This window comes from Nyctibius grandis, chromosome 23, assembly GCF_013368605.1.
Source record: "Nyctibius grandis isolate bNycGra1 chromosome 23, bNycGra1.pri, whole genome shotgun sequence".
Classification (NCBI taxonomy): domain Eukaryota; kingdom Metazoa; phylum Chordata; class Aves; order Nyctibiiformes; family Nyctibiidae; genus Nyctibius; species Nyctibius grandis.
In genome coordinates, this window is record NC_090680.1 from 2,032,306 (window position 1) to 2,175,041 (window position 142,736).

Consider the following 142,736-nt stretch of genomic DNA (forward strand, 5'->3'; position numbering starts at 1 on the left):
GGTTTTGGTTAAAGACAATCTTCCAGATGAGAGAAATGAGTCCAACACTCTCCACAACTCTATGCCACAGACGATCTTGTGCTTGTGTTTTGCTGATTTTTAGGGATTGTTACCCAAACCTCTAAAGGCAACAAAAAGGAAGACAGATGAAGGAGCAGCACAGTGTTAGTTGTGATTCTCCAAGCTCCCCATCTGCTTCCACAGCGGACAGTCCGAGGGGAATAACACGTTTGCAGTCGGCAGGAACAGACCCTCTCTTTATTTCTTGGAGATCAGATTTTTACAGCATGGCTCATTTGACCAAGTGAATGCAAATGCAGTTCCTGGGTCTGCTGAGTTTCAGGCTAAAAGGAATCACAGTTTGATCAGGCAGTCTGACCTTTTGTGCACCGCGGGTCTTTTGCATTCTTACTCCGTTGCCACTGTAATGACAGGAAGAACTTGTGTTTGATGAAAACATCTTTTTTTCAGATGAGTATTTAGTCTTGATTTAAGGACAGCAAGGGATGGGACGTCCGTATCTTATGCCAGTGGCTGTTTTCTGGTTAACCACTCTCCCTGTTGATATTTATGCTTTGTCTCCAGCACAAATTTGTCCAGCTTCAGCTTCTGGTCAGTGACCCCTACTCTTTTTTTTTTCTGCTGTATTAGAGACCCCTTTAGTAGCTGGCATTTTCTCCCCATGAAGATACCTGTATGCTGTAATCAAGTCAGTTCTCAGTCTTCTTTTTGATAAGCTAAACAAACTAAACACTGAGATTCCTGTTGTAAGGCACTTCCTCCAGCCCTCTAAACATTTTAGTGGCTATTTTCTTTTCTCTTTGATTTTTTCAGCATCCTTTAAGGGATGGACACCAGAGATGAACATATTATTCTAGACTTAGTCTCACTAATACTGTTATACAAACATAGAATAATCTCTGTACACCAGAGAAGTAAAAACCATTTTTTTCTTCTGCATTTAAGGCTCTTATTAGGCCCCTTTGTCACACGATGGTACAAGATGATCATTGCTTGTCTGGCATAGCCACTACATCCTATTCAGGGTCAATGTGTACTGTATCCATTTATGCTGTGCTTTATGGATGTTGTAAAATCATTGCAGGTCTATTTTTTAAGCAGAATATCATGTGCTACTAAGTAAACAGAAATCTGCGTGGTTATCTTCACCAGCTAAACTTGCGAATCCAAGAAAATCACAACAGGTTTGACATGTTCCCTTGCAGTAAGAACATGTTGATCGGCATTAATTATATTTCTGCTCATTACTTTGTCAGCAGCTGAAGTCTGGTTATCTGACCTACCATTAATTCGAACAAGCTGCTTGCATCTTTTGCTACATTAACACAGCATTAACGTTCTCCCAGTCTTCTGACATTTTCCCTCCATGCCAAGATTTGTTTACTGTAGATTACTGTCTCTAATCAATAGGTAACACAGCAAACTCTTCAGGACTCTTGGGAACAAGTAATTCAGATCTGGAAACATTAAAATATCTAACCTTAGCAGGTGATGTTTAATATCTTCAGACAGTAATGGACTGGACAATAATTCTTCATCATCTTAAGATGTTTGTTTTTTTTAAATACGGATCAGAAGTACTTAAGTCAGTCTCCCTTTTCCCAATATATAATAAAATATTATCTTCATTAGTCAGGGACCCATGCAACTGATAGACTTTATTTAGTTCCTAACACACTTAAACTTCTCCTTTTGTTCTTAGCTCTACCAGTCACTTGTTTTCAACTTGTCTTTAGTTTCCTTTATCAGTTTTCTAAATTCATGACTTCTAATTTATATTGACTGCCATCTATTTCTTGATACAGTATAACCCATTTATCATACATGTCGTTCCAGTTTCTGATTGCTGCTTTGACTTTGAAGCTGAATAAGGATGATGAGCTCTCAACCAAAGCATGCCTTTTGTTGATTGCAAAGCCATACTTTTTTCTAAGTCTTCTGTAAGACCTGCTAATTTTCATTCATCTTTCATGCCTAATTTTTCCCCCACCAATTTCACTTGTATTTTTCTTCTGCTGTTGAGAAATTACCTCTCTGCAACTGCCCTCTGTTTGCCCACTTTTAATGTAATCATCTCACAGTCGTTATCATCTGTAATTTTAGAAACCTTTAAACCCTATCAGCTCCAGCATATAACCTTACAATCAAAGCTCCTCAAAAACAGTACTTTCATTTTTTCCTTATGCAGTAGGTATGAGGAAGACACAGGTGCTTAAAGAATAACTCACCTTATTTTCTGATTTGATTTAGCAGTCTGGAACATCCCTGTACCAGCATGCCTCCCGGGTTTTACTAGGTAACACATTAATCTGTATGCATTCAACATCCTTTGGTTCTGGATTATCAATAACTCTAAATCAAGTAATGATGTCTTTAATGCAGACTGCCACCTCCACTTCTTTTATCTACTCACTTATTCCTAAACTGATTAAACCCATGGATTTTAACATTCTAGTCATGTGAGTTGTCCCACCAGGTTTCAGCAACGGCCTTTATATCAATGAGAATTTCTAATTTCTTTTGCTTGTTACAGAGCCTCTTTTCACTGCGACATGAGCAGCTGAAACATTTCTTCCCATATATGCTGCTGCATCAATGCAGTTTATCTGTGATGAGCTGAGTTCAACGACAGTTTTTTACTCCTGCGCACTGTGGCTCGGCTCTCAGGGTGTGGGGTATGTGATCTGGTATCAGGATTGTATCAGCATCCTTGTTTTATAACAGTGCTAGAGGCTAGCTGTGGAGATGGCTTGCTCTTTTGCCTATAGGAACCATAAAAACTTCTGCATTGGAACTTGGCACCTGTCAAGTCTGTCTGTCTTCAGTAAGCTCACGATATGATATTTAATGCCAAGACATACTAAATAAAGGAAGGCAAAAATGTTTTTGCTTCTCATATTTACAGCTGCAGGGAGTTTTGTGGGGAGTTAGTGGAAAAGGTACCTCTTGTACGTTGGTCCAAAGATGATGCGATAAAGGGTCCAGGATGCAGCTGAACCTGTGCAACTGCTCTGGAGGGCAGGGAGCCCCTTATCTAGTAGCCATAAGGCAAGTCAGATTATTTCCTTCTATGCTCCAGCTAAATGTCTTTCTTGCCTGAGTTGCTCTCCCTCTAGTTAAATATCGCAGGGTTCACTGAAATTGGGCCAGTGGTGCTGGCCACGTCACATGCATAGTTGTTTAGCAATAGACTGGGAATCAATGACATCTCTTCATCTTCCCAAGGGTTTTCAGAGTGTATTAAGTTGTGCAGGCAGGAGCTTCCGAGGCAGATGAGCAACTGTCCATCATAACAGGATGACTCCACTGTAGCCTCCCTGGGGCCTGGGCTACAAGGACTTTTTGCTGAGCAGGGGACAGTCAGTTAGAGAGGAGAAAAATCTTTGCAGCAGAGGACATCAGATACCAAATAATAAATTTGAGACAGGAGATCTTGCAATGCTGATAGTCATACACAGAGAGTGATAATATAGATGAAAATTTCAGTATAATCTCTTGAAAATTTTTTTGTTTTTATAAAGACCCAATCCCACAGATGCTGAAGTCTCACTCATCAGTTTCAAATCTTTCCCAACCTATAGCAGGCTTGTTGGGTTCTCCTGGAGCAGGCTGCAGGGAGAGAGCCAACGTTGGTTCTTCCTGGAGCAAAACAGGCACCTACCCAGCCAGTGTCCTCACCTCCTCTGTAAGGGAAAGACTCATTGGTTACGCTCCAGTGGTGGCTAACAGAGAACAAACAAAAGCAAGAAAACCCAAATCTCCCTAGCACAACACATCCCTTTATCAGAAACTTGCTCTTGATCTATCCTTATCATTAGTTTAGAATCTCAGGCACAAGTCTCTCACACTTTCATCACTAAGTGTGACACCAGAGTTCTTATTTACTCATATTCCTCAGCTTGCTCTTGTACAGCAAAAACCAACAAAGAGCAAACACCCAAGAGGGCAATGAGCAGTTTATCTGGGAAATGCAGTGTGTAAAATGGCAATTAGTCTAAAATCTGATGCAAGTGTATGTTCACCACACAGTCTCTATGCAAAAACATGTGGGATGTTGTTGTCCAGCTTGCTGCAAGCCAGTTTCCATTGCCATTGAGCATGGGTCAGGGTAAGTACCTTATGTCTTTACCCTGAATTGCAGCCACTTTCTCTGCCTGCCTATGTTTCATCTCCTCCTCTGTCGCGTTCAACGGATTGTGAGCATCGAGTCACCAAGTACCAGCACTTATGTCACTCTGGGCTGAGGAAAAGCTCAGGTGCCTGCTCCAATGCAAATCATTCAGGAGATGCTTGGTCACCTCTCAGCTGAGTCAAGCATTTAAAAGAGAATACATCAGAGGAAGGGGCACATCAGCTGTTTCCTCAGCCTTTCATACTGCTGCCTGCATGATAAAATGGAAGAGGAGCTCAGCTCCATCTGAACAGTATTAATCATGGCTGGATTGTCAGCAGTGCTACAGGCAAAAAGGTTTAACAGTAGCGTGGCTGAAGAGAAAGGTGTTTGTCACAAAAGCCTAGGGCTTCCCCATGGTGGCAGGGGGTTCTGGAGTGAAACCCTGGGCTGAAGAGCATATGGTGTCAGGTGGCTGTTATCTTTGCTGGCCCTCAGAGCTGTGGGGTCCTGATGTCCCAGTGAAGACTACAGACAAAAAAAAATATGGCATTGCTTTGCAACATGCCTTGGTGGTGCTTAAAGAGCGCTTTTGCAGGGAGCCACTTCAGGACATGGGCACCGTAGTTCATACTGTCTGAGCTCTGAGCAAAGCATGATTTACACCCCAGCCCTCCCTGTACAAATGTGATCCATGCCTTCAGGACTGAAGTGTCAGGATTTATTCTACCAGACTCTGAGCTAATACGAAATTTGTGTTTTCAACTAGGTCTCACAAATTCCACCACTTCCCTCAGCATGTAACTGTACTTTGCTCCATCACTAGTGGCTCTATTTCAGCAGGACAGCTGAGGGAATAAGATATTACCCATTGTGAATAAAAGAAATAGCAGATAACACTTAAGGAAACTAAAATGACTAAACTATCCTATGGGTCAGATGTCCAGCCTGCAGCAGGGAGAATCTGGAGCATTACCAGAAGTTTACCTTGCGATGGAGCAAAATGCTGCAGGCTTTCATATTGCATACACTTTACTAATAAGACAGCTGGAAAATTCTGCAGCTAGATGTGCAATTATTTAGGAACGTATGAATGCAAGAGTTCTCCAAGGCGACTTAATCTAGTTCCTGCTAACAAAAGCATCTGTACTACAATGCTTCTTATAAACTGATCAAGTCCCAAGCAGCTACGTGGCTTGACCCCCCTCTCCCTTGGACCCCACATAATATAAGACCAAAGACTATGAAAAACTTCGAAGCATCTAAACAAAGGGAGGCAAAACCTGCCACACTGGCAGAGAAAGTTCAGCTGCTGAACACTGATGCATTCAAATGAATCATCTCACTGAGCCCTAAACATTAAGGACCTAAATTAGCTGTCCCTAACAATCAGGTCATTGAAAGTCTGTGCTTCATTGCAGTGTTAGTTGAAAACAGAGGAAGGAAGAAGGGTACAGCACTTCTATACGTGTTGGTAGAAATATTATTGAAACTTATGTTTGTGATTGCAGAATTTTCATTCTGTGGTTGTTTGTGCTGCCTGGGAGTGGTTACAACTGACCTGCAGGATGGCGAGTCTGAATGCTGCGTGGGTGCTTCTTGTCTTTAAGTTTGCCTATAAAGCACACAGTTTTAAATGATAGTTGTTACAATAATATATAACAAACCACTTGCAAAAATGATCCAGCCTGGGAATTTTCACAATATTTGTCTTAATGGAAAGAGTCCCAAGAAATGCTAACTCTACTTTTCCTGTTCCATTTGCTATTTTATATTCCCCTAACCTAACTGTTCTTATTTGTCTCTTCTTTAAACTAAAGGATTGAACCCTTCTCAATCTTTCTTTAACAGCAGCCTCCCAAGCAGATAATCATTCATGTCACCAGTTTCTGAACTTCTTCCATTTCTACTGCAACTGCTTGATGGCTGGTGACTAGGACTGAACACAGTATTCCAAATGAAAGCACACTATTGATTTATTGAATGGCTTTATATTTTCAGTAATCTCTTTCACACACACTTTCTTGCTACTGATGCTAGAAGAGTAAATGGATAAAATATGTCTCTCAAATGCACTAAAATGGAAAATCTCAACTACAATCTTTTCCTTCCCTCTGGAAAAGCAACATATCTGACACCCTCTGTGCTGCAGAAAGTGCACATCCATCTTGGCTTTTCAGAGAGGTGAACTTTTGACTTTCAGTGTGACTTTCAAGAAAGTTGGCATTTATTGTGTTACTGCACATTTTCAAAGTACCTGTCTCTTATTTATAGAGGTGGGATTCAGTTAGCTGAAAATGTGAATATCTTTCATTGGGCTGATAGATGTTAAAGAAGGGGATGCTAAAGGACTTTTCTTTGTCAGTAACCATTTATGTAAGTGGATTTTAGCATTAGGCATTTGTAACTGTTTTAACAAACGATTCTTTTTTCATATAAAATATATGGGTCATCCGTAACGTAATGTCTTATGAATATGATGGCATAAGAATACATACCACAACTGAATTCCTGAAATCAGGCCCAGAATATGCACAGAGGCACTCAGATTAGGTATTAGAAGCCTCTTTTTCTTTAGGGCCTTTGTTTTGAAATTTCTGTCTGTGTAAGAATCACCCCTGTGAATATACCAGCCCTTGGAGTGAAACACATTAGCAGACTAAAAGTTTGTTATGCCCTAAAAAAAAACATTTTACGGGAGGGAGAACTTCTTGCTCCCCTGTATCCTGTGGAAAATAAAAAAAAAAAAGAACTTTTTATGAAGTCAAGAGTCAGATTCCTTCTGGCCACCTCTTGGTGTGCTCTTCTCCGCCATCTCCTGGATCCCTAAAAGGTGCAGTTGGACTTTAAGAGCAGGGGGAGCAGGCTCCTTGTGACCCTGAAGGAGCAGTGCAGACGCCCTCACAGGCAGCTTTGGACTGAGTGCTGGCAACCTTCCTGCTGACTCTGAGATTTTTTCTGCTCCTGTAAGGACTTAAGGATGAAGCTTCTAGACATACAGGCACTTAGACTCTATCTATCTTGGCATATGCCAGTGTAGATAAAAGAGTATATGGCTATGTGCTGAATCTGTCTGCTAGAGCCAATTGACAAGAAATAAATGAAAAATGTAACTGTTGTCATTATCACCGAGTGTCTTCTAGTCGACAAGGATCACCCTCACCAACCAGGAGCCCAGTCTCACCGAGTGCATCATGAAACAGGCAGTAAGATGACTTTGCATCCACCTTTCCATCCGTTGTCCTCTCCAATGTCCAATACTACAGCTTCTCAGCATACAGCCATACTGAATGGTCCGCTAATTGATTCAGGAGTTAGTCCTAATAAAAATAGGCAGCTGTGTGAATAATGACACACCTAATTTTCTTTTTTTTGGCTATTGAAAGCCCCCTGAAGTTATCTGTATTGGTGGAGAGCTAATCCAGTCCTGGAAAGTAACCCCAGCCTCCATTATAGCCGTGACTACAGAAATGAACATTAGGAATCTGCAGAACTTTACCATTCACTTGTGATACCACATGTGTTAGACAGGTCTCCTATACACAAAGATCTTCCCCAGGTGCTTATAACAAGCATTGAGCTGTTATAATGGACTTGCACGTATGAAATATGAACCTTTAACATTGTGTGTATCTTTGGGATTAAGAACAGTTGTGCCTCTGAATTTTACACAGCACATATTTGATGCCAGCTTACCTATCAGCAAGCAGCACAGGTGATTAACAGACATGGATCTAAAAAAGTACTGGCTAAGGAGGTTAGGAGTCCATGCAAATACCTGTGGACTAAACAGCATCTTAGAGAGTTTGCTAGACATGATGCATTTCAAAGTGACATGGAGAGCTGCTCAGTCTGTTGTTTGATCTTCCTCATGCTTATCACCAAAGAATCTGAATATTTAACAGTGAATGCATGCAAATCCTGCAGTGAGACAGCAGGGAAGTGGTGGTCAGTCAGCAGGGTATTTATCTGCTAGAGGCAGTTCCTCACTGAACAGCTCTTTTAACATCACATTCTCCTGTTATGATGAGATATATTGCTGTGGTGGGAAGATTAATAGAGGAACAGATGCATAAAATGGATGATATGGTACAGGATTATATGATTCAGGTCATTAACCATTAGTTTGATGGGTTAAGTGCAGTCTTCATCCTTGGATGTTTTCAAGATCAGACTGGACAAAGCCCTGGGCAACTTGATCTGATGTCATAGTTGACCCTGCTTTGCGCAGGGGATTGGACCAGATGACCTCCTGAGGTCCCTTTCAACCTGAATTAAATTACCCTATAATCCTTTTTTTTTGTCTTTTTTTTGTAACAAGAGTAATCTATATTATCTAAGAGCCTACAACTCAGTAAGAGCTATCTGACAGATCCTGTTGCCAGGGTCCCAAATCAGTGCTCTGATGCCAGAACACCTTCACAGTCTGGAATGCTTTCTTAGCTGACTGCAATCTTGCTATTAGTTTCACTCCTTGCAATGTACACTTTGAAAGCACTCTGCATTCAATGAAGCCAAAGGTCTAGAAAAAGAGTATCAACAGGGAGTCTGTGGCTGTGAAATGCACAGCCAGAGGTTAGACTAATATTGATGAACAGTAACTATAAACTCCCATCAATTTACCCAAACACATTTACCTTTCATTAGGACTAGCAAAATATGATGTCCTCCCCTCCAAATATACAGCTTTCATTTTTTTCCCAAAGTTTCCCCCACCCCCAACTTTGTTTCCTTTAGGAATGAACATTAAATCATAATTTCTCTTTCATTTCATGCAGACCATCTTCCTTCAGTCATATTAAGCAATTTCATCCTATTTCAGATCTAATAGAAAAATGTTTGTTTGTTTGTTGAAATACCCCTTCCTCAGCCTAAACAAACAAAAAATGGAGAAGAATAAAGTGCTTTTTTTATTCTGAAGAATTAAAATCTCTAAGGGAACAAACATTTCTCATGAGCATCCGTTCCTTTGAAAACTCAGGTTTTGTCCAGAAAAAAAAAGGAAATGCAAGCCTTTGATGAGCATATTAGCAGCTCACTCTAACCACAATAATAAATGAAACCCTCTGGAATGAAAAAGAGCCAAATAGCCTCTTAAAACAGATAGCTGCCTGTGATGGCTTTTTATGGACTGAGGAAAACTCCTACACTGCTTCTGCAAGGCACTCTCCCACCTCCAGCTTAGGGCTGCTGTGCAATAGAAACCCCCACACCATGTCAGGAACCTCTCTGTGAATGGCTGCAAGGCATATAGGGGCTATATGTAGTCTGAAATCAGGTTAATTGTCTATAATAGTGCCCTTCACTCTCTTTGTTGAGTTTATTGTTACTGAAAGGTGTCAGCCTGACAACTGCTGAGACTGAAATCTTCCACAGGAGAGATGACTACAAATGTAGGACAGGCTTCAGCAGCTTTTCATCCCTTCTGATGAGACTGGGTATAAGGAGGACAAGTGTGGTGACAGTTTTGTGACTGGAACAGTTCCTCAAGAGCAGCAGGACAAGATCATCCACAAGAGAGAGCCATTATGAGATGGTAGCCACTTACGGTTACTTTTGAGAGGAAGAGATTTGAGATAGTCATATCGTTTTGAAGTCAGAGGCTTCACACATTTTTGTATATATGCAGGTTTCTGTATCCTTTCAGCTCTGTGAACTCCTGATGCAACACTGAGAGTAAACGACAACCCCTTGGAGTATGCTGTTCATGGCATAAAGCAACCAGGATGATAGTATAAGGTAGGACAAGAGATCAGACAAGGGTGATCACAGCACAGGTGGTACCCCCACCGACCGGGCACCGTCCCACATCACCAGGCAGGGTGCTGAAAGAGACAGGGTTCACTGACAGTGCCAGGCAAGGCAAGGTGAAGAGTCAAGTCCATGGTCCCTCTAGGGAACAAGAGAAGGCTTTCTACGAGGTGGATCCAGCATCTCTCTGGAAAAACAATTAATTAAGCCAGGACAGAGCTGAGCACAGGTACATGGGCAACATAGCCCAGGAGCTTTATTTAAGCTCAGGTCTGGGCTAATGGGCAGAAGGTGCATGGATGGAGGGCCTCGATAAGCCAGCCAGGGCAGTTAAGGTCTGTTAGTGCCTTCAAGGCATGGCAGATAGAAGGTTATAAATAAAGGGAAGCACTATTAAACAGAGAATGTGAACACAGATCACAGGTAGCTCGCTCATAGCATCTTGTGAACAATTGCGTTAGGAGTGAATTGATTATTCCAAGTTTTGTGTGTGTTTGTTTTGGTTTTTTTTAATAAAGGGCAGAAAGCATTTTCTTTTTGGGTTGGGCTACAGGCAGTAATACACGGGCACAAAGGATACACATCACTCAGCAGAACAGCTGTGGATTCCACACAGAACAGCAAGGTGTATTAGGGAGAAATCAAGGGCAGAGGGAGAGGAAGAGGTGTGAAAGAGCAGAATTCGCAGGGCTACCCAGCAGGTGAAAATAGCCATGGCTGCCAATTGTCATGTGTCAAAGTCTAAGTGGATCACCACCAGGAAGGCATTTCTTTCCAAAGTATACATGAAAACATGAGATGTGTCATCAGCTATTTTACTACATCGTAGAACACATCTGTCTGGTCATTCTTCAGGAGAGGATACTATGATAGACGATGAGCAGAGCTGCTCTAGCAGCAAAACTTCTGCTATTCTTCTGGCTCCTTTGGATCTGCCAAGCTGCATGCCCCAGGGAGATGGGGCTGGTGGACCCCTATCCCAACAGAATGCTTTTCCTAAAACATAAAGTGTGAAGATGAGGCAGCAACGGGGATTATAATAATCAGAAGGATCTTTATTTCTGTCTGGAAACATTATTAGGACTTCTTAACTTCTGTGTGCCAGCCCTTAGAAAAATGTGGCATACCACCATCTCCTAGCACTCCCTGCACACACTTCATGTGTTATTTGCACATGAGAAGGAGACTTAGACAGCAGATGCTGCAAAAAAGGGAATCAGTGAGCATTTATTCAGATTCTGCACAGCTGCTCATCTCCACTCCTCCCCCACTCTCTTTTGTTTCTTATTCATGAGGACTGGTGTGAATGAGGTTCTGCCTGGCATGTAGTGTTTGGGACACAGCTGTGGCAGGGGTATTTTCTGCATGAGGAAGGAGAAATCTTCTAATCAAAAGTATTCTGACATGCAGTTCAAGAGCAGTAAAGCACAGCACATCAGCGAGGGAGCCACTTATGCGGCCTAACAGGAGAGGGGAACAAGCTGCAGACACCTCCCACAGACTGAAGTTTATTTGTGTGAACCATTCATGAAATAATTACCAAGAGCAACAAAAAGCAAAGTCTGTTTGCTAATGATTCATGAGCTGGATAAAAGGTTGAATTAGTTGGATAATTTACTTGTAAAAATAATCTAGCCAGCTGTAATTAGAAGGCTGGATAGAGTGATGTAGGAAGAGAAGGGAAACATTCCCGACAGCACATGACCTTCCAGAGGGTATTGTTGTTTTTGAGCAGAAGCATTCCCAAGAGCCTGTGAATTTGCCTGGGTGTGGGGTGGATCTGGTGGAGGCCTAGAACCAGGATGCTTTTTTTTTTTTTAGTGTAGGGATCCTTTCCTTTCTTGGCTTTGGCCTGTTTGAGCAGTTGGTGCTATTCCCGGTGGCTTTTGGGTGCAGATCAAAGCGTTGCTGAAATCACTTTCAAGTCAAGCAGAGAGCATTTGGAATTAGATCAGCAACTAGCTTCATTTTAAAAAGTTAGAGGCTTTTCTGTTGAGAAAAAAAGGGTTTTTTTGAAACATAGTAGGGCACTAACTTTCCTGGAAGTCTCTCCATACAGTTCAGGTCTTCTCCCCAACTCCAGCTCTTTAACTACAGAGGCTGAGACAGGGATGCCCCTCCTGTGAAGCACCATCCTCTGGGAACAGTGCATCTAGCCCATGATGAGAATCTACAGGCTTGTGTGTGATTGATACCAGCACCGCTCATTTAGCTTGCCAAAGAGTTGAGCTCAAATGGTTCCTTGTCTGCCAGCTGGCCTGACCCTGACACCAGCAGTGGAGGCTGACAGTTCTGCGTTGTCCTCGGCCTTGCTGCAGGGCTGTTATCTTCTCAGCCGAGCTGGGAGCATGAAGGACAAAGAACTTGGCTGTGCAACAGGAGGAGGGGAAGGGGGCCACAGGCAAGTAGGAAGCTCTTGGTGGTGTCATGGTACTGTGGAGATGAGGAGTAACCCACCTACTGCTTTGTGCAGAGCATTGTCACGTCCTCCTCACACAGACATCAAACCAGCTTTTGTTACAGACCTTCCCCTGAGTGCTCATCTCCAGCCGCATATGCACACTAGCAGCCATGAAAATGGTGGAGCAGCCCCTTTGGATGTTATCTGCCCCCTCTGGCCCACTGAGGAGTTCCTCTCTGAGCCCTATTTCCTTGTTTTAGGCTAGCAAGCGGTGTGACTGGAGGCAGGACTTTCCTCTGTCAAAGTGAAAATCCTCTGGACGGAAGACAAGCCCTGGCTGACCTCAACATCAGCAGTTGTGTCAAGCTCACCTCAGCTGGTCTGTAGTTTAATCATCCCTGCCTGTTTTTGTTGGCCTGCTCTGAAGCCCTTGGAACAACACTCAAAGGAGGCTTTCCTTGAAGCTGCAGTGAGATGTTAAAGGGACCTTTGCAGCTCTCCGTTGCACGATGAAGCAACAAGAGAAGGTAATATGCTAACTGTGCCACTGGTTTTCTAACAAAGGGCTCTCATAAGTGTTCTCTCTCAAAACTATGCTGAGTCCTCCCTTCCAGCAGGACAGGTGACAAAACTCTCTTTCATACTTATGGGATGCCGCAGCTCAAGCCAAGTCCTTTCTGACCTGCCTGTTGCTGGAAGGAGCTCTGTTCTGCTGCCAAGGAGGGCCAAGACCCAGCTGGTATCAGCCAAAACAGGGAGAAAGCTTCATATAGGGATTAAAAGGACCTCACATGGAGAAGCCTATTTTTGAACAGCTATGCAAATTGGTGTAATCATTTCAAGGATACTGGAGATTGCTCTTCTAAGGTATATCTGGGAGCCACAGCGGATTGTTCATCTCTCCCAGGGGGAAAGTCAGTAACACTCAAAGAGAAGCAAGTCCTTTAGATACTGAAAGTTGCCATCTATGCAACAGACCTGTATAGAGGGACTTGAGAAGAGGGTGGGTGTGAAGGGTTTCCAACAGATCAAAATAAGACTGTGAATCATCAATGTCACACTGTTGTGAAAATGTGTAAGACCATACTAAGAAGTATGGCTAGACTCCTGTTAAGTCTTGGGAAGTAATCCTTCAGCACTAGTATTGGTATGAACTCAGCTCCACAACTGGCATCACACTTCAAAACGTTTGTGGATCAACTGGGCAGAGCTTAGGAGGAGAGTGCCAACAAAGGTCAGTGTTCAAGAATGCAAGATCTGTGAGAAAAGACAGAAAGTATTGAGCTAGCTTAATCTAGAGAAGACGACATTGGCTGAGGAGGAGGATGTGATGTACAGTCTTCAACACATGAAAGACCACTGCAAAAGGGATGGGAATGATGCTTTTTCGTATCTGTGCTGGGGAAAGGACACATAGTGAACTGCAGCAAGAGGAATTCAAGCTGGACATTCAAGTTCTATGGGTAAGGCTAGAAACGCACTGAAGTAGATTGTCTGGGATGGGTGAGTTCCCATCAAGGTAAATTTAGATAAATATCTGCCAGGAATGGCCCAGGTATAGGTAATTCTCTTTTAGGCAGGAGATGGATAAAATGAATGTTTGAGCTCCCTTTTAACCCATATTTTTTTGTTAGTCTACAATCAATATGATAAAGCCTCACACTAGCCACAGACAGGGGATAGGATTTTGGCACTGGAATATGGAGAGAAGGAATGGACATTTGTTCCAAAGATTGCTGAGCCTTGAGAAGGGAATCAGAGAGTTTCCAAGTCAGAATATGCGATCAAAAAGGATTCATTTCATGCATTAGTATGCCAAGCAGAGTGCTGTCCACACATTAGGAGTCAAGGCCTTTAAAGTCTGCTCTACACTGGCACAGAAAACAAAAAAATTGCCTCAGTAACCTGTGCAAAAAAAAAAACCCAAATGAAAAAACGCATCTCCCTCATGCCCCGCTGCAATGTAGTGGCTACTGAACACAATTTGTTTGTCACCCTCCAGCCCGGTGCTGGTGCCTTCCAGCCGTGCTGCAAGTACAGTGGAAAGGTACGCAGATTACTTCAGGATGGCAGTTTCTCCCTACAGAGCCATATGGCCACAAGCAGATAACGCTGTGAGCAGCATTCATTAACAATTTCCAAATCTGCAGCAGCTGGAGCGTGGGATCATTTAAAACATGACTGATTTACTTCCTGCAGCCTTGAAAAGGAGGGAGCAGTTGGAACCCAAATACACAACACATTTCTTGGGACTTATCAAACGGAGCCACATGCCTCTTATTACCATCGCACACACACGCTCACAGGAGTTACCTCTTGGGGAGGGTGCTGGAGAGGCGCACAGGACAGAGGCTCGGTGGTGCATTGGCAGGAGACCAGGTATCTCAGTTGCTGGGGCAGCTCCAGAAACTGAGCAAAATGGCACGAGCAGAAAAAATACCTATAATAATCTTGATGAAAACATAGTGTCAGGCTACTAGTTTATTTTAGCCACAGCAAGAACAACAATAAAAGCTGTCAGAGGCAAGGACTGTTCTTTCAGCAAAACTGTTCTGTGAAGGCTTGTAATGAGCTGCACTCACCTAAAAATAGTGTCCAACTTAACACAGTGTACCTTAATTTGTGGGACGGTGATCCGTCTTTGCGCCCAGCAGATGTTACTGCATTAATTATTGACAACAACATGGCATTTCTATAGTACTTCATAGTGTTAAAAGAGTTTTATATATAGATATATAAAAAATTAATCAATCAATTTTGTTAGACAATTAACTAGCATCCACCGTTTTAGTCTGAGATGATGCCAAGATGATGTTGGGTTTTTTTAAAGCGTACAAGAAAGGACAGACTGAGCTTGCCAGAAAAAAAGAGAAATGCTTCCAACCTAAAAAACATGGAATAATTTCTGAATATTAAGCAATGGGGTTAAATGTTTAGAGCCTCCAACAATTTTGGGCACCAGGACGGAATTAATCTCCCTCAGCTTGATTGAATGCAGACGTTTTCAACTAGACTCGTCATCATGGACTCCCTTTCTAGTCAGCAAAAAGAGATGAACCATGCCCTTCCAGTGCCTGTTCCTTTTGGTTGATCATAAAAAGAGATATTATAGATGACAAGCTCTGACGTAGGCATTGCCCAGCTGGGGGAGAAGATTCCTCCCCTGACAGCTCCTTTGAAAATCTGTCAGGAAAAACGTTTCAAGCTCCAGCCCTGGAGCTGCTGTGGTTTAGTTCTTTAAAGGTGAGGCGAGGTGGGACATCAGGGGAAGGACCGCCGGGCACATGGCGGGCACAGGCCCTGGCCAGCACAATAACGACACTTCCTCTGCGAAGGCATCACGTAACGACAGCACCGTCAGAGGTCATGGGAAGTTCTGCTCCTCCAGTACCTCAATGTGGGGTCTGCCCGTGGGCTGCACCGCTGCAGAGAAGAAGCGTCCGAGGTCCGGGTTATGAAGGGAACTGTTGCCCAGAAACACGTGGGCTGAGGAAGTAAAAGGAAGGCAGCACAACTACAAGCTGATGGGGCATTACTGATGAATAGGAACAATATCCAGAAATGGGTTGCAAAAGCTCCTGCTCTGTTGTCCCTGCAAAAGGCATCAGAGCTGCTGATACACTGAGATACATGGCTTCTTTCAGCCACTTCTCCACAGCAAATAAACTGTTGCTTGTTTTACTGTGATTTTTAGGATGTAAGAGGTCAGCTGGAGAACAAGACTGTAGAGAGCTGATATTGTGCAGGCAATACAGCACGCCCTTAAGGCTGAGAGTCTTGCAGTGTAAAACACCAGGATGAGGATCCTCTCTCTGGACGGCAGAAGTCAGAACTCACCTGATTATTCAGGATTTCACCTTCCCAGCTGGAGAGGACTGTAGGATCTGGCTGTTAGAGGAGACATGATGGGAGGAGAAAGGGGAAGGGAGAACTTCTATAAGCAGGGATGAAAATCTTATTTCTTCTTCTTGTTTTGAAGGCCAAGACCAGGATAGTTCTTACCTTGGGGACAGCAGCATCCAGCCCCACCATTATTTTATAAATTTCACTAAAATCTTTCCTTGTCATTTTGATTTAACGCAATGTACAGTCGCAGCACAATGCAATAGGCTTTTAAGGGAACAATATTATGCAAAGCAAGGACAGCACTAGTTATCATTATCAAGATAATGCTAACAAGACAAGAACATTTTGTTGTTATATGTTGGAAGACAGAAGACATAGCCGTTACCTTGTAAAGAACTAACCTTTACAACTTTATCCTATGCAGGCTTTTTTGGGTTCATCTGAGTTGCCATTCTCCAAAATATTCAAGTGTTATTTAAAAAAATATATCAATGGAAACTTGTTAAGAGTACTCATAATGTGTTTCCATAGATTTATACACTTTCTAAATAATGCTTAAACATTTTAGAGTTCTTCTGCATTTGTGCTCCTGTGCCGTAGTCCTCAGTGGGGATTTCACTGGCTGTCCCCAGGCTTGGAGGTGGAGATGCAGCAACACAGGCTGATTGCAAAGATGGGACATGTAGGAGAAGGCTACAAGGTCTTTTATGAAGTAATGGCCATTTTTTCTGTTTTTCACCCCCACCCCCAAATGAACCCCAAATAAACAGGTTGCCCAGAGAAGCTGTGGCTGCCCCCTCCCTGGCAGTGTTCAAGGCCAGATTGGAGGGGGCTTTGAGCAACCTGGTCTAGTGGAAGGTGTCCCTGCCTGTGTCAGGGGGTTTGGAACTAGATGGTCTTTAAGGTCCCTTCCAACCCAAACCATTCTGTGATTCAGTGATTCTATGATTCTATGATCCCCATCAGCAAGAAAATGCTAGAGCTGCCAATGGCCAGGAAGCTGATTCTTTCGCCCTGGATCTCCTGTGACTGCTGGATTTTCTCCTTTTTCTGTAGTAGTGCCTTGTTTCTAGAGGCAACACTACTACGTTGTTTGTCTTGTGCCTAAAGTGTTTGTGGCACCCTCCTGGCAGATGGACAGACATAGTTTCTGCCCTGAGGAGTTCTTGACTGCAGCTAGGTAAAAAAAAAAAAAAAGAAAAAAGATACAAACCTGATGATAGAGAGAAGAGAGGGAAATGCAAGGCTTTTAGGGAATTGCTTGTGCAGATTTTCTCTGCTCCAAGCTGGGAGGGGATGCTCTGTATCTCTCTTCAGAATTAAGGGTCTCATTAGGGAAACCGTACTGACTCATTTGACTGTTTGAGGAAGCAAGCATCTGTGAAGTGTGTTAACAGGGCTATGAACAGAGTCTAAAGCCTTGACCAAGATACACTCAGACCTTGTGGATGTTTATAGTGTGTGAACGGGCCATAGGACAGAGCAAGAACAGGGTCAATAGGAGATTTCCCTTACCACAAACCAGCCTACTGACACTTCTTACTCCTTTCCACCTCTTGCACCTGGAGACTTTTGCAACCTGGAGACTTACTCGGAGGAGAAGCTCTGGTTCCTCCACCTGCCAGAGGAAACCAACCCACCCTGCATCTTCGTCTAGCCAGGCCCTTTGCCTGACCTAGTAAGCAGAGGAATACTTCCAAGATGGCAGGCCAAAAAAGAGGGCCAAAGATTTTGGCCTTTTCAGTTGAACATCCCCATATGTATCTGTTGGACATTCACTGATCTTGGGTTTGTTTCTGCCAGGGAAAGGCTGAAAAGGCAATTTTCAGGCGACCAGCTGAGCTACATCCTGGGGGGAGTCAGCACACTCCAGAGACTGAGAAATTGCTCCCCAGGGAGCAAACAACATTTTACTGCACCAGAGAGTGGACTTCAAATGTGGTTTACACTGTAGCACATAGGATTCACTGCAGAGACTGGGCACTACCCGCTGCCTTAATGCACACAGAAAATGAATTTACTTCCCAGAGAGGGAGAGGGGAATAGTCTCTCTCTACTCTGCTACATCTGGAGGACAGGATATGTGATTTCATCAGCTCTAACCCATAATTGCTATTCTGATTTAAGCATTATTTTTATCTTCTCTTTCTAAAAATAAATAGAAAGAACACAATTGCCCCAAATGCTCCAAAACTCTTAATATAATTTCTAATTAACATTCATTCTTTTTGTTTTGGCAGCTGTACATGGGGGGCCAAATTCATCCCTGGTAAATCGTTACTAATCCATGTACACAATCTTAATCTAAGTTTCCAGGCAGATATGGCACCTGCCAGACCACTATCTGTCTGCACAGGCTGATTTTGGTGGTAAGAGGCAGATGTTGCGAGTTCAGAGGATCACCCTTGCAGTCCAAGACGAGTTTCTATGAGGTAGAAATCAGCCAAACTTTTTGAGAGCGTACGATTTCCCTACGGGATTTTGAGTGTAGGTTGGGCTAAAATCATTTTTCTGAAGGGTTAATGATACTTTCCCATTCTGATTGTAGCAAATGTGGGGAAATACAAAAATGAGGAAGATTTCAATCTCTTTGTAACCCTGCAGATGTGTTAGGTTGGGCTGCAGTGCACATCACCTGAATCATTTTGCTCTTGCCTACATTTTCTTTTAATAAAGACTACTCTATCTGTGCATTCATTATTCAGTTCCTAGCAGCAAATCAACTCCACAAGACTCTCCTGGTTGCAATCATAAATGCCACTAATCAAACCTGAAGCTGAAATATCCCAAATTTCTTTAAACTCGTCTTCCAGCAGACTTCAGAATTAACTATTTGGACATCTTTTGTTGCTTTACTTGGGTTAAGACCCTCCTGCTATTGCTTCATTAACATGGTAAAAGCGTGCATAATGACTCAAGAGATCATAAGCAAAGAGATCAAAACATAAATCTTACAAGATGTTGCTTTTCTGGATGAAATATGACCTGGGCCTACCTCTTAGCTGTTTTTCTCCCTTAATCAAATGTCACTGCAGGATAAGAAGATGCATAATACCAAGGTGTGGGGCTGCACATGCAGCATACAAGTGTGTAGTTGGCTGATGGAGGGTTCCTTTCCCAGTTTGCCTGATCCGGGACTGTGACCCTTGCACTTTCTGGCGTGAGCTCTGGATTATACCACACGTTACCACTAGATGTCAAACTGTGTCCCAAGTCCCACAAATGCCTCCAGCGTCAAGTGGGGAGGCGCCTACATGCTGCTCCTGCTACAGCCATCTCAGCAACAGTGTCAGGGCAGGTTTTAATTTTTCCTCAGAGGTAAATGATTGACATGTTTAAAGGGCTTTAGCTACTGCAGACACAGGGATTTCTAAAGGGGCGCTTTGCCCAGAGAGGCAGGCTCAGGTGTTACTAACAGCTACCAACCGTGATTACGTTCAAAAATTAAATCTACCTGCTTACATCATTAATGAAAGAAGAAATTAATGCAAGTCCATAGAGAAAGAAGTCAACTTATCAGCAACAGAGGCTATATTATTTCTGTGGTCCCTCTTGGCCAGCTGGAGTTGCTTTAAAACCAAAATCAGTAAGAGAAAAAGCTGAGGAGCCTTTAGTTTAGGACTGCAGCTCTAGAGCACTCATATGCAAAGCACAAAAGCCATGATCATCATTTCGATCAAGGACCCCCCTGTGTGCAATGAAACCACAAGAGCAGCTGATTTATTCGAGTGGCTTAGTTTGGAAGGGGTAGATGTTCTCCCTTTTAGAAGAGCTGAACACTGAAGCCTCTAATGAAGGGTGTTTATTAGAAGTCCTGTGTTTCCTTCCTCGGGAAAGGTCTATGGCATTGTTACTCTGGCCAGGTTTGAACTCACTGCCTTCCATGTGTTTGATTTCTCAGATGCGTCCTTCTTTTCATCACCTTTGCAGTTACAATGACAGCTCTGTTACCACCCAGATGGGGTTGCTTCTCAGCAGGACGTGAAGAAATTCCCATCTAACTAAATGCCTCTTCTATGAAAGCTGTCACATAAAGGATGAGATCTTGCCTTTACCATGTGCAGGAAAATACATAGTTTGTTAGGTGTAGGTTTCTGAAAGGACACCGCTTGGGCTCTTTTTAGCCTCACCAGCATCCTTCCTGTTTCTACCAAAAATAAACACGCCAAGGCTTTTCTTCTCTAGCACTTTTAATCTTTCTTGGCTTTGTCACAAGTTGTGTCACAGGATGTCCCACATCACCACAATATACCGCATCACCACAGCGTGACACGGGCTGAGATCAGCTCAGCCCTCTCTTGCATGGGGAAGTGGCTGGGCCCCTCCTGCCTGCAGCTCCTCATCATCATCTCCCGGTGGATCAAGGGTGACCAGGTACACTGGATGCGGAGCCAGCACAGGCGTGTGCTCCCTCCACAACCTAATCGGGAGGATTTTGTCACCTCATTTTGTCGTCTTTGTTTAGCAATGGTGCCTTACGCCTCTGAAAGGTGTGAGGCACCCAAGCTCCCTCCCTGCATATAGCCACAGTCCTTTCCCTGTCCATCCTCCACATATGCTCAGTGTGCAAAGTTTAGTCATGGCTCATGGCCCTTATTGGTTCCTCCTCAGTTCTCTCCTCCTGTGGTCCTCTTCTGTGACCAGCAAGCTGGTCAGAGGCCCTAAGGCACAGCTCTGTAAGGACAGAGGGTCTGTCAAACGTGGCATGCTGGCAGTCTGCCTCCTGCACAGGGAATGGAGGCTCTGGCTGTAGCTGACAGCCAAAGAGCTTTGTGGGAAAGAAAGACTCTCTTGGCCTGAAGTCCTTCAGTCAAACCTGTGACCACAGCAGGTCCTCTTTGTCAGTCCTGCTTTTGTGTATGGACCAGCAGGTCGGAGAGTAGGGTCTCCTTAACAAAACAGGCTGCAGAATAAGTGCGGTTAGAAAAGCTGCTGGGTCTGGTTACTTGTCTCCAGAGCTATCTCGTCAGCCAGAAAATTTCATCTTGACACATGAGGAGGGCCTCCTCAGCAAGTGTGATGTATCAAAACCAGGGAAGAAAGGGCCTTGTGCCAACAAAACCAGGCCAAAACTATGCAACTAGACCTCCAGCATGTTTAAAAATATCTCTGGGTCCCTGTACATCCCACTTCTCCTGGCTCCCTTTCCAGCCTGCTTTTCAATGCGAGGAAGGACTCTGTAGCTAGCCGGGGTTTGGGATGTGGTTGAGACGTTTCTGTGGTAAAAGGGTGGAGTTCCCTTGTTTTCTTCTTTTTCCCCAAAGCACTCTGGCTCTCAGTCAGTGCCTGCTCAAAGAAACTGGCGCTATTCCTCTCCACTCCCTGCCTCTCCTTCCCTAACTGGAAAGGTAAATTGAGGAGGTCAGGGGTGATGGGTGCCTGCAGCAAACCTGTGCTTTCCACCAACCCTCTCATTATAGCAAGGTGGGGCCAGCACACAACCCAGGAGGTCAGCCAAGACAAGTACTTCACTTCAAGGGCCCTCCTTCGTACTATACCAATGTTGGGACACTCTTCCATGGGATTTCCTTATTATGGTAACCCACACCCACACGGTGTTTAGAGGAAGGATGGTTTTGGGTTTTTTCCTGTGTGAGTACCTGCTCTGCTTGCCTTCAGAGTCGCCTCCTGCAACCAAACAATAAATTGGCAGGGCTGGGATGGGGACATGGAAAACACCAGGCTGCTCCAGGATAGCAATGAAATGAAGCGACTCTTGGCAGCTTGACAATATAATTTCTCAGTCATCATTTGTCTCTCTGAATTTTGTATCTGAGGCTATATCCTGTTCTGAATATAATGAAAAATTACTCCCCTTTGGTGACATGCAGTCCTCTATTTAAATGATTCTCCCTTCAGCGTCCTTCTTTCAGGTTCACTTTCCTCAAGTGAAAGATACAGGTGTGAAAGTTAATAGCAACTTAAAGTAATAATGATGACCTTTTTACAGTCAAACATTGGCACGTGACTATGCTCATAATTTTTCTCAAGCCATGCAGTCTCACTCATCACAACTGGCCCATATGCCTGAAACCACAACTAGCCAAATATCTCCCTCAAAGTTCGTGGTCAATCCATGGATGTGAGGAAGAAACTGCAGAACACTTGCCAGATAACACAAGATAGTAAAGAACCTAACGAAACTGCAATCTGCTCTGTGTTACTCCACAAATGAAAAAAGAAGTGAGATTTGCTGAATAAACAGTTCATTGCAAAATTGCTCACTGAGCTCTAGGTGCCAAATAAAAGGAGAGAGAAGGATCCAGAGTATGTTATGGTAATAGAAGGTATGATGGCATTGGCACAGGAGTAATGTACTTCCTAGGAGTGATGACAAAGAGGATCTGTCGCCTTATTGGCATTTTTCAGAAGCAGAACAAGAGGTAAGACTCTAGAAGAAAAATAGAAGCAGTTTTTATACACAACTCCTAGATCCTGGGGCCCCAGAGTTGAGCTGTCACTTCTTGTTTTTATATCCTACTCCCAGTGTGTGAGTGTTTTACCAAGATGTTTTCTTTTCTCCCATTTGATATTTTCAGCAATTGCTATTGTTCTGCAGCCTACAAACGGGCTCTGGGAACCCAAGGACAGCATGAAAAGCTGAAGTACGGGAAGCATTGTACCAGGAAAGGGCAGAGCAAGAGGACTGATAGGGGTGACAGAGGCTCCAAGGTCTTCTGGAAATGCGGCGCCTGACTATCCCTGACGCAAGAGCTGTGCTCAGATGCAGTGGCACTTCAAAGCTTAGGCAGCAAGTTCAAAAAATTTTTATAACCCTCAGGTATTGAGCGACTGTTGTTTCACATGCCTGTAATAAGCAGGAGGTAGTGTTAGACTATAGTGAGCAGAAAAAGTGTTGTTTTGTTATTTTTTTATTATTTTGTTTGAAGGCTGCTAAGCACATACTAAGAGTTGGGGGTCTGCACTGCTATCCACTTCTGCTCTGGCCATAAAGAATGAGTGAAACCAGCAAACACATGAGAAACTGTGTTACTTATTACAAATGTTAACCTGAAAGGAGATGATCCAGCTCAAACTCATTTGTGGGTAACCCAGATATAGTTTAAAAAGGAGGCAACTGTGAGTTGGCACGAACTGAGGTATCTTAGAAAAGCATTTGTAAAGTTTCCACGCGACTGAGGTGTGATAATGTCTGTTCAAGATGGTGTGATTTAAAAATATCAGATAGTAAAAAAGGATGATTGGAGCAATCTATTTTAATTATGCTTCATATTTGTAGTTATTTCCAAAACCCCATAAAAATTACCAGAAAGCAAAACTAAACTAAACTAAAAAGGTTGCTTCCTGTTAGCTAGTAATTAAAGCATCCTGATTTGAAACTAAATATAGCCTTTCCACTAAATTTGGTAACTTTTTGCCAGCCTGGGCTCTCTACAGATGTAAACAGAACAATCTAATCGCTCACATTTATTCAGATTCATGATTTGCATTTAGTTATGTTAGAAAATAGTGAATGGCTTTGCTTATTTACATGATAATTATTTTTTTACTTTGATTTGTGTCAAGCTATTTTTGGTTGAGAATTGGAATTCAATTAAGATGCAAAAAAGCCAGCATTTTAATTCTGCTTTTTATTGGATAATGAAGCTACACAGTAGCTGTGCAGGATATACAGGACAAGTTGACTAAAACGGATTAAGCAAGGAAAGGACATATTATCTGTAGGTAGTGAATTGAATTGTTTCTTTTCGGTCGATATGTCTTACAAGGTTTTAGAGCTAATAGATCTCAGCCTTTCAAGCCTCATTGATACCGAGACCAAAAAAGAAAATCTAGTCTCCCTTGATTTTCCAACTTGCTATGAACTTCTTAGTGCTGATCAGAACATTAGATATTGAATCAAAAAAAATAGTAATAAAGAATAAATTTAAGAAAACCTCCTAGAACTTCCCGAAAAGGCTGCAAACTGGAGGGAAAGGAGATTTTTGACTTCAGCGAACTTCTCCTAGAGTTTTCACTGGTGACTTGCCTCATTTTGCTGGCATGAGATTAGGCCTTTAATACACTGTGTCAAAATTTAACATTCATTTTTCAAACAAACAGCTTACTTTCTAAAAAGAAATTTAAAATAATTTAAAGGCTAAAACCATAATTTTTAAAAAAAGGCAGCTATGATTCTTCCCCATCAGTCCTCCCATTGCTCCTACTCCGTTATACATCTAAACAGAAGTTTCTGCAAGAGGCTCCTCCCAGAACAGGGCCCACCACGCAACTACCGAATGCAGTTTTTTGCCGTGGATTCCTCAGAGAATTTGTACCACCTCAGCATCCATTTCCTTGCCATCCCTCAGCTTCTCGGTGTGTTGTTAATCCACCCTCTTCCCCTGATTCTCCCTGCTGGTAAGCTTTTCTGTTTCCCGTTCAGCTGGAGTTCAGGGCTTCCTCCACCTGCCCTTGCTGCCACAACAGGTCACAAAAGGAGCCTGAGAGTAAAATCCTCTTGGCTGTTCAGTCACCCAGTGGCTTTCTTACAGGTAAGGGGCTGCAGGGCTGTCTTGGGGAGAGGCAGAAGTGGGAAGCGGCTGCAAGCCAATCCCTCTTGCATCTCCTAAGCAACCACTAAAATAGATGAACAGTCTTTTCATAATGGCATCATGATAAAGTGATTTGGCAAAATAAGAATATAATTTCCTGTTGACTATGAAGGCTCCACAAATGATCTTTAGTCACTGAGCACAGTGGATCTGTGTTCTGCAATAAACAGCAAGTATGAAATAACCCCCTTTATTATTGCAACATGAACCAAGAGGATCCCAGATTTCTTGGCCGGCCTGTGTGCACCAAACCAGGAGCTGCTATAGAGACAGGCCTTTGTTTTTTAGCCTCCCATCCAAAATTTTCTGAGCTTTTAGGGTTTGCATCTTTAAAATTTCTCTATGCACTGATGAAGGCTGCAGCTTTTTTGGTACTGCTTTATACTGAATGTTGAGATTCTTACAAGAAATCCCCTGACTCCAGAGCTGGGACTTTAAGACAGTTGCTATGTAATGACAATAATATTGCAACCCAGAAAACCCAACGCATGTGAAACTGGCTTATTTCCTATGACAAGGGCCATCCCCAATTGACTCCTCCAGCTTTATTAGTGACATTTGAGGCATTCAAGTTGTCTTCTGTGTTATGTTGAAGTGCAACAGTGCAAGGTCCTGCTTTCTGTATCCTATAGACCCTGTCTGCTAAGGGTCAGTCTGAAATGCAGCCTTTCCTTGCTGCATTAATTTCTCCCTTTACCTGATTTGCCTGCTGTAATGCTTGAACTGCTCCATGTACTCTCCACTCATCTACACAATTTCTGGCTAAGACTGCTGTCCTACAATGCCTGTGAATCAGTGCTGTGTGCCCATGGTGTCGAAATATCATCTACTTATTTCTCCCCCAGCATGCATTCTCCTAAGCCGCTCTTAAAAGCTGGTTCCATTTTCAAGCTGCAAATACTTGGTATTGTTACAAAAAAGATGCTACGTAACTATAACTCAAACCATTGGATTTGTCCCAGCATCTCTTAAATTTGCCAGCGAACAGTGCGTATGTGGTGATCAGTGGAGTGAGTGTATGAGACTCTGGCACTGGGGCCACACGCGCTCCCCCTATTCCCCCCAGGAGATTTGTACCCCTCTTCTCAGGCAGAACCAGCAGATGCCTGTGTGGTTTGGGCAGATACCTTTTTAGCTGATCTTTCTCTTGCCCTAAATTTTGCTATGATTCTGGTACTCAGCACCTTTCTTCCCCTGCTGGAAATGTTGGCATATATTTTTTGGCGAGCTCTGACCTCTCTAATGCTTATGGGCCTAAAGGAAAACCCAAAACTGATCCAACTGAAGGATGTTCCTGGAATCTCCCTCAGGGATACACATGTCCTTTTCTGGCTGGAGAGGGTTTGGCTCAGGAGGCCGAAAGAAGCAACGAAGTTGGAATCTAAGGTAATGGAACAAAATCCGTTTTGGATGCAAATCTGCTGTTTCCAGGCTCTCATCATTTAAGCTGCTGTGGATCAGGCAGACCCTTCGGTCTTAAAGAAACCTCTGTTCATTCTCTCTTCTCCCTGTCTGGCTTTTTTTCCCTTCTCCTTTGTTTTTTTCTTTGGCTCCATTTGTTTAAAACAAGCAAAAGTAATCTTAACATGGTTCTTGCTCTGCTCACCAGTAGGGCTGGAGATGCTTTTTTTCTCTCCCTACAGTGCTGAGGTTGTAGAAAATGGTAGCCAAGCACCACAAGAGCACAGAAAAGAAACCCGGGGTGAGTGAGAAGCATGTCTGACCGCACCTGTAACCCTGTATGCACATGAGCAGCTTCTACTACAATCAGGGCAGATAGCAAAGGCTTTCCAGGAACAACCTGCTGCTAAAACACGCACTGGCAGGAACACAGGATTAGGGGTGAGGGAGAACAGAGAGCAGATCTTTCATTGCTCCTTGCCAGCCTGATTTGTTGCCACTTGGCCTTCCCTCCGTGTCTTCTGATGCCTCCTCAAGACAGTCCCCTCCCTCAAAGTCACACCATAGAGCTCTTAGCACGGGGAAAAAGCCCACGCTGGAGCTTGAAGCAAGAGAGACAATTGCTTCCCGTTTCCCAGTACAGTATGTTACAAAGGGCCGTTGCAAAGCTTGGCTGCCTGACAGTTTCATTTGCAAGAGCGTTGGCCCCCTTCCAAGCAATTCTTTCAGGTCTCATTGTTTGGTAGGAAACAAACAAGGGGAACAGCACTGGGTGGGCACACCAGAAGAGGGTCTAAATATAGCAGGGCAGCATTAGGGAGCCAGGCTTCTTAGACAAAGCTTACTCTAAAGATAACAAAACCCCTCTGCTAGTCTGCAGAAAAGTCACCAGTCCTGCTATAGCCACCCCAGTTACACAGGAGAGGGCTCCCCAGATGTCCCAATCATATTGGCCTGCTACAACGATGCTACGCTAGCCTTAAAAGTTGAAAGCAGCCTGTTAAGCTGTGTCAGTAATTGCAACGCACAGAGAGAAAATTATTGGTTCCAGCCTGAAGTCTTTTGAGTACTTTCTGCCATAATTCACACCCAATATAACTTCAGCATGAATCAGGAAATAATCTGAACTACAGATTTAGACAATGAGGTGTCCCAGTGAAGGCAAGTCAAGCCCTTTCGGCCTGTGATGGAAAGAAGATAACTTCATACCACCTTTGCCTGGAGGTTTTGAGGCTCAGTAGGATTCAAATTAAATAATGTTGCTGACAGCACTGCAGGGCTGGTGATATTTCCGAAAGCAGAGGAAAAGAGAAAGCAAGTGTGCCAAAGAAGTTTAAAAACATCCTTCACAACCTGGCACATCCCCACAGAAAACACCTCCTGCTAGAACAGCCAGGGCGCAGGTAAGGGAATGTTAAAGGAGAAATGAGGCTTTCCCTGAGGGAGTATATGAAGAGCTTTAATATTATACATCCCGAGAGAGGGGGCACTCAAATCTCAGGCAGAAGGAATCTCCCCACATAGCTGATTTCCCTGCTCGGTACCTTCAGCATTTGAGAGCATACTAGAAAGGCAAGTTGTTTTTCCACTTAACCTAGGGACACACCTGACTGTGAAGAAGGATGTGGTCCAAGGCAGGAAGAGAAAGCCTAGAAGGGAGAGAGGATATGGTCAGCCTTGCAGAGAAGACAATAGTAGATGATTTGTGCAGACCCACCAGTGCTTTCCCTACAGGGACTTAGCTCAGCAAGCAGAAATAAGAAACAGCAAATGTGCTGGAGGCTGCCACTTGCAAGAACATCTGGCCTTGCCTGCCACAGCTGCTAGCACTCTACCCATCACAACTGACAGCCCTCTTGCAGAGGTGTTTGCAAGGGGGACACGTGGCTTTTGCAAACTTGTATTTCCCCTCTTCCCTGTTCCTGCCACCAAACCACATTTTGCCTTGCCAGAGACAGAGAGAAGGGGTGAAATAACAGTCTGTCCTAGCTGGAGACCATCATCATAGCTGGCAATTCTTCACAGGAACTCTTCCTCGTGGTGCTAGACGTTCAGACACAATAAAAGGAGTCTTAGTTGAAAGCTCGTGCTAAACCAAGACATAACTCTCTCACAGAAAAGATGATTCTCAGAAGTGATCAAGAGAAGACCCCAGAATAAAAGTCATCAGGTTTTAACTGACTCCTAAAAATATCACATAACAGGCTAGCTTTTATCCCTACAATAGTGAGCATCCCCTGAGCTATTTGTTGGGTTTTTTTTTCAACAGATGAGATTATTACAAAGCAGCCCTTATCTTCTACAGAAAGTGATCAAAATAGATTATTGCTTGAGTGAACACCTAAACTAATTTCTTTCCTTCCTTCCAGCTTAGTCTTTGTAATAGAGATTCTTTCTCAGTCCTTAGCCTTGTGTCACCATTAAAATAATGCAAGTGCAATGAACTGCTGGTTTTATGCAGTCAGGTTAACCCGTAACTTCCTTCTCCCATGGCAACATAATTAGCAGAACTGATAATAAAAGAGGGACACCTGAAGTGGGTGTTGGTGTCAGGGTCCTCTGAGTGGTGGTGAGCTGGGCTAATCAGAAGTTATATATGTGTAGTCCTTTATAGTATACCAGCAATGTTGCTGTTTGGCAGAATTGAAAGCAGGAGAAAGTAGTTTTTTCTTTTAACATTATAGGCCTCTGGCTCAACAGATTTCTCATTTCTGCTAGAACAGTGTTTATAGGGTAAAGTGTGGGGGAAATTCCTACAAAACCAGTGGGGTGCAAATGTGGAGGAACAGATCCTGAAAGTCTTCTACTCTCCTTTAGGGTGTGGTAATATAGCTGCTGGACATAGTGTCCAAGCAATGGGTGTTTGCAGTGGTAGATAGATCTCCTCAGGATTTTCTTCCCTGATTAAGTTTTCTTAGCTTCTAGAAATCCTGGCTGTGCTCGAGATCTGTTTGTTGCATGTATTCACAGGCTGGTAAGACATGAGAAGCAATGGGCTTATGATTAAGGCATTTCCCAAGTTCATAGGTGGTGTTGATTTGGCTTTTTGCTTTGCTGTAGAGTCACAACATAGTTTTAAGCAAGTTGTTTAATTTCTGTAGGTCTCTTTGGTTACCTATCAGGAGAAAAAAGGAGGCAAAAACATTTCCTGGTTTGGTGGGAATCCTTGTTGTTGTTATTTGCAGTAAGGCAATGTATTGAGGAAATCACTTTTCTCTCTATGACATGCTATCTTGCTTGTACTCAGCACAGGGCTGCCAGCTGCCTTTTCCATGTTGTCCAAAAAGCTGCTGGCAGGATGCTCTTGAACAGGCCTGTGTGAGTTTGGAATGGCTGCATGGTGTGAGGTTTGTGGCCTTCCTGCCTCACCAAATGGGTCATGTCATTGGTAAGATGCTTGGAGAAGGTTCAGAACATGCCTCTGAGATGAAGGAAGCTTTTGCTAGCTGTGTGGCTTGTCTGGTAGGGTTTTTCTCTGATTGTTTTATAATACTATTGTATCTTATTGCACTATCAATAGAGTTTTACACTGGGAGATATAAAGCCTTTCTATAATGATCTTTATGTTGTTTAAATTAAGAACAATTGGTGTCCCCAGTCAAGAGTTAGAGTTCCTCTGTGCTAGATGCTGCACAAACACACGATTAAGCAACCATCACTGTTCAGAAAAGTTTGTGCTCTGAGTAAGGGGAGATACATTCCTCATCTGTTTTTCTGTATGCAAGACACCTGTGAAATGCCTGGTCCTTCAGCCACAGATCCTTACCCTATGGCCTAACAAGCAATCTAGGAGAAAAGTACCTTCCTGATAGAGGGAGTGATTCATTTGTTCTCTTCTGGTTGCCTTCTACGACATCACTATGATGACACCGTGTCATCGTGCAGGCTCATGACTAGAGCCTTTTGGGTGCATGTCTGTTCCTCCTGGTTGCACTGCCGTGCCATGGGTAGGCAGCCAGCGGTAAGGAGACTCAGTAGCATGCGAGTGTGAGGTGCCCTCTTCATTTGTAGTTGAAGTGCTGGGATCTGCAAAGTAGCTAACAAAAAGCTTGCATGGGGCAGACAGACACACAGAAGGTGTGTCATGATGTGGGGCGAGAGGGTCCTCTGGAAGGCAGAAAGGGAGGTGAGAGCTGGAGGAGACAGGGCTTGTGGCTGGGAATGGGGTGAAATTAGGAACTGAGAGTGGTGGGTGCCCTGTGACAAGGGAAGTTGAAGGGTAGCCCCATGGTCTGCAGTCCGATGTGTACTCAGAGAAACAAAGCCTCCACGCCAGGCTTTAGGCTTCACAATATGCTCCAGCTTTGGCCACGGAGACAGGAGTAGACAGGAAACTGGGCTGGAGAGGGGCAGGAGAGGAAAGAGAGTATGTTGAGGGGTGGGGAGGGAGGGTGAACTGGCGTGTCAGGGTCTAACAATGAACTGTCTGTGTCAGGAAAACAGTCTTACTCGGCAGGGCTATTTTTAGGGGTTCAGATCCACCCCCCCCTCTCCAAGTCTTCCACTCCCTGGCCCCCCCAGCTCTTTTGTGCTGAGTGGCGCCTGGCAGATTGGTGGAGATTTTAAAGCTACAGATAGGAAAAAGCTCAAACACAATGAAGGAAACACAGCAGGGAGGGGAGAGATGGGTGCCCAGAAATAGCCGGCGTGACGCCTCCGCCACAGCCCCTGGCTCTTAGAAGGGGAAGAAATACTTAGGCCTAATGGCCAAAGCTGTTCCCCAGGCTCTCTGACTGCTTCTGGGGTCACTGATAGCTCGTCTGTGAGAACGGAGAGAACTGTCAAGTTGTTATCCATCCTGCGTTCACTCACACACAGGCGCTGGCGTGCCGTACCTGCTCCCAAGTCGAAGAGCGAAGCATTGCAGATCAGCAGCAAAGTGGGGTGGGAAGGTGCCCCAAATTCCTGCATGAACTTGTGGCCCTCTCTGACAGGGAGGCCTTTGTGACTAACTTCATAATCCTGACCTATTTTTGCAGGTTCAAAGGGAAAGAGTTGAAGTCAGTGCCGTGGGCCATGACTTCCTGATTTGGGCTGCGGTGCCATGGGGCAGCTGGCCATTACGCTGTTTGTACGGTGGCGGGGGCTAGGAAATAATCTCTATGGAGAGATTGCTTCTGTGAGAGCTCTGGCTTGCCTTGGTGTTGCTCTTATTCTGCAGACTCACTTTTTTCTTTTTTTTTCTTTTTCTTTTTTCCAGGAGGGAGAGAAATTCCCCCTTCTTTTCCAGCTGTTTGAGCTTTGAACTCCTTTTTGCTTTTCATACTTCTGGCCCATGTTCTTTTCCTCTCTGGCTTTGCCTGTTCTCATCCGTGAAAGCTTTTCCAGGAGGGACACTGGCTTACTCCTTAGCCCTGCCACTCACCCTAACTATTGGAGAGACCTCCCCCGCCTCTTGGGCTGCACAAATCCAGACTTCTTATTTTTTCCTCTGTGGAGGAGATCATCGCCCCTTTCCTTCAGAAAAATCCCCTGTCTCAGCACTAATTTCAGGCTCCAGTATGAAGCTCTTTGTTTGTAAAGCCTCCCTTGTTTGGTTCCCACTCACCTTGCCTGACCTCCTCCTCCCAGCCCTGGGCTCCCCAGGCAATCCTGCAGTGACCTCCACTCTGTCCTCTTGCTGAACCTTGTCCTGGCATGGGGAAAGCCACCCCCGTAGCCCAGCCTGCCTGGCAAGAGCTCTCCTGGAGCTGCTTGCACCTTCCTTTGCTCGCCACGGCACACTCCTCTTTCACCCTGCCTACCATGCCATTTTCTTTCTCTGGCTCCCTCTTCCCCCCATGGGGTACCCAGCATGGAGACAGCAAACTGCAATGCCCAAGAGACCCTCTATGAATAAAGTGGGAATCCTCTGTGTTTTGTTTTTAGCTCCTCCTCCCCTGGTTTGTCCTGCAAATACTGTTTTTTCTTGGCAGGAGAATGGCAGTCTCTCCCCACCCCACCGTGGCACTCTGGTGGCAATGGATGGTGGTGGTGGCTCTGCAGCCTGGCCTTGGGCAGCCATCACCCACCCGCAGCCCAGCCGGGGTTAGTGTAGCACAGCACATCCCCCAGATAACCAAAATCAGACTGCAGTGCTTGATTTCTGCAGTGTTCATCAGGTTCATGCCAGGTTGCTCCCTGCTGTGCCTGGGGCTGTGGCGCCCTTGCTGGTGATGTGAGGAAGCCATGTGCATGCAGGGGTTGATTTTATTTGTTGATTTTTGTTTTTTTTTTTTTTAAAAAGAAGCCATCCTCTATTGAAGACATCCTGTTTGAGTAGGCAAGGGAGGAGAGGGGAAACTGTATCATCTAAGATGGGGGCATGGAGGTGAGGGCAGGAGTATGGTGCAGTGGGTCAGCAGGCAGAGGTGACAGGTGAGGGCTGTGGACACAGACCTGATGTAGGGTGATGGAGGAGACCAGCACGGGGAGTTTAAATGTTCTGTTTGGCTCATGCAGGGAGGGAGGTGTCTGCAGAGGGGAGTCCAGGACTTCGAAGAAGATGTTGTGGTTACTCACAGTGGTGAAGCGGGTCCCCCTTGCTGGTCCAGTGCTGGGGCTCAGTCATGCAGGAGAGTGCTGACGTGTGTGGGAGGACATGCCTCCTCCCCAAGGGGGCAAGGAGAGGGCTTTCTCTTCCTACAGAAGGCAGCCAGCTGCCCGGGGCAGCAGGAGGTTGGCCCTGTGAGACATCCATGTCTGAGCATCCTGTTGTCTGTCTGACCTGTTTGAAGTCTGTCCCTTGGCAGGCAGGCAGGATGCGCTGCGGCACGCAATGGCTTTGGTGGCATGCTGGTACAGGGAGGGATCCCATGTGCCAGCTTGACATCAAGGTGCTGTGAGAAGCCCAGAATAAAATCAAGGAATTTTTAAGTGTTTCATGAGCACTGAGGGTCCCTGAGAACAATCATCGGTCTGGTGGTGAGAGCTCAGTTTCCCCCCTTAGCCTTGTAGTGGGAGCAGGAGGCTGGAAACCGACAGGCCAGACATCTCTCTGGCACCCTTCTGCAAATCATTTTCCCCTCAACCCATCAGCCAGAAAGCTGTAAAATGGGGATAATGTTCATAATTATGGTAATAAACTGAACAATAGGAGTTATAATTGCTCCAGGTCCTTCACCAAGGCTCTTGCTGTTTTTTCTTGTATATGAAGTGATACACACCCCAACACTTCTGATGGAAAAATAAAGAAGTCACCATACCGACAGACAGAACCTGAAGGGCTTTTGGCAGCAGATGGATCACAGTCAGAGGCTTGATTCCTCTGAAAAACGGCTCTTTCTCAAAATAAAGGGGTGAGGTGGTGAGTTTGCAGAGCTCTGCGGGAGGAGATGGGGTTTCTCTGCTGCTTGAGGGTGCAGAGCCCAGGGCTGAGGAGGGTGGTATGTTAAGGGAGTCCTTTGCCCCATTTCCTGGCCAGTTTTCCTCCAAACAAAAACTACTCTCCCCATCTTTTGTCTGATTTTTGGTGAAAAGCTGCAATTCCCTGTTTTTCATTTGTTTGTTTGTTTTTCACCCATACCCATACAGTTATATTTGGTGTGGAGCAAGAGGGGGCAGTGAAGCCTTAGCAGAGTTAAGTTTGCCTCCCTAGGTGAAGCGTGTGGCCCACCAGCATACCCAGTCATGTAAAGAGGTTGAGTTTCTGGGATAAAAAATGTAGAGAAAGTGCAAGTGACTGCTCTGATGAGCAGTACTGAAGGTTAGAATAGAATAGAATATGCGTGTACTGAAGGTTAGAATAGAAAGGTGTTGGCAGGGGCCGGCAAGACTCAGGGTTCGAGGGCAGACTCGTCCCATTTCCCTTCTTGTCGCTACAGAGTGATTTCTGTTTCCTTGTCTTTAAACCCCTTCGTCGGTCAAGGGGAGCCTTTTTTGGGAGCTGACTCAAAAGTACATGAACTTAGATGCCTGGATGGCATCTGTTTCTGCTTGCTGGGGAGCTGGGTAGAAGGGAGCTGAAGGTTTCCCTCCTCTCCCCTCTCTTTAGTTCCCCAACTTTCTGCCCCACTTCTTGCGCTTCAGTAGCTCCAGCCTGCACCTCTGGAGAGGAAAGCAAATCCTGAAGTGACAGAGTCATGTTCGAGGGCAGGAAGGCGCCTTGCGATGAAGGACTAGATGAAGAGAGGCAGAGATTTATTGAAGCAGATCTTAGTCTCTCTCCTCCTCTCCAGCCCCTCCTTGGGCCTTTTCAGAGCTGAGCGTTGGTAGCGCAGGAAGCGCCTGACCGCGCCGCGGGCTGCGGCTCAGCTTGGCTCGCAGTGATTTCCTCTCAGGCAGTCCGTTATCTGTCGACTGTCAGGACAGGCTTTCCCTCTTCCTCCCCCTGTCCCCATCCCCGTCCCCCAACTCCTCTCCCCGCCTTCCTTCAGCCTCTCACACACACACACACATGCACTTTACTGCCAAAAACTGTCCTCCGCCCCCCTCCTCAGCTAACTTCCTTTCAGCATTTTTTTGAGCTGGATAATCCTAGGATTTGTAAAACAGGGGAAAGGAGAGAGCGAGCGAGCGGGAGTCAGAACAGGAAGCTGGTTTCTCATTCCTCTAACTGTCCGAAGGCAGGAGGAGGGGAAGGGGGGGAGCCAAAGAGGAGCCTTGTGCAGACTCTTCCCCGATCCCTTTTCATTAGTCCGTTTGAACTTCTAGTCTCCTCCGAAAGCCAAGAGAAGGAAGACCAGACTGAGACGCTTTCTGCTGGAAGTGGTGACAGCGCAGCTGACAAAACCCAGAAAGTGGCCGTGGAGGGTCCCAGGACTGTGCTGAGGGAAAGACGTCCCCCCCCACCATCGCCTGCCCCCAACTTGCCAGCTCCAATGCGGGCACCCGTCCACCACCCACTTCCCTCTGATGAGAACCCTTCCGGGCTCGGGCTATGATCGCTGCTGCTGCCGGCTGGGGAGCCTCCTCTCACCCTGACCTTCCTCTGCCACAGGAGCAGCCCAACATCTGGTGGGGATTAATGTTTACTTCTCCAGCTGGACACTGTATGGGACCCCCGATGTTACTCCCTGGGAGCAGGACACGGGTGGTGGTCTGAGAAGAGCAAGATTTTTGTCGCCCAGCGTGAGGCCGGGGGGAGGGGGGCAAGGCAGGACAGGGGGCGAACCTCTTCTGGGACTAACCTCATGAAGAACAAGGGAGCCAAGCAGAAACTCAAGAGGAAGGGAGCCGCGAGCGCGTTCGGCTGCGACCTGACGGAGTATCTGGAGAGCTCTGGGCAGGATGGTAAATGCCTCTTTATTCTCACTCTGGTAGCGGAGGAGCAGAGAGCACGTCCCCCCTTTTTTTTATCGGTAGGACTGAAAACCGGACCTTTCCCAAGGCTGAGGGCTAGACAACCTGGAGGTGATTTATCACTGGGAAGTGGAGTCACTGCCCAGTTGCTCACAATGAATGAACAGTCAGAAGATTGCTTTGGTGACGCGTCTGCATGATCCTTGCATGAGTAGTGCTGTGTGTGGGGAAAGGACTGGGCTGGGGCTCTTGGGCTGCCTATGTGTGGACAGAGGTGGCCAGCCATACCTTATGGTGCCCTCTCCCATCCGCCTGGCCGTGGAAGGGGGTAGCAGACTTTCAGGGAGCTAGGTTCGGAAATCAGAACTGCGCTTAGTGTTGTCTCCTCCCGGACTTGGAAATCCTCCCAACGTCCACGAGACAGTTGCAGGGCTGTAGGGAGGAACTGGTAAAGTCTTATCTGCCCCTCCTGGACTCCACTACAGTTCCTATGTTGTCCTTTCACTGCTGGATGGAGACAGGATAGAGACTGGGGGGTGGGGTGGAGTAGGGATGAGTGTGAGTTGTAAGGTGCAGCTGAGCTAATATTTTCACTACTCTGCCTGTTATCTTTCTCTCCTCTCCTCCTCCCCCTGACCTCCATGCCCCCAGATATCAGATGAGAACATGGTAGCTCAGACAAGAGGTAACTGCAATATGATCAGAGGGTCCTGAGCTTGAAATGATCAGTTATGGATAAGGGAAGGAGCAGAACAATTTTTCTTAAAGAGGGTTGGATGATGAGAGAAGCAGTTGAGAGTTTGGTGTACAGAAAGACCTGCAGTTTAGCAACAGGAAAAATAAATACATGCCTGTTACCACCCCTGATGTGAGCGTTAGGTTCCAGTTTTAGCATTACATTCCAGTTTGAATTAACTAACTTTTATCAATGTCAGGCTGCTCTGAGCAAAAAAAGCTTCTAGCAGCAACGTCAGCTTTGTACGGGGAGGGCTGTACAATCAGGTCTTTCATTTGCTGATGAGCATGGCTGATGAAGTACGGTGTGGAACTGCACTGGCAGAAGGATGGACTACATAACAGTAGTCCTTTCCGTTGCACGGTGAAGAGGGCAGTACACACATCACTAAGTTAAATGTTATATATGTGCATTTATTTAGGTACGGGGGAAAACCAGTCGTTCAATTTCATTGTGAGTCATCCATAACAATTACTGTATCTTTTAAATTATATAGCCCTTAATGGCAATTGAATTGAAATAGCAAAAAATAACAGACTTAACGAACTGATACCACTTTGCCAGCATGAGGTACAGATAGATAAATTCCATCCAGTGCTAACATGAGCTGCCGTGGTAGAGGAACAATTTACAGCTGTTTACAGGAACGCTGAAAAACAGCGCAGGGAAGGCAGGCACAGGCAGTATATTCAGTTGAAGCAGCAAGGGGGATTTTAAAGGGAGAAACATAGTTACTGCAGTTGAAATTAGGCCAGAACAGCAAAATTTATTACCCAAAATCCCATAGTTTTTTAAAGTAGTTTTTTGGGCACAAGAAAGAAGGACATTGTCTCAAGTCTCATTTGTGGGATGGTTCACAGTTCCAACCTACTTATCTCTCCATGCTGAGGAGCAGTGGGGGAGAATATGAAGTTCCTTTCCCTTTATGCAGTACTGCTACTTGCTGAATAGTACAACCCGTTGCCCAGTGCCGTGGGATCCAGAAATGAAAGCCTCAATTGTTATAGGTTTATTGGGAAGGGTGTAAGTTAGATTCATACAATTCAATCTGTTGGGACAGGGAGAGAAGAAGTGAGAGGATTAGAGATGCTATTTTTTTTGCTGGTAGGGCTCTCAGGATCAATAGGAAAGTGACCGAGTATGCCAAAGTGACATCTTGGGAAGAAATGAAGGTTCAGATGTCACCAGGACATCACAAACTTGCAACCTGTAATTATGAAACAAAATTAGAAGAGCATTTAGGGTATGAGAGATGGTTGATGTGGGGATAATTGAGTTGTCCTGCTAAGAATTATTTCCAGTGACAAGCCAGTCCTCCTGCAAGCAGGGGCTTTGGTAGAAACGGAAATCAATAACTTGATGCTTTAGATAGTTCTATGTGTTTAACTGGTGCGATGCAGGCTCTGGTTGTTCTCTACTTGGGAGCAATGAAGGTGTGAGACTGTTCATGGTATCTGGGAGTGATGAGGAGGGGGAGAGCACTTTGGCTGCTGTCCAGAAAACATTTTGTTGTGGACCTTTGTGAAAGTAGGTTTTAAGGTGCACCCAGAAGGGTGAAATGGAAAAGAAGAAGAGTCTGTAGGACAGGCAGGACACAAGTCAGATGATTGGTTGTGCTTTCATGCTCAGGTCTGCTTTATGCCATCCTGCAGTGCTGCATTGTGTGACTGGTCCTGCACACTCACACAGGCAAAGAGAAGCAGAGTCCTGCTTTGCTGGTGCTGGGGATGGCAAAGGGAGCACAGGGGATGGCCAAGGCTGATGTAGACAACTCAGTTTGGCTTTTTTCCTTCTGGATCAGTACACGGCCATTGCAGTTAGGTGCGGCACTACTTGTGTGGTGCTTTGTGGAGGAGATCCACAACTTGAGTCCCTACATGCTTGTGGTTGTTGAAGAGCAGCTTGTGCTTTCTGCAGGGACCTTAGTCCCTGTGTCGTTGCCAAATTCCAGTGGAGAGAATTATATTCTGCTTAAGGTATCAGCATTTCCTCTCCTGTCATTTAACTGTTTAATAACTTGCTACGGTCTGCTTCAGAGATTGCTGCGTTCCAGTGAAGGGTGAAAAGATCCTGCTGTCTCCCTTACGAGACAGATGTACCTAAGGCTCTGTTATAAAGAGTTTTACGATAATACAATAAAAGCTGTGGCAGAACTACAAAGTATTGAAGAGCAGCTTAGATGGAAAAACTTTAGCAGGTATAGCGGGGTAGCTCAGGAGACTAAAAATGTCATACAAAGCCTTTAGCCCTAAGTTGATTCTTCAGATCTGACCCAGGTCAGTGGTGATGGACAGATGTTGCTGTCTGGTGGCTGGTTTGAAGGTCAGATATATTGAATTTACTGTACTTCAAGTCAGTTCCTGTCACTACTGCATTTGACCCTACTTGGCCTTTTCCTGCTGGCAGTCTCTATGCAGAGACTGGTCATGCTGCTTATGGGGGCAGACTGCTATCAGTGCTCCAAAGCATTTAAAACCATGACTCAGGCCACAAAAATCACGAGATAAAACAAAAATCAGTGCTGGGTTCTTTTTCTGCTTTCTGTTTTCTGGATCTTCAGTGTGCATCTCAGTTAAGTTTTCAAGTCTTTCTACTGGCAAGAGGGCCAGAAACTTGGGGAAAAAATTAGCTTTTCTTCCTTCCCACTAAAATTCTCAAACAATGACTTTAATAGCAGTGAATTTGAGGAAAAGCTCACATAAGACATAAAAGAATGGTGGCTGGCAATACCAATGAGTAGAAGTAATCTGGTTTCACATAGTCCCTCTTCTGTTGCTGCCAGCACTGAATCCACATACGGAGGCAAGTGATCTTCTGGAGCGTCAGAGCTTGACTAGAAAGCAGTGTCAGGATTTGGGCGTGGATAGGCACCCATGCAGGAGGAAGTTAGCGCTAATTTCCTCTACTAAAACATTTTCCTGTGTCATACTTTAATAGAGTGTTGTACGGGTGCAATGGAGCTAACAGATATTAGCCCTGAAATATTAACATTAGAGCCATGTTTTGGCCTCTTGATAACCAGCCTGGTTTCCAGAGGAGAAAAGAATATAGTTAGCCTGGAGAAGAGGAGGCTCAGAGGTGACCTTATTGCAGTCTGCAACTACCTGAAGGGAGGTTGTAGTGGAGTGGGAGTAGGCCTCTTCTCCCGGGCAACTAGCGATAGGACAAGAGGACACAGCCTCAAGCTTCACCAGGGGAGGTTCAAGTTAGACATTAGGAAGAATTTCTTTTCAGAAAGGGTCAGTAGACATTGGAAGGGGCTGCCCAGGGAGGTGGTGGAGTCACCATCTCTGGAGGTGTTTAAGAAAAGACTGGACATGGCACTTAGTGCCATGGTCTAGTTGACATGGTGGTGTCAGGGCAATGGTTGGACTCGATGATCCCAGAGGTCTCTTCCAACCTGGTTGATTCTGTGATTCTGTGATAGTGCCTCTACTGATGTCAATAGGAGCTGCACGTCAGGCCCCCAGTTCCTGTAATCACAACAGTATAATTTTCTAGTGTCAGATGGGCCAGCAGAAAAGACAAGACTCAAGGTTGTGCACAAACCTTAGTTGGTGCAGGACAGTCTGAACTGCCTAAGAAAACAGTCACAAAGAGTAATCTTGCTTCTGGTTATATCACAAAGTGTTGTAAGAGGGGGCTGAAAAAGTCAAAGCTGTTAAAGTGAGAGGGACTAAGTCAAAATGGAGTTTAATATTCTCAGTACTTGTAACTGTGGGAGATTCAGATTGGGATTTCAGGTACACAACCAGGAACAACTTCCATTTTTAAAAACAGAAGTAAACACAGCATCTATAAAAATTTGTGCTGGTAAAAGATAATCCAGTCTTTTGCATAGGAACTGCTACTGATTCAGACTTACCTTTTCTTCATTTGCTTAGAGCCAGGTAGGACTTGGAGAAAGGCTGAATCATTTCCTTAATTTTTAATATGATGGTGTCTAGATGTTGGGATAGAAGGTGCTACCAGGACTGCAAAAAGCCAAATCTCAGATTAAACGCCTTGTTCTCAGGGTGCAGGTCAGCACTGTATGTCTGAGCTTCCCCTATTTGCTGGAGAATTAATTCTGCTGTTGCTGTACCCCTCTGTGGTTTCTTGCACATCTGTTTCCTGTCTGATGTTTTCTGATTGGGATGCAATGAGATCAGCTTTTCCCCTTAACCCCCTCCCACACTCCCCATGGCTACCTTAACACCTCTCATCCTGAGCCTGTGGCACCCAAAGCACTTTCTAGCTCTTTTGTCTAATGCTGCTTATTGGCTTTGTTTGTTATTTGCTGTAGAAATAGAGCTGCTTCATTCGAGGAGCTTTTTTAAGGCATTGGAACAGGCTGCCCAGGGAGGTGGTGGAGTCACCATCCCTGGAGGTGTTCAAAAAACATCTAGATGTGGCGCTCCTGGACATGGTTTAGCGGGCATGGTGGCATTGGGTGGATGGTTGGACTTGATGATCTTCTAGGTCTTTTCCAACCTTAAAAATTCTATGATTCTATGATTCTATGATTCTATGAACTCCCTCTTGCTCTCCGGTTGAGGCTCCTTCTTGCCATGGCATAGAGCTGGGCTGGCCAGCAGCACTCCCCGAGGCTGGGGAGGTGAAAGGGAGATGTTGTCTGCAAATATAGCACAGGGAGATGGGTAAGGAAACCCTTACAAGCCCCTGGATTGTAATATGGGGAAGGAGACAACAATATGGGTAGCCCACATGATATTGTTCTATGCTGTGTGGCTGTGCAATGACTGCTTCTGCCTTGTCACAACTGCATTCGATTGAAAGTGTAAGGAAAGTTTTCATTTAGTGTTAGTGGTCTCATAAAAACATGGGAGCTCTGGCTTGCTCTGACTCCCCAAGCAGCATCTTAACCGCTTTTGAGAGCTGCAGTAAGTCAAGACTTCACTGTAGGATAGGCAAGTATTTCTGAGGGAAAACTGTAACACTAATCCAGTGGTAATATGCTTTGTACAAAGGAAAGGTGGCCTTGGATACTCTGGCTGTTTTGGTACGCCTTAGCACGTACCTAATTTTGATGCTGTATATTTCATTGTGAAGCTGCCTCATCTGTGCTCAGGTGGATGAGGAGACCTGTAACTCAGGAAGAAAGTGGTTTGCTTCAGGAACAGGCTCCCTTCAGAGCCAATTGTTAAACGTGCTACCCAGATGTGAAGCAGCTTTTCTGGGTCATGTGGCTTTCCTTCCTCACGCTTGCATATGCAGCTGCATGTGTTTGTGGGATAAGAGCATGCAGGGATGTGCGTGAGGGTGCATGCAAGTCCACAGCACCTGTACGTGTGTACCATACAAAGATGCATTTGTGTCCACTTAGTATATTTCTTTTAAGCTGCTTTTCCCTTGCTGATGTTTTCAAGTGAATGCATGCCCACACTTTTGGGTAAGTGCTTTTGGTTAGCGATGCATGCAGGACGTCCTGGGAAAACTGCTGAAGGATCATTAATGGCAACGTGGAGGAAAAAGACAAGGCCATTTTTTTTTTTAAAGTCCCCTTCGAAAAATGCAAATGCCACACGCTCATTTAATCTGCTGCAGAAGAATGAAGAGCTGCATTCATCCTGCTCTCAAAATTAGAAACTGTGGCACTGGGCATTTCTGTCTCAAGAACTGATTGAGCTGAAAAGAAATCTTTTTCTGTCTTTGTGGCCAGGTTGCTTTCAAGCCAGATCTCTTCCCAGACCTACCTCACTCAGAGGCTATGCAAACACTTGTCTTCCTGCAAGGAAGGAAGCAGCAGTGGCTTGAAGGAGAGGGGGACAAGAACAGCCTCTTGGGCTGGCTTGAAATGCATCTTTCAATGAAAAAGTCCTCTTTTTTTATCTGATGTGCTGCTGCAGTCTGCTCTCCATTTCGCACTGCTGATATACCAAGCAGCCCCATGACCTGCGCTCTGTGGGGTGTATCTCTGGCAGTAGTCATGCAGCCTGTGTGTATACTTAAGGCTGCATCCCCTCGTCTTTGTGACGGGAGCAAGAGGGACATCTGGCCTTGGAAGTTTGGGGACAAAAGAAGGCGGACTGTATTATTGTACAATGGAGGAGAGCCGTGGCAGAGCAGCCCTGAGGGCTGAGTACATGAATTTGAGGGTGGAGGAGCCGGGCTGGGCTTGGGGGGAAACAGCTCCTTGGCATGTCAGTGTCTGCCAAGGCATTTCCAGTGGACAGGGGAGTGGGAAACTCTGCTGCCAAAATGGATAGTGTGGGGGAAATTATTAATAACATAAAAGTTGCTTTTTCTCCACCCATTCTCACAAGCAGAGCATCATGTTATGCGTCCCAGATATCAGCCTCTATGGCAACAAAGTGAGAGCAACAAGACACTGGGAACAACGAGAGCAGAAGCCATCTGTCTGCTTCTGTTACTCCACTGTTCTTCCTTGTTTTGGGTGATGTTTGTGTTACTTCCTCAATCTGTTTCTTGTTCCTAGGAGCTGGATTTTTGTGTCTCTGTGGCACAGTGTTACTGCAGTTAAACATTCATGTTTCGAGTTCAGCTGCTTGTTCTGTATTGACTTTCCATTGCTAGAGCTGTGTGATGAGCAGAGAGCTCTTCCATGCTGCCTCCTGCTTCATATTTCCCTTACCAAGCACAGCAGGAGGCACGGGTGTCGTTTGCATGCACTAAGCCCCACTTTGATCCTGCCTTCTCCCCATCCCCTGCAAACAGCATGAATCACATGTCTTGCCTGCAGATTCTAGATTAGAAAATGTATCTTGATTTAGCAAATGTTTTCTCTTTGTTGGTAGCAGCTGATTTCATCTGGACTTGGGAAACCAAGGAGAAAGGTCTTCAGTGCTTGTGGTACCACAGCTCTCAAACGTTCAAGGAAATAACTGCAGTGGATGAAATGCTGCCACTGCACAGGGTGGTTGTAAAGCATAGACTGATGTAGACATCGTGAATAAGTGGTCTGGGAGATTCCCAATTGTCTGCAGTGCTTGGATCCGAAGTTTTGGTGTAGGCCTGGTTCTAGTTTGGAGAGCTCGTGACACAAATGAAATACTAGAAAGCTTACATCTGTAACTGGGGCTTTGCATATATGACGCAGTTCTACAGCAGCAACATTTGCTGGCAGTCAGGGTTGTGCCAAACATTTATGTTCCAGAGTTTCTCCTTTAACGGCAATAGGGGAAATGAAAACAGCCTGTCACTAACGGTGCACCCAGTCCTGCTCTGAAGGGCCTGGGCTGGGGTGGCTGTCAGATTGACTGCCGACATCACTGCTTCGACTGGATCTCTGATCCGCACGCACGCAGTTTTCCTAAGTGTGAAATACAAATGAAGGGTGATTAAAGGATGGAGAGCTAGAGCATCTGCCTCCAGTCCTGAACCACCAACAGAGTGCCAGATGCACTTAGAGCTTTGACATGGAAACCCACAGATACCTTATTACAATACAAAGGTTGCTAATTGGCTCCACTGCTGGTTGTTTCAAGGGCAACTAGTGTTGCTAGTAGCCTACTAGTGTCTACTTTCCATCCATTCCCAGAGCCTCAAGCCCCAGCTGTCCTTTGTTCGTATGCCAGAGCCTTCAGCTTCTCTGCTGATAACTTCAGTGAATGTGTTTTGCATTGTCAACAACAAAAAAAATCTGCAGCTTGTTTACAATGGACACAGGCAGAGAACAGTGTAACATAAATTGAATTTAGTGTTAAATTAAATAACATGGGGCAATACTGCTGACTATTTTTAACTTTCATACTTAATTCAATAATGAAACCTGCTGTTTTCTATATTTATCTGGAACCACAAGCAGACTTTCTGGTCTTCTGCACCAGTGTGATTGGAGATATGAAAGTACTTACCATGGGCTTGAGACCTACCTTGTTGTCAAATGTCTAGGTCCTTGCATATAATGCAGTTGTAGACTCAAATACTGAACTTCACCCTCACTCAAGTGCCAATTCAATGCTATCATTGTGTGTGAGAGGGAGGAGTTTAGTCCCTAACACTACAAGTCTTTTGGCACACCCCACTTAAGCAGGTAGGGAAGTCCCAGTCGTCTTCTCTCTCACCCTCTTGCCTTGAACGTGACCCTTCAGATTCCCCCTTTTCAGCCCGGTGGAGGCACTTTTGATCTTAACAGTGCACCAAAAGGGCTAAAGCAAAACCCACGCTTTTTGCACTTGACTTCAATTCCTCTGCCTCTGTTGCTGTCCTCCCATTTGGGAGCAGCAGCCTGGCCTAGGTTCAAACCAGCCTACCTCCATCCTAGTGCCAGCAGCTGATGCTGTGTGTGACAGCCCCAGTTCCCAGCAATGCTGGGTTGACTTGATGGCCACTTGGACTTAAGTAATTTAATGTGCATATGGGAAGAGTTACCTTAACAGCAGCAGAAAATGTTACAGAATTACTGATATGAGCAGGGACCTCTTGATATTATCTAGACCAACTCCTTGCTCGAGCAAGGTCAGCTAGAGCTGGTTGCCCAGGACTGTGTCCAGATGAGTTCTGAATATCTCCTCAGATGGAGACTCCACAACCTCTCTGGGCAACCTGATTCAACCTTTGACTACTGTCACAGCAAAAAAATGTTGTGTTCAGATGGAATCTCATGGTTTTTAATTTGTGCCTCTTGTCCTGTCAATGGGCACCACTGAGAAGGTCTTGGCTCCTTTTTCTTCATTCCTTCCCATCAGATATTTGTATACATCAATAAGACCCCTTGTGATCCTTTTCTTCTCCAGAGTGAACAGTGCCAGCTCTCTCAGTCTCTTCTCATACGAGAGGTGCTCCAATCCTTTAATCAGTGGCCCTGAGCTGGGCTCGCTCCAGTAAGTCTATGTCGTTCTTGTACTGGGGAGCCCAGAGTTGGACACAGGACTCCAGGTGTGAGCTCACCAGAGCTGAGCAGAGGGGAAGGATCACATAACTCGACCTGCTGGCGACACTCTTCCTAATTTTTCTTGTGTTCCTACTAATTTATACAGTTTCTATCAGAAATTGGCCTTGTTCTCCCAGCCTAGACTGACAACTTCAGTCAATAACTAGCATGCAATCAGGAGCGTGTTAAGGATCCTTTCTGCCCTGGTTAATGCTGAAAATGAATTTTCTTTTCATAAAGGGCTGCTGTTCTTTAATGGTTTCTGCAGTCATGCTGCTGGCCAGCTCTAACAAATTAATGTATGCCTTATACAATAAGCTATATGCTGCATCTGATGAAAGCTTTGCAGAGCCTTGCCTTAATAGAAAACCTACAAATAATGCTGTGAAGCGGCACACCTTTCTCAGGTGGTGGTTGTACAGCCCCCGCAAAGGTACTGTGCACCAAACTGGGGGCTTATGGCTTGAATACTTCCTTTCACGGTGGCTGCATTACATGCCCTTCTCTACACTGGGGACCAGGCAAGGGGAGGGGAAACATGCATCCCCATGCAGGATTCTCAGCTGTGGCTGCTGCTCTCTGAAATATGCCCTGAGCAGCTGAGCTGGGTTCACAGCCATTTATCTCCAGCTCCTCTCTCTGCCCTCTTCTACACTCAAGGCTCAGCTAACTAAATGCCTTTGGAAATGCTATTATCTCCTGTGCTCTCTGGGGCCAGGAGCAGCTTGAAGATTTATCATCTGCAACAGGAGGCTCTGTTTCATTCTGTAAAGCACAAAACTGTTAAAGAAAGAACAAAAACTAAACCCCAAACGAAATGCTAAGCTCTCTTTACATCTCATGTCCTTTCTTTGCTTTCCCCCATGTGGGAACGTGTGTGCATTTGGTTTTGTAATGTGATTAAATGCTATCACATGGTGAAATGGTTATACCTGCATCTCTAAAATAGGGATTGAACATGCAAAGGGCCAGGAGACGTTCCTGATGTAACTAAGTTGTGTAACTTGTTTCCTACAGAGTGTTAGACAGGAGAACGGGTCAGATTCTCCAGTACGACCTTCATTTAAAGGATACTGCTGTGGTTTTCACCAAACACAGCAGCATTGGCAGTCTTTTTTTTCTGAAAGGTACTGACGTGGTCACAAACTTTCTCTACATGTGGGATGCAGGGCTGAGAATCCAAGCTAGATCTGAGCCTGATCTCACCGTCTATATTCACTGGCTCATCAAAAAAAAGCTGATTTAGCAAATGCAGAACACTGGGAGAAAAGGGAGGGGTTTATTTATCTGGATCTGAATGTTTCAGTTGGGTTATTTTTACACTGTAAGTATTCTGTATTTGCCATCTCTAATAGGGAGTGTGACTGTCAGTCCTGTTGCAGACAGGCAGCTTGGCAGCACAACAGGGCCAATGAGCCTGTGGAAAACCCTTTGCTCCATGGGCACCTAGTGCTTGTTTTTCTATTCATCTCCCATTATGGTGCTGCTGGTAGTGATGGCAGCCACACCTCAGGAGGTTCAGAGGTGTGACCAGGCAGGGTGAACCTCCTTCTGGATCCCTTGCGTCTGAGCTGCAATTTGTGTGAAATAAATAAGCTGTCAGTGGGACTGAATTGCTTTCTTTCCTTACACAAAATCAGAGAGGGGAACAGCTTCACCAGTTTGCTCTTTCTCTTTTTATTTTCCTAGTGTGCTCCACTTGATATTGCATTTTTCTTACCCTTGGTCTGGTCAGGTAGTTTCAGATACACAAGGGGCTAAATGAGAACAAAGTCTCTTGTGAGATTTATTGCATCTTCTGCTTCTAATCAAACCAGAAAAATAGAGCAACAGACTTCCTTCTATAATCCTGTTCTCTCCCTTCCACTCCCAGCTGGAAACCAGAAGTACAACAAGGTAGAGGAATGCAGCAAAAAAAGTTAAAACAAATGTCCTGGAACCTCTAAAAGGAGTGTGGGGTTTGGCCTGAGCCATGGCTCAGGGATACAGAGGGGGCATGGGGGATTCTCTCTTCTCTCAAGTGTTTTCAGTTCCCCTTACTTAGTTGTGTTTTTTTTTTTCCCCCCCTGCTCCATTTCAATAACTTTATTGCCAGGATGACAGTGTGCACATGTTGCCAAAGTCAATATATCAAGCGTCAGTGCCTAAGGCGGGCTTAAGAGTGGTAAATGGGAAGAGCTGGTTTTGATCTATTGAGTCCATTATTCTTCCTTCCTGGCGCGATAGCGAGCGCCAGTCACATACTGCTGCCCAAGGTTTGCTGTGTAACACCACAAATAGGGTCTGAGTCAGGAAATTCAGTTCTCAGTCCCAACAGCTTTGGTTTAGGGTCCCCCTCTAGACATCCTCCTGCAGCCTTGTCCCTAGATCAGCCAGGTGCAGGCGACCCGTCCTTGGGGTGGCAGGCAGAGCGTGGCAGTGGAGGCAGCCTCCCGGCACTGCTTGTAAACATGCTTCAGAGGTGGGGAAGGAACCAATTTAATAGATAGAAAGAAGGGCTAGGAGTCCTAATTAGTCCTCATTTCTAGCCTGCTAAAATACCCATCTGTCACTCTGCTGCAATAACGAGATTTGAGAAGATTAACTGCATACTACTTAGGCTCCTAAACATGGCAGCTCAATAAGCGTGCTGCTGTTCAGCCCTAAGCCGTGCTCGCAGCAATTACACCCTAAGCAGGCCTATGTCTGGTTAGCGCTTGCATGGGAGTTGCCTAAAAAAATCTGTGGCAGGAGTGGGATGGGTGATTCAGAAGATGGCAAGCGTAGTTCAGTCAAGTTGCTGCCTTGGCATCGTTTAGGGAAACGTTGCCATTTGGGCACAGTGTAAAACAAAGGCCCTAATCCTTTAATAAAGTTCTGGTGTATCTTTTGTTTCTAGGGGATAGGGACTTTTTTACATATCTACATGCTGTGCTGCATCTTTCCCATTCCAGAAGCAATTTCAGCTGGAGCCATGATTTGTTTACTTTTTACTGGGTGTCCTAAACTGTCACGTAGCGTTGCTCTGCCCAGCTCAACAGCTGCCACCTCCCAGCCTAGAGGTGGGTGGAGTGAGTCTTGTTTTTGCAGTTTGTGAAATATTTCAGGATGGAAGGCACTCGTTAAATTATTGACGTTAGCTCTTGGGCATTAAAGACAGACGTGAAGTGCAGCTCTGCATCCTGAGGGCTTTGGAGGCTTATCCCTGCCCTAATAATGGTTCCCTACTTGGGATTTTGCATGCATCTCTTACCACAGATTTGAACTCACTGCAGGATGGTGGAAAGACTTAACAGATGGACAAAGGGTGACGGCAAGGATTTTCTTTGCAGTATTATATACCTATGAAGCAAATTTAAGCGAGAGTTGGTAGAAAAAGGGGAAAGAGACGTGTGTTTTCTTCGGGAGAATGGGAAAAATCAGAAAAATGTGTTCCTGCCTCTTGACAGAGAATGTTTGCAGGATATGAAAAGATTTTGTACAGTTGTCGTTCAGGGGACAGTGCAGGTACTCCTGGCATTCAATTCTTGTGCTTAAGGAAAGATATTTTAGCTCGTAAAGTGCCTTATTTCTATCCCTTTCCCCACTACTGCCTCCCTGAAAAGAGGCTGTAGCGATAGTGGTACTTGCTTTACCTCAGGGCGGCACCAGTGTGGAGGCTGGGACGCTCAGCGCAGTCCCGTCTCTGCAGTGCTGTCCCCTCTTTGGTTGGGCTGTGGTGGTGAAAAGCGAGGCCTTGGCTGGTGCGGGGCCCAGCAGAGACAGCAGCAAGCGTGGCACTGTGCACCGCTGGGATCTCTGGGTGGCTTCGGGTGCTGCTTGCAGGGAGCCAACCGCAAACGAAAACCTGGGTATGGCAGGGAAATCTTCTCCTGTGTTTGATGAGGGCTCCCATATTTGGGTTTGAATGGGAAGTATTCAAGGAGCTTCTCCCTTCCCCTCCCCTTCCCCACCCATTCTCCCCTCCCTGCGTCGGGGCGATGTGGTTCCACACAAACCTCCTGTGTATTATGGGGGAGAGGAAGGGGTGAGGGCCATCTCTGACCCTCTCCTTCCCTTGGCAGTTTGCATGTTCATTAGCTTGTCCCTACGAGACAAGCCCGCAGCCCGACAGAGAGGCGATTCAGCAGCCGAACAATGTCCAATTATCCCAGCCTGGGGAGCAAGAGGCCGTTCCCCAGCACGTGGGTTCCACTTCCCTGGCCAGATGGTTCCTCCGGCTCAGTTGGCCAGGCCAGTAATGCAGCTTGGGGGATTTGACACGTGTCAGCGGTTTTGGCTGAGCGCTTTTTTGTGAGCCACCGGCGGCACAGTTGTCTGAAATATTGGGAAGAGCTCCACGTGTGCCCTGGGCATTGCTGTCCACTCCATGCCCTATGCCGAGGCACTGACCGGTGGCTAAAAGTGAGCGTGGACATTCACGTATGAAATGAGATTTTTGCACCCCCAGTTTGGCTTCTGGTTTGGTGACCTGGCGGAGATGTAAGCAGCTTAAAAGCACACTTTTTGCTTTTCTCTTTGAATTCCTCTGTTTGTACATGAATGAAGGCTGAGTTGCTCAGATTGGAGTGTGAATTGTGTAGAGCAAAGGAGGTGGTAGGAGTCATACCAGTGGCCTGCCACAAGGTATGGCAAGCTCTGCTCCTGCTGCTGCTTGACTCAGCGAGAGACATTAGGCCACTCCTTTTTCCACATCCTACTCCCCTCAGTGCTTAAATGGTGCTGGTATCATCTTTTTCTTCAGTACAAAATTCTCAGTAGTATTATTGTTTTTATTATTACTATTAAATGTGAAGGGTCTCAGCTATTTTCACCACCCAGTACTGAAAAGTGGGCTCTTGCAGCTGTGGGGAGTGCCACATTGGATGACAGGGCAGAAAAGGATGGTTCTTGCCCAGATGCCTGTCTCAGGCAGGCCCCATACCAAGAGCCTCAGAGGGAGGTGTGAGGAACACCAGAGTGGCATTAACATACCTAGGGAGGAGGGTTGCTAGCTCTTCATTCTGAGTTAGTGAGGCCTCTTCCCTGATACGTGATGTTTTAGCTTTGAAGAGAACATGTCAGCCATTTACCAACTAACCTCTGGGTCTAGGAAATGGAAAAACAATGCAGCATCTATCTGAAATAGCAGAAGAGATTACCCTAAACGGGAATTTGGCCAGGATGCTGTCTTTAGTTCTGCTAATCTTGCAAAAAAAAAAAACCAAACAAGAAAAAAAAGAAGAAAAGTGCTACAAAGACTTTCCGCAAGACTGCAGTCTTCATTTTACAGTCTCTGATTTAGAAGGAGGGAATATGCAATAACACAGCCTTCTCTTCGCACGCCGGGGACATGTTTCATTACCTGCTCTTGGAAAGGACTGCCCCTTACAAGTCACCGGCAGCAATTTCAATTGATTCTGGGTTTGGGACCTAAGGTTCAACCTTAGGTTATTGATAAAGGCTAATGATAATGTGTCCAAAGAAAAAGCTGGGAGAGAAGAAGTGTGGCAAAGAAATGAAAAAGGAGACAGGAGGGAATGGATGGGGAAAGGGAATAAGGGCACAGGTGGAGTGGAGAAAGCATGCGAGGAAATCTCATTATGCTTGAAATGGAGGAGGGAAAGGTTGGAAAAACTAGTCTGAGAGCAAAACTGACCGTATTGGAACAAATGGAGACTGCTGATGAATGGCAGGAGAGAGGAGTCTACAAATGGGAGGAAAATTCAAAATCCTGGCAGTTTTGGTAGTAGGGGTAGAGCAGAGGAAGAGATGCTTTTCTGGGTACAGACAGCCAAAGGATAGACAGGAATAGTGTTCATCAGAAACAGCAGAGAGTAAAGGAAGATGCTCAGAGTGCCAACAGCTCTTGTTATCCAAAACTCCTCTTCCAGAAACTTACCCAAAACTGACGCAGGGCGAGAGGTGAGAGAATTATTTCTGGCTCCTTTCAGCCCTTGAATAAAGCTTGGTTTTGGAAAGTGCAAGGAGATGCCATTGAGTTACTGCATTGCAAGTGATGCATTTTTTCATCAGCTAACTACATTTTTTCATTCACCCTTTGGTGCCTAACTGATGTTAAAATGAGCTTCAGTCTCTGATCAGTTCCAGAGTCTATGGGCGTGAGCAAGAGAAGCTTTGTCTCACTTGGATAAGCTTGCAATACTTAACCTTTAAATGTGCTCAGCTCCATTGCCTGCTCAGGGCATGCAGTGCCTCAGCTTCCTCTGCTTTGGAAGCCTGTGCTGTGAATGAAAACTCCTCTGATTTTACAGTCTCCAATAAGTTCCTGCTTTTAGATCATGCAGTTTGTCCCCCTTTGAGATAGACCTGTACGAGGAGATGAACTTAGCCTGGTGTTTTTTTTCCCCTGAAACCCATCAGCCATGTACTAACATCAGGATACAGGTCTTGGCCTGAAATGTGTGGCTGAGCTGTGCTGGCTGCAGAGAACTGCAAAGGCAAAGAGATGATTGACTTATACAGCAGCACTGTAGCTATCAAAATGTAAGGAAGTTTGATTAAGTATGATCTCGACGCCCTTTTCCTGCAACGCCCCTTCTTGTGTTTGCAATGTGTTTGTTAGTGTCCCAAAGCCCTTAGTACAGCAAGATCCAGGAGTCAGAAAGACAAAAGAAACACAGCCCAGAAACCCAGCTCCTTGGCATTTGCCTTGGAAGAAATGTAGTGCATAAAAGGATTTTTTTTTGTTGCTTCCTCTTTCCTTGCTTCCCCCAACCTTTGTTATTCCCAGCAATGACCGTATTTACTTATTTGCCTCTTCCCAAACCACTGGACAGGCAGGGGCTTCATCAGGGACCAGTTTAGCAGGACTGCTGGAGAGGGAAAAACAATGGGGCTTTAATCAGGGCGCCTCCAGCAGCCACTGCTGGCCAGAGGTTTCGCTGAATTCCCAACATGGAACAGTTGCCTCTTTCATGAAGTGCCTGTGGGATGAGCACAGGATTGCTACACCCAAAGCATTTTCATGCAGCAACGGCTCTCTGAAAGGAAAAGCTGCTGAGGACACCGCCTGCAACGCCCCAAGCTACTGGGGTGTCCAGTATGAGAGCCTCATTCTTCCAGGCCTGGGCTGTGTTTGCCTTCCACATGCGATCTGTGAATAGCTCAAGTCTGGAAACCGTTTAGGAAAGCGTCTAACTTTTCTGTTAAAGGAGGGGAAAAAAGGAGGGGAAAAAAAAGAAAACGTCAGGGTAATGAAATAGTTTCCAATGACTTGATGCAGTGTGCCCAAACCGTTTGTAATAATTTCCTTTAAATTCCTTTTATATAGAAAGAATTAATTATGAAATCATGAAGCAGGAAGCAGTCATCCTGCCAGCCAGTGACATGTACAGAGATCAGAGCAAAGTGAGAAAGACACAGAACAGTAGGAAACTTGCAAAACTCTTTTTTAGCTCTCTCTTTTTCTTCCTCTTTTTGTTTAGTGTACACATCCATGTAGTACTAACATTTCTTACCCTAAAAAAGCTGCGGGAATCTCCTGCTGTTCCTTGTCTCTCCAATGGCAGCCCTGAACCTTTCTGTCTTCATGTGTCTCGTCTGTTTGTGTTTCCTGATGGATTTTGCAGTCCCCAGATGTTTGGATACCTGATTCATCTCAAAGGAGACTGTGAAACATTAAGCATTTTAAAATACCCAGCTTTATAATTGCTTTGTTTAACTTTGCAACATTCTGAACTCATATAAGGCAATAATAAAAATCACTGCTATTTCTCTTCAAAGAATTTTGCTGTTGCTGCTTCTAAATTTGCGTGTGTGCAATGGCTTTTGCCTTTGCGCTAGCAAAGTTAAAACATTCCTGTTTCCCGAATTCATATTTTCCCAATTCTCTTTTTCAAACCCTCTGTGAAGATTCCTGTCAGGAGTGCCCAGGCTGTTGTGTTAAAGAGGACTGAGGTTACCCAAGCGCTACCAAATTGAAGTTAAGAAATTTCCCCAACAAAACCTGAAATCAGAAGAAAAAGTACTTGTGTCTGTGGTCTACAAAGGTCTGCAAGCCTACAAAGCTGACTTGAGTTGCATCTGGGTTTTGCATATCTCAAAACCCTGCTTGGATTACACTCTGGAGGTCTGGCACTGGCCATTGCTGTCTCCTGCCCAAAGTGGGAGACGAACATGCTTGTCTGGAGCCCAGCTCATTTTGAACTGGTTCTTCTCAGATTGCTCTGATCAGAGTTGAATCTGAAGTACAGACACCTGAGTTCAATTTCCCTGAAATCTGGGGTGTTCAGCTGCAGGGGTTTTATCTGAGTGTGTCTCTAGCTTGGCTCCAAGGAAAGGGAGAGTGAATGTTACAGGCCAGGAGCCTACAGATGCAAAAAATTATAGGCTTTAAAATGTCACTAGCTGAGCACATAATGGATATTCTTCGGATTTTATGATTAGCTGTTGTGTTTTGTTGGCCAATGCTGCCTTCCTGATGCGATTTATAAAGGAGTCTCAGGTCGCAGCTAGACAAGCCAGATTCAAAACTGGATTCCCTGGGAACACCACTATCTTTTGCAACATTTCCTTTGTTTCTTCTGAGCAGGGCAAGTTTGTTGATATACACCTGACTGTGACTCCCACCTGCTTTGCCATCTCCCCTTCCAGCCTGAGTGCAACAAGACATCATCCACCCAAACGTCTGCTTGCATACTGCAAAACCAAGGGGAGAGTTATGAACCAGGCTACACGGCTAAATCATGCCGTTACGCCCAGAATTTCAGATCGAGGGTAGTGCATTATGTGCAGGATTCATACAACTGACTCCCATCTCTACCCAGAGCCATCCTAAAACCTGGGACAGCCTGAATGCTGCATGTGTGTCTGTGCACAAAGGTGTCTGTGCTGCACATACAGTGAAATCAGGGTGTAACTCTACATGGGACTATCTGTGCCCAGGGTACCAGGGCATTGGTCTATTCTTCATGACACCTCATACATTCATACTGAGATGTTTCCCTGCAGCCCCTTTTCTGCTCTGCTCAGGTGGACCAGAGGTACAGCTGGCCTGACTATTACCTGCCCGGCTGTCCTCTGGTGTAAGAAGCTATGGAGTAGGAGAGAACGTGCAGGGCTGTGTTGTGAAGTTGGATGGTGTGGAGATGTACAAGCCAAGGGATCCATTTAGGAGCATGCTCTTTGGCTGCAGGTTGTACCACAGACCTTCCCTAGCATGTGGCTCTTGGTGCCCCATGTGTCCTTTCAAGTTCTCCAACACATGGGGTTTCTCACAGTGGGACACAAGAAGTATAAGGGATTCACATGCTGGCAGAGAAAGGGTGTCTTCATTTTGTTACTGTGGCTCTGAAATGTTTTTCCAGCACCTTCTAGCACCCTGACACCTTGCCTCCATTTCAGCATCTGCCTTATACCATTAAGCTGCTCCAGAAGCACAGGCTGTGTGTCATCGGGCCAGCTTCTGACCTCAGTGCCACTAGTATAAATCTGGGATGCTGCAGCCAACTGGTGTGGAAGTACTTCAAATCTGCATATACAGCAAGTGTTCCCTGCCATAAAGGGGCTTATGTTTTAGGTTGGTGATACAGTAGAACAAAAGCAATGTCTACCTGACTTGGGTACTTGTGAATCTCCCCTGTGACAAAGTGCTTCTGCAGCACCCACACTTTCGCTGTTACCATCAGAGTGAGACATGAATTAGCTCCAGGGAAGTCCAAGGAATGCACCAGGACACAACTGGTGTCAAGAGTGAAAAAAAGAACCAAGTTTAAGGTGAATTTGTCAACAGCACTGTTGTAATTGACTGTAGTTGGCATTGAAGATGGTGGTAGTATCAACTCTAAGAGAAGTAGATTGTGTTGGCCTCAATCTCTTGTGGGACAAACTGCTGATAAAGTATTGGTGAGGCTGGATACATATCAGAGGAGCACTAAAGTTGAAAGCTTCGATGACAGTGCCTGGATGGGAGGTTCTGGAAACCTGGACACAAGGCATTGTCTGCTTTGATGTTGCTTGACCACAGAATGACCTTCCTTAAATGAAGCCAAGATGCACACAAATATGATCTTTTTTTTTTGTGACATGCTGCAGAATTCCTCTTTGGCCAGGGCCCTTTTCTGGTCTAGTTGGAGAAAATTAATTAGTAATAAACAGTGGGGAAAAAGTATTGTGGTAGAAAAAGATTGACTGAAGCAGAGAGGTGCAGAGCAGAGAGCAGGAAGAGCCTCAGCTCATTCCTAAATATGATCACATCCTTACCGTGATGGCTACCAGGGAAGTGCAGTAGAGCAGTGCTGTTTGGGCTCTTCAGGCTGCAGCCAAGCACATTCTTTCAGAACAGCTGTGAAGCCGTGGCTGATATTGTGCAGCGTATTTGCAGGCAAAGCAGGGAGAGCAGGATGAATGTCCTGGAAGCCCTGAGGATTCCCCTTGGTACAAACACTTCAGGTGGGCAGAGGAGTGATGCTAAGGCAACCCTTACCAGCCAGTGCAAGCTAAGAGTGGTTCCTGTGATGGGGCAGAGAAACATGGCCTGTGGGTAGTAGTTGACTCATAGCCTATCTTTTTCCCCATCCCTCCAGTGAACTGCCCTGTGATGCTGTGACAGCAGGAAGACACCTTTTGTGGGTACTTCCCATGGCTCAGGTGGAGCATCCTGGTCTCTGCACAGGCTGTCCCATAACCTTGCAGGGAACAACACGGGTCAGGATGGCTGGCAGTGCTGTCTGCACCTACCCCACAGCGCAGCCAGCACTGACCAAGGAACAGGCAGTAGCCAAGGAGGTACCAGGTCATCTCAGAGCAGCGCTGGGGGCATCTGGGGAGGTGACAGGAGGTGTCTGGGGTAGGACATGCCTCTGTCCCCCCACTTGGGCTTGAGAGAACCCATTTCCACTTGGAAGACAGCAGAGGCCTAGAACAGCTGTGAGGGCTGTGAGCTCTGACAGCCCTGGAGCCTGTCAGCTCAGGAGAGAGCAGTAACACATGTATTTTGAGCCTTCCTCCAGACAAAGTGGGGAATGTCTGAAAGGGTGGATATCCATCCCAATACCCGAGGAGAGCCCTGAGTTCCCAGCGTGGTTTCCTGTCCTCCTGGCAGCATCGGCAGCTGCTGGTTTGGAACAAACAGTCTGCGTGTCCCCGTGCGAGCCAGGGCAGCTGGAGGTGGATTTGTTTTCTGTTGATTTCATGGCAGTGTTGCTGCTTCAGGCCACTGCCTTGGTGTGAGGATCAACAACGTCTTAGAGGAGACACCCAGTGAACTGCTAACTGCTCCACGGCTACTCAATCTGCATGCCCAGCGTGGGAAGCGGTCAGACCACCCTGACAGCATCAACAAAGCCATCATGTTTGCTGACATTTCAAGAGAACAGAGGAGGGAACAAACACTGGGAACAAAAGCTAGGAACAAAAGTCTTTGATCCAGTTTAGAGCTGCAGTTGGAAGACGTGGGCCTGAATTGTAAATGCCAGATCCAAGTGCCTTTTTGCTGGAGAGGGATTTTAAACCTCGGTCTAGGTCCCAAAGGTGAGTTTGGTCTCCATGGGAAGAAAATTGTGCTGAAGACTGAGAACCCTGTGAAATGAAAATGAAAGGTAAAGAAAGGAAACCTATGGATAGTTGAGGAGATGGAAGAAGTCAGAAGATAGGGAATGCAAGAAGTTAGGTACAACTAATCTGTGGACAGACAGGACATCTTTTCCAGTGAATTCAGGCCTCTCCTCCCACCCCTCACGAACCTCCCTTCCCTGAAATGACCAGAAATAATGCAGTTTCTCCCCAGATGGCCTCTGGGTAGCTTCTTGCGATTATTGTGGTATTTAGTTATGAGAGAACCATTCAAGGGGAAAAAAAAAAAGAAAATAATTAGAAGTGAGACCAAGCCACAAAGCGTGGATCCAGTTCCAAACATTTCCAGGCACAGGGGTGCTGAAGTCTGGTCTTTTGGTATAAGGCTGACTTTTAGAACAACCAAGCCGAAAGGTTGCTCCAAGAGTCTAATCAACACTCTCTGACTCAAATCTCCTTCTGAGATTTTAGTCTGTGTGTCCAGATATTGGCTAGAAGTTTGGGTAGTGAGGGTCTTTCTGATTTGGTAGATGCCTGGGAAGAACTGAGCCTTTCCCAAAAAAACAGATCTGTGCGAGATTTTCAACTCTACTTTCTGGGTCAGGGATTCTGATAAGCCAGGTGCAATCTCTGCATGCTTTACCAACTTCCGAACTTTTGAAGGTAAGTTTCTATTTACCAGGAGTTCAGATACAAGAAAACTGGCCGTGTGGTTTAGTTACAGAGCAGGAATCAAAGCCATGGGCTCTAACCTTAGCTCTTCCACTAACTCATTGCATGACCTCAAGCTGCCAACTCACTTCTGTTTCTCATTTTTTGCACCTATGGGATGAGAACGATACTTATCGTCTGTTAAACATGACTGCTTGCCAAGGGTTAGATTTTTGCTGACAGAAGCAAAGCACATTCTGTGAGACTGTGCTGGGGTTTTATCCTCACAATGGGGGACATGAGATACCAGCAAGATTCCAAATGAGGGTTTTTTTCTGCCCTGAGGGTTGAAAAGCAAACCCTAGGACACTCGCCTCCTTTTTCTCTTATTCATTGACAAGAAACACACACAATATTATGGGCTTCAGCTTGCAAGGAATGGTGCTGCTGTCCTCAGAAGTGTACAGAGAGGAGCAAACACTAGCCCGTCTCTGGTGATGTCACTTGATATCCATTAGAGCTGATTCCTGTTTCGCGCTGTGCTCCATCTTCCCCTACTGCAAGACTTCCTTTCATCCGGAATCCAAATAAAGAAGTAGAAACTTCCCCTAAATAAAAATTCTCCAAAATGTTATATTACTTTAAAAATAATGACATGGAAGTGAACATATTTCATCTTCTAGAATCAATATATTTGATTGTTTCTTTGGTTGAAAAATCAAACTGAATCCCTGTGTTCCGGTGAAACATTTTGCTTCTGTGAAATGCACACTTTCCCACTGGAAAATCATTCTGCTGGAAGATTTTCAAGTAGCCTTTCTTCCCGCATGCTTTGGTATCCAATTTAAACTCCAGCTGCTGGTTGTGGTTGTTCCTTGTTTTAGTGAGTACTGGCACTATATGCTTTCCTTTATATTTAACACAGCAAGCTCTTCCAGGGGGTCTCGCTGTGGCTTAAAAGGCATCGCCTGATAACGACATAGGAAGGCTGGCAAGATTGCTTTATCTTTGTCACAGCGGCCTGTGCAGGACCATTCCCTTCAGAGAAATCTCCTGCCTAATTTTAAACATGCGGCCAGCATGGCTCCCACCCCCTCCCTTGAGCAGGCAATTCTACAACACGATACTATGTCTCACTCTTAGGAAGTTTTTCCTACCATACAACCTAAATTTCCCCTCATAATTTCATTCAGTCACTCCTAGTTACAACCCCTTGATCATCCAGAACGAGCCCTTTCCCTCGGTGGTGTTTGCACCGGTGCAGACCGCCATTGTGCGCGTCCGTTCCTCTCCTGGTAATTCGGGCCAGCTGTGCCTATTTACCACGGCCACTTTGTTCTTCCTTGCGAGTGACTCCCTGCAGATCATTAGAGTTTCTGCTCCTTTTCTCTTCCTCCTCCCCATCTGCAGCGCGGTATCCTGTTTTCCTTGTAACTGTAGCCATGCTACAGGGCTAAAAGATTCAAGGATTTTTCCATTAATAATCCCCACGCCCTTTTCCTGGTCAGTACATTGCTTAAGAGGGATTGAGGTAATTCATTCACGAATAGCAAGCCGTGCTAAAAGAGAGGGAGAGTGCGACAGGAAAATGTGAGCATGGTGGAGCCCGTTTCTCTTCTACGCTCCTTTGTCAAAGTGTGGTTTTGCAACTTTGGAAATGGGATTCCACCCTTCAAAGCGCTCACAGGTTTTAGCTGGCACTGCCAGCTGCTGGGCACCTTCCAGAAAAGCCACTGGCACCGTGTAGGTAGGAGCTCCCTAAGAAATATGGGGAGGTCTCCTCTCCCAGTCCCCAGTCCTGCTCTTGTGTGTGAGCAGCAGCACAGCTGCAGCTGAGTTTAGCCATGAGGGGCTCATCTCCTGTGGCTGGGAATGCTTGCCTAAATGTCAGCTCTGCAAATTTCAGCAGCCCTGGACGACTTCTGCTGTGAGAATGTAGGTGGGATTTTTTCCTTTGCATCTTAGACCCACACCAGCCATCAAGATTTTGCAATTGCATTTTGAGTAAGAATTTCTTCTTGTGAGGAAAGCTAAGCCCCAGTTCACTTTCTTGCAACTCTGCTGGCTTTACCCGGCTTGGGGCCACATCTGCTGCTGGCTGCAGTTCCATAAAGCTGGAGTAATTTTGTCAGCCTCTGTGGCAATTTACACCCAGAGATTGGAAGTGTAACCCTTTGCTTAGTTCCTACAGTGACACAGAGAGCTGACCAGGCAACAGACAGAAAAGGAAGGAGAAAATCACATTGTGACAATATATTTTATTGAAATATACATGAAACTCATCCCAGAGGATCATTAGGAGCAGTAGTTGAGAATCCAAGACATAGATCCTGTTCTGGTTATTCCTAGGGACCCCTTAGTAAACCCCCTCCCCACTCCACCTTCTTGGCCATAGTTTTAGACGTGGTATAGAAAATTCTGGGGGACTCTATTTCCCCAGTCATGGGAAGCCTCTGCTTGCAGGGGAACAGGTCTTGGCACCAGCCAGTTCCTCACCCTGTGTGGGAGGCCGTGGGAGCCACGTGGCTGAAAAGCTGTGGAGGGCAGGCAATGCCACTGCCACGGCTGGCTGTGCTCCTCATGCTCTGCCCTGTTGTGTGTTCCCACCATGATGGATCCTGTAATCACACGTTCCTGGGCTGTTTCTTATATGGTGCAGCAAACTGATAATGTCCTTGTGGGAGCTGTGACAAGCCCGTCAGCTTCTCTAATGGAACAAATGCAAACCTTGAATGCCATGGACTGTGGGGAGGTCGGAAATGGTGTCTGGTTAAGTTTTCCCTTCTCTGCTGGGGCAGGGGCAGTCTGCAGAGCTGAAGTGCTTCAGCTTGGTGTAAGCCATGTTCTGCAATCGTCGTCCAGTTTCTCCACTGTTGATGAAACAGTGCTGGCAGCGGTAGATTCCTCCATTTGAAAGAATAAAAATGAAGGCAATGGTCTGGTGTAAAGGTCTTGGCGTCTCTCATAGCTTATGACAGCGCTGCTGGAGCATGGGGGCCATGGCTGTAGCTTTTCTTTTGTGAGCTTACATTCCTTAGCAGTGGGAAATCGGCAGCTGTAATTAGTCTCTGATGTTCTCTACTAATAAGTGATTTCTCTGATACTTGCAAACACCGGCATCCCTGAGAGATAGGTCTATTGTTTTGACCTCTTATCTCTTCTCTCTCCTCCTCATTGAGAGGGGCCCCAGATGTTCTTCAACACTGCTAGGAAAAAAAACCATCCACCCCGGCTCCTCCCTCTTATATCCCTGTCTCCACTACTTTTTTTTTTCCCCCGGCCGCTGTGTAGGAAAATGGCTCCTGCTAGTCCTCATGGAAAGGACACAGATGCCGGCAGGAAGCCCATTTGCTTTGGGAGGAAGAGAGGCCTGACATCAACAGGAAGCAGAGCTGCTCCTGCCTCCGAGCGAGGGGGGCCTTGGAAACAATGTCAGCTCGTGGTTTAGGCCTCGCCGGCAGGAAACGCGTGCACGGCGGTGTTTGCAGTGGGGAGGAAATGATAAGCACTACCTGGCCTGACTTGGAGCAGAGATAGCGCCGTGAAAAAAAAAATAATAAAGGGGGGGGAAAAAAAGAGGTTGTTTTTCTTCACACTGGTTTGGAACCTGTCCTTTGCCAAATGGAAAACAAAATAAAGAGTAAAATATGGAATATATCAGGAATCCGTTGGGGGGCTTGGAAACTGAGAAGTGCAATTGCGAAGTGATTAGATTTACTACTTTAGTAACAGCTGGATATTGCTTTTTTTTCCATTGTTAGCGCTGAGAATGACCCTCAGCTTGATAAGTCCTGGCATGCATATTTATTGAGAGATGAAGGGAGGGGTAGGCTTGTATCCCATGTGGAACTGGGGGGATTTTCTGTGGGGGAGAAAAGTCGTGAGGACAACTGCTCCCTCTGAGGGCAGAAGGGCCTTGGGAATACAAAGGGCCTTGGGAATACGAAGAAGAGTAGAGTATAGGTAGATATATATCCTGACTTGTCCCTGCTAGGTGAGAGGATAGAAGCCTGTTTGGGGAATAAGAAGATACCATCATGCTGTAATATTTTATTCAGCTTTGTTTCTTTTCCCTTTTATTACAGCCTCTAAAGGCCATGTTGTCCTTTTCATCACTGACCTTCTGACAGAACTAGTTTCTGTTTCTGATACCCATACCCCTCTGGCAGGCAGTTGCAGAGCTGCAGTCCCTGCAGGTCAACCTTGAAGAAACCATGCCGTACGCTCTGGGTGCATCTCGGTAGTTACGTGCCGACATCCTGGGGTGGAGGCAGACACAAAGAGCATGGCAGGAAATATTTTCTTCTAAGCAATCCCAGCCCAGCATCAGCTTCTAGAAGGCTGGGAGGCTGTGTGACACCATCTGCAAATGCTGTTCTGCCTCCTCTGCTGTCCTTGATGATTCTCACAGGCTTTGGAGGGCGGGCGAGCTGCCCTCTTGCAACATATGTGAAGTGCTGATCTGCCACAAGGCTGGCAGATGGAGCAGTGCTGTATTCCCTGCTGTTTCTGAGAAAAGCCCTGAAGGTGCAGCACCACATCCAGATGTCAGAGCCAGGCTGCTCAGCAGCTTCTTTTAGAGCTCTTTACCCTCCCTGGTGTATGGAAGGGAAAATACAATCCCTGCGATCAAGGCTGTAAGGTACACTTTATGCAGCCTCTGGAGATGAAAAGGTGTAGCCAAAACGACCCATATCCCATGGGCTACGCTTCTTAACTAAGCTACTGAGTGAAACCAATCCACTGAGACTGGTTCTGGACTTGCTGGTGTAGAAATCCATGTATGCTTGAGGAATCCACCCCCAAACCAAACAGCTTTCCTTGGCTGAGAGTAAGTACTTCACCCAGAAAGGCCTGCAGCACAGTAGCAACAAGCAGGGCAATGCACTAGTTAAATGCACTTTGCCTGGGACAGGAGAGCATGGAAAATGTCTGTGGCCATGGCTTATTCTCTGGCTGGCTGAGCAAGCTTCAACAAGCAAGAGCACCAGCATGTAGTGATGTATCCCCCAGACTCATGACATCAGCCTAGCAAGTCTTTTACAGCTTTTGATTCTGTAAATGCCACCGTTAGGTAGTAGGCTTTAACTGATATCTTATTAAAAAAAAGCTATTTCTCTGAGAAGAATTTCCTGGTAACGCACACGAAACCTCTCACACACATATATATACATACATAAATGAATAAAATGTATATGTAAAAATGCATAAATATATGTATATGTATGCACTCACATACATATGTTGATATAGACATACATTTATTTATACATAGATATACATTTATCTATGTATAAATGTATATGTGTCTGACCAGGTGCTGCTTCTGGCAGAATTTTCTCCATGCCACTTGGACACACAAACCAAGCCCACAGGCTGTGGCGATCGTATGCCCTGCGCACTACTTAGGATGGGTAGAACAGCACCTCATTTCACCGAACAAACATCAGCAATCTGAGTCACCCACAGCTTAATCCTCCTCAAATAAAGACTGACTTGTTTTCAGCCTCCTCTGAGCAGGTCTGGGAGGAGTATTTCTGGGTGACCTTCCACTGCCAGCAGCAGTCTTAATTCTCCACTCTGTGTTGAACCTCACACCATCATTTTATGCTCCTGTAAAGCTGGTGAAAATGCTTCTATCATTCCTACACCTTGCTTGCTAGTATTTGCATGCCATGGTAAGAGGTAAAAGAGAGTAGAACAGATTTTTTTTTTCCTCTAGTGGAAAATGCTGCTGAATTCAATGAGTTTTTTTGTATGAGTGCGATTCTTTGTGTCAGTCCCAGACAGCCTTGCAATGAAAATGCTCAGTCTAAATATATGCTCAGCAACTGAGCAAAGATGGGATGGATTTTGTGCTGCTTGGCTTCAAATTATAATGACTGATTATTGCTAGTGCCTTCGCGTGTTTGTTTTCAATCAGATTGACATCATAAAGCCTTATTTACTTTTTCTCAACAATCTGTTTTCATTTGCCTTTCACTTCTCATTTGCAGCCTTTACGGGTTTGTATTTAGGCTCCTCATCTGTCTGTCTGTGATACGTAATGATCCTCAGCAATTTTCCTTGCTCTTTGCCCTGAGTTGTTGACTATCCATAAAACAGCCCATTTGGAATAGCCTCTGGAAATTGCTGTATCCACTCTTCACTAGGAGAGCCCTAGAGGCAAAATCAGTGAGAGGCCTGAGCGAAAGAACATTGCTGCATAATCTAGTGTCAGTCTGCATCAGTCCATCAGTGTGACAGAAGGCAAAATAAAAAGGAGATAAAAGATATAAATAAGTGCTGTAAGATTCAGCCATGCAATTTTATATCCATATGAGAGCTTGGTCCAGGACCAACCAACTTCTCAGTTGCTTTATACCTTGCTACCAAACATTAACCTGGGCTCTCAGTTGGGTGATTGGCCCCTACTCTCCCTTTCAGACACCTGAGCTCATTGGCACTGCCATTCTGCATTACCTGGCACAGTTGGATGTGCACCTTAAAGCCTAGGAATGGCTGTCATATATGCTTGTAAATGACTTGCTGTGCAGGAAATGTGGAAGGAGACTCATGAGTGCTGACGGACCTCCAGCCTACCCTTGCACTTTCAAAGGGACAACAATAATTTCCTGGGAAAGAGGCATGGAGAGAACTGCAGAAAAGCTCATCTTGCTGCAGCACTAGAGTTCATGAGACAACCGCCCAGCTCCTCACTTCACTCTGTCTCTTCACCAGCAGGATAATAGCAGCATCATTTTTCCTGAAGCCTCCCAAGACCATCTACTTGGGAATTAGTTGCTTTGTCACCAGCATGCCATCACTGCAAAAGTGGACTAAGGATCTGTCTAACAGAGAGACAGCATGACAAAACAGCATAGAAACTACAGACAAATTCTATATCCTATAGAGATTGCTATAGATTTCAGTGTATGAGGTGGTGTTTGTGAATGGCACATCACAAAGGACTTCAAACTTATTTAACTAGTAGCTGGTATTTTTCAGATGCACTTCAAGATCTAAGCGCCCAGAATTTCTGTCTAACAACCCCAAAAAGGTTTCCTTATAAAGAGAAACCTGGAGTCCCTGTTGCCTGGCACACTGAAGTCCGAGTCGAAAAGGAATAAAGAACAAACTAACACTGACAGTCAGGTAGGGAGTATGCGCTGATCCCCTTGAATTGCCTTTCTCCAGATTCTGGGATTCTAAGAATCCTGTGTAAGAGTTCCCACATGTCAAGAGAGATGTTGGTTTCTACACTCTTTGTACAGTCAGGAAATGGGTGTAAGAGCTTACAAGTTACCTCTAGACTAATTTTGAGATTGTAAGAAACTGAGCAAATCTGCATCAGCTAGCAGGCTCAGGTAAAAGATGAAGACTGTGCACTATTTGTTTTCTAATTTGCTTCTGAAGCCCTTGTAAATGAAAACATATAGGTCAAAAGCTGTTGAGAGGAGGAAAAAAGTTATAAAGTCGGTATATTTTTGTTGCTTTGTTGCCAGCAGTTAAGTAGGTTAGCATGGCTTACATTGGTGTCCACGCTTACGAACAGAGTGGAGAAAGGAAGGAAAACATGTTACTGTGTGACACTTGCAGGCCATAAGCTTGTTTATTGATCTGGGTGAAAGACAGCGGGCACTCAAGAGACTTCAAATGGAGCCTACATCACCAGCCGTCCATCCCAGTGCTCAACACTTGTCTGCACTCTTCCCTTGCAGGCTGCTTCTCCCAGTTCCCTTGAGCTGCAGCACAGGCATTGCCCCGCTCACTCCTGCACTCCTTCAGTGCTGATGCAGCCTTTGGATTTGGTGGTGGTTTTAGTGTGTGTTGTCAGAAACGAGGTTAAAGGCAGAATTCCTGTCTCACACCCTGCTTATCCTCATAGCACCTAGGCATTTACCTAGAGGTCAATTCATATTATATGCAGCTTCAAAACTATTCTGATCTTTTCTATACTTATACCTGAGTCCCTTTTCTAAGACAGCATAAATTGTCCCATTACTCCTACCTCCAGAACCAATCACCCCAATTTCTTGCACTGTGGTGAGCAAACCGCTGTACAATATCTACCCTAATCTGCTGTGGATCAGGGTTGTTAGGATTCAAATGGCTAGCTGAGGGTGTGCACAGCTCATTGACCTGCCCCGCAGAACCCAAGCTGCTGTTTTCCGAGGTGGCTGTACCAGAGAGTCATAAAAGTTAGGAGTGGAGATATCCTGTTCGGTTATCTGGTCTTTTTTTTTTCAGGAAACTCACAGCAGGATGTTTTCCTAACAAAACTATTCTAGTATTTAGTACAACCTCTTTTCAAAAGTGCCTGCATGACAGAATTTGCCAGCTATGTCAAGGTACTAGTCACGTTTCAGGGGGGCATGGTGGCCGCCAGGGCTGGGAGTCAGCATTCATGTCTGCTTGTGCAGTGCTTTCTCTTAGGCTTTCTTTGATGTGTGTTGTTGATAAGCTGGCCAGTCTGCCGTGGCTCTTTCATTTCTGCCTGGAACATCACAGTTATCAGATCTGCTCTGGAAAATCAGGTGTTCCTAGACACCTTATTTAGATAATTAAGATGTAAGCTGGGTATAATATCAAGGGGGAAAAAAAACTTTGATAGTGGTGCCATTGACTTCATTCAAACTCACATCGGGCCTGCAGGCTGTGTTGAAATGCATTTGCTGGAAATCAGCGTACCACATCCCCAACAGCGCTCAGCGTTTCCACTTCCCACGCAGGCCACGGAGGGTGATAGCTGGCAGCATCTGACAGATCTGTTTTTCCTACGTCTTTACCCACCAGAGTCACAACTACGTTCAGGACGGTGCTTTCATTGCAGGGAACAGCGCTGTTGTGCTAACCTCCGTGACACTGCAGAGATGTTTCCCACAGAAGTAGAGGGGAAAAAAAACCCCTCTAAGTGTGTGACTTATATGGTGATTCAGTTGTGCTGTCCATGCAGACAGGATCACCTCGGCGCCAGCTATTCCTCTTTTTTTAACTGTGTTTATGGCAGCTAAGGGGTAAGAGGCGAGGAGGACTCTAACAAGGTGATGTGTTTTTTAAGCCTGTTTGGTGGTGTTTAGCTGTCTCATGCTATTCAAACACAGGTGTGTGTGTGCATGGGGGGGTTGTGGCAGCTCAGCACTCGTGGCCAAACTAAACGCTGGAATTTGATGGTGAGACAGTTCATTTTTTCTTCTGTAAAATGAATTTAGTGCTGGTGAAAAGTATGCATAGACATCCTGGAGACTGAAGCCCTCTGTTTGTCCTTGTAGCAGTTACGTCCAGGCAGGGAAAACCCTCCCCATCCCCAGCTCTGCCAACACACTTCATCTGCAAGCAAGAGAGATCCTCTGCAGCAATTTCAGATGCTGCGGTGCCTTCTATCCCTGGCCACTGCTGACAAGGAGACAGCAAATGAGATGGTACCTGGGGGCAAGGCAGGATTTGTCCTTAGCTGGCTTGTGTCGGGGCCGTGCATTGGGAGGCAAACTGGAAACGTGAGTGCCGTGCTGGACCAGGGTTTGGGCGAGCTGCAGGGAGGACAGCATAGTTTGATATCCTCTGGAATCTGTTTCTCAGCCAACCTTACGCCTAGTGAAAATCAGGCAAGATCAGCAAAAAAAAAAAAAAGAAATCTAGTGAATCAGCATTCAAGCTCGTGATTTAAAGGAGGAAGCATCAGGAAATGCAGAAAAATGTCACATCAGAGATACTGACTCTCAAGTATGTTGCCATTTATACAATGCTGTTCGTTTCCTGTGATTAGAAGGCCAAGTTAATACATTAGTATGTTCTAAAATGTGTACTGTTTTGTTTTTCTTGTTTGTACGAAACAACAGCTCTTGCTTAGTACAGAATGAAACACTTAGTTTTTAGGAGGAAATATTTCCTAATTTAGTCATTTAAATTGAAACAAGAGATTATTTTGACCTTTATTTTCATGCTATTGACATAGCATGACAGGAAGCATGCACTACTATTGAGGGCAATGGAAGACAATTTAAAAAAGTACTAATATATAACAAAACCAAAATGGTGAAATAAAAATGCCCACAACTTTTTTTATGGCATAGGATTCATTTTGGGGGAAATAAAAAACACCCCAAACTATTTCCTGCAAGTCAAACATCAAAAAGTTGATGTTTCAGGTGAAATGAAAGGTCTGCACTTCTCCTCTCATTACTTGAACTAAAATAAAAATAAAATTAGAGAGGACGTGAAACCTCCTCCATGTGGCATAAAACAACCACTAAGGAGGACCTGAGTAGCTCTGTCACTAATTTTTGTCCTTGCAAGGAGCCCTCTGAGAGAACAACAACAGAAGGATAAAGACAAAAATGAAGCCTGCTGCTATTCAGTCCAGTTTGGTACAGTGCACCCTGAATATGTGACCCAGTCTGGGTTAGCTAGCTTTAAGCATGGTCTTACTGGACAGTATTCACACTGACTGGCATGGGTAGCTGACTTAGCAACCTCTTCCCTAGGGTCCTTCTGCAGTCCATGGAGACTAAATGTTTCTTCTGGAAGGCAGCACTGAAGGCTACAGGGCATTGCTTGCATCTCCTGTTGGACCAGGGTCTTTCTTGCTCTTTGCTGGCTTTGGTAGGAGACCAGGAGGCCATCCTCCCTCCGGTCATTAGATGGAGTGACTCCCTCTCTTCCTAGTGTTCCCTCCTACTAGGGCTGCTTGGTGATTTAGTTAGGTGCATGCTTAAAGGTCTCCCTGGCTTTGACCCAAAATGCTCAGCCCTGTGCCAGATGAAGCCTTTGTCAGGCAAGCAAAGAGTGAGCACCTTGCTTGCTGGTGGGGAGGTTTGGTGGGTGGCAGCACCGTGGCTGGGAAGGGACAGGAGAAGGGAACGATGGGAGCAATGCTGGGAGGTGAAAGGCTCAGTGCACATCGCTGGCACTGGAAGCCATCGGGATTGGGAGAGGAGGGAGGCACGATACTTGACCTAGCAGGAGCTGCACACATATAAAGGAGGTGGCACGAGCTGTGGTCATGGAAAAGACCCTGGTAAAGGTGTGTGTCTGTGTATGCTGAGCTTGGTGCAGACTGATGCTGAAGAGAAGCAAGATCTGGCTGAGGCTCAGAGCATCACGTGTGACTGAACCCTTCATCTGCTCTTGACTAATTACCAACACAAGGTAGAATTTGCTACAGGCAGGGCAACTCAGATGTTGGGAGAGGGATAAGGATTCCCAGGCTGGAGATCAACCCAGGCAGCCTCACTGTTCAGATACAACTTTAAGAGGTCACATACGTGACTTTCTCCCTGAGTTGCAGAGTAGTTTGAAAGGACATGTTGGGTGGATGGTAGAGAAAGGTGAAGGTGAAAGTTAAGGAGAGGCCCAGATGGCTGGGGTTTATAAGGCTGACGTGTGAATTCAGGTGCCTGTGGCTTTCCTATAGCCCTGTCATAAAGTTCGTCCCCTTTGATAACTCAGAAACCATCAGGATCATGCAGGCTTTGATAGTTCTGTTTGAGGTTTCAGTTCTGCCCTCCACCCTCCTAATTCAGCACAAGAACCACACCTTCCGAAAAGTTTGCTCTGCAAGAAAGATGATTTTGCAGCCTCTGGTTCAGGGCAGCCAGCCTGTGTGAGCCAGGCTTGCAAGACCCTGAATGCTGGACCAAGCCCAGCCCCAGGACTGTATGTCTGTAGTCTGAGACACAGACTCTAAAGATCATTATGGTGCCCAGTGACAGGACAAGGGGCAATGGGCACAAACTGAAACATGGCAAGTTCCATCTAAATATGAGGAGGAACTTCTTTACTTTGGGGGTGACAGAGCACTGGAACAGGCTACCCAGGATGGTTGTGGAGTCTCCTTCTCTGGAGATATTAAAAACCTGCCTGAACGTGACCCTGTGCAATGTGCTCTGGGGGAAACTGCTTTGGCAGGAGGTTGGACTCAATGATCTCCAGAGGTCCCTTCCAACCCCGACCTTTCTGTGATTCTGTGATTCTGTAATTCTGTGATCCAGTGAGAGTGGAACGAGTTACTGTGACTGCCCTTCTGTTTTATTTTTGTCTAGGGGAAGAGAAGTATTGTCTTTTGTGTGCAGTATGTTTATAACTCAATTTCCCTTCTGACTGATGCGTTACTGCACACTCTCTTCTCCTCCTCCATCTGGTTTCTATTGTAGTTTTAAATGAGGACAGTTTTGCTGTCTGGCAGAACAAGCGGGGCCTGTGTGACACCAGCTGCCTCTTCCAACTTCTAAGCCTGCAGCACAGTTTTAATTACACAAGTTTCAATATTGGACACCCCCCGCACCTACCCCTTTCTGTGCCTGCACGCACATGCACAGCCCCTGCTGCAAAGCCCCATCCACGTCTGATCTTCCTTCAGGAAAAACCCAGCTCTGTGGTTTACGTGTGCCCTGTAATGCTGATAGAGTCCTGTTTTAAAGCACATGCTAGAGTCTGTACCTCCCATCATTCAGGATTGATCAGTTTTGGTTCATCAGGAGCCACATCTGAAGTAACCAAAGCACCTCAGAAATGCCTGGCAGTGGGAGGGAGTTGCTCACTGCCGTTCTAGCCTCACCGCCCCCGAGTGCCCGAAAGTCTCGGCTTTGTAGGAGATCAGAGCTGCTCAGGAATTTCAGAGCTGCAGGTTCTGCTCAAAGAAAACATTTATTGTGCTCTAGTTTCATAGAAGAGCTGCATTTAGGGGCTTGCTTTGCAGGAAGCTGATGCTGTCCCTTCAGCTCCAGGGATCTGAGGTCAAAGTCCATAATTTTTGGTTGCAAGTGGAATGTGTCCTATGCGGGGTTTTTTTTTGACATCACAAAACCACCACACATTTTGGTGTAACTGGCTGTTTTTCTTCATAAGACCAAAGACCTGATATGGCAAGAAATCATGTACATGATGATTGAAGGGCACTGGCAGAGATATGTGAGAAGCCCAGGGCTGGAAAAGCAGGGAAGACTACAGGGCTGGAGTAAAAGATACTGGCAGAGCTCGGTGCAGATATCTTGGTCTATCTGCAGTCTATAGGTTGTCTCTACTGTGAAGTCTTCACCTACTTTTAAAAATGGGTTGAATTTTCTATATTTGCTACAGATTATTCCCCTCAGGCCCCTTTTTTTTTTGCTTACCAGTCCTCAACAGATGGATCTGGCCTTCTCTGGTTTCTGTAGAAGAGGTTTGCTTACCTGCCTGAGGCCTCTTGACCTAATTTATCCCAAAGAAACTTAAAACTCAGTAAAAAACCAGTGAGATTTAATAGGTCTTACTTTCAAGAGGTCAAATTAGTCACAACAAACATCAGTATATGCATTTTTATTTGGTGTGCTTGTTCTTAACACTGAGGTTTTAAAAAGTATCTAATAAAGGGCGCTGTGGGCATGGACCTCATTTTTGTGGCAGCTCTGCACCATCATATGACGTTTGTCTATATGAATGACTTTAATTTTTAAACAAACCATGTCACGTGGCTGTCCTGATCAAACAGGCTTTCTGTTCAATTAATTCTTTTTCCAGGTAGCGTGGAGTGGGTTACCCATTCTCCCACCCAAATAGATCTGAAGTGAATATGGGTCTGCCTAGCTTTCATTTTTGCTGTTTACATTAGATTTATTCCCAGAGACCCCTACCAAGAAGGAAATCTTAATACACATACAGGCATAGCTCCTGCCATAAAGATGGTACAACCTGACCGGCCAGAAATGAAGAGGCCAGAAGTCATTTACCTTCCTCTTTTTTTTTTTTTTTTTTTTATTTCTAGCATGTTCATCACCATATGATGAGTTCCCTACTGCAGTTACAGATAATCAGGTCTTACTCAGAACTAGGAAGGTCCTCTTTCTTGATGTGTCATTGGGCTTTTCTTGGCAGGATTTTAAGGAAATGTCATAATTTTCTTTTGCTTTGTCTCCTTCCACATCATCTAGTCCTCTTAGGGAGCAGGTGCTGTAGGCACTGAAAGGAATGCTTCCCATGTTCCTTCTGGAAGGCACTGATGTGCTTTCTCCTCCAAAGTCCTTGACAAGAGAATCCCATAACTCTGTGACAGCTGTGGATGAAGCTTTGACTCCGTAGACTTCACCTGTTCTCTTGGGGATTTCATGGTTTCCCAGGAACATTGTTGTTGTAGTAGGTTAGGGCTCTTGCCAGAAGCTCCACTGTTAGTCTTAGCCCAGCCACTTGAGGGTCTTAAAAATCAGCCCAAGGGCTTTGAATGTGACACAGCAGGACTAATGTACCTGCATTATAAGTCCCTGCTCAAAACCCCATAAAGTCAAATTTTCCCTGTTGTTCTGAAGAGGCTCTTTTAACCGAGGAGAATTAGTCTGTTTGGATCAGGCTTCCAGGTAAGCACTGGCACTTTGTGTATTCCTGCATTTGGGCTGGCCAAAAAAGAAGAGAAGGGACACACAAGAAGGACCTCTTTACCTCCCTCAGTAAGAGCTGGGAGGCAGAAGGGTAGCCCTTCCCTGACTGACTGGGCTCAGTAACAGTGTGTCACTGAGGTAGGCACCAGCTTGGGAGCCCTCCTTACCGGAGCCTGTGCCCTGGGTTGCTTGGTAGGGGCAAGTCTACCCATGAGCTGGCTTTGGGCTCAGTGTCACCCATGAGAAATAATGTACAATAATGTACCAGCTGTTTTTTGTTCAGGCTGTCCTTGGAGTGCTGTCTTTGGATCCCGCCTGGTGAAGCACATGTTAATATGCCATTATGGTCCTTGAACTTGAAGCAGAAGAACTCAGGTCCAGCCAGAGGCATTATCTCTGTGGTGTTGCAAAGATGCAGTAATTGCTATGCCTGGCTTTCCAGTTCAATGTGTGGCTTGGTTTGGTTTCTCCCATACATCTTTCCAAATGCAAAGTGCAGCAGAGTCAGCATTACGGTGCAGAACTTCTTTAACTTCTGCATTTACTGACTTTTGTGCTTATGGCTGTATGAAGCGTTGCGTTAAATACACAGTAGTTTCTAGCACCTAATAAGGAAGGGCTCTCTTACTGTTATTGTTATAGCTAGGGTTGTTATAGTACTGGGGACAGGGAAGCTTGGTCTGACCAAGAGGATGAGGGTTTCCTATACCTATATAATGGGGAAAAAATAAACATACGCTTTGGGTCCAGGTCTGGATGTAAATGTTGTGCCTCGGGCTTCTCTCAGCTTTAAGGCTGGTTAAGTCCTTGGCTGGTTATGTTGATGGAGTTCTTTTGAAGCCAATGTCAGATTTTGTCAGTGTGCAGATCTAGTCAATATTTGAACTTTATACCCCCTCTGTGGGAGTTTATGAGCACTAAACTGTGGGTATGTAGGCTTATATGGAAGTGCGAATGCCTCTCTGATTTTTATCCAAGCCAATCAGACCTTTTGGCACAATTCAGCGAGGCTGGAGCTCTATCTTGGGGAGGGGGGAGGTGCCCAGGACCTCATGCTTTACCTTATGCTTTCAATTAGAATGAAATTGCTTCTTTTTTTCTCTGGAAAGGAAAGGAAAGAAAAAGGGAGGGAAAGAAACCCTACCTTTCTTCCCACAATGTTTCTGTGACTTCAGGGTCAGTCATTGTCATGTGTCAATGAGTGTGGCATGGCACAACCATAGCATATCCTCACTTTGCAAATTAGCTACAGGCACTTTGTGGGGTTTATTTTGGGTTTGCCCTGTGTTCCTCCCATTGCTGTACCCTTCCCTGCATCTGCAGAGCACCTCTGCTGTTGTTTCATGAAACTGTATCTACTATGGTGACTTGTGGAAGTTCTCAGTGTGTATTCATCGGACTTGAATTCATTCTTGCCTTGCTTTCCTCTCCAAGTCCCCTATGTGCTGAAGAGCTGTGCGGAGTTCATTGAGACTCATGGCATCGTGGATGGGATCTACCGCCTCTCAGGAGTGACATCCAACATACAAAAGCTGAGGTAAGGGTAGCTTGGCTGAGTGCCAAAGGGATTCAGTGACACTGCTCAGTACCTTTTTGCTGTTAGTCCTTCAGACATAGACTGGGGCCAACAGAGCTCTACACCGATGCAGAAGACAAACTGTCTCTGAAGCTGGTAACAGAGAAATAATATAACATTTCAGGGATTAGTCCCTGACAAAGAAAAAAAATATCTCCTTCTGCGTCTATTAATGGGAAAGGCCTGGAGGCTCTCAGCACAAATGCTGACTTGTTCTCTCTCACTTCAAGACAAAGCAATCTCTTTGTATCAGTTTGAGGTCCACCCATGGGACTCTGTTAAGGAAACCAGAGACTAGTTGAAATCTCAGGGCCTGATCCCAGGATACAATCTGGGCCAGACTGCAGAGATATCTCTGCTTTTCAGTTTGTTTTTTTCCTCTAGTTGTAAAAGAGTACTTAGGGTGGAGTATTGGGATCCTACAGCTCTTATTTGCCCACACTGTTATGTCTCCATATTGTTTCAGACAAGAGTTTGTTTCTGACCAATGCCCGGATCTGACAAGGGAAGTTTACCTCCAGGACATCCACTGCGTGGGGTCACTCTGCAAGCTGTACTTCAGGGAACTGCCCAATCCTCTCCTCACTTATGAGCTCTACAAGAAATTCACGGTGAGACCCCTTGCTGCTCTCGTTCGTCACCAGCAGTGTGGACGTGCTGTAGGTTCCCCCACGACAGCTGTTTGGGACTCACTCCAATGTCCTGTCTTCTGGTGCATGTATATGTATAAACACTTCTCAGTGCTCTTCACTTCTCATCTTGTGCTGGCTCTCTTTCCCCCATTTCATGTTTATTTCTCTCAGTTTTTCTGTCGTTTCCTTCCCTTCATCTTGCTCATTTTTGCACCGCATTGCTTCCCTGCTGTTACTCTTTCTCCCCACTGTGCACCTCTTCCCCAAATTACTAATTCTCTTTCTTTTCCTCATTACTGTCCGTCATTGAGAGTCTTCTGGGTCACCTGGGGCTTGTGATCATAATCACAAGGGTGCGGTTTCCTCCTCCCTGTCCCTCTGACAGTCCCTGACACCTGAGCAAACTGATTGCTCAGCTCATGAGTAAAGCATTAACTTTTCTGCATCTGTAGCATTTTTCACACAGTTTGTCAGAGTGCAAATGATGACATAGGTTATACCAGCTATGGCATATCAGGTCCATCATGATCATGTCATAAATGCAAATGGTGGAGGAAAGCGGCAGCTGGCCAAGCAGAAATCTCTAACCTTGTTTAAAGGGATTATAATTCAAAGAGTAGTAACTCGATTCTGCAAAACAACCGTAGATTATCCATGGATACAGCTGCAGCCTGGGAGCAGACTGCGGGGGAGCAGAAAAATAAGACCACAAAGCCTGAATATTTAAGAGGGTTGGCTAATTTTGAGGACAGATAATATTTTATTAAAAGGTAGCACAGCAAGCTATGCTTGTTGTTAAAGTTGCCTGCTTCTTACTGCTCTAAATCCATTTTCAGTTGTTTATGACACCAAGAAATTTAAATCCAGCCATTCAGGCTGAAATCTTATGTGCCAGAGGTGTGAATTTTCAGCTAAAAGCATTCACCAGCTTCTTAAAACAAGCGAGGTGGGGGGATGGGAAGGATTGTTTCCTCAGCGTTAGAAACATCCGTCCTTTGTTAAGAATTTCTGTCATCCTACTCTTTCCCATTTGCTGGGAGATGGAGGTGACAGGCATCACCAAAATGTCAGATGTTGCAGAGAAGTTGTTTTGCAAAATCACACCCAAATGAAATGGGAAGTGGCGAGCAACTTTAGCTTCAGGTGTTGCATTGCCTCTAACCTGAATCAAACACTTCCAAGGGGCACTGCTACGGCATAGGAAGCACTGAGAGAGCCCCGGAGGGTCCACACAATGAGAAGATGTTCTCCAAAGACTCCCTGTTGCCTGCTGTGGGAAGAGGCAGGCACAACTGTGCAAGGCTTGCAAAGTCAGATGGGACCAGCCAAGAAGCAACCTGCTACATGAAGTCTGGTAGTGGTTAGAGACTACAAATGACCTGGAGAACACGGGGTGGGAATTGGCTCACTGTGCTGCCTGATAGATATGCAGTAGTGTTAGGTATCTTACTGTTTCGATGCCAAATTTTAAGTAACATTGGTCTGTGTTTCAAGGTGATGTATAGTCAAAACTTCAGCCAAAATTCTGAGCAGATCTGAAAAATTGACCTATATCCTCATGATATAGGGATCCTCAGGATATAGGATAGGATCTCTAAACTAGAGACAGTCAGGATGAATAGGGTCTTGAAAATATAGGGTATTATTCAACCATTCACAGTAACTGATGAGTCTCATTCTTGTAGAAGCTGTTTGGCTGGTGTCTTTCTGGCTATCAGTACTGATTTATGAAAGAAAAATGCTCTAAAGGAAACATGAAGATTTAGATGGAAAAGTTTAGGAAAGAATGTTTGCTGAAAAGTGCAGTTTTGGGATGATGACTTGCAGATTTTCGTTAGATACATTTGGTAAATACTTTTATTCAAAAACAAAAGGGAAAACACTTCTGTAACTGTCTAAATGTTTCTTTTACAAATACTTTCTAAAGGAAATGTTTCAACATTGAATCAACACATCAAACTCCTAAATAAAACATCTTTCAGAAAAGGGTTAAACAGCTCCAAATTTAAAAGATTATTCCTTTCACTTTTGGTTGAGCGTGATGCTTTGGTCAACCTTGAACAATTGTTTTTTAAAATCTTGTGCCAGCTCCCCAAAATGTTATCACTTTGGATTGACCTAAAAGGGATTTTATTTTAATCTCTGGCTTTTTAGCTTGTCCGCTCAGCCACAAAATCCATTATTCATGTACGTGTAGTCAGTAGGGATTTATAATGGGTAACCCAGCTGACAGGAAGCACAGTCAGATACCAGGAGAAAAGAAAGAAAGAAAGACAAATTCCCCAAGGAGCAGAAAAACTGCTGGGAGGGTGTGTATGCGTGGGGTGTCTGGACAGGGAATGGTGGCAGCTGTGCCTCGGCAGAAGAGCACTGGTAGGAGTAAAGGATGCATGGTAATCGCAGTCTGACTCAGTCGGAGCTGTCTCTGAGATGGAATAGGCTCCACTTTGAGTCACCAGAGTGATTCAGACATCTGTGGCTAAGGAAAGTCAAATTCTTAATGACTAGGGAGGGGTTGGCCTTTTGGTCATTACTCTGTCAGGTTCACGGATGTAACATCCTTGTCACGACCTCACTGGCTATCAACTTTTCTAAAATGATGCTCTCCAGTTTGCCATTTCATATTCTGGTGATGGATGCTTGTTTCATGGAATAGATAACTTGAATCTGCTTTGCTTGTTCTAACCTGGGCTTAGAGGGACCGAGTAGTCCCTCAGAGCAAATTAGCTGTAGGAGGCCAAGCCTACCTTCTGTCTCAGGACTCTGTTTCACTTATTAACTAGGGCTTGTGAATGGTGCACTCCCAGAATAACCAGTGGAGTAAAAAAAATCCAAGATTTTAAATTTTGTTTTACATACCTTCTGCTATCCTCTGAGTGTTCTCTTCCCATTTGCAAGATGAAAATTTAAATGACATGAATTCGTACATTAACAGACGTGATAAATGGAGTTATTGGTTCTTCCTTGAATTCTGTATTCTGCTGCTCTAATCCTGAGTTTTGGAGAGGGCCTCAGATTTCAAAGGCACAACATGTATGGGTCAGAAATGCGGCTCGGAGGTTTGAATGGGTCATGGCCTGGTATTCACTTGCTGTCTAAGCATTAGGTCTTTGAGACCTGGAAGTTAAATACGGGAATGAAAATCAGCATGGGGTTGGGGAAATACTGTGTACAATCTAGCTGAAATATAATGTTTTAGATGCACCAGGTGAAGTTTGTATTTCTGTCCATTTCCATCTTTGGACAAGGCCATTCAACTGGAAACCTTGTATGAAGATCACAGAGTTCTTATACTTAGAATTTCTGCGCTGATGGTAATAGTTTTTGTGGGTTTTTTTGTTTTTCTTTAAAAAAAAGGAGCTGTAGTTACAGGTAAAAATGGCTAGAAGGAGTTAATCTACCTTTAATTTGGGCAAAACAAGTGTGTCTGCATTTCATGTACACCAAACTAGTGAGCTCACTTGTTTTTCTTTGCCATCACACCAGTGAGTAAGTTCAAACTAGAGGCCATAGACCTCAATTTGCAGTGTTAGGGAATTAAACATGATTCATATTCATCTCTGGCCTTGAAACTGGCAATGTTTCTTTTGCTGGTGGTTGTACATGAGAAGTGGTCTGCTGGGGAAACGACAGTGACCAGAACAGAGATGGCAACATTACCATTGTGGATGTTGTAGTGACTGCAAGGACGAGAAGATGCTTCTCTAGTTGTGGCTGGTAATTTCAGGTCCATAATGTTCAAGCGACGTGTGGTTTGGGATGGGTTATTTCCTTCCTTTCCTAGCAGTGCTGACGTCTGTCTGTAGGCAAAGCTTCTGCTGGCAGCATGGGTCCCAGCATCTTTCTTTGAACTCGCTCCAGACTCCAGTGGCAGTAGGGTAGGCAGGAGGTTCCCAGACAGTCATGTATTGTTTGAACTCGCTGGTGGTTTGTCCTCCCCCAGCACAAATATTGAAACGGAATAGCTGAACAGATGAATACCAATGCAGTAAACTCCTAGGAATGCAGACAAAAGCTTATCGTGGCTCTCAAGCTCGTGGTCCATAGAGACTTGCTCGAGACCAAGATGTATAACCTTGATTCTGTCTAACCTCGTCTAACCCTGAGTATAAGAATTTATTCATCTACCTGGACAGTGATTTTGCTAAGGCTTCTCCCATCATAAAAGATGCAAACCCACACAAACTACTCCCCATAGCTATCTTTGTATGGCAGCCAAAAATATTGCTTATTTTGATGAATATGGAACATGTATACCATAGCTGTTTTCCTAACACAGGGCTTGAAAGATCTATTTTATTTTTAACACAGTTTCTGGGGGGGATGTGTAACTATTATTTATTTTTTCATTATTTTCACTTCTCTCTTTCCCTCTCTTTCTATTCCACCCATCACTGCACAAGTTTAAAAAGAGAAAAAGAACAAACAAAGAAAAGAAACATACCTCCTAATTGAAGCTCTTAGTCCTTAAACGCCCCTCTCCCCAAAACACAGACCACCCTGTCCCAACGTGTGGGAGGGGTATACTGAGACGTGAAATAACAGCGCAGCAAATCTCTGCTGTGCTGGGGACACAAAGCAACTTCATCTACCAATAGCTCTGTAAGGTACCAAGAGAGCATTCCCTCTGAGACAGGCTGTGCCGTGTGACCCTCCTTATCCCTCTTCCTTTTCCCCTGAGTCCATTGCCAGGGTTGACTCTTTCCTTGCATCTCCGCAGGAAGCAGTATCACGCTTCCCCGAGGATGAGCAGTTGGCACGAATTCAAAATGTCATCCAGGAGCTCCCACCATCGCATTACAGGTGAGAACGTGTCCACCAAGGTGCTGAGGAACAGTGTGGTGACCCTCACCATCAGGGAATATTGCCTGAAACATCGCCAGAGTTCATTTCCAGAAATCAATCCCCAAAAGCTGACTCACCATTTCCAAATCTGACAACAGTTTTTCTGGCATTTAAATATCATTGAGCAAACTGTCGTTAGAGATTGAACAAGCTCTCCCTGCTGCAGTCTATCATCCTCCTTCTCCAAGTATGACCCCCGTGGCACCCTTGGCCAGTGTCATGGGTGTGGTGAGGAGAAGATGATCTGCTGGAGGCCCTCAGCCTTTGCAGCATCCCACTCGCTCTCCCATCTGTCTGCCGTCTTCTTCACACCCATCACGCTAAGGATTGTTAGGTTCATGTCCCATCATTGGCCACCCCAGAGCACAGTTGTTCAGCTTTTCACTGCCACCCCATGTAAATGCTGGTGTTGTAAATCTTCTGTCCTTTCGGGCGTGCTGTGCCATTGCAGACACTGCCTTCCTTGAGGAGGGGACACCTCTGAAGCCAGGGCTGGGTCTGAGCCTTGCTATCCGTCCTTGTTGCATTGGGATTTTGCTTCAGTTTGTGGCCAGCCATGGTGATCAAGGCCATTAGCAGCTAAATCCAGGGCAGCTGACCCAGGCTGACCCACAGGTGTATCCTATATCATTGACATCAAGTTCACTATAAAAGGGAGGGCTTGCTGGGGGGAGGTGGGGCTGGTTTTGCTCTCCTTTCTTTTAGCTTCCCTTTTTCTTCCTTGCCAATGATTGCTATTCCCGGAACAACCTGCTGCAATTCTGTAGCTAAGTACACTTTTGTGTGTTTTCTGTTATTTATATTGGTGTCTTTATTTTATTAAATCTGTTTAATTTTAACCCATGAGTCTCCCTCTTTTTCCCAATTTCCTTCCTTAGTTGGGAAAGGGACATTGGGTGAGAGAAAACCTGTTATTGTGGGCTAACCAAAGACACTGTCCCAGTGGGCAGGCATTGGTCACTTGACACTTTTTTCTCTCTTCATATGAAACCACTGCAGAACATTGGAATACCTGATCAAGCACTTGACTCACCTGGCCTCCTTCAGCAACATGACCAACATGCACACCAGAAACCTGGCCTTGGTGTGGGCTCCCAACCTCCTCAGGTACAGTAGAGAGTCCTCTCATCCAGAGCACCATGCTGAACTCCAAGGGGAGCACCAGACCTGAGCCTGGAGACCCATCCTTTGAGGGAAATGCAAAGAGGAGGAAAAGCAGCACAACTAAAGGGAACAGTAGAGCAGAGCAAACAGCTTTTAAAAGGAGAAAAAATTCTTCCAGGTTGAATAATCTGAGGTCTTACTGCCAGCATCCGAGGAAGCTTGTGGTTTGGTGTGTTTCTTATAAAAAAAAAAAAAGCTGTTATTTGCAAGTTGAGCACATCGATTTAAAAATGAGAAGTTAGCTCATCGCTGTTGAACGGAAATGACATTTCTGCCAGTGCTTCTGCAGTGGGTCGATGAGAGGCAGCACGGCTTGGAAGGGAGGGCAACAGGGTAATAATACTACAGGCTTGTGCCCAGATCTGCTTGAGCATAAGTGAGATGAGCTTGGTGGGCTTAAGATGACAGCTGGTGTCAGACCTCGAGATGACCAACTAGTTTGTCATGTTTGCTATGCCTGGCACTAGGCTGGGAAGAGGCTCAGATAAGATGCAGGCAGAGCTGATACGTTGTAGAGCTAAGCAGAACAAGAAAATACAGTATCTGGAAAAAAAAAAAGAAATATTTTGTATCCTGTTGAAATTCCCTTCCCCATCCATTCCATACCCATGTATTGTGAGGAAGGAACTATGCAGGGAGAGTCCAGTACTGCAGCTGGGCATGAGAGGGGCTTTGGCAGAGCTGGTGAGGGAAGCCCTAGGCTAGCAGAGGACAGGAGGGAGGGACATTGGCTAGAGAGGTACAGATCTGAAAAGCATTCTCTAAAGAGTTATCTCACCCTTTTAAATCACAAAACAGGCAGAGCAGGTTCTGAAAATGAATCAAATGTTGACTTTATTGATTATTACAAAGTGGACCTTTACTACTGAGACATTTTCATTCTAGTATCTGTCCTTGTCAAAAAAACTGAGGTCTGTTTCCTTTCGCAATCTTTCCTAAGTGCAAGTCCCAGGGAGGATAAGAAAAGAACAAGCGATGCAACTGCAGCCTCCTTACAGGGTTATCCTTTGGCAATGCCCCAAGCTATTATCTACCACACCAGTCATTAACTTTACAAAGGATCCATTGCCCAGAGATAATTTCTTCAGCAACACTTGGGCATGTCAAGATAAGGAATGTTTCTTTGCTGAGAGCAAGAGTGAGAATGTGGGAGTGCAGGAGGGACAGAGAAGAGACTACTGGGGCACATGGCAAAACACTGAAAAAAAAATTGGTGTAGGGAAGACCTGAGCAGGGCTCTAAAGGATTTCACTGAGAGATGACTGAAGCATTGAGTAGGGATCTGGAAGCAGTGTTTGAAGGCTCCTGCATTATCTGTCAGGCCCAACTTTGAAATAGGTAGAAGAGGAGCATAGATCAAGAAGAGTAGAGTTTGAGAGTCACAGTTTTATCTACTGCTGAAGAATGTAAAAGGGAAGCAGGAAAGAAAGTAGCAGAGGTGACAGAGAAAATGGGAAAAATATTTTTTAGAAGAGTGAAAAGGCAGAAAGGATGAGGGCCCATGAGGGAAGGAGAGCAAGAGGTGCAGCAAGGGTGGGGAAAACATCCTTGTTCCAAGTCTTGCAGGAAGAAAGCTGATCTCTCCTTCCCAGGGGTTATGTGTGGCAATTCGGGCTACTAGTATACTTCTTTCCTGGTGCAGGTCAAAGGAGATTGAGGCAGTTGGCTGCAATGGGGATGCAGCTTTCCTGGAGGTGCGAGTACAGCAATTGGTGATCGAGTTCATCCTGAATCACGTGGATCAGATCTTCAGCAACAACAGAAAAGCCAGCTGTGTGGAGAACATTGGTAACAACCTCCCTGATCCACTCTACATGTCACTTGCTGTGTACTCCAGCTCTAACTGTATCCCGTTCCACTAATATACCAAGCACGTCAACCCTTACTGTGCTTACAGACTCCTGCAAATACTCCTTGAGCCCAATCCCTCATTACTCTTGTACTCTTCATCGCCATCTCCAACACTTTCTTTTTGAATCTAGCCTTCTTCAGTGTGCTCCCAGATTGCACTATGGCTCATCTTTTGCATGTTCTCATTTGGCTTAACCCTTTCTGCAAAAGGAAGACCACTGGATTGCTTCTCAACCCTGCTCTAAGCTTTTTCTCTAAGCCTATCAGCCACAGTCTCAATTCTTCTCTCACTCTCCCCCAATTATAATTCCTCATACCGGTGATACCTGCCCTGCAACCACCGTATCCACCCAAGTCAGAAGCCATACTCCCAAGATAAAACTTAACTTTGTGTTCTAGAAACTTACGTCTCGTGCTTAGGGACATTTTATAAAAAGAGATTTTTTTTTTCTTTCTTGGACATGAACAGTCTTGGGAGATGCTGATTTTTATTATTTAGTGACAGGTTTGTTAAAATGCTTTTAAGCCTGGGAAGGGAGAGGGCTTGGATCCACAGTGACCTCACATAATTTCAGAAATATGCATTTTTCTGTTTTACGCACTGGGAAGACTTGTAATACCTGCAGAAGTGAGGGAGTAACCTTTCTGCTTTCCAGCCCTGTGTCAGCTTGTCCCATCCACCTTTCTCTTAACATGTGACATTTCCTACTAGTCTGTCCTTGGAGCCCGCAGTTCCAGTGTGGTGCCCTGCTTGACCTGTAGCACCCCTGTACTACCAGTGCGAGTGCCATTGCTATGCCCTCGTTTATACCCTGGCAGAGGCACAGAGTGAGGAGCTGCACCCATACTGCCATAATCAGTGCAGCAAAACACTGACTAGTAAATTCCAAGGCTTCTGGTTGTACTCTAGGTCACTGGCCCAAAACTGGCCCAAGTGCTCAACACCACTGGCCTTTAACAGCTGTGTGGAGTCAGGAGAGGAACATGCTGATGGTCCCAGTTGAGTTCTTAGTGGGAAAGTGCCCCTTCACCTAACTCCTCTGCACAGGCAGGAGCTTGCACCCTGCTTCAGCAGTAGGGCTGCATACTGAGTGGAATCCAGAGACTGCGATTCCTTCGTGCACCTCGAGGCGGTCTGTTTAGGACAGGCATGTTGGTGGGGTGGCATATGGGAAGTCAGCTTTGCCACTGCCCATACAAACAGAGACCTTCAGTTCCCAGGGCTGTTGGTCACACTGCTTTCCATAGCCCTGGAATGCCTTAGGAAGGTGAAGTAATGAAGGTTTTTAGAACAGCACCCCTCCTGGAACAAGACAAGGAGAAAGATATGGAAGTGAGGGAAAGAATTAGGCACCAGGTTTAGACTGGGGACTGACCTGCTCCAAAACCTAGGGAGGGAAGGAGGGAGGAGAGTGTGTGAATCCTGGTGGTTTTCAGAGACGCGTCTTTCACACTTAAGCATCTACAACAGAGGCAGCAAGTCTGTGCAATGCAGCCTTTGGTGGGCGAGCGTGGCCCCTGCTGGGAATGCACTCAGATGGATAAGGTTGCTGGGGAGATGGAAGACTTATCTGACAAAAAGCCTCTCTCCCTGCACGTGCTGCTCCTGTCACCCCTCTGCAGGAGATGTTCCAGTCAAATAAAGACGTGAAGCTCTTTCTCTTGTCTCTCCTCACCCCAGGCTGGAATGTCTTTTCTTGCTTTTCAGAGAGCGCATCGGTTGTGAAAAGTCTGACCCTCCCCTCAACCTCCCTGCCAATGAAACTGGTGAGCCTGGAAGAAGCACAGGCACGGAGTCTGTCAGCCTCCCACCCTGCTCGGAAGGAGAGGAGAGAGAACAGCTTGCCTGAAATTGTCCCTGTAACTGGGTCCCTCTTCCACACAGTTGTTGACCTTCCTGATAGCAAGTAAGTGCTAAGAGGAGCGTAAAATGCAAACAAATTAGTGCAGGTTCCCCAGCATGATGAGGAACGAGACTTTTGTTAGTGTGATACCCCCACACTTGCACACGTGAATCTATAGCCACCATTGAGAGAAAATTGTGTGCCCTTCTCAGGAGCAGCTGTGCCTCTTTTGAGAAGTGTTACAGTTGCTGGGTACAGAATTCATAGATTCACTAGTCCTCATCCCTCCATCAGGGCAGAACCTCGCAGACCTCCTGCAGGAAGAATTAATTTCTTTGCATCCTTGGGTCAGCTCAGGATTTGGCTAGAGGTGGGCTGAGCATGGAGCAGGTCTGGACACAGCTCTCCTACGAGTTCCACCTGCTGGCGGCTGGTCCACGGCGCACCTAGTGACATTGACCTGCTCAGCTTCATGGTTCTCAAGGTTCCTCTGCACTCATAGCCAAGCAATAAACCGAATTTTCACTCCTGGTATGGAGAGATATTTACATAGTGGCACCTATGCCACCTGTGCGTACGCCAGGAGTAGAGTTCGATTTCAGCTGAGGTTGCTGCAGTTGTTGGCAGTGCTGCCCAGCATAAGTATTTATCTATTGGTCTATCTATCTGTTAATATATGGCCACTCTACTGCCTGGTTCTGAGAGTTTATAGCCTCTGCAGCAGGAGGCTCATTAATCTACTGACCCACAAAGCACCGTAGCAAAGGTATTTCTTTGCACTTGATGTATTAAAGCAAAAATGAGCCATCTAACAGAATACTGGCAAGAGGATAACCAGCTTAAGACAAAAGGGTGTATTGCCCCTCTAGAGTGCCTTTTGCTTTCTCACTTGAAGAGAAAAGTCTTATGCCCAAGATATTAATCCTCTTTGTAGGACTGATTTGTGCTCCTTTGAGTACTGATCTGAAATAAAAGTGGAACTATGGCAGTAGAAAGCCCATTTTGGAGAGCAAGATAGGGAGATAAGAGGTTCTTGCTCTGGAAGAGGGGAGACTGAAGGAGGAGTCAGAATGGGTATGTGAAGGAACTGAAACAGAGCTTCATGAAGTAATATGCATAGAAGAAAACTGGCTTCAGGAGTAGCAGCTTCTTTCTGTTTAAAGCTAGGACTTTCAAAGAGACACGGGGAACTGGTGTCTCACTTCCATTGGCATTTACTAGAAATTAATTCCCTTAAGCCTTCTCCTTTTGGTTGGTACATTACAATAGCATATGATCATGTAACACCTATGATTAAATTCATTGAGAAGTATTAGTAGCTAGTTTGTATGAAGAGATCCTTTTAGTTTTGCAAATTCATAAAACTCATAAGACATGAGGACTTTGAAAGGACAGCTTTGTGCACCGGGCAATAGTAACAGTTCCATCGGTTCTCTGGAATTTATCTTGCATTCTGACATTAAAACCCATTTAAAAAGCAATTTTTCTTTACTGCAAGATAGTTCTAGACTTGGAAACCTCTCCTTTCTGGAGACAGGCATGGTTGCTTGCTTAGTCAATCACAGTTGCTGTAGCATGATGCCACAGCCACCTCTCTGAAGAGTTTGCTCAGGTGTCATTCCATCCATGACATGGTTAAATCAGCAATACAGATAAATTACTTACAGAAAAGAAGAAGTTGGTTGTGTAGCTCTGCCTTGCATGTCTTAGAATTAAAAGAGGTGTGAGAAGAAAAGCAGGACAGTGTTGAGGGGAGAGAGCTCAGAGGCTTTTGTGGGATATTAAAAAGACAAAAGTCTCTGGGGTTTGGTAACCTCCTGAACCTTTTTTCCTTCCAGAAGAAAATTATCTACCAAGTCCAAGAAATGGAAGTCGATATTTAACTTGGGCCGTTCTGGCTCAGAATCAAAGTCTAAACTGAGTCGAAACGGGAGTGTCTTCGTAAGGGCACAGAAGCTCTCTGGTAAGAACACACTTTTCAGTTAAGTATTTCTCTCTGCAACTTTCTCCTGTGATATTGATAACATGGGGCAACCTGTATCCATGTGACATTAATACCATTAGACTTGAGATAGTCTAATGGGGTCATATTTGTTGCCTGCTTTCATGGACGACGCATTTTCACATGATGGCGAGAAGCACCATTTCAGGAGGATATGCCACATTGCTACAGTAAATATTTCATTTTGATATGTGATAAACAGGCTCCTGTTTGGCCCAGCTGTCAAGCTTGGGGACTAGGAAATGCTGTGTACATTTGGATTAGTCTACTCTTCCAGCCCAGCCAGCCTCTGGCTCCTAATGTTCCTTACATGGCACTGGGTGAATGGTTGTCCTTCCAGGCTGTCCTTCCACTAAAGGGCATTAAAGAACCAACTTCAGTGTTCAATGCCTTTGAGAAAAATAAGGCACCAGGAGTTCCTGTGGCTCCTGGCTCTCAGCACTTTGAGGGAAGCTATTACTTTTGCAGAATTTACAAGAGAGAAGTTGTCTTTTCTCCTGGCTGTAATCCCAGGTTCTAGCCCTTTCTGAGCTACAATCTCTTAAACACTCCGCTTCCTAGGAAATCACATGGCAGTGCCAATTCCCAGTGTTCAGGAATGATGACTCAAGTTCTAAAAATCATGAAGCTGACTGAAAAATAATCACAATTTTTAAAAGAAAACATACCCTTTTTTACCTGAATTCATAAAGAAGTGGTTTGGGTTTATGCATCCTAGATTTTTTTAGTATCTCCAAGACAAGAAATTTTCTTTTTGAAAAGAAGATGAAGGTGGGATTTTTTTTTGGATAATCTCATGACTCCAGGAGCTGATGTTTGGAGGAGCGGTACCAGACATTGCAAGACTTAAAATAAAGTAGTTAATGTAGGCAACATTACCTACCACCACACATAAGAGAGGCTGTATTTGGATCAGAAGTGAGTGTGAAGCCAAATGCTGGATCCAGCTCTTTTTGGACCCCTGCCTTCCCCCATGTTTTGCATGTACAGATGGCCTCACACAGGGTGCCCATGGCAGACCTCGAAATAGCTCTCCTTCCTATTCTGATCACAGGATCACCTTCCCACTTTGATAAGGAATACTCTGTCCCAAAATAGTGCTAACCCAAGGGTGCCCAGGAATGACTGGAGCCCAGTGATCGTGGGGGCTGAGTCTTGTTCCAAGCACAGTACCGAGTGACAGGAGGCTGTACATTTTCACCAGCAGGACACAAAAATGCACAACGGTGTGCAGAGATTTAGGCACTGAAGTAGTGCTTTTGAGCAGCAGTGCTTTAGCGCTGCCGTGTTGTATTTTTGTGTGCTCTCTGCTTACAGCCTGATGTGAGGAAACAGATGAACTTGCTGTTGAAACTCAGCACATGCTTTAACACAGTTTGTGTCCATGCACACAAGTCTGTAAGTCACATAAAACAGGAGCTCCACAGCTTGAATTCTGTTCCTCTGGGGAAGCGGAGCCAGTACTCAAGACATCATGCCATATGAACGTAAAAGGTAGCCAGGACTCCATATAAATGCAAAAAGTAGCTGAGTTTCTCCTATGCCCATGTGAAAGTCAGTCCCAGAAGCCTCAATTATATAAACAAATGAAGTCCAACAAGCCTGCTCATTTTCTGCCTTACCTACTTTGTGCAACATTATAAACAGCAAACTTTGCTCCCAGACATTTTCCAGAGCTCCACGGATCATTTTTGGGCTGCAAGAGACGAACTTGTCTTCCTTGCCAGCTACATTCCCCCCATCTCACCTTTTCAGAGAGGTAACAGCTACGTGCTTCCAAAACCTCTCAGGAACAGACCTGTAGAGTGTCTGGTGACAAATGGCAGCTTGTTTCTGGACAAGCATGTCCAGCTAGGATGACCAGGAAAATAGGTTCCTTACTGCCCTCATAAATTTCCTGAAGTACGTGCTGGAGGCAGGGCATGCTCATGCCAGCAAAGAGCCTGGGAGTGCAACGTAAAAATAACCGAACATTTGCTATCAGGAGTGAGAGGTGAGAAGGCATTTATATCAGTTTAGTTAAAAAGTCCTCACAACAAATAGCCTGACTTAATTGGGGAGGGCAGTGGCACATAACAGCTTTAGGGATGCTTAACTGCTCCACAGTGGAGATGGTGTTGACTGGCTGGGTTAAGTATAGCTCTCCACATGTCCAGCAGGTGCAAAGCTGTTGTTAGCACTAGCAGATCGCCAGCTGTGTGAACAAGTGTTGTGGGTAATAAGCTGCATGGTGTGGATACAGAGGGGGAATGCTTGGAAATGGAAAATAACTTTGATGTCTGTCTGGCATGCCTATCTATATGTAGCCTTTGGTCTTTATGGGCTGAAACCTACCAAGCCGCAGGATCTGAAGCCTGTTTCTAAAACTCATTCTCCACAGAAAAAGCAACTATTCGGCCCGCCAAGAGCATGGACTCGCTGTGTTCCCTGCCAGTGGAAGGTGAGACGTCAATAACCTACACTGTAAGGGCGCAGGATTGCACCTCTGCATTCTCAGCTTTCCCCCGTGCCTGCGTGGATGTGGTGGTCTGTTTCTTTGCCTATCTCACCGTACCGTGTATCTTTGTATGCTTGTGCCATGGCTGCTGACATGTGCCCCCACCTTTGTGTACATGCATTTTTAACCCTTTTCTGTGTCTTTTACGTTGGGGCATGCACCTGAGAGTTACCACGGTGCCTAGCTGCATCTTTATTATCAGCGGGATTGCTTTGATTTCATTCTTGGTTATTCTGGGTACAAAATTCCCATGTATAAGGAAAAGTATAAAGCAGTGAAAAGTGCTTGCAGTAAGCCAACAAAGCTTGGAGCTGTGATCTTTGTGGGCAATGCACACTAGCCCTAGACTTGGCTGCATCTGATTGAGAGGGGCCTCTAATAAAAGTCTTAGGTGATTTCCACTGGAGGGCATCCTATCCAGCCCTGCCTGCACAGTTTGAGGGAGACTCCAAGGCTGGAGCCTGGAAGGTCTTCAGTGTCTGCTGTCCTCATCTCTCTGGGGAAATGTGGGTGTTCGACAGGGCAGGACTCATCCCTGAAGAGACTGAGGAGGGCTCCTCACAGAGCAAGGTTGCTTGTTAGTGCTTTTCTTCCCACTGACTCCCTCCTGTCTTCCCACCTCTAGGGGAGGATGAAAAGAGCAGATTCAAACGGTCAGTGACTACTGGAGGGTTTTTTGTTCCGGTGATGAAGATACGGACTGGAGGCACAGGCAGCTCATATGACCTCAGCAAGGAGAATGAGTGGGAGCGGGAAGGATCTGCCATGGGGGCCAAAGGAAGTTCAGAGCTGAGTGGGGAGAAAGGTCCTCCCCGGACACCGCAGGCAAAGTCACCACCTGAGCAGCTGAAGGTCTTCCGGGTAACAGAGGATGCTGAAAATGAGCAGACTTCCCCCAAAGGCGGCCGCATGTTCTACACCTCCGAAACAGCTGCCAAGTCAGGCTTCCCAAGCAGCCTCTTTCCCTTGGAGGCCTCCCCTCGTCACCAGAGGAAAGCCCTGAACATCTCAGAGCCCTTTGCCGTCTCTGTCCCCCTCCGGGTATCCGCAGTCATCAGCACCAACAGCACTCCCTGCCGCCTGCCCGCCAAGGAGAAGCTTTCCCTCTCCAGCCTGGAGGAGCTGTCTTCTCTGGTGGCCGAGAGCACGAGCCCTTCTGCCTTGGAAGCAGGAACTCACACAAGGACAGAGCAGGTGCTGGAGCGGAAGGAGAAACAGCTGGGGCCCACCCTGCCAGCGGCAGCAGCCAGAGGTAAAATTGTGTTAAGGAGGGCAACGTGGAGCCTCTGTCGGGCTACTGGAGGTGCCCTGCAGCTCGGTGGTGGGGAGGTTGCTCCAGCCTGCTCTTGTGGCACGAAAGAGACCAAGCTGTAGCAGGGTGGGTGTTGGCAGCAGCAGGTCAGGTTGGTGCTTGTTGCAATGATGAGACCGGGGAGGTGGGTGGCCTCCCAGAAACATCCTGTTGGGCTCAGAGGGAGCTCTGCAAGCTTTATTAGTTGGCATTGGGTTGAAAGAGCACGGCTTTATCTCAGGGCACATGCTTTCAGTCACAAGTAGTTACATTGTTCATTTGTGTTTCTGATCCAGGCTCTCACCCTGAGGAGCTGGTGGCAGCCAGGAAACCCGAGTCCTTACAAACTCCACAGCCAGCAGGAGAAAATCTGGAGATGTTATGTGGGCAAAGCAGCTGTACAAGCAGCACCAGCAGCCCCCGGCAGTCCTCAGAGCAGAGTCCCACCTTGGAACAAACAACAGCCTCAGGGGTTCATACAGGGCTGCTCCCTGAAGACAAGGCAGAGCAACAACAGCTCAAGATGAAGGATATCTCCTCAGAAGGCAGCTGTGGCCAGCAGAAGATCGAGATGGCTAAGACAGAAGAAGGGTCACGCTTAAGGGATGCGGTAAGGAAGAAGTAACGAGAAAAAAGATGGGGGACGATGTCATGGTGGTGACTGGCAGGTTGTTTGAAGTTCCATTGTGTGTCCATAGTCATGAAAACTCAGTCTATGACCTAGGCTAAACAGGGTCTAGAATTGACCATGCACTGATTTCACTTCTGTCCACACTACCATGTGGTGATTTACCTTTACACAACTACCTACCGAACCCATTTGGTCTTTTCCTGTAACTTATATGATTGCGGTCAGTACAATCTGTCTGCTCTGAGACTCTCCAGATGTGAGACTGTCCGGATGTCTGAGTATTTTGACCCATGGCCTCTGAATTCCCCTTCTATTTTTGCTGTCCCATTTGTCCTGGACAGCCTGAACAGTCCTTTTTTTCTTCCATTCACTACATGCTATTTTAAAAAAAATTATTATTTTTGCCTTCTCTGTATGTCTAGCAGAGATTTTTCACCAAGTTTCTTACAGTGATACTCATCTCTGGACATCTATTTAAAGATCTGTTGGCATAGCTCCTTGAATAGATTATTCAGTCCAGTTCGTGTGTAATTTGGGAATGCAGATCCTCTGGCAAGGCCACACGAGCCTGTATGGGAAGAGCTGAGAAACAGGCTGAGACATTCCAGCTACTCGTTCACCTCACTCTTTCAGTACATCTGTCCAGGCCTCATTTTGGCTGCACCTTGGGTCTTCTCCTCCATAAACCCACTTGTTTATAGATGTATTTCCTTCCTTGAACTGGTAGCAGTATGCGTGTTTCTGTACCCGTGAGTGTGCTCATCCAGGAGCCTGTCTGTTCGAAGACGGCTATTTGAGGAAAATGGAGGGATATTTACTGGTAAGTTGTGAGCCGCCAGGTCATGGCATTTCTTCTGTTTTTCAGGCTGAGGAGGACCCTGCGAATGCCCTTCTAGAACCGCTGTGGCCAGAGATGCAGCAGGAACTGAAAATTATCGAACCTGAAGAGGAGCTCTTGCTCTTGCCAGCAGCTGTCCCCAAGACGGGCCTAATTTCTGAATCCTCTTCTTCAGTACAAACAGATGGTTGTTCTTCTGGCCCAGGGCAGAGTCCAACACTGTCTGAGCACAAATCTGCAAGCAGAACACCACAGATAACAATTCAAGTGCCTTTATTTGGTGCCACCGGCATGGAACGGCAAGACAGCCTCCACAACTGCCAGTCTGATGTGGTTGCACAGCAGAGTGGTTCTTCAGCCCTACCAGAACTGGGGGCACTTCCAACTGGCACAACTGCTCCAAAGAACCACCACCCAGTGGTGGACAGCAGGAGTGAATGTCTCACTCCTCCCCTGGACTGGAAGCTTCATAGACAATCAGAATTTAATGAGGTTGCCCCAAGTGATGAATTTTCTTGTTCCAAAGGAGCATGTCCAGAGTCAGGGAGAGAAAAAGACAGCACTTGCCAGCTGCAGAGGGAAAAGGATGGTCTTACCAGAGTCCAGACTCAGAGGGAGAAGCCTGAGATAATGACTGCTGATGAAAGGGACACATTCTCCTCCAAGGCGCTGAGTGGAGCTGGAATCCCGGAGCTGAAGGAGGGCAATACCGTTAGCAGAACCCATGATGCTGGTGACCAGGATGATGAGGATACCTGGACAGATAATGTGCAGAGCTTAGAACTTGTGGAGCCTTGGGAGGATCACCAGTGGGTTACAAGCCCACTCCATTCCCCCACCTTTAAGGACATTCAGGAGAAGATGATACAGGAGTTTCAGCCACAGAGCCAGAGAGCAGAGACAGGCCTTTCTCTTAGGCCACGATTCAGTCGCAGCCTCTCCTTGGACAGTAAAGACACAGTGATGAGTCTGTGGACTATCCCATTCTCTTTCATAGATGCCACTGACCAGCAGCAACCATGCAGTGACATTCTGCCAGTGACTGGTGAGCTTCCCAAAACACAACCCATCTCCTCCCCTAGTCTGGGCAAAGCTAAGCAAGACGAGAATGGCACAAGTCCTCCAGAAGAACCTTCAAAACCTGAGGAGCTGAGATACTCCCTCAGCAGGGAGGAAGCACCAGCTAAGAAAGAAGGACCCTCCAGAATCCCTCTTTCAGAGCCAGAGGAAAAGGAAGCGGATGTGAGCAAAGAAAACCTTTGGAGGTCAAAGCTTGAACTGTCTTTACCATACCAAAATAGCCCAGGCAGTTCTTCACAGGTGAAGAACACAAAGGAGGAGTTATCCATGTCTCAGGACACTGCCCTGGGAGGAGAGACTGTTACCAAAGCATTGTGCTCTGCTACTGAGTCACAGCTGAGTAATAAAGGTGAAGAAACACCTCGCAAAGTGAAGACTAGGCCATCATCCCTCAACTTGGATTCACTCCTTCCAGCCCCAGATTTCTTCACGTTCGAGAGCTTGTCCGTGCCCTCTGCCCCTGGGAACCTCCTGTGTGGGCAGAAGGAAGTAAAAAGCAGTGATTCTGTCCCATCACTGCCAACTGCTTGCCCTGCTGCCAGTAAAGGTGTTCCCTGGGGATCTCACTTCAATGCCCATGTGGATCTAGAGTTGGATTACCTGGCAGTGGCCCATGCCACCACTGGCCGTCGTAACTCTGCCCCTGTCAGCGTGTCGGCGGTCAGGACCTCCTTCATGATTAAGATGTGCCAGGCCAGAGCGGTGCCTGTGATACCACCCAAGATTCAGTACACCCAGATCCCCCAGCCCCTGCAGGCTCAGAATGCCGCTCCGCCGGCTGAGAAGAAGGAAGCAGAAGCCAAGCAGGCCGTCAGGCAGACTCAACGGGTGGCATGGAGCCACCTGGAGGCCCCCAAGAGCCCGCTGACAGAGAAGAAAGCCAAAGCAGAGAAAGAAAACAGTGATCCAGCTCAAAAGGACTCAGCCTGTCCTTGGCACAGCAGCCTTGGCTCTCCGCTGGAGCCATCTCAGTCCAGTCATCACCCCACTCTAGACGGCCCTGTTCTGCGCCGAAAGCGCACCTCTGAGGGGGAGACAGCTGGAGATAACCCACAGTCCTCAAAGATGGAGAGGCCATCAGGGTTCTCCAAGCCTTCCTATAGATCTAGGCCCGGGAGGCCCCAGAGTCTGATTCTCTTCAGTCCCCCTTTCCCCATTATGGACCACCCTTCCTCTTCAGCAGACTCCAGGGTGTTGTTATCACCCATAAGGAGCCCCACTCAGACCACCTCTTCGAGCCCCATTTGTGGCGATCTGTCTGAGACCTCGCGGACAACGCCTGAGGGGGTGACGCTGCGGAACAAAATGACCATCCCCAAGAATGGCCAGAGACTGGAGACCTCTACCAGCTGCTTTTACCAGCCCCAGAGGCGATCTGTGATTCTGGATGGACGAAGTGGGAGGCAGATCGAATAGCAACTGCTTCTCTTGTTCCTTTTCTGTGGTGGATGGGATGGGAGTGTCCAAGACCAACTCTGTTGCCATTTTGCTGTTGTTATAACTATTTTGTGCAAGATGGACCCAAATCTTTTACAGTTTCCTGCAAAGCATTTTGCTATGGAGGGTCATAGTCTTTTTGTCTTGCTTTTCCTTCCCTTTCTCACCCCTGCCTAGTCCCTCACTGTCTGCTTTGTTTTGTAAGCCAGTCCCAGGGAACTTGCATTTCCTCATACTTATTGTCTAACAAGCTCTGTGAAAGTCTCATCCTCCCTATGGAAAAAAGGAAAAATAAATCTTGGTATAATTAGAAAAGAGGGCTGGGAGGAAACACTGTTCCAAAGCACTGCAGCCCAGAGTGCAGGGGGACAACATCTGCTGAGGAGGTAAGTCCTTCCACTGTTTCCCAGCCACCAGTGAAGGACCGTGCCTATCCATCTCTGTTGTCTGATTTAGACAGTGTAAATAAATAGTGCAGGAGACTGGGGATAGCTGAAGAGAGAGGTGAAGCTGGCATGAGCAAGTCACACAGGGTGTGAGACACTCAAGGATGTTCCAGTGACAAACATACAACCTGAAGGCACTGCCTCCAGCTCTGTCCTTGCATCAAAGGTGTGCTCTTTGCAGCATGTGCAAGGGCTGGAATGAAAGTAGCTGGGCAGGAAATGCCTAGTTGTTCTTTTAATCTTCTAAGTCCTGCTCGTGAGTCTTGTGCTCAGCCACACCTTCCTTGGGCAGACCAGATCCGTGTGACTGAGGAATAAGCGTGTAGCTGACTGTCCAGCAGTAGAGACTTCTCAGGCTGGTACCAATGAAAGCAAAGATAGGGTCATAACAGAGGCCAGTATCAACTATTTTTATCGTTGCTGAAAGCCATGTGACACCTCTGCAACTATCTCCAGCTGTGCTCCACGCTGCCAACAGCAGAGAAAAGCAAGAGGATCTTCTGATCTGCATGTCCTTGGGCTATTGCCCTGTTGCACCCTGGCTGACATATCTTTGACCCTTGGTCTTTCATTGCCACTGTGTGGCATGTCCCCAGGTGCTTCTTCCTCCTTTAAACTTCATCTCCTTGTGATTTTATACTATTTCTTTGAGAGCATGGCTGGTTGTTACTGCCCTGCCCCTCAGTGCTTTCAAATTGATTAAGAGTATGGTAAAGAGGATGATTTGTGGGACTGCAGAGCAGATCATGAACAATATCCTGGGAGGGGGATTTGAAGTGAATTAAACTCTCTCCTGAAGGGCTGTTATTGTTACAGGCAGATACACATTCATATAGGCAACAGCTGCCGTGGGAATAGAATTAAAGCTTCCTTTATAAAGCCTCTAACTCCACGTTAACCACAGGCTCATCTATTCCCTGGTATGTGACTGTGGGTGATTGCAAAGTCAGGTACAGCACGTGCTGTCTCTGCAATTTAAACCTCACTAGTGACTACGGAGGAGACGGGAAGACAGGTGTTGCTGCCAGCACTGAGATTGTCCCCGTAATGGTGCTTGCAGGGGCCATCATTCATGGAGATGCCTGAGTCTGTAGCCCCTCAGATGGGTGTTATGGGCTATAGTTTAAGCAGTAACTGAGCATCTGGTAGGAAGTGCTATAGCCACCACAATGAGTGTCAGCCAGAATTTCCCAATGGATGTATGTTCAGGGCTTTTTTTGTTAGCAAACTCAACCCATGAGCTCTTGGTTTATACTGAATGTGTCACTTAATTAGTGTCATTGTGGCTGGAGGGCCCAGAGTCTGTACAGTGCTTTCTCTGCACTCTTCGGTTGCTAAAGGGGAGAGATGTCAGAGTACTTTTGAGAAGTTCTGGGCCCACAAGTGCAAGGAACATATCTTCAGCAGAATTTTCTCCTGCCATATCCAAAGGGAGTGTAAAAAAACAAGAAGGCTTTTCCTTGTCACCAGTGCAGTCTTTGATCCTCACCATTGTATTCCTCACTTGTGCATAATGCCATATAAAAAGGAACAGAGCAGAGAACTAAGTCAGTGCTGTCAGTTCTATTGAGGGAGAATGTTAAACCAGACGAGAGCCTGGAGTTCTTGTTCAGGTCCATGTTCTCTCACAGATGCTATGCTTCTCTCACAGGTCAGCCTATGCTTTACCTGGGCAAGCCGTGGACAGCAGATCCAGAATATACAGCTTCATGACAATTGTATTATCCTCCTCCCAGACCATAAGATGCCCGTGCAGCCTCTCATTAAAACTAGGGGATTGCCAGTCCTCATAGTTAGCACAGCTCTGTGCTACATTTACATGGCACACAAATACGTTTTTTAGCTGTCTCATGGGAAAGCTTTTAACCACCATGACTGGAGTAATGGCAAATGACTTGGGAAGGTGTGATACGAGGTATCGTGATGAGGCTTTACAGAAAGTAAAAGTTGTGGAAATGATGCCCAGTTTTTTTTGGCATCAACAAAATAATTTACTTTGGGCAGGGATTTATATTTTCGCAGTTTCTAGAAATGTTGACTGCCAAGGCATCTGGAATGGAGCCAGCGACACTCACGAAGTAATGTATCAAAAGAAAAAGAAAATGTGATGAAACCTTGGCACCTTAAAACCGTTGGTTTTTGTTCCCCTTCCCTATTCTCATATAAGCTGATCTATGAACAAGAAATGAGGTCTGACAATTTGTATATAATACATTGTCTCAACTCTTAACAGCATTCCAGTAAGTAAGAGCATTTTTGGCATAAGTGGTGAAACTCCTGCAAGAGAAAATTATTACAAATCTTTACTTAATATTAAAGATCAGCCTCAACTAAACTCTGTATCCAGACTATACTTTTTAAAGGTGTTTCAGAATTTGAACTCAGATCCAGGTCCTGGATTTTAATTAAGCAGAGATTCTGTAACGACATCTCTATTTTGTAGCTCGATCCCATCTCTAGCTACAATTTCATCTCCAGCCTTCAGCTGCTGTATTGAACTTCCAAGAGCCTAGCCAAGTGAGCTTAACGCAGGCACATCGCTATAGCTCCATGGTCTTGTATCAAGAGCACTGAGATAAAGCCCCATATCCCGCAGAGCTGAAAGTACTTGCTCAGTTTCAAGGTGCACCATTGCACAGGTGTCACCATTCCCAACTTCAGACTCAGGCTTCTGCAGAGTTTGTAATGCTTGATGATGCATCCATGTTGACACTGATAGTTGCAGTCAGCTTCAAGGACCAGAGCTTGATAGACAGAGCCACAAGACGTCTCCCATCGAATGGTGCTGACTGTGTGATTGGAGCTTCCTGAGATCCAACCTTATTAAGTCATTCCTGAGGTCAGCTTCAGGGTCAGACCCGATGTCATCTTTGCTTCAGAGCCCTTAGGTTGTTCTCTGCCACTCTGCAGTAGCAAACTGAACCTGAGACTGGAAGCTCTTCTGAAATTCAGGGGTTTGCAGTGGTACATTGTGGGTACCAAACTCCTGCCCTCCAGCACAACCCTGCAACACTAGAGACTTTAAGAAAGGATTTGGGTTTTTTTGCTTGTTTGGGGGTTGGTTTGGGTTTTTTTCTGTGAAGCATTATGGAGAGGGATAGATCAGATTTATGAGAGATGGGTCTGGCCCAGAATTTGAAGTTTTGTGTACAGGAGAGCTAAGTCGGTTTTTCTTGGCATTGTGGAAAGGACCTTCCTAAACAGACTAGCCCATCATTTGCAGCTCTGCAAGGATCATTTCAGGGACCCTGCAGCACATTTCAATTCTCTTGAGACTGTGAAGAGTGTAAAGGCTATTCCCAAGTTCGCAGATGGCCCCAGTCTCAGACACGATATGGTATCACCAGTATGTGTTGCTTGTGGACTTTTACCAATGGGAGACAAGTGACTAAATTTCACTTTTTCTTCCCATGTAGTCAGGGGGTTTGTGCAGCTTCTGTTAAGTGTAGCTCAGAGTGAAATGGTTGGGCTGGCAAAGATGAGAATCCCCTGATGGAAAGGAGGGACATGGATAATGTTAGCTCATGTGGGAGCTGCCTTAGTGGTGGGAGAGTAAACAGAAATGAGGATTGTATTTTACCTTGTAAACACATTCCTCTGGGCTGTGCATCCCATGCTATCACTTCAGAAAGACTGAAGCACTTCTTTTTTTTTGCCTTTAGAGCATCAGAGGAACTTAGGCCTCTCTTAGAGAGCATCCATAAAGCCCTGCAACATTTTCTCCTGTCCAGAGTCCGAATGGTGCAATTAAAGTCTTTTTTCTTTATGAATTCTGAAATGCCTGTAGTGGTGAATATTGTGTTAAATTTTTATATATATATATAAAAGAACATTCTATATAAATATATTAAAAAGGAAGTGTAATTGAAATGAAAGAATTGCCTAAATAGAATCCTTCACATCTGTGAAACTTGGGCTGATGCATGGAACTGTTTTCTGCTGCAACTTTTGTAGCACTGAGGGTGTGAGATCAACTGGCTTTTTGCCCAGAGAGGAGAAGATAATTAGTTCTGGCTAATCTGTGGTGGGCAGAAGGCCTGAATTTGCCTTCCTGAGCAGGATCTTGTCCTGGGAGAGGAGGGATGAGATCAGAGGAGACCAGAGTGCAAGAACTGATTTAGCTTTCCACCACAAGCTTCTCCACAGTCCTTCAAAATGCAATCTGCTGGAGCATACACTACCTTTCAGGCATTCCCAGGTTTTGCAGTTGTCCTTTTTGCTTCTCTCCATCTCCAGGAAAAAAAATAATCTCTAGGGGTGGGGGAGAAGCTGTAGCTGATCCCTATTTGTTTACCTTTTGCTTGCTCCTAATTGATGTAAATGCTTGGTGATAACTAATTGTGTTCCAAGCAAGGAATGGAAAGCTTGCCACTGAATTCAACTGGAGATGGAGCAAGACATTAACAGCCCTGGAAAGGAAGGATGGCAGGAGACAAGAGCTTTCTGAGGGCTCCATGCAGCAGCCCAAACCTTAGATCTTGTTCTTGCAGGCACTGGTTCCCTTTGAAATACTATTTGCTGCCAGGTCAAGGGAAGGGCTGGAAGTCAGACACTGTCTGACCAGACAGAAAAGGACTGTCCCCATCCCACTGGCCCTGGTTTATGATTATTTCTCCTGCTAGCTCTGATGGTTTGTATTTTTGTTAAGCTTTGCTCCTGGTGTGGACTTGCCTGCCTTTATGCTTTATTGCTTTAAAAAAAAGAGAGAAAAACAACAGCCACAAAAGAAAAATGTTTTGCCAGGTCTCAGCCATGAGATTAAACTGGAGTTTTTATAAAAACAGACCTGTGCCCTAGTGATGTTTTGGAACATTTTCTTTTTCCTGGATTTCGTCTATGAATGCAGTGCAAATGCATTTGTCTTCCTCTGACATGGAGTTTGAGCCCTTCTTTTGTTGTGTGAGTGGCCTAGGCACTAAGCTGTGGTTGTCTGGGTTTTGACTGTGGGGATGGTTAGGGCCTGATCACACACTTTTCTGATTGGAGGTTATGAGTGCTGCAGCTGCTCTGCAGCTCTGAAAATGAAGTGAGGGCTTGGAGACTTCTGTAGAATTACCATTATCTGAAATGCTTTAAAATTTCCAAGGGTAAAATTCATCTTTTTTCTTACCATTTCTAGTTCCACCAGGCTGATGCACAGCCATGTCCTCCCATTTAGCACATCTCCTGCAGAATTCTGCCTTGCCTGTGATAATGTAGAGCAATGCAGAGCAGAGCATGGAAACACTTTGGGACCTCAGTGCTTGTAGAGGGGAAGTCAAGCTGGAACAAAAGCAGTTACTATGAAGTTACTATGAAGTTACTATGAAATGCATCATGTATGCACTTCTGTTGATTTCTAAAGGACAAGCAAGAACTTAAAAAAATTATTTATTAAGTTCCCTGGTTCTCTGGATTCTTGCAGTGCCATCATTGATCCAATCTCTGAGCTGTAGCGTGGAAGTGAATATTATTAGTATCTGCCTGTTCTTCTACCCTGGGAATATACACAAAAAACAGAGAGGGGTTCTTGTGGTTTTAGCCTCAGTGGACATACCTGCAGTTCAGCCTGCTCTTCGTTCCCCTTAAAAAGCAGATGAATCATTAGGTTAAACAAAATACTCTTTTTTTCCTACTCAGCAACTGAACTCAGGGTTTGACTCCCTTTCCTACCTCCTTCATGACTTCAATTTCCCTTTAGGAAAATGCCTGGGTTGTGCTTCCTGCTTTACCATGGCAACTGGCACACAAAGTGAGAGAGAAAACCGTGTCTGTTGAACTCTGGAACTGTTGTTAGCTGTAGCCAATTATTAGTGCTGTATGAAAACCAGTATTTTTGTATTCTTTGTGCCACAGAGTCTCGCAATGACTTGGCCATAAGGCAAGAGGAGAATCTCAGACTGTCCCCCAGCATTCCTATGGTTGTGAAAATCAAGCAAACGGCACACTGCAGACCTGGTCACGCTCCACTCAGCACTATGCCCTAAATCAGGGTGCTTAAACACATGGAAGTGACAGAACACAATTTCAGCCAATTCCTTTTTTCTTGCTTTCCCATTACTACGAGTTTGAAAGTCTGACTCAGCACAAACATTTGTGTAGGTTGTATTGGAAGCACCAGCCATAACATCTTGGATACTTTCAGCTAAGCCAAAACCAGGATTAAGCAAGCTCCCAAACTGGCTGTTAACCAGGAAACAATCTAACCCAGGAGCACTTGATACTGGTGTCTCACGCATCCTCCTTGCAACATAGGAGTCCAGCAGCTGTGGGCAACAGGACAGCTAGCTGGTATCCCACTGGATGGAGCTAAAGGTCAGCTGGCAGCAAAGGCAAGGCAGGTAGTGCAGGGAAGGAAATTCAGCCCAGTGAAGGAGACTTAGGCTGAGCTGGCACAAGGCATGAACAACAGCAAAAAGAACACGATCATAATGGCCAAGAGGATAGAGAAAGGCAGTGAGATCTCTGATTTCATTTTCTGTCTGAGCAGGATGAACTTTTCAAAGAACATGTCTCACCAAAAGGGTAAAGGATGAACAGTTTCAGAGTTAAGGGTTAGAAATGAACAGGAGCTGCAAAGTTCAGACCTGGCCAAGTCCTGATGCCCCCAAAAGTTGTATACAGTACGAGTGTTAAAAGAAGAACCTTTCGTTCACTCCATAACAAAAAAGGGTAGCTATTTTCTCATGTCTTATTTGCAAACTTCAGCGTGAGATGAACTAAATTTTGCAAACCTAGAAAATTAATAGGAATCATGTCATGCACTTTGGGTCCAGATCCATCTTAAAACTGGACCTGTTTTCTTCCAAAACACATCTGCTACAGGGAGCACATATGTCTCTATCATTTAAATCCCTTATCTGAAAAGACCAGGAAATATTTGAATTCAGTGAGAGGAAATGACTTCAAAGAAAACTTAGTAGCTGCTTAATAACAAACCACGAGGAACACGAACATGGGAACAACCAGAGCTGGAGAAAGGAGAATAACACACATGATGATTATGAAACAGGGAAAGTTCCAGATAAGTAAAACTCAAAAAGGAAAAAAAAACCCTGAAACCCAGACGTAAGATAGAGTTGAACCAGTCTGAAAAATACCAGGTAACTTCTTCTTTCCCTTCTCCTTCATAAGAGTCAGGAAGAAGTTTAGATAAGAAATAGGTGCTCACAAACTGCTTTATTCACCTTTTTTTTTTTTTTTTTGTATTGTGAGATAATTTGCTTTAAACACCAAGGGTCAGACAGTGGAGGCAGAAGAGAGATGTAAGAAGACTAGGGTGGTTATTTGCAGGGATTATTTGAAGTGACTTGGCTTTACCTTCTCCAGCCTCTGTGCCAGCCATAGTACCCTGCTAAAGGTGAGTGTTGCTTTGGAAAAAATAGAGAGAGGGAAGGTTTTCAGTCCTGCATTCACTCAGAGTCAGCAGCAGCCCTGGGTAGCCAGAGCAGATCACTGCTCATCACTTAGCTCTCTTGCAGGGTTTATCTCAACTAGTGAATGCACAAGAACTGCAGATGACCTTGCCTATGCTGGAATTTCACCTTGCGTGCAAGTTAACACAGTCAGAAACACCCTCACCTTTTTTTTCCTCTTGAGGATAAACCCTCAGCAGTCATCCTCAACTCCTCATGCAGCCAGATCTCCTAAAGATAGATGCCTGAGATTACAGGGAGAGTCCTTGCAGGAGGTTCCCGGCATACCACACGTTGCAGAGGCTTTCCCCAGTTGCCAAAGAGGTCAGGGCTGCCAAGGAATGGGAGAAAGAGGCTTCATTTATGAGCTAGTTTTAGGTCATACTTGGTCCCAATAAACATTTGCTTGGCACAAGTCCCTGTTGTAAGGAATGTGAAAAACTAAGATGCCAGGGTAGTGAGCAGGATGGAAAATAAATCATCTGAGGCAGAAGACAGTGAACGCCACTGACAGCCTGGTGATGGTTTTCACAGTGAGGTGGGTAGCCAGATGCAAGCACGGCATATAGTGGGCATTGTATGTTGTTTACAAACCATCAAGGTAAGAAGAAATAGGGCCTGAGAGAGTCTGTGCAAAGAGATCTTACGTGGAGGAAGAAGAAGAAGTGAGGGGAAAGGAGGAAGGGGTAGGAAAACCTGTTGGAAAAATGAGGGCAAGGCACAGAGTACACAAAGGCAGCCCACATTGCCCCATTGCCTGAAGGAACAGAGACCTTCAGTGCTGCCAGCCACAAACATTCAAGAATGTGAAAGACATCAGGTTACATTTGTGTGTGTACAGGAGGGGAGCAGCTGAGGGTTTGGGATTCTTGTTGGCTTGGAGGCCACGCTGCTCTGTCAAGTATAAACAGAGGATGTTTCTCAGCAAGACTGTGATTTCTCAGAGCTGCAAATACTATCATAAATTAATAATCTAAAAATATAACTGGTAAATCTGTCAGAGAATTGAAACATGCTTTATTTGCCAGGAGAGAGCTGTGAATATTCACACCTACAGAGAAGAAATACACAGAGCAAATCTGCGTACAAACCACACAGCTTCCACCTGGAGACTTTTTTTCTTCATCCTGTCTTAGTCGAGGAGTTTTTATGCATCTATGCGTATTGCCTGCTCTGAAGACCACATACAACTATACCTTCAGGCAGCAACACAAACAACTGAGAACGAACAGGATTTCTTTACAAGCCTCAGTCAACACGTGAGCCTGTTCACCACCATTCCTGCCACGGACTCCATCCCTTCCTCACCCTCCCCTGGCATCCCAGGTGGGAAACTTGCAGAGATTGGAATCACCCTTCAGAAGCTGAAAAACCAGAAATAGCTGTGCAGGATATTTCACAAGCCTGCTCAACATCATTCTGCCATCAGTCCAGTTGTCTTCTTCCTCCTTAGTTCAGGTGGATAAAGCTGGGTTTTTCTGGTTCCATTGTTGCATGCTTGGCACTTCTGCGTAGATCCACCGTTGCCCAGATCCCTTGTTCATCACAGGTTTTATTTTTGTAAAATATAAATCAGGAAGCAGAAGGCAAATTTGAAGAACCCAAACTTAATTGGCTTAAGCTGCCATTTATGCAATAGGTCAATGGTATCATTTGCAACTGGTTGGAGCAGTTAATACTGCGATAGTCTATTCAAAGTAGTATTAGTTCCTCTTCTCCTGCAAAGTCCTGCAGCATTTTCTCTATATTGAGCACAGTGCTGTAATCACACCACATTTAGATGCAGGAGGAAGGAAGAGAGCTCTGGGTCTGAAGCAAAAGACCAGAGAAGGAAAATAACATTTGAAAGTCCCATAGCCAGTCGTTCTGCCCATTTATTTGAATTTCATAAATAACTCAAGCAAGAGACCTTTACGCAGGTGTGCAGCTATCCATGAAGGCTGCCATGACTGAGGAGGTATTGGAGGGGTTTGGCCAAGCAAGGACAGAGGCTGTGTGCCCGCATTGTCCCTCCTCCCCCATTTCTCTCCTCTCTGCTGTTGCAGTTGGCAGGCATTCGCAGTTCACAGCAAGTAGCAGAGAACCCAGTCTTTGCTATTGCTGCCTAACTTAGGCAGACACCGATTCTCTATATTTCTTTAGATTTAGGTATTATTGTAGATTTCAGCAACATACGCACACACACACACAAATAATTAAAACCCAAACCCAGACCACTTCCATACACAGTCCCCAGGGTCTATCCAGGTCCTCCAGTCTCACAAAAAAGTGCTGAAGACTAATTTCCTTATGGAAATTTCTGAGAGTTCAGGCTCTCCAAGACAGTCACCACCCTGCTGAACCAGTGGGGTGCCTGACCCATGGGGATTTTCCTTTTTGAAGGCACACTCATACAGCAAAACCCCTCTGTGTTGCAGGGACCTATTTCTCCTTCAAGCTGTTCACCCTCATAGCTGCCTCTTTCTCTCCTCCAGTACCTTAGCAAGGGACTATTCAGCTGCAGGGTTTCTATAGCACCGTGCATCATGGTGCTTTGCATTCAGATCTTCAGGATGGGGTTACAAGACTTGAAAGCCTGCCTTTGCACTGCCCCAGATGTCCCAGATACAGACCTTTATCATTTCCCCTTCCCAAACACACAATCTCGAACAAGAAGAAAATTTCACTTCCACTTCTTTTTAATTAGTATTTTGGTGAATATACAAAAACAAAGAATCAAGGCAGCTGGCAAGTGTCAGGACCTGAACCAGTACACCTTTGGAAGAGGCTTCACCTTAAAACACTCTATACAGGAGCATATTTCGCATGACACACGTAACTGCTGAAGTGTTCGCTAGGAAAGACATCGGATCAGTCTGGGCCAAAGTAAGCAGCCTCTATTGAAGTGAGTGAGAACTGTAACTGCTGATGCAAGGACTGGATTTGGTTCAGCTAGCTCCTTGCTTGCATTTTTCACAGGAGTTACTCATTGCCATTGTTTGCCGTTTGTCCTATGTGATCCAGGGATGTGGAAGGGGAGTACACAGGGGACATGACCATATACATGCAGGTAGCTGAAGCAAGAAGCATAGTAATCTAGGGGCATGGGACAGCCACTTTTGCAAAGCCAACCACAGCACAGGACCCCTCGTATTCTGCACAAATTCTAGCTCGCAGATGTGCAAAGTCTTGCATCAAGTACATAACAGCTTTTTGAAGGAGTCGCTTGTTAGCAAGAGGAGCTTTTTCTGGACTGGCACTTCTGAAGGCAGAAGCACATGCAGTAGTTTCGTCAGTGACAGGAGGTAGGCTTGAACATAGGCAGCACATTGCTGAGGAGTGAGCTAGCCTTTTATTGGGCTTGACTACCAACAGACTTTTTATCTGTGACATGTCTTTACTGCTGACACACTTAAACTCTTAGAGAATCTGCCTTATTCTAAGGCAACGGGTGACAGAGACCAGGAACAGAAGTTGAATGATAAAATATATTAGAGAGGTCTGCAGTCTTCTCCATTGCAGCATTCGGCTTTATTGGTCACAGGAGGTTACTGTTTTGCTCACATAGCCCTCGCTGGAGCTTTTAGCATTATGATTTACATTCAACCTGGTTTTAGAAAGAAATTTTTCTGGAGTAAGCATATATGGACATTTTTTCTTTCTGATGTTATCACAGAACAAATCAGATCACTTCTTATGTTATGCTCCAAGGATTTCTCGCACAGCAAAAGATGGATTGTGCCTCAGCCAGGAGGCACTAAGGCTGCAGGACAAGGGGCAAAGAAGGGACAAGAAGGTTCTTTCCTGGAGTCATCAGCTCTGTGTGTGAAGTTCTTGGAGAGGCAGAAGTATATATGGGAGAGGTAGTGAGAGAACTTCAAATCCTCCATGGCACAAGGGGAATGGAGCAGGGGATGAACGAATGCGGTTTCACACGGTGCTTCAGGACAGTGCTGAGGACACTGGGCCTTCAGTATTCAAATCTGCTCCAGTAGAACATGGTACCAAGGAGGACGCAGAACTGAAATGACAAGACTATTAAGTTTCTCTGCTCCTCATTTCCTTTTCCCCACCTCTCCCCCAGCCCCATTTAGTCCTACTGGTAGAAGAGAGCAACAGAAATTCTTGACAAGGAAAGTCCGTTCAGGCAGAGGAAGCTTAAAGCTTTTTATCTGCACAGAAGCTTCCCAGTGAAGAAAGAAGATATGTGCAGCCATAACTGTTTGACTGGATCACTCAGCTTGCTGGGGATTATCTGTCACGAAGCTGCTGAACCCTGAGTACTTAAAACACTCGTACAAAGTCTTCCAACTAGAAACTGAATTATCTGTCATGATTACTGTTTAGGTGATCCAATACCCTTCAGAAACAAGTATCTGCAAGCTGTATTTGCTGTGTTGTGTTGCTGAGATGGCAGCAGGCCGCAGCAGGCCACAGCAGGCTGGAAAGCCATCTAGCTCCACGCCTGTGGAAGCCAGAACGGAGGGGAACTTGTAAATGTAGCCCTGTTAGTGAAACAAGCTACAGGCAGATTGGTGATGAATGAATAACTATAAACTACAGACATTTTAAATGCGTCAGTCCTGTCATCCACCTCCACCCAACTGGGTGTGGAATAGCAAGAAAAGAGAAGAGGAAATAAAGGCAAATATTAAGTACTCACAGTCCAGCAGAGGATGGCAAAACCAAACCAGGCAACACCCCAGGCATGTGTGTTCATTGGCCCAGAAATAGCGTCATAACAACCCTGTAAGGCAACCGTGAATGAATCAACACCAGCTTTGAGCTTGTACTGCCAGGCGACAAGCTTATGAGCCTCTGAGAGAGACTGAGGTGGCACGCGTCTCTCCTATTGCAATTTGGGTAGCTCACGGGGTCTCAAGAAGACAAGCCAGAGCTACACTGCTTTTTGACAACTTGCAAATAGCTTACCTATTTCTAGCTCCAAATGCAAAGTGGACCCATCTCAGACACTTTAAGGACAACTTCGTGTGCCATCCACTTGCCAAGCATACATATGTAACCAAACACAGCCAACACAGAGTTGACCTCCAGAATCAAGAAGCTGCAGGCAAATTTGGAAGCTTGAACACCTTCTAGAAATGCCTGCTAGTGCAGAAGGTGATGTTCATGACCCAACAGTCTGTATGAATACGACAAGCTGGTCTACTGAAAGGTTCTACTGCTGACTTGCTCACTTGTATGCACTCCTCTTTGGGCTAAGTTTGATTTAGCTACTGTCCATCTACGTGTTGGAGATGTCACTTCTTGCTGGTGGCATTGGGACAATTTTCATAATAGTTCTCCCTCCATCAGGAAAGCCTTTATTACAACCTATCCTGTGTTCAACAACATGGCCAGGACCCTACAGGCATTGCTTTTCCTCCAGAAAGCTTTTGAACACCTGTAGCTTGCAGTGGAGGAGGAAGGCTATTCTCTGTTTCCTTTCCTTCCAGCAAGGCACTTTTGACCAACATACATTGACTGGAAAAAGTGGAGAGGATCTTACGTTGCTGTTATAGTAGCCGGGGACTCCAAGCTTGCAGCCATCGAGGTTGAGAGGAGACCCTTGGGCATTCATGACACAGCAATTGTGCGGCCAAGGGAAGTCGGCGTCGCTGTGCGTGGCGCGGAAGGCAGACGTGTACTCCTGCCAGTCGGAGGGGCCCCGCACCCCACAGCACTGGTTCTGTGGGATGAGAGAAGGGAATGGTCTTTATGGGTCCAGGTCACAGCCCTGCACATGGTTGGTTAGGCATTAACCATAGATTTATGGGAGAGAGTTTTTAAGTGCTTGCCTTTGACAGTCTACCATCTGATAAATGAGCAAAACGGGGAGTGTGGCAGGACTTTCTCTAAGGTTCAAGGCAGATGCCATCCTCTTTATTACCAAGTGGCCCCAAGGAGGACTTGAAATTCCAGGGCTGCAGAGCATTTAGTAATTAGTGAGAGTTTTCAGTGTTATTGTTACCTGAAGCATGAGTTTATCCCATGTCTCTGTGACCCTTTCAGTCATCTGTTTGTCATTGTTATTTACTGTCTCTGACTTCTGATACCGCTCCAGCATTTGCTTCAGGAAGAGATTTGGAGTGAGCTACAGAAAAAAAAACAGAGAAGAATGCAGGAACTATGTAAATAAGTGACCGTGTAAAGCAGATATAGGGTTATTTGGGGCGGGTTGTTTGCTTGTTTCAGTGTCCTGCTAAAGAGGAATGCTGCGTCTCCCCCAGTTTTACACACAGGAGACTAAAGAGCAGGATTTGAGGAGCGGGAGAAACAAAGATGTAGATCTTGAGCGTGACTTTTAAGCAGGCCCTACCAGATGTCAGATCACAGGAGATGTGCAGAAGCTATGAGTTATATTTGATATTTTGCTTGGCACTAAAGCACCACAAGTCACTCCTCCCCCCCACCAATATCTCCAATAACCCACATAATCTTTCCCTCACTAGTAACACTGCCAGGGGCAATGCTGAAGATTTGTCTTCTGAAAGTATGATTGATAGATTAATTAGTCTGTAGGTGAAAGACTAAACACTGTATTGATGATTCAGCTAACCCATGCTATTATTTCCTTAACTGCAAGGTTGTAAGCATTTTAAAATGTCAAAAATAACAAAGTTATTTTCTTGATTGGAATAATGATGTTGGAGACTTTCCTCGTGGGGTTTTATTCCAACTCAGCAGTAGTCCTTTGAGTTTACGCAGCACCACCACACAAGCCATTTACTACACTGAACAGGGCAGCCACGTGCCCTAGGACTGCAACGGTTCCCAGTGTGGTTACAAGAATGCATGAGGAAAGCAATACTCACGAAGTCTCGGTGAGTTGCTGCTGTGATGCAAGACGCCATTTCAAATGCGTAAGTGATCAGCATCAGAATAATATACTGTGGGATAAAGACAACAGAGTTAGCTCTTGGAGAAACAGTTAAGCAGTTTCTTCCAGTTCTGTATTTTTCAAGATTAAGCTTGAAACCCTGCTCAAGGCAAAGGAGGCCAGGCTGTCCTTGTCTCCCCAGTCCTCTCCATCCCCCTGAACATTCATGTAGCCCTTCCCTCTGCTTATTTCAGTTTGCAATCTGCTTTCTTGAAGGTGTATGACTGGAACTGTTCTTCATCTCATAGACAAGATTTCATCAGAACCTCATGACATTAATACCATCCTGCCTCTATGGAAAATACTTTGCCTGATATGTCCTAGAATAACATTTGCCCTTTTCTCTGTTGCATCTCATTGGCAACTTACGCTTGTTCCATGTCTCCTCCTTCCACTTCCACTTGCCAGCTATAAGCTTTTCAGCAAGAAGCTCTTCGCTCCTAGCAGGAGAGCTTGTACTTTGGGGAAACAGAAGGTGCAATTTAGGGTGTTGTTCAGATCGTCCTGATTTTGCATTGTCATATTTCCTCAGCACTCTTACTTTGTGATCAAAGATCTGTCATGAAAACAGATCCTGAGGATCACCTCTCATAGTCTATTTTGCTGTTTCTCTTCCCTTCTCAGCACAACCCCTTTAATCTTTCCCATATTCCCTTCACAGTTCTCGTGCCTCTATTTCTTGTCCCACATTTTACAACGTTCTTCTCAGATTCAAGGCATTTGTTTTCTTCTTACCCCAGCTTCTGCCCCTTGTACCCTCTCTTCTCTCCTATACTACAGCCTTGGGTTTCAGCCAAGGCACCAAAATTCAGAGTTAAGGGAATTCTCTTCCATCAGCTGTTTACTGGTGAATTCCCTGGCACAAGAGTTCAGATCTCTAAGTGTCTGCTGTTTAAAAAAGGCACCCTGCCATCCCATATTAATCCAAGACAAAGCCAATTCCAGAGTTTTCAGTTCAACTCATCTTTAATGCAAGCACCAATTAATTTTCACCACTGTCAACCTGAAGGACTAAGTAGGAAATTGTACAGAGATTTGTTCACATCTTAACATTGTCCTTGGCTTATCCAAACCTCTCTGTCCCCACCCCTGCAATTTCTGCCTGCCTGCTGATGTCTGCTGTTCTCAATTGCACCCATATTTGGTACACTAACACATACTAATGCCTTCTCTACAGAAGTCATTATTTATCAGCTCCAAAACTCCATCATACATGACAGCTGAAAGGCAGTAAGGGGTGGGGAGAAGCAAGGATCTAAACCACATCCCAGCTACATCTGATTGCACAAGTGCTTCTGCATTGCTTCAGGGCAAGGTCAGGATCAAGTCAGTCAGCTTAAACCTCCATTGTGGCTGTCACCATTAATGCCCTCAGCCTGGTTTCTCATGCGTGTGTCCTCACAGGAGTCACTTTGTGGGAGACTACAGCCATGGTCAAGAAGAACCTTTGGCTCCTCATCAGTAATAAAAGCTGTCTTTGCTCAGTGGGTGATTACCAAGGTGAGCAGAGAAACTAAGGTGGCATTTTTTTCAGTTTGGCAGCAATGGGTTGGCAACTTTCGCTATACCTACCACCAGCAGCAAGGTCCTGTTGGACTTAATGACTCCAACGATGCCAAGGATAGACAGAGCAAAGAGTGCGAAGCCAACGAAGATGCCAATCCAAGCGGCAGCATAGATGTCATCGTTTTCTGTGGCTTCCAGCAGAGGGTAGAGACGATGGGGATCGGACACAAAGAAGATGCACTCTGCTGTCAGGGCAATGCCACACATCTGAGAAACGCAAGTTTGGGAAATCCATTAGATCAAGCTTCCCCAAAGAAACAGCAGAGACAGAAAAAGATGGAGATCGCTTTCCTTTCATTCAACTTCCTGCCAAACAGGAGCTACTCAACTCCACCTCCGCCCAACTCCACAATCTCTTGTATTGTGCCTTCACAGAATAATTGCAGGCAAAACTCACCCAGCCTAGACCTGAGAGGCCAGGCCTAGGGCTTGAGGATGTCAAGAAAGAATTAACAGAACCTTTCCCATCACTATGTGGAGGGAGGTGGCTGGAAAGATGTTGGTCAGCACCAAGGGCTCTTCCCCTAGAACTCATGTTTTGTGTATCAGCCCCTACTGTCCCTTGCTGTCCACTCCCCAACAGATCAGCTAGCACAGCTCTCCTTTACCCCTCCTCTCATGCTTTACTGGTCTATTTATACATGGACTTCACCCATGAAGAGGGATTTCATGGCAGAGAACTGCTGTTTTAAGAAGTGTCATACTGGAAGGAAGCCTCCACCCATGCTTGTCCCACTTCACTTACCCCAATGACCACATTCCCAAAGACTAATAGACCCTGCAAGATGCGTATGCCACCATTACTTTTTGCCATCTTTAATTCTTCATGCAACCTGGGACAAAAAAAATACAGTCTTCAGTTAGATCAGTACGATAGGCTTCACTCAGAAATAGAAATTATTCCTGAGGAGAAGGATAGACAGAACCTGCCAGCCTGTCTGTACACCTCCCACCCCTTGCTTCATAGTAGTTTCAGAGGAGAAACTTCCCCAGGTGTGAACCTGGTAACTCAAACTGTCCCTGATACTTGAGCTACAGAAGATTGGGACCACTCTGAGAGCAGCCAGTGTCTTCAGCTCCCTTTTGGGCAGAGTTTTCATCATCACAACAGTACCCATGCAAACCTCAGTTCATGGTATTGCATTTCTACCTAGCTAGGAACACCAGCTACACCCAGATGGACAGGGGACAAGTTCAGTACCTTCATCTCGCTCCTCTTCCAGAGGAGCCAGCTTTACCCCTGAGTATGCTATCCGCCCTGCTGGACCTTTCCTCTTGTCCAGCACTGCCATTGGACCAAACTAGTAACCACGGTGCTTTAGCACACATACCTACAGCTCACGGCTTGGCAGCACCTTGCTAAGGGTAGCCCCATCATCTCCCCCTCCATGCTGGGAACTGGAGCTGGGCCCCCTGTTCTCGGTCTGGTGTGAGGGAGGGAGGGAGGGAGGGAGCTACTCAGGCTGCAGCTGGCTCATGGGAGACAGGCCAAGCAGCATTCCCACCAAATTCCTGAGAGTGCTATATCCTTCAGGCTGGGGCCAGGCACCCCACGTTGAATTTATCCCCTTCCAAAGAGAGTGGTATAAAGACACTAGTCAGAGGTGTGAGACCTCTTGGAGAAACAAGCTCAGATGCCAGCGCCAACGAAGCCCTTCTTTCAAAGGGACAAAGCACATGTGTACATGGGAAGGGAGAGGGAAAAAACCCCAACCCCAAGACAGCTGCATTTTCTGGGTGGTTAAGAAAATATAAGCTGCAAATGAAAGGCTGAAGTGGGCCCAACTTGAGCAGACAACAGGAAAAGCAGCTTGAACACCCCTCTTCTGCCAGAGTACCTGCACTAGTGCCTTCTCTTGCTGGAGTTACTGACTCCGGGATTCTTCAAAGAAGCTGTTGGAAAATAAGAGCAGACACAACTGCCAATGAAGGGGAGTTTCTTGAGGAACAGATCATTGTGGGACCTCTCTAAAAATGCCACCTTCAGCCTCCTCAGCAGCTGCCCTTTTAGGATAGGCAGGACTTCCAACGGTGACAGAGGGAAAACCAGAATTTCCTACCACCATTTCTGCAGTGGTTTACGGGTTAGGCATGGAGAGATCTCCAGTGCTCGCACCATTATACCAGCAGCAGAGCACATAAGTATTTTTGCATGATAGCATGAGGGGGGATGGCCATTATTTCCAAGGTAAGAAGCCATTTTTATTCCCAGACAAGTTGTTGGAGGCCAGCCCAATATACCTGAAGCTGTATGGCTCTGTACTCGAAAATGGCAGGCTCATGAGGTCAACCTGAAGCTCTGTCCCTACCAGACTTCTTGACCAACCAGCACGCCCAGGGGCCACATAAAACTTTCTCACAGGTCAGATCTGGTTCTGGGCAATGTTTGGCTACATGTGGTCTGCAGTACAACACTGCAGAGTCTGCCAAACCTGAGACCGACACTGGTCCTCTACTCATCTGAAAGCTGTAGAGAGAGACTACTGCCTGGCTCATGGATCTCATGCTGCAAACTCCAGAGATTTTAGAAGAGCCTTTAATTATTGCTGGCTAAGAGACGTCACAAGTCAGAAAGGAGTCCAAAAAGCAAGGAAATCTCCCCTGCTCAAATGCAGGCACGTGAACTCTGACTACTACATGGAAAAGCAGGTCTGCTCCAGCTGCCATGTAGATACCAAGGTTGAGCGTGCCACGTGGCTAGCATGACAGATCACACCAAGCATGATTAACAAAGTCACGTCCCTTTCCTTAACATCGTAGGAACCTCTTTCTCCTTCCCTTTCTCTTCTCCAGACCCCCCGGCAGTGTAACGACAGCATTCACACCTTGTGCGTGTGCTGTCCACCCAGCCCATGCGATTGCCTCCCCACAAGCTGGCTTGATTCTCATCCCTGGCAGGCAGGATCTAGCTTGCTTTTGCACGCCCCAGAGGAGAAGCCACAGGAGATCTGGGGCTTGCCACCTGCTGCCCGTTCCTCACGCCTCAGAGGTAAGCTGTGTAAGCAAGAGCAACTTGCACAGCACTTGGTGCAGGTATGTGACTACAGAGGCATGAGGCAAACCTTGGCTGGATTGCTGGAGGCAAGCTGCATGCAGGTATGACTCACAACCACCCTCGGGTGTGACACTGGTAGGCAGTCCTCCTTCCACCCCCACCCCTGGAGACGGGCACCAGCAGCTCCTGCCTGCGGCCACAAATCAGTTTGGAGGTAGAGAAGCCTTTTTTGTGGGCTGGTTAAGATTAGTTTTATGACCCAAATACAGTTTTCTGGGGCTTCAGGAAAAACCCTGAGGAAACCAGAGCTTCAGCTGCAACCGTTATCCAAAATCTCCATGGGAGAAGGTGGCCAGATCCTGGGATTTCAGCCTTGAGCTTGCATAGACCTGGTGCTCCTCAGCACATCCCGGGCACCTTGCAATTTAGCTGTGACCCATTTAGGTCCCAGGTATTCAATTATCATTACCACAGACTTTGCTCCATGTTCCAAGCAGCTCTGGAAAGGTGTCTGTTGCTCCCATTGTACCACAAAAAACTGCGTCCCTCCTGAAGCACATCCTTTTTCCTCTTCCTTACGCCCTGGTCACAACCCAGACTGTAACTTTCTCCCCTCACTCTCCTGAAACACTCCTGACACTCATGGGAGTTCAGCTGAGCCTGTCAGAGCCCAGGAGCAGTGGTAGTCCTGCCTCCCCCTGTTCCTCCACAAGTTGCAGACAGATCTGTTATTTCCATGCCCTTGGAGCTTTCTTGACCTCTCCCTTCCTCTACTCACAGTAACTCTGTGAGACCTGCAGCACAACTGTGAGAGCCAAAAAGGAAGCTCCTTTCTGCAGAGGCTGGCTCCTGCCCTTGTATTTTAGATGACAACTCCATGCAGGCTTTCAAAGGAAGCCCTGCTCGCCGCTGTTCCTGGATTCAAGCAGGATCCAGTCTCTGTTGTGAATTCCTCACACACATTGCACTGGTGGATCTTTTGAAGCCTTCACATCCTCTTTCTATAGGTTAGGACAGGATTTCAGTAGCCTTACAGATGCATGCCCACTGCTTAGCCTAGTCCTACTCCATCTCTAGCAAAAGAAGCCAATGCGTAAGAATTGGTTTGGCATTGCCCGACGCAGAAGCTGGTCACGTTTTGATTGCCTTGCATTTTGTGCCAGTTGTCATAGTGGAGTCATGGCACTGTGACCAAGGGATGTCCAAAAACACCCTTGTGAGCATCATTTACACAGAATCACAGAATCAACTAGGTTGGAAGAGACCTCAAGGATCATCGAGTCCAACCGCTGCCCCTATACCACCCTGTCAACTAGACCAGGGCACTAAGTGCCATGTCCAGTCTTTTCTTAAACACCTCCAGAGATGGTGACTCCACCACCTCCCTGGGCAGCCCATTCCAATGGCTAATGACCCTTTCTGAAAAGAAATTCTTCCTGATGTCCAACCTGACCCTCCCCTGGCCTCTCCTCTTGTCCTATCGCTAGTTGCCCGGGAGAAGAGGCCAACTCCCACTTCACTGCAACCTCCCTTCAGGTAGTTGTAGACTGTAATAAGGTCACCTCAGAGCCTCCTCTTCTCCAGGCTAAACAACCCTGGAGAATTTGTTTCTACATCCTGCTCTTGGAAGTCTCTCAGCGCGGCGGCGGGTCTTACAGGGGCTTCACCTCACCCCTTGCTACCTCTCTTGGCTTCAGCGTCCCTGTGCAGGGCATTGCGTTCTCATCCCCTGGTGTAAGGAGGCAGAGACAAGGGACGCGTTTGTTTTATTACTCATGGTCACCGCGCACCTTGGCCGAAGGGCTCCGCGCCGCTCGAGCGCAACTAAACAAACCCAGCTGTTCAACGGCAGAAACCTGGTCCTTGCCAGTAACCCTCTCCGGCGCAGAAGCCCGGGCACCACACCTCCTGCCCCCTGTGCTCACCCAGCCCCGGCTGGAGAGCATGTCTCTACAGGCAGGAGCGAGATGCCTGTTCTGGGGCTGGGGCGCTGATGGAGTGAAGCCAGCGGAGTGGAACTGCTGCCGGAGGTGCCGTGATGGTGCCAGTGCTGGTGCCATGGGAAGCCTCCGTGAGCCACAGACCTACCCACACCCTGACCTGCTGCAGGCTCTGATGCATCGAAGCTGGAGGGGTCAGACAGCAATAAACTTACTTTTTTTATTTTTTTTTTTAGTTTTAGCAGAAAATTTAGCCCCTAAGGGGCTTAAAAAGGAGGTAGCTTCCAAGTGGTTGGGACATCTTCAGAGTAATATGGTTTTTAAGAGGATGCAATTAAATACCTTATTGATGAATCACTTGAACTCAGCTGTAAGAAGCCAAACGCTTTACAAGTGTCAATTCATCCTTCGTTTACTTATTTTAAAGCAAACACCTCCAGCGCACACAAAGCCACACACTCCTCCCGCCCCGCCAGACTTTCCCCATCACTGCGCAGCCGCCCCTGACAGAGAACAGCTTGTGCGCCAGGAGTCAACCACACTCACAAAAGGAAGAGCCAGCCAGTTATTTTGTGCTACCAAAGGAGAAAAAATAAAGCAAAACCAAAGCTCACCATCAAGCAGGGCTCAGAGACTAATTAAGTTTCCTTTCGAGAGAGATTGCTATGAAATGAAGCCTGTGTGAACAGTTGAGTGGCTGGTAAACCATCATCAGGCATAATTACCTGGGAAACAGAGCTGGGAGGTAGGTTTTTCCTCTCTCCCTCATTAGTTCAGCACAGCCAAAACACGAGGATTTTTTTTTGCCTTTCCTATTTCCACGAGTGAGGGGGAATTACAGGATCCATCTTTCTCTGCAACAATTTTTTTTTTTTTACACTCAGACATATTTGCAACAGATTTAATTCTCCTGTTCCCTCCTCCCCAGTCTTCAGGAGAAAAAATATGAAACAAATTAAAACAGCCATAGAGAAGACACAGCCTGAGGTAAGAAAAATGAAATACTTAATAATCTTCTGCAGTTAACCTCATCCAGGTACCAGCCTCCCACATACTAAACACAGCCCAGGGACTAAAGTAAAAGCCTCCTTTTCTCCTAACAGAGACTTATCGCTCACATGCCTCATTAAGAGGAAGACGATGGCCAAAGCAAGGCACTCACCCCTCCCTTCTCGTGATGCTTCCCAGCAGAAATCCTGACCCACCTGCAAAGCCGAAAAAGCCCCTTTCTCCCACCTCCGCCGGGTTATAAGAGCCCAGGTCGCTTGAGGAAAGTGCCCTGTGATTGGTAGGGTGCCCATCACATGAGGAAAGCTTTTTTCTAGCCAAACCTGTTCCCCGGTCCTCCTGGGACCGGAGGGTGTCTCTGTGATTCTTAGATCATATCGGAATGCCGTTGTGTCGAAAACACAAAGCTTTAAAGAATTTCTATTATTATGCTCTCGAAAGGGCTGAAGAATGACTCACTCGTAGGAGATACTTGAACTTTAAAGAGGATGGGCAAGTTGGAAGAACGTAAATATAAATATTAGGATTGCTGGACTGCTGTTTGAACATGGGTGTAAGAAGAATGTACTGACTAGAAAAAGAGAGTAAATGAATTTTAATCTTTTCATTTAATTACGTTGCATGGGGAAAATCTAGTGGCTTGGGCTGGATCCATTTTCATTTTCTTTAGCTTGGGATTTTTTTTGGAAACAGAAGTGTAGGTGTTGGCTACTCTGTAAGACACTGGATAGCATGAAAATTGGGGAGACTATTGTATTTCCTTGGGCCCTCTGGATTTTTAACACATTCAGTCTTATTAAGACTGAGTACAGTCAAGCACAGATATATATATTAATTGGCTTGTGATGAACTGAGAGGGGCTGAGGTTGAGGAGCACAGAAGAAAAGGAATGTCTCTCACCTTCCTCTCCCTCACCCGTTCCAGTGTAAGTCTGCCAAAAGTCATGATTCCCATTACTGGAGCCTTGAGCAAGTCTCTGGCAAAAGTGCAGGTGCTTGTGCTTGGTGTTCTTCATCTGCTGGTGCAAAACCAGCCAAATGAATAATGGGCTTGGGAAGGGTGATGGGAGCTTCATGTTTTGAGAGTCCTTCACAAGTCAAAAGCAAACATCAGAAGAACATATATATATATATCTCCTTGGTAGCCATCCTTGCAAATGTGGGAAATCAGTGAGAACTGCAACAGCTCTAATGTTTTATGGATCCCCTTGGTACTTGGAGACAACTGAAGAGAGAACCACCTGTCCCATGAGATCTCCATGAGGTTTCACCCTGAGGAAAGGAGAGTGCTTTTGGCATTTCCAGCTCCATGAGGTATCACAGTGATAAGCAAAAGAAGACCCAGCCGTTACAGCCAGCCTGATCTAGTAGACAGGGACAAGAGATTTGTCACTTGGGTGCTCAAGGGCAGGGATGCAGATTTGTCTAGACCCAAATAACTCAGAACTGTTTGCCCATTATTTGTGCTCCCTACAACATGGGAAGTCTGTTTTGGTGCAGTTGCCACCCCATTTTTGGCAGTGCTGGGGACCATGCGTTTCACACCAGCTGGTGTGCTGGGGTCTAGGAAGGCAGGCTCCCATCATCACTGCTGGTTGTTGAGAGCAGCTGGCGGGGGTACAAGCAGTGCATCTCCCGAGCATCAGAGCCCAGCAGGTCATGGGGCTGTGATGGTAAGATACCCTACCACATCTCAGCGGGGAGGAGAGAAGAGGCAGCAAGTGTGGAAATGCTGTTTTGGGAAAAGAAGATGAGGAAAGAGAACAGAGGCAAGGGGAGGTTGGTAGTGATTCTGTGGTCTTGCCAGTCACCAGCACTGAGAGCAGCTGTTGGGAGAAGACCTTGGTGCGGCTGAGCTCGTGCTGCTCCATAACCCTGTCCAGGAAGCTGCAAGCAGGCATTAGTGTGAATCCTTGTTTGGGCTGGAAGAGTGGGTAAGGCTGAGGAGTGTGGTGGTCAGTCCTGAGCTGCCATCACCATTTGGCTGCTACAGCTTGTTGGTAATCTGGTTTAGTGGGTAAGAATATTTGTGGTGACATGCAGAGAGAGATTTGGTATTGGGAAGGAGTGAGTTGGGATGGGGTTTTTCTTTACTTGTTTGCACTTTCTTTGGTGTGTGTTAGTAAGGTCAGCCTATGAGTTTGCATAAATGTGTGCACAGCAGAGGGTCAGACAGAGACCTTGCCTGAGCAAGGGAGTGCAGTGGGGCTGACAAACCATGTGGTGGGAAGCCCAGGTGCCACCATAGGTACTTCCAGTGGGGTGCCTGCAGCTGCTTTAGCCTGCCCTGTAGCTCTGCGTCTGCACTGGCGTACTTCAGATGAGAATGGGCCAACACTTCCATATAGCCAGACCCACACATTTGTGCAAGCTCTTGCACTTGCCAATGTGACAGACTCACAAATGCACACCCCACAGAGCCATACGTACGCTCACATGTGTATGCACATGTACAAATCCACACATGCACGTGCTTTCCTCACGTGTATCCAGACACAGGTCCACGGATGTGCATACCTCTGTTGCACGTGGGTTAAAGGCAAAGTGCTGGCTTGTGAGTGAAGACACACTGCAACCTGGGGTTTCATCTGGAGGCACAGTCAGATGCTGAGGCCACAGCCTGGACCGTTTTCAGATGGAGGTAGAAAATTAAATTTCTCAGGAGACCCATCGCTTGACTATGGCAATGTGCTCTATGGGTGACAGGGCAATGTGAGAACATACCTGTCACTAAGTGTGACGTGGCTTTTCAAAATTGGCATGGGAGGGATGCTGGAGGATGCCAAAGTGAGAAGAAAGATGCTGAAAAGGGGTGATTAGATGTTGTGGGTAATCCCAATGGGCTGGCCCTGCTCCTGACCTCTAAGAATAGTCTTTCACCTTCCTGCATCCTTTGAATTTCCTTTGTAGTACGGAAATAATGATTTAAGACTGAGAGAGTGTGAGAGAGAGGAATTAGAGAGGGAGAGAGCACGCAGGAAGGAAAAGGAGGTTAAGGCCAAGACAGCAGAGTCCCAGGAGTCATTTCTGTGACCGCCTTATGCCAGCATCACGAAGGAACCACTCCCATCCATGAACAGGAGGCTCCTAAATGCATTTGCGATGTTGCATAGGAAGATCAGATCTCACGGTTAAGGGAGACAGCTCAGGAAATCCCACATCCCAGCAGTGTGCTTGCAGTGTCGGCCATGCCCATGCACCCGTGCACAGGTTCAGCTTGACACTCATCATCTGTTCGTCTCAGGGAGAGGGACCTTTTTGACGATTGTCCCTCCAGCGTGCAGCAGCAGCGCACGGCAGCACTGCCAGGAGCGAGGCCGAGCATCCCTGCCACAGTGTGCTGCAAGGGTGCTGCCCGTGAGCCGAGGGGCTGCTGCCTTTCCTGGCAGAGTCCCCACCTCACCGGCCAGGCCAGCGACCTCCCCCTGAGGGCACCACCACCAGCGGTCCCAGCCCCAATTCCTGCCACCAGGCTTTGCTCCCACATTCCCAGGAGGGCTGCGAACAGCTGCTTCCCAGTCCACGGTTTGACCTTCCTTCCCGCAGCCAGATTTGGGTTTGAGGCTCGTGCCTGCTGCCCAAGCCCTCCATGTGCCATGGCCGGGAGCCAGCTCCTCCCTGGAGGAGAAGGGAATTCCTCATGGCTGCCTCCACTCCCGTCTCGGTGCATCTGCGCAGGGGGCGAGGACGCAGGACATGGGGGACAGATGTCCACTGCGCCCCTCAGGTCTGCAGCTGGCCTGGCCCCGTGCCAGCCTTGCCTCCAGCCCCCCCAGCCAGGCTGTGGCTTTTGCTACAGCTGCCTCCCCCTTTCTGCAATATTTTTGCTCTTCTTTTTTTTTTTTTTGCCACTTCTATACCTCTTAACCTCAAGAGAGAGGAATAACTGTGGGGTGTGGAGAATAAATAAGTGAACACCACCTAGGGAGATCAGGGGAGAGCAAGTCAGTCCCTGAAAATGTTTACCAAACAGTGCTGAGTGTGGGGAGACAAATGACATACCATTAGCAACAACCATGGGCTAATTATAGTGGATTAGGATAAACCACCAGGTCACTGGGCTAGGCACCCCATCTAAGCCTGCAAACATATAGACTGAAAAGCAGGACTGTATGTATATATTTAGTATAATGTGGAATGCAGTAAGTGACTTCTTTCTAAAACCTCTGGTACCTTGGTGAAGAGCGTTACAGAAAACCCAGATACAGGCACCTTTGTGACGCTGGTAATCCTGGTATTTTGCATTTGGCAATGCATAATCCACCCATGAATACAACATTGCACTCTTCGTTCCTAAGAAGGGTGCTATAAAGCACACTCTCGAGGACTGGGGTTTCCTCATATTTTGGGGAAGGAGAGGGATACACCTTATTTTTCTAATTTTGTAGGGTAGTTTTATTCATGAGCTTATAACTATGGCTGTATTTTGGTGGTGTGAAGAACTTGCAATTTTGGGTGTTTGCATAAAGCCCAAGCTACTGGAATCCTGTGATTGCATGAAAAATCTGTACTTTCAGCCTTTCAAAAGAGACCATTTCTTCTCCTTCTGACAAGTGAGCAAACAGAAAGGACAAACAACTTGGATGAAGCTGCTCTGTCTGGTAAAGAACTAGGTTCAGGCTGGGAACTGCTTCCCCAGGGAGTTTTGGACTAGTGCTCATAGTGAAATTTTCACATGTGGGTAAAGGCAGTAACAAATTAAGTCTCCGTATCCCACTGCTAACGATTAGGCCACCTGCTGTGGCTCCCTTCCCCAGTGGGCATGACCCAAAAGCTTAGAGAAATAGTAGATGTTTATTGAGGCTAATCTCCATCAGCTGCTACTACTGTTCATAAAGAAGACCTTCAGGGTGCCTTCCTGCACACCTTGAGAGAGATTTGGGCTCTAAATCTCCCCCTAAGTATGTCTCTTTTGCTCTGCTGACTATGAAGGAAACTCATAGGAGAGACTCATCACAGGTCTGAGGCTAATTTCTGCAAAGGAAAACCCCGACCAAAATATCTGCACCTTAGAGCTACTGATCTCACCTAGGTCATTCAGCAACCTACAGGTTACATTTTTGTACACATGGAGACCAGAAGATAAAACAAGCCCAGAAGAGCCCGGGGGACCCCGGAGGTCAAGCCCTGCCCTGGCCCCCCTCCCACTGGCAGGATTTTCTCCTGGTGTGGAAGGGCAGCCAAGGCCTGCAAGAGTGGTGCTGCCCAGCCAACACCCTTGGTGGCGTAAAAGGTTCAGTAAATGGGATGTGGCTTCCTCTTGAATCTCATCTTCAGATGAGGGCAGGGGAGCTCGCTCTGAACAGGAGCCTGACCACAGGGAAGGCTCACAGGAGGCTAGAGATCTCACTGTGCCTGGGCAAAGGATTGCCTGGGATCTTGCAAAATACATAGCAGGAGAAAAGACTTCTGAGAAAACAGAAACTTTCTGCTTGTGTTTTAGATAGCTCCTTTAAAAGGTTGACAATGTCCAAGGAAGGTCTGCTAGAAAGTGTCTCCATATTGCTCTTGGCTGGAATTTGAGGGCTTTCTGGCCTCTGAAAGACTGCAGATGCTACTGCCAATATATCTATTAGGATGTGGTCCCAGCTCCTGAATGGCCTTGGCACTGTGATGGTCCTTTGGTGCTGGTAGTTCGGTTGAGCTTCATCTAACAGACGGGGAACAAGCTGTTCTGGACCCAGACATGCATTGTTCTTGCTGATGGTTAGAAACCTCTTCTCCAAAATGCTGTGTGTCATTCACGAGCCACAACATGGTAGAAAGAAGAGGTCTTATTTGGGGACCTTTACTGCTTGTTTGCAAGGGCCAAAAAATTTGTCCACATGAATTGTTCCAGCTCGTTATTGAAGGGTGTTTGGGGATACCTCGTTCCTCCCAAATCAATCCTGCTTGCCTCCTCTGCATTAGCTGCTTCTGATCTGGAAGGCTGTAACAGGCTGGCAGTGGAGCACTGCCATCTACATACAGTTGCCTGTCACTGTCCAGCTTCCAACATGCTTGCTGTAAGCCAAGTGATGCAAGCATGTGTCTGATTTATCTCAGCATCTCCACCATCCACCTTGTCAGAGGGCTGCAGCACCCAAGAGAAAGAGGGAGGACAGTCATGTTAAACTGCATTGCAAGAGTCTTGGCAGCAGGCGAAAAGGGGAATAGCAGAGGGGTGTTGGCTGGTGTGGTGCTTAGGAGCACTGGGATGGAAATAAATGGCACACATGCCTTAGGCGAGTTTATAGCGCTCCTGGGGTGACAGCCTCTGCCTTGGCAAGGGTGTGGTTGATGTCTCACACCGACTCATTGCTTTGACAGAACTGTAGGCACTGTCCAATATTCTTCCCCTGAAACTCAATATTAAGGTTTCAGTAACTAACCAGAAACTTCCCTGAGAAGTCTGTGAGACTCAGACCCTGTCATGCACCTGGGGTTTGACCCAGTCAACCCTGTACCCAGCTGCACCTGGGTTTTAGTTCCAGGTGGGCGATGGATGGAGCTGTGCTTTGGACCATCAAGCCCTTTTATATGGACCTTTTCTCTTCTACTTCTAGCTACTCCACGGTTGAACATAACTCTTGAGTCTCCCTGCCTCTTACTAGCCTTAGCGAAGGCTCGGCCGGTCTGTGCTGCCCTCTCATGGGCACACGTAGGAAAGGTTGAGTTTCACCCTTCGTTTTCTCCGAGATGCTTTTTAACCTGTAACTCAAGCACTGGTTTTAAACACACGATTTCTGAAAAGCCAGGAAGTCTTATGAACAACTTCTAAGAGGTCTGTGAAAGGTAACTACGAAAAGTAATTCTGTCTATAGTTGTGCTGGACCCTGCCCAGCTCTTACCTTTCTAAAGAGCTTTGCTCTTCATTTGGAAACATTTAGATGTCTAATAGGGCAAAAAGTAAGGAGCTCTTGCTCCCAACAGCAGGCTGAGCTTCTCCCATATGCACTCTCATCTGCCACATCAAACATCTACCAGCATCATGGCATCATATCTTCACAGGGACTCCCATGGTGTTCACGGTGTTTATGCAACTTTGAGTCACTGTTAAAAATCTTTGTCTCTCTGACCACTTGCCTGCATTTTAATATAGCCTTCTCCCTGTTGTCTACTCATCTGCCCAAACACCAACAGCTCCTCATGGTGGGAACAATTTTCCTTCTAGGGCTGGCATGACACAAATTTTTCCCATTAACAAACAAATGTGCTATTCCGTATGTCTTTATTCACCTCTGTTTCCTGTTTTATACTAGACGATAAGCTGAGGGATGGGAAGGAGGAAGGACAGAGGTTACCTCTTGTTCTTAAAAAGTCCCTAACCCTAATATGGATCCTGGCTCCTAGTTCGTAAGAATAACTGTAAAGTGGTGGACCAGGTAATTCCAAGTAAGACGTTTGTCTTAAAGGCTTGTAGATTTATGGTGAGGTTTCCACAGTCAGTGTGAGCTGGGTGTTGCACTCCTTTAGCTTCATTGCCTACCTTTTTACTTTGTGAACTGTACTAGATAGCTGTGCACCATCATAAGTCTGGCTCCGTGTAGCCCTGTGTTCCTCCATCCCTTGCCACTTCGATGAGTGACAATGAACAAGAGGTTAATTTTGATCTCAAAGCAATTAACAACAAATAAAGCAAGTGAGTCCATCTCACAGTTTGTTTCTTCTCTGGTATTATTTCACTGCAGTTTATGAAATCATACCAGCAAAGGAGAGTGAGCTCTTCCCACCTGGGAGAGGAGTTGCATGGGGAATTAGGATGACAGCCTTGAGGGAGAAAGAAAGAGTCGCTCCAGTTGTTCATATCAGGCATTTCTAATACACACCAAGTACCGCACTGTCTGCAGTCAATTTCCAGTCTTGAATTACATATCTAGAAATCTCTTGGGATTACTTTGCCTAACTTCAGCTGTTCTGCAGTGACATTCCAGCCCACCACCTTTCCCCAGGAGAAGATGACAAGTGACTGTTCATCCAACCCATGTCACTTGAACAACTCAAAGTTCCCCTTTTCATTTGTGTGTGTTGAGGCATGGCCATGAACTTTTGGTGATATTGCTACATCAAAGTCGTCCATGAAGGCAGTCCCAGAAAAGGAATGCAGGCATGGATACTGATGCCTGACCCTAAGGGAATGTTTCTTCTTTTTCTTCTGCATTTCATCTGGCTGAAAGAATGGTCAAGAGAAGCTTCCCCTTGAATACAACCTGAAGGCACATCAGACACAGTTTGATCAATTTGCCCTGGTATATTCCCTTTCTAAGCACTCCCACATTCTCCAGTCTTCAGCTTGAGCTCTCTCTTGAGCTAAGCTCTTTGTCAGGCTTTACCCAGAGGTTAATTTCTTCCATTTCAGGCATGCAAGCCCTGAATAGTTGATGCTGCCTACTTTGAGTTTCACATGATTGTGAAACTTTGAAATCAATGGCATCAAACTAGCTTAAAGTTGGTGTTGCGTAGGAATGATTCATACCCAGTGAGTCACAATGAAATGTCTCATGCTATAAGTAGCTGGCCATTGAAAAGCTATTCTGCCTGTGCCCTCCGCCTAAGAAGTGGAGCAGATCCTTTTCAAAGGATCTTTAATCAGCAGTTACAACATTTTTTTTTAATTGGTTAGAGGCAATACACAGGCAACTTTAGTATTGCTTGGGGCATCTGAGTCATTTTAAGTTCCGTACAACAGTGGCAGAAAAAGAATCTGATACTTTGATCCAATACACCTATTTCAAAGTGAGTACAATTTCTTCCTAGATGGCCCCTCCACATCCTGCTTCTGGGGGATTACAAGGTTCACAACAAAAATGGTCTGTGCACCATAAGACCATGCTACTTGGCAGCTGACCTGGATGTCATGCTTCTATGCCAGTTCATGGATCAACAAAGAATCTCATCTGTGAAAATACTGTGGTTTCTCGGTGCCCAGCTCAAACTACAGAGGAAACACCCTGTGAACTACAAACTACCTCCAACCTCCCCACCTTCCACTCCATGACCTATCCCTATCCATTAGAAGCTCACAGCAATACACAGGTGTGGGTAAAAAACCAAAACACCCTTTTATAAAGAATGCACTTCAGTGGACAGACATTTCCCTCGTGGAGAGGAGAAAGAACAAACAACAGATGTTAGTGACGTTGCTTAGTACACTACTGGAGGGCATTCAAATATACAGTGACTAGTGTGCTATAAGGACTTATATGGAATAGTTTCGGTTACACACAATGAACTGGTAATTCCTTCAGAGCACTCAAGGAAAGAAATTTAATGACAGTTTAATGTCATGTTGATAAATGTCCACTTATGAAGAAGAAACACGGTTCCAATGGTTTGGGAAAGAAATCACGGAAAAGGGACAGTCATTCTGGAATTAAGACTACAATAAATGTTTCCATTTTATGTCTAACTTTTCTCCTTCACCACAAAAAAGCCTTCACACACAGAAACAGCAGTGGTGCAATAGTGCCTTAATGTGAGGCAGAATTTTTCTAGAGCTAAGGTGTACTTTTCAGCAAAACTCTGAAGCAAATCAAAAAGGACAGCTGTGTTGCACTAGCCTAAACACAATAATCTGCACACCTTCTGGAGGATGCTTTTTTGTTTTCATAAAACTAAGTCCCTGGACATTTTTCCTTGAAAAAAATGCAGTTCAAAATACAATCCAATCATCCGAGAGGCTTGAGGAGAAGAAAGTGACATTTCTCCTCAGATGCCTCATGATCAGTTTCCCAAGATTTCTGGTCAAAGCCCTTGCTCAGGGCGGATCAATCCCCCCCTAAGTCTGTGAAAGCTGAAGAATTGTCCTTGACCTACTGCCTTGCACAGTCTTTTACCACCTACACAAGCCATTTGCAGGCCCACACAGCTGTTCCGAGCGCAGCCGCATTCATTTCTATACAACTGCTGCTCCTCAAAGGAGGGGACCTTGACCCTGAGAAACAGAAGAGACAGCTGCTCTCTCTTACGTGCACTGGGAAGGACTTCTTGCTATCATCCAGCAACTTCGGTAGCATGAGATAATGTGGCCAGGCCATCAAAGGAAAATTTTGGCCCTGATATTGCTGACAAACACTGGGTAGGGCCTCTCTTGCAAAACTTTTGTCATCTGTAAAAAGACTACTTTCCAGCTGACTTCAACTTATCTGAAAGAGAAATTAAGGATCTTTCCTTGCATAACTCCCTTAATGCTGACATGAAGTTGAGGGCATACATCTCTGGTCTGAGAACATACTACAACTCAAAAGTTTTTCATAAGTAAAAGAGAACAACAAAATACATTAATGAACAAGAGAATGAAAAGAGAACAACAAAAAATACATAAATGATAGAAACCTGGGAAATTCACAGCTCAAGCTGTACTCAAAAGCACCCTAATCCTGTTCTACAACAAAATTCAAAGACATGCCAACATCTCCATCTCCTGGGAAAACATGCTGACAATTGACCATAGAGATGAAAACACTTCAACCTGTATCTTCATCTTCCATTCATTGCCTGTTTCACAGAGGTGCATTAGCACTTCCCTTACATTCACAGGGTGTTTATGTACAGGGCCACTTACAAATTCTTGATAAAAATTTATCAGGCTGAAAAACAATTGCTCTCTTTCATTAAGTGTCCAATTCTTGCAGTTGCTGAAGATAAGTAGGGCTTTCAAAAGCATCTCAGTGCTTCAGTGGGATCTAGATGCCTAAAGTCTACATCAAAGCTCTTATAAAACCCATGAAGACTTTATCTGAATCTTGAGCCATCCTTAGGCTCACAATACCTTGAAAACCTTCCTGCCCTGGGAATGACAGGGGTGCTTACCTGCCTTTAACCTGGAAACACGAGTTAATTGGTCTTTTCTGAGAGTCTTGGATAGAAAGGCAACTCTTCTCACAGATTTGGTATGCCAAATACTTGCCTCTGTTATTCCCAAACTTTTTGGGCCCAAGCTCTGCTGTGGAGTATCACACAACTTAATCATCAGACTTTTAGCTGAAAATAGAGAGATGGAAGATAAGTTTCTATGGTGTGGTCTTCATAGCCATAGAGACAGTCATTTGGGAATACACTACCATCCATCAGGAAATTAGAGCACTTGCCTAAAAAAGAGAAAAGCCCACAGTGACAAAAAACTTTCTGGCATCTACTGCACATACACATGAATTGAAGCCAAAATGTATGCTCTGTTGCACATTTTCAATAATCTTCAGGCAAGAGACAAGAAAAAGAAGGACAAACTTTCTTTACAGGGTGGAAACAGACACTTGGATAGTATGAAAATGAGGATTGTAAGTGTTTTGAGAATCAAAAGCAGTTCAAATGACGTGTTTGCAAAGTGTAACTTGACTCTAAATTTCCTGGGCTACCAGTGCTTCGTTTTGGTTTGTTTAGTTTTATTCACCTCCCACATTCCTGAGTGACAATGTCTTCTGAAGCCACAGAGGGTGCGTGCAACTGTTGCTTTACTGTTCTGTTTATCAAAATACACACTGCAGTTGCAACGATACAAGCAGGGCAACCCCAAAAAGCAGAGTGATCAGAACCCAGCAGGGATGGTTAAGGGTGAGACAGCTGCACCCAGTGTGTGGAAGAGGCAGAGAGACAGCTTCTTGCATCGGAGGTGCTCTGGGGGCAGTGGAAAAGCCACAGATCCAGCCTTTCAAAGTATTAGATGGGTGTTGTCACTGCTGCATAGCTGGAAACAGTAAGCCACCAATGCAGCATCAAAAAAAAGAAAGGACTGTGGGTTGTCCAGGCTGCTTTTTAATTCTACTTGCTTTTGTTCTTGCATTGTCTGAGCTGTGAGGTTTCTCTGCCCAGAAAAGCAGAATCTAGGGGTGACCTGAATGTGGGATTTATGCATTTGTATGCAGAGACTGCATAGGAGTTCAGCAGACCTGCCTCTTCAACATGTGCCATATGTGCATGCGGGTCCATGCACGCTTTAAGGTTTGAGTTTGTGCATCCAAACCAATACTTGGTTGCAGAATTTAAACCCAAGGGGAAGCACAAGCATACAGAACACAAAAATCAGGCAACAGAGATACAAGCAGACCTGTTCCAAGTTACTGTCAATGACTACAAAAGCATGGTGCTGTGAAGGCCCCATGCAATACCACAACAGCAAAGTCAGTAAGGGCCATAAGTGGCGTACAGGACCTCTTCCAGAAAAACCTCTGTATCTTTGTTCTCCTCCAATGTTCCCTCCATTTCTGCCTGCTTGGCATTTATCATAGACTGCACCTGGGCAAAAGGAAATGGAAAAGGATCAGTTGGGAGCCTATTTCCTTACCACTGGTGCCCAGAACTGACCTTGCCATTCCTCTGCAGGTTCTGCATTCGGTACGGCATGAATCCAGCAGCAAATCACAAAGGTGGTGCTTCCCCTGACCGACTAGCAGGCAGTGAAGGAAAACACTCTCTCTCTTCTCTGTCTGCTCTCTTTCCTCTAACCTCCTCCTTTCCCCGGGGAGCTCCCCACACTTCTAACTCATTCCCAAACTATTGCCTCACTCCACTGACTTTGAATTTCCTGTGTTTTAACACCCTGCAGGATCAGCAGAGACAGCTCTCCTGAATAGGGGTGTGTGGGCAGGAAAAGCATTCCCTTCCACTGTGGGACAGAGGGAGCTGGAGAAGGGTGACAGGGACACAGACGGGCCCTATCTCTGTCCCTAAGCTTCCCTCACCTCTCAGATAACAGTCCTCCAGGGCACATCTACCCCATTCTCCCCCCATACCTGGCTCTTCCACACACCCACCCTCCCGCACCTCTCCTCCCTCTCCTTTCAGAGCACATGTGGTCCCTTGCACTCTGGGCACTCTGCTTCTGCCCCGTGCTTCTCCTCCCCTGAAGTGACCAGACACACAGTGAGAGAAACATTCATGGGTTGACCATGTTTCTGGTGGGCTCAGCAAAGCTGGCTTTCTGCTGTGGCCCTAACACACAGTCCCCACTGAATCCCAGCAAGACACCATACCTGCAGCAACATGAACTGCAAAGGGTCATCGGGCTTCTGGTACACCAGTTTTTCTGTGATGTCCTGAGACAGAGACAGACAGAAGGAAAGAAGTATTGATCCTTGGGTAGATGGGTGGCTGCACTTTCTGCTCCAAAACTACCTGCATTTTAAAAAGCAAGCACCTCTTTCAGTCCTCAAAGATGATCAAGGGTCCTTTTCTACTGCTTTTCTTAAGTTTACAGCTAAGACAGCAGAGGACAAGGAGGGATCTGGGGAAGGGATAATGTGGTCAAAGCTAACTTTAGGCCCAGATTCTCAAGCAAGCCTCTGGAGGGAGAAGGGAAAGAGATATTTCACCTGAAATATCTGCAGAATATTATGTTTCTCCATGTACTTAATGGAGACTTCAAAGGGGTCTTCATACACCATTGGCTGCTCCAGTATTTCACATGTAGTCTCTGTCGGCTCGACTACAGTTGCTGATGACCCAGCCTCAGGTGTTTTATCGCCAGCCTGTGCAGAGTCAGACACATACATCTTGAGTTTGAAACCTGGCAGTTCACCCACAGGTGATCCAATCTCATGTGAGTTTTCCCTGGATGCGGAAAATTCAATGACAGGTAACTTGTACTCAGAACTTGGTGGTTTCTCAACAGCAGATGCTGGTGTTTCAACCCCAAGTAAGCCATCCAGTGACAGTGTGGATTCACCTACAGGTGTCTGGTCCTCAGATGGTTCAGCAGCTGGTAGTATGCTAGATTCCCCCGCTTCAGATTCTGAATGATCATTGGGTTTTTGCTAAAATATTTAACAAATAAAGAACAAAGAATACTTTAAACATGTAGCCCCACAGACCAGATACATCACATTACTGCATCCTTCTGCAAATATCTTGCAACTCCTCTTACAGTATGCACTGACACGCTTTAATTTCTGTGACTGGTCCCACCCACACCTTCTGCCCATGAGCCCAGGAACTCCATTTAAACTCAGGCCCAAACCTTCAGACCTGGTCTGAGCTATGCAGTAGGTGTACCTGTGCCTGATCCTCGCTTACTGACCGGGTTTCCTAGGGAGACTCTAAGTGTATATTGTAGGCAGTTCTGTCTCTGGATGGAAGTCCCTTGGATGGATCCCAGTCCCGACTCATTACCTTGCCTTGTCTGGGACTGTTGGTGAGCCTCTCATCAGCACCCTGCCCAAGTGCTGTGGGCCTGCGCCCTGTTGGGGAAGGGCAGTGCCCTTGTGCTGTGGTTGCCCTCAGCTCCTGGCTTGTCTTCCTGCTGGGCGCAGCCCTGGTCTTGCTCCCTGACAGCAAGCAGCTAAATTTGGGTAGGCTTCACCCATCTCCCCCTTGAGCAGCTGGCTGTGGACTATGCTGTGTCCATACCCCACACTCCCATTCCTAGCCCTGTGACTGAGTTCAGGTGGGGTCCTGCCCCGTTTCTCCCCCCCATCCCAAAACCGCCTCGGGCAGAGGAGGCGGAAGCCATGACGGCTGCTCGCAGGTTTTGGGGTTCCCGGTTGCAGCCGTGTTGCCTGAAGCAGAGTTCTGGGGGGAGGCCGGGGCAGTGGGGGCAGGACCCGCACCCATCCCTGTAACTGGGAAGGGGGGTGTTGTGCCTGGGGCAGGGGGTACAGGGGGGCAGGGGGTACAGGGGGGCAGGGCGCTTCCTTGGGCGGGGGGGGCAGTAGGCCGCGGGGGTCAGGGGGCGCAGGAGGCCGGGATGGGGCGCTCGGGGGCAGCACAGGTTGGTGCAGCCAGAGGGCGGTGGGGCGGCCCCCGGGGCTGGGGGTGCGCGGGGGAAGAGATCGCCGGGGCCGGGGCCCTCCCTCACCAGCCCCCGGCTCTCCATGGCAGGGCAGGGTTGCGCTTCGCCTCCCACCGGCGCCGGCCTTTTGTGCCGCTCGTCGCTCGCCGTAGGCGGGAGCGGAGGCGGAAGACGCCGGGCAGGTTGCCGGGGGGCAGGTTGCCGGGGAAACCGCCGCCCCGCGCCGCGGCCATCGTGGGTGAGGGCGGAAGGGCCGGGCGGGGAGCGGGGAGCTGTGAGGGGCTGCGGCGGGGCCTGGGCCTGACCGTGGCGGCCACCCCCCTGCGTTATTCTTCCCCTCGCAGCAGCAGCTAGAGAGGTCTCCTGGTGCGTGGCATCAGGCAGCGAGCGCCGTGGGGTGCCTCGGGCTGCCTGTGGCCTGGTGGAAGCGAGGGGTCCCTTGGCAGAGGGAAGAGCGTGGGGGTAGCCCGTAGCCCAGCCTGCCACCGGCCTGTCGTTTTGCAGGGAGCTGAGTCACTTCGCTGTGAATTCTAGTGTACTTTCATCAAAACGTGATCTGGCGGTGGCCTTTCAGCCCTACCATGCTCCTATAAAGGACGCAAGAAAGCCCAGGGTAGCCATTTGCTCTTGTTGACTCTCTTAGTAAGTACTGTGGTAGTGAGGAGGCCTGGAGAAGGGCAGAGACAAGCTGTACACAGAGGGCCAGATGGAAAAGGACACGGCAAATAGCTGGTAAAGAGAAGCAGGGAAGCAAGATTTAGGGTAGTAGAGCAGTGAGAGAAATGTGTACATGTGCATTCATGTGAGAAGTACTTTCTCCTCTCCTCAGTTTTACACAGATCCTGATGGTGTGCTCTGTGATGAACTTCGTCAGAAAAAGCAAATAAACAGATTGCCTGTTTCCCCCAAAGAGGAGATGAAAGGAATAAAGATAAAAGCAGTGCTGGGTTACCACAGTAACCAGCTTCTGAAACACTCTGGTTCATGCTCCAGTGTGACAAGCGCTGGGATTGAAACATGAGTGGCTGAAACTGCCATGGGAGTTGATGGGGAGGGGGGGCGGGGGGGTGAGAGGGAGGGAGATACAGGACTTCAAAACCTGTGCTAAGTTAACAGATGTTACTTCCATTCAGAGCAGCTCAGTTTGTGTGTATTTTTCAGGTTACACTGTTGACCTTGTAAGAGAAACAGCTTCCCCACTGCTCCAGTATTAGCCTCATGACAGCGTTGTCCATATCCTCAGCCACGCTGACCACTCAGACCATCTTGCACTGGAGCACTGCTGTCTGCACTCATGGGATGCCAGGTTATTACTCAACTCCTTTGAGCTCATCTTGCCTCTCTGACTTTCCCATGTGACTGCTGTGGTCCCAGACAGCATGGGACTGCTGGCTTTTTCAGTGTGGGTTTTTTTTTTTGGTCTGTGTTCACTTGGAAAGATCTTGAAAGATGCTGGGTAAAATCTGTAAAATTGTTGAAGGCTCTTAGGCAGTTGGTGGGGGTGGACTCTCAGGGAGATTTCAGGATCCGACTTCTTCAGCCTCCACTGATTATCCTGTCCTCACATGATGGGAAAGGGTACAGTATACTGCCTGGAGCTCGGGATTGTCAGTCTTTGATTTGTGAATCCTGATGGATTTCCTCCAGGAGCTGTGGACCGATGGAGCATGCTTAAATTTGTACTCAGAATATTCACTGGTTTGTCTTGTACATCACTTAGTAATACTCTGTTTATTCTGTAGTGATCTACACATGTTTAAACTCACATTTGCAACCCTTGTAGCTGTGAAGAAGTTTGTGCTTGGTGAGGTCTTGCTGCCGGTCGGTGTGGAAACTAAGACAGCAACGTCTAGAAACAGTTGAGGTGCGAGTTAGTTAGGAGATCTTCCCTGCCATGGAACTAGGTATTTCTGTACAGCTGTAATGCTCACAGAGCTAGTTTATTGAGGGTCTGAAAGGAAAGCTGTAAACCATTACATCCGTGTCATGCTTGAGGGGGCTGGTGTTTGCTCTACTAACTGCAGTTACAGTTAGCTGAAGTAGGCACCCGCTTTCAGTTGTGTGTGTATGGGTAGCTGTGTGCTGAGCCATCCCAGTGCTGTTCTCTCCGCAGCATGACTTCCTGCAGAACTTCTCCCATGGGTTTCTCCACTCTACCCTTCACTGGACGGGACTAAGCAGTTCTCAGCTGCCTGCTGGTTTCAAATAGCATCCTGCTGTGGGTAAATCTCGAGCCTCATGTCTTCCTTTCATCTGTGCCTCATTGGTAAACAGCAGATCTCTCCATTTCCAACCCCACTGCCTACTGCAGGGATCTGGCTGCTGGGGCTAGAAAGCTGGGATTTTGTACAAGGAAGTAAGATGAATGACTCCATTAAATAAACATCACTGCTCTGTTTATTCTTGCAAAAGAACAGATTACAAAAAGCAGAAGACGCATTTTAAATGCATTAAAAATTCTGAGCAAAATAATGCCTTAAATACAATGCTCATGTAACATAAATCACATGGCTTTTTTCTATCCAGGCACATGGAAAGCGAAAACGTATTATTATATCATTATTTATATGGCACCATATGCTAAGTCTGGAACTTAAAGACTTTGAAATAAATAAGAAAACACCAGCTGCAGATCAGCAACACACTCCTTTATTGGGAGTCACTGTGTAACTGTGGCTATATCATTCCTGCTGTTAAGTTAAAACTTAAATAAATTGTCAGAGAAATAAGATAGCCATTAGAGATTCAGTGTCTGTCTCCTGGGGACACTTTTTCTAACAGCTGTAACAAAGATCTGCTGCTGGTTTTGTCCTCTCTGTGTAGTAAGTCATTGCATTTGTCCCTGCAGTATCACACAGTTGTTCAGTAGAAATGGTTGAGCTGTTCAGTGTAAGTAATGTTGGTTAACAATGTGGCCCCTTTTAGGTTAATAAATTACGCTCAAACCACTCCTGAGCATCTTTGATTGGTTTCTTGCAAGTCTGCAGTGAAGAGTTGGAACAAATCACTTTCCACAGTCTGTTCACTTTGAATATTTCCTCTTATTTTATTGAACTGTAAATATATATATAAAATAGAGAAATCCTGAAAATGCTCATCTTAAACTCCTGTCACCTCATCTAGTGCTTGAAAATCATAATGGGATGCATGAGATGGAACACATCAGAAAATTAAACGTCATTGCTAAAAGGGCCAGAGGGCCTCATTCAGCACCAGGCTGGGGAATTTGTTCCCCTCCTTTGTGCCAGAGCTGCTGTCAGGCCTCTGGCTTTCTCCCAGGCTGAGGTTGCTGGCCAGAGCAGCGAGCTCACCTGCTACGTGATCCACGAGGCTGCGCAGCCCAGCCGATATCTGAGGCCATGGCCTTGCGGCTGCCTGGATGCTGTGGCTCTGAGACTCTCTGACCTGTGGTTTTGCACAGTTGCAGCCAGAGGTAGTTAAAGCCTTCCTGAGGGCTGGAGAGCAAAGAGCAGCTTTGTGGCACGGAGCAATGATCAAAAAAAACAGTCTGCGAGGAAGTGGCTGGGGTCCTTGGAGAGACATCTCTATCCACATGCTGACCTGTGACTCTGGGTGGGTTGTGTGGTTGCCCTGCATGTTGGTTCCTTACCTGTACGATGGGATAATTGCTCTGTCCTTCATCCAGAGGTTGTTGAGAAAGGAAATGTGTCACGGGCTGGGAGGAGAGCAGGTGTAAGTGCCATGGAGCAATGTGGTGAAAGCTGGCTCCCACACGAGGTAGAGAGGTATGGGATGCGAGGGGAAGAGAGGCAGGCTGAGACTGCTGACTTGTGCCCAGACTGCTCCTATGCCAGCAGCCTTTGATGTGGACCCACTTCTGACAGCGACGTTGAGGAGGAGACTGCACCAAGGTGTCTGCTCTCCTACAGGCAGCTCTGAGAGTTTGTGTGCAGAGACCAAGCCAGAGCATGCTGGTAAATCCAGCTCTTCCTCCAGTACGGCCTCTTGCTAGGGCTCTGCCTGCATTTCCCAGCAGAGAGCAGCAGAGCCTCATAGCTGCTCGCAGGGGCTCCGAGTGCATCCTCCAAGACATTCTTGCGGTGCTTGCCTCCACAAAACACAGCAGTAAACCTTCACTGAGCTCGCAGGCGCCTCTCAGACCTGTCAAGACCATTGGTGTGGGCAAACAGACCCGTGCTCGCAATCCTGAAGATGTGGTTTCCTGAAAACTGTGGTGTTTGCCGAGAACAGAGAGACCTTTCTGGAGGGGATGCTCTCCAGGTTGTCTTTGTGCTCAGTGCCAAAAGGGAGTGCCTCAAGTGTGACTTCAGAAAGTGGGGAGATACCTGTAGCAGGGTAAGCAAACCTCTTTCACACATGGCTGGCATGGACTAGGTAACCTGTTGAGATCTCCTTCAGCCCCATCTTTGTCAGTGCAGGAAAGAACATGTTACTAGCTTCTGTGTTCAGAAATATTTGCTTTGGGAACCTGTTTAGTCTACTTTAGATTTAACCCTTTCTATTAAAAATAGTTTCATCTGTCTCTTGTTCCAGCCTCACTTTATAACATTATGAATATTATTGGTGATAAAAACAAATGAAAAATGTGAGACACTGCTTCTTTGCCAAGGTGTCAAAACTAATTAATCTGTGTCTAATTTAGAGAACATTCTCCAGTAAAACGAGACTTTGTCCCCTGTTTGGAAACTTACCTGCTCTTCCTCAGGGGTTTAAAGAAGGCAAATTTGGGATTATACTGGAAGGTCCTCAGTGATATTAACTGTGGCAGTTTCTGTCATTCCTTAATTGTCCCATTCTAATTCCTGAATCTGTCATGGTTTTATACTTTCCCTTGGGAAATAATCACAGACCTTCTGGGAGGCCAAACTCTTGTGAGGGAGAAGGCTTCAGTTTTGTCTCACCATCATGTGGAACCAGAGGGAGGGGATGCTCTGTTCTGACTGATGTCCACAGTGAACCTTCGTCCCATCCTCTCCCCATCAGCTATGAAATCCCTGAAGGAAGAGAGAGTCCAGGTGTGATGTTCACCCGAGGGAGTGGTGCCTGTGGAGGATGCTGGAGATAAGGATAGCTCTGGGTAGTGGGAAGGCACAGGGTTTGCCTCTTCACTCCACCCTGCAAACGCTACCTTATTGCTGTGCTCCCCTCTGCGCTGAACCCATCTTTTGCTGTGGGACAAGGAGGAAGGCATGGCATGGGACAGGCTTTTGGAAGGCAAATGTATCACACAGTGACAGCAAGACCCTGGATAACCCTGTCAGTAGGTCCCTCTTGAAGAGGCTGTCATCCCTGGACAGTGGTGAGTGGCTTTCTGCCTTCCTAAAGCCTCGTGGCCGGAGTGCCCCCTTCGTCCTCGCTTCCCCACACCTCCTCATTTGGCCTGTATGCCAAGCTAATTTAAAATGTGATGCAGACCACCTCGGCCCTGGGGCCACTGAGCTGGTCTCCACAGTCTCCCACCACTCACACCACGTAGGATCTGTCCTTCTTTATTGATGCAAATGATGCTTCGTCTCTGAATCATAGCTGTACATGGGAAAGGTGCAATTAGCTGCTGCAAGGAGCCGGGCCCGTCTGCCTTGCCTTGTTTAACAGAGGCTTTAATTAAAGACCCCCTGATGCTAGAAAGCCACATTAATTATTCATCTGAAAACATTTACATAGAGTCCCCCGTTTCCCTTCTTCAATAAATTATCAACTTCACGTCTCCATAATTCATCGAAATGACTAAAAATACATTGTCTCAGCCTCCATCACCTCCCTCCTCACTCTGGCTTTGTCTGTTCCAACTGTGATGGGTTCAGTATCTTAATGTGAAGGTCTCCTACTGCTCTTAAGTAAAAAGGGGGGATGGAGGAAAGGGGGGGAGAGAGGGAGGGAAAGATTTGTCCCTGCACAGGAGTCATGCAGATGGCAGTAATTTTTCTCTTTTTCTTTCCCACAAAACTGGCACGACCCTGAGATTTGAAGAAGCTCATTGACTATTACTAGTGAGGAAAAACCCACTGAGCGGAGGAGAAAAGATGTTTCCAGGGGCAAAAGAGGCCTGAGTTTAGATGATTTCTATGCTCAGCTGCAGATATCCCGTGTGACCTGGAGCCCAGCAGTTAATCTCCCTGGATCACCTCCATACCCCACCTGTAGACCAGGCCAGCAGTTCCCTATCTGCCTGGTAGAGGGATGCTGCTTTACTAATTATAAGATATCCCAATATTGGTGTTTTAAAGGGGAGAAAAGCAGACAAGCTTAGGCAGAGGGAGAAGTTCTGCAGCAATTCACAACAAAGATGTCACTGCAGGCACAACTGAGGGAAAATTCACTGCAAATAGTTTTCTCCAACACATTTCACTTTGTGATAAAGTGAACTGTCACATGAGAGAGGAAAAACACCCAGTCCTCAGAGGGCTTGTTTACATGGGGAGTTAAGACAAATTAGTGTGAGGTGTGAGTTAATGCGCAGAAGTTGAAGTGCATTAAACCTCTGTGTGGGTGCCCTGATACAGAAGGAAAATGGCCTCAGTTCACTATGGTGACAATTAAACAAAAGCAAAGCAAGGTCACTTTATCCCCAAATGTCCACGTAGGACTTAACATGCTTTAATTCATGTGCATTCATTTCATCTTTGGTTAATTTACCTTAACTTTCATGAATGTCCTAACCTGCAGGGCTTGGACAAGTACGTGCTTCACCTAACTGAGTAACTACTGTTCTCTGCAGAACCAAGGGTGGTCTGGTGCATACAGAAATGATACCTGATGTGCTTTCCTGGGAGCAGAGGGTGCTAGTGCCTAGGAAGGGGTGATCTTCTAAGATGGTGGGTGAAAGGGGGCAGGATGGACACGGGCAAGTTTCTTGGGATGTGGTCAAAGAGGGCATTAGAAAATGAACCAGGAAAAGAGAGCACTGACTCCAGAGGAGCCCACTGACCTTTAAAGACATGGGTTCAGTGTTTTCAGAAGGAAATAAAGAGGTTTCTATGTTTGGACCTGAGCAGATACAGGGTCTGGGTCTAGGACTAAAAATGGGGTTGAACTGATTACAAGGAGAGTGATACACTTATCCAAAGCATTACTCGGTTAACTTCTGTGTTTTTTTCCCTTCCCTTGCCCTTGTTGCTGTTTTAGATGGGCTGTCTTGGCTCAGCAGTGAATAGCATGGTGACAAAACCCTTGCCCGGCCACGAGAATGTGCCTGAATCTTGGGCACTGCTCTCTTGGAGCTGACAGACTAGAAATTCTTCCAACATCCAATTCCTGGAAGACAATCCATGGATGTCTTTAAATATGAAGGTACTAGCTCTGGTTCAAGCTGTTTCTCACAAATTGGTGGAGGTTCATGGGGCATAGGAGGGAAGTACAGCCATACTCTACTCTTCATCAAATGCCTGTTCCTGAAAGGCGTGAACAATTCTACAGTCCTCACTGTAGAATCAGTGTAATGGAGAGGAATGTGTGTGGGGACATGTGAAATACACAAATTGAAATATGCAGGAGCAGTATCTGTGGCATAGAGGACAGAGAGGGAGAAATAGGATTGTCAGCTTGAGGAGCTGCTGGCTTTACAGAGGCTGACTTTTGGAAATGGGTCACTGTTCAGAAGTTTTCATCTGCTTCACCATGAATGGCATGGAGTAGTACACTCCAGTTTGTTAGCCCCAGGTCAGCTCTTGAATTAGGAGTAGATTTTAGCTTGGTGTGTTGTTAGCTCTGGGCATAATCTCTTCCCACTGACCTTTTCCTTGGAGACTGGAGGTACCATTTCATAGGATGTGCTGGAAAAGAACACCAATAGAGGTCATTCTTCTACTCAGGATATCTCTAGAGGATGCTAGGTAGCACTGAACTCAAAGCTTTCTAGCATTCAAACAGAGTCAGATACTTAGCATTAAATTTACTGAGATATAAATATAATCTATTGCTTACCAATTAAATTATAGTTCAGACTATGTTATTAAGGGATCTGAATTAACATTCTTCTGGATGTGAGAGAAACACATCTTTGCAGGCATTAGGAAAAAGCTCCCATCCTTCTCTTCCATCTAAGCAAATTGGATTAAAATTTTCCACAGTGAAGTTTTTTAGCACTTTAGACTGTCTGTGGAGACCCATTAAAAATTGTCCAGGCTGTGGCTTCCATCCAGATGTCCATAAGTATCAGTCTTTAGATACCTCACTCACAGTCCAGTGTTTACTGTTAAATCTGTGTTGGCCTTAACATGCTTTGAAGTAGTAATCGGCGCTGTGTCTCCTGGGGGATAGGACAATATGTAATTGGCTTAAACCAGATCTTAAAGGAAGATCTGGTTAGACATTAAGAAGCCTTTACTAATGGTACAGTAGTAAAGCACAGGAATAAATGGCTTGGGGCCTTCTGCCTGTAGAGGAGTTTGGATGAACACACTGAAAAGATCTTGTCTTCTCCCGGAAGGAAAGCAGAGATCGTTCTTTGTGGTTTCTTTCATCTTTATTTTCTATGATTCTGCATATGCTCGCAAAGTTTTCTTGCCAAAAGTGGCAATGGCAGCATTTTCATTGCCACTGCATTGTCATTGAAAACGCTACCCCATCAGCGCCCCAGAGGAAGAGCAGGCTGAAATAACAGAATGCCAATGAGAGCATCCTTTCTTTCCAAGCTGGCAGGAGCAAGCTATTTTGGAAGGTGATGTACATCTCCCATAACCCATGCTCCAGCTTCCTTGGTTGAGCCAAATTGTCTTCCCGACTTGTCAAACGGGAGAAGTGTTGCCACTGTAATTAGAAACATTAAAGCAATCAAAATGAGCATACAAGCATAATTAAGGCGCTATTGGTTTATGTTCCCTGCAGGCATTCTTTTAGAATAAATGACTTTTTGGTTTAATTTAAGCGTCTTCCAAAACATCACTAAAACAAAGGGGGAAAGGAATTTCTATCCATATATTCACCAGTAAAACTACTTAGTTTTCAATCTAGTTTTACCTAGTTTACACTGGTAAATTTTCCCCACAGTGACAAAGTCTGGAGGGTATTGCTGAATAAAGAGTGTAGCTTTAAAATAATAAGTTGGATCTGGACAACAAGAATCAAAGAGGAGCAAGAGAGACTTCCCTGGCTCTGGATCAAGCCCTTCATAAAAGAGGAATCAGTTCTGGTGTGCCAGTGTCGGACATGATGTTATGAAAGTGCCTTCTTTCCCTGTGAAGGAAACGTACACAGAATAATTAACATGGCTGGAAGAGTATTTCCCGCCTAGGTGGGTGGAAAAAGGGGAGAGGAAAATCAAGATCATCTAGTGAGTATTGGGGAGCTGCAACTCTTCTGCCCCCCTCTAAGACAGCAGTAGGGTTGCAGCATGGAAGAGGTTGAGCCCCTCTCGTAGAGCTCACTGGGTTAAGCCTTGGAGTAGTAGATGTTCAACTCTGACTTTCTGAGGCTGAGCGTCTGCAGAAAGTAGCCACCGCCTGTCTGCTTTGGGAAAGATGGGCTCAGCACTGTGTGTGCACACATGTGGGGTGGTGTTTTGGGTGGTGACAAAGAAGCACACCTGCCACGTGTTAGAAAAGCAGTATTTCTTGGCTCCTCACTCTGCCAGAGGAATACTTTTGCTTGTAAGCCTTGTAGTTACGATGGCCAATTAAGCCCAAGAAAAGGTGCTCAGGACCAGGACCCATGGGCCAAGGCAGAGTTGCCATACAGTGGGTTGTCAACAAGTATATGCACATGCTAAAAATGTGCATCTTCTGACCTGGCTGCCTTCAGCTCACAGGAAGGTTGAATGACTGGAGAAAGGGCAGATGGACTTTAATTGAGGTTGATGTTAACCTCCCCAGTGATGGGAGGTCAGGGTGTCTGCTGAGTATTCCTAGTGGTCTGAGAAGCAGCCTCAAATTTGACCATCTCTAACAGGAATTTGAGGCTACAATATGTTCTCATAAATGTCTTCCTCAGGGCTATTCTTCCCCATTTTGTTGTACTGAGGGTCTTTGATTTATCCTCTGATGAGATACCACACAAATGCTCGGTCTGACTGGTACAGGCCAGAAACGTACAGAGCGAGCTGTTGGTGGTGCAGATGGGAGGACTTGGCCACTTCCTTCGAGGACCTGCCTTTCTAGCAGGGTTAACATGGCCCCCGTTAGCACTGTAGGGTCACTGTCCCGCTCACGGCTGTTCCAGACTCAGCTGTTTTCCCACGAGCCAGAGGAGTGACAGCTCCATAGCTGGCATCTCCCACCGCAGGTGCCCTGACTTGTTCAGCTGCTGTGAACTGCTGACTAAACTCACCACATATGTTCCTTCACTCAGATAACATGGTGAACAACAGGTACTGCTGGATACTGCTGCAGCTTCCTGGTCCTAGCACTGCCCTCACAGGAGAAAAGTGCCATCCATCAGGATCTGAATGTCCTGGACAGCTGAGAAGAGATGGGCAGCCTAAGCCATGGAGGTAGGTAACAGACACTGACTCTGAGTTTTCGTCATAGCTCTTCATGCTAAAAATGGTAAGAGTCAATGGGAGTACCCTTCCTCCCCAAAACTGACACAGCAAGAGGTTTGGGAATGTAAAGGTAATTTTTTGGCTTTGATTCGAGCATGCACATGAAGGTGAGAACTGTGGAGACCACAGCTCCCTTTGATGTGTCTAGCTGTGGCTAGGATCTGCAGCCTCAGAGTACTGAAGGGAACAGCTACCTTATCCCAAAGCCTTGCCCTGTTAGTGAGGCTGCTGCTTCCCCCAGTTGCCTGGCGTAGGACTGCTGCAGTTCCTGGCCAGGGAAGGAAGCACAGCAGAACCCTTATGCTGGGGCATCTCCTGCAGCACCTCTGCAGAGGGGTGCAAATACCACTCCTCTACCTCACTTTTTCTGTTTTGGTCCCCTGTGCCCCCTGAGTGTTGCCACAGCTGATGTGCCATCTGTACAGAACAGACTGATGGCTCTTTCCCTCGCCCCACACCCTCTGTGGAGGCAAGGAGCTGGCGACTGCCGGCAAGAGATGTGCAAAAGGACAAGGTGAACGTCACAGGCAGCACCAAGAAAATCCATCCAAAACCCTTCTCCATATGGGGAAGCACACTTCCAGCTGTTCAGCCTTCAGAGTAAGCTGGCTCTGGAGCTGCTGCTACCCTGGCTTTAATGCTAGGCAAGCAGAGACCCATCAGAGCTGGTGAATAGGGGGAAAGCAGCGGAGGTAGCAGAATCACGCTGGTACAAGGAATCTTGTGATGCTATTGCTCCCCATGATTATGCTGTTAACAGCCAAGCAGGGTGGAGTTTAATGAGAAAAGGTAGATGAGAAAAGGAAAACAACTGAGACAAATGATGTTTAAATGTGATGGCTCATTAAACAAAAGCTTTCTGCTATGTTTCTTTCCTTGGTAGCAACAAAAGGGACAATGCCATAAGTAAGAGGCAACCCACTGACAACAGGAAGGATTTATAGAAAGTAACACAATTTAGCAGCTCCAGCACCAATGAGCAGAGACATTTTGCATGAGTAACTGAAGTGAAGGGGTTTGCAATGTCTTTGCGTGAGGCAGAGAGCTCTTTTCAGCCCAAATTCTAGGAGCTTCTCACTGTTTGAATATCAAGGACCAGTCCTGCTTTCCTACACATCCAAACTCCTGCTGTCTCCAGCAGATGTTTTGGAATGCAGAAGTCAGTGAGTGCAGGCCATGGGTCTCATACTAATGCATCCACAATCCTATCTGGCCTGGCTTACGACGCTTGCTTGTGGGGCTTTGATCCTCACCAGATCCTGTCGTTTTTACTGAACTGTAGGCCTTAACAGACTTTGAGAAGTTGTCCTAATCAATCCCCCTCTGAAAGGCAGGAGCAGCTTCACCGATATCCTTCCTGCCAGCTGTATAACTTGTTCCCAAAGCATCCGAGTGGTAGAGGCTCTGCACCCCCAGACTGAGCAACTATTCTGGTGTTTCATTGTCATTATCCACCTTGTCAGTATATTGTCCTATCCAGTCAGGATGTGGAGGACAGATTATTTCCTCCCTCTTTGCCGAAGCCTTAGTATTGATTTTGTAACAGACTGCCTTTCAGCTTTCCAACAACATGAGAGAAAAGATCTCCATAATGTTCATCTGTCTTACAAGGCAAATGGCTACTCTGCATTTGTATAAATCATGAAACTGGGTGTGACCTTCTGCCTGAAAAAAAAGATGCAATCTATCATATTGAAGTTTGTATTGTGTTATTTATGAGAATGGTAAAGGCAATAACTTTCACACATAAAATACCTGATCCCCCAGGAGATTCCACCAGTAAGCTCTTGAGCTGAGAACGTGACCCTGCAATCCAGGAAGAGTGGAGGACAGGGCCTGGCCTTCTTTGCCAATTCAGAATTTATCACGAATGAGAAAGACTGAGTACATGATTACTTCTGATGTTAGGACACCTTAGATGGCAAGAGAATAATATCTTTACTGCTCTTTTCTTGTGTTCTGCATGGGGAACCTAGCCTTATCAGAAATTATGTTGCCCAGGACTGGAAAATTTAGCCACTTGGATGCTGTATAAAGTATGCTACTAGCTCTCTCCATAAGAAAAAGATCTTAGGAGCAGACACAGAGATATCAGATTTAAACACCCTATTCCTTGGCCTTTTTGAAGGTCAAGTGCTAAGGAACTAACCCAGATTCTAGGATTCCCACTGAAATGGTTGTGCACAACAGCAGTGGTACAGACCCTTTTGTGGGCTGCGTTCTGCACGTGACTGCACTGACATCGTAAACCACAGTAAAACAAATAACTTTGTTCTGACTGCTGCAACAGAAGGTCTTCTGTCTCCCAAACATCGTTTGATCCAAGAGGG

The 142,736-nt window shown here is 46.0% G+C and overlaps 3 protein-coding genes across 5 annotated transcripts; 1 reads left to right on the forward strand and 2 right to left on the reverse strand.

Moving 5' to 3' along the window:
• The first annotated feature begins 34,482 nt into the window (after positions 1-34,482).
• ARHGAP31 (Rho GTPase activating protein 31) lies at positions 34,483-97,360 on the forward strand. The gene is made up of 12 exons (XM_068417381.1): positions 34,483-35,296; positions 72,783-72,885; positions 73,391-73,535; positions 78,277-78,359; positions 79,401-79,508; positions 81,208-81,353; positions 83,125-83,323; positions 85,099-85,223; positions 87,643-87,702; positions 88,385-89,011; positions 89,347-89,660; positions 90,547-97,360. Exons 1-12 carry the CDS (start codon positions 35,197-35,199, stop codon positions 93,013-93,015), a joined length of 4,479 nt encoding a protein of 1,492 aa, XP_068273482.1. The 5' UTR covers positions 34,483-35,196; the 3' UTR covers positions 93,016-97,360.
• A 7,229-nt stretch (positions 97,361-104,589) lies between these two features.
• On the reverse strand, positions 104,590-110,115 carry UPK1B (uroplakin 1B). The gene is made up of 7 exons (XM_068417464.1): positions 110,047-110,115; positions 109,308-109,508; positions 107,671-107,745; positions 106,827-106,949; positions 106,365-106,544; positions 105,519-105,602; positions 104,590-104,876 (listed from the first exon to the last, which is right to left on the reverse strand). The coding sequence occupies exons 1-7, from the start codon at positions 110,113-110,115 to the stop codon at positions 104,826-104,828; spliced, it is 783 nt and encodes a 260-aa protein (XP_068273565.1). The 3' UTR covers positions 104,590-104,825.
• Positions 110,116-126,081: 15,966 nt separating this feature from the next.
• Positions 126,082-130,090, reverse strand: TEX55 (testis expressed 55). Of its 3 annotated transcripts, XM_068417514.1 has the most exons (6): positions 130,014-130,079; positions 128,890-128,973; positions 128,533-128,688; positions 128,194-128,256; positions 127,373-127,456; positions 126,082-126,205 (listed from the first exon to the last, which is right to left on the reverse strand). In XM_068417514.1, the coding sequence occupies exons 1-6, from the start codon at positions 130,029-130,031 to the stop codon at positions 126,194-126,196; spliced, it is 417 nt and encodes a 138-aa protein (XP_068273615.1). In that variant the 5' UTR covers positions 130,032-130,079; the 3' UTR covers positions 126,082-126,193. The 3 variants fall into 3 exon arrangements, with proteins under 3 accessions (XP_068273615.1, XP_068273614.1, XP_068273616.1); XM_068417513.1 differs by lacking the exon at positions 126,082-126,205 and having other exon boundaries at positions 126,604-127,456; XM_068417515.1 differs by lacking the exons at positions 126,082-126,205; positions 128,890-128,973 and having other exon boundaries at positions 126,604-127,456; positions 130,014-130,090.
• Between the last annotated feature and the right edge of the window lie 12,646 nt (positions 130,091-142,736).

Excerpts from the sequence above, each read along its gene's own strand:
- UPK1B (XM_068417464.1), bottom strand. The coding sequence starts at position 110,115 with ATGGCAAAAAGTAATGGTGGCATACGCATCTTGCAGGGTCTATTAGTC. Across the intron at positions 106,950-107,670 it reads CAGCAACTCACCGAGACTTC|CTCACTCCAAATCTCTTCCT; the intron begins GTGAGTATTGCT and ends TTTTTTCTGTAG. Across the intron at positions 104,877-105,518 it reads TTGCCATCCTCTGCTGGACT|TTCTGCGTCCTCCTTGGTAC; the intron begins GTGAGTACTTAA and ends TTGTCATTTCAG.
- ARHGAP31 (XM_068417381.1), top strand. The coding sequence starts at position 35,197 with ATGAAGAACAAGGGAGCCAAGCAGAAACTCAAGAGGAAGGGAGCCGCG. Across the intron at positions 35,297-72,782 it reads GGAGAGCTCTGGGCAGGATG|TCCCCTATGTGCTGAAGAGC; the intron begins GTAAATGCCTCT and ends TTCCTCTCCAAG. Across the intron at positions 89,012-89,346 it reads GCCAGCGGCAGCAGCCAGAG|GCTCTCACCCTGAGGAGCTG; the intron begins GTAAAATTGTGT and ends TTTCTGATCCAG.
- TEX55 (XM_068417513.1), bottom strand. Across the intron at positions 128,689-128,889 it reads CATCTGAGGACCAGACACCT|GCTGGCGATAAAACACCTGA; the intron begins GTAGGTGAATCC and ends GACTCTGCACAG. Across the intron at positions 127,457-128,193 it reads TGCAGTTCATGTTGCTGCAG|GTGCAGTCTATGATAAATGC; the intron begins GTATGGTGTCTT and ends CCTTTTGCCCAG.